Below are 144,179 nucleotides of genomic sequence, written 5' to 3' on the forward strand. Positions count from 1 at the left end.
AAAGTCTATTTTTAGACTATGTCTATTTTTAGACATATGGATCATGATCTATGAGTTGTAGGATGTTGTTTATGGATTATTGGTCATGTTGGGAAAAATAGATGGACTTCTATTTCTGGTTCACAGCGGAGTGATCAGAGTCTATTTTTAGACTGCCAGGCTAAAAATAGAAAAGTCAAATATTATTGTCTCATAATAATATTTGGACTATAAACATTATCTTATCCTCTTGGAGCACTTCAGTTTGAGCTACAGATGTGGCACATGCAGCTGTTAGAAGGAAATACACTTTTCTTGTGGGTCATTTGAGCTATTGCATGGAGGACTTCAGTTAGAACTCAAGTAGTTGAGTTTGGTGGAGTTGATTGTGGAGTTGATGGAGTTGTGTTCAGTTTGACTTGGTTAAACTAGTTGTATTTAGTCTAACTGCAAATAGACTAGTGATGAGTTGTGTGAATTAATTGTTAAACTAATTCACTAATTATTAACTCATAAAGCAACTAAAGAATATATCAGTTAACTAAGTTGCATGTCAGTGCATGTACAGTTCAATGGAGACAGGTGTTTGAGGTTGAGATTGCTATCAGTTGTGACTATAGTTGTGCATGAGATCTTGCACAATCAGTGGGATTGAGTTATGCCAATGAGGACTGCGCAATGTGGGCCAATACCAAGGAATTATAGCCTATGCTCACGTGATTTTCACCTAGTATTGTGCAGTGGAGGTAGGCAAAGCAGCGGAGGAGATTTGAACCTGTGACTTGTTCAGATCTGAGCTAGTTTTGTGTGTAACAAGTGGAGATAGTACTGAGTACTTGTGAGGAGTATTGTACTATGTATTGTTACATGTTCTCAATCATTAACATACAGATAGTGTGGGGTTTTCAGCTGTAAGCTTTCCCCGGGTTACATACTGTGTTAATGTGTGCATGCGATTGATGTTTCATTGTTTTTTATGTTGCTAAATTGATGATCAACATAGAGGAGGTTATGTATTATGCATGTATTCCACAATTAAGTGTTTATTATTCAAAATTTCTACAAAGATACCCTTCAAATTCTTTGCCTATGGCAGAGTCGGTCATTATGACGCCAAATGTCCTCATAAAGATAAATATGAAAAAGGGAAGGAATACGCAAAATGGAATAGAAAACAAGCTGTAAATAAAAGGAGTTACTATACTCATGAAGATAGCGATGGTTTATCCAATAGTGATGAAGATGAAAATAGTAATGACTATAGACTTCTAATGGCTTATGACGATGATAATTTTTGGGATGCTTTAGAAGAGGATGACCTTCATGAATAAATCTTTAAACTCAAAATCTGTTTAGAAGAAAAGAATATGATTATAGATACCTTGACATACCAACTTGCTGAAAAGGAAAAACACAATGAAAAACAAGAATGTGAAGTTGTGGGTCTAAGAAAGGATCTTGAGAAAACGAAATCTCTCAATCTTAGATTTGCTAAAGGATTAGAAACCTTAAATGAAATTATCAAAGTGCAGTGTTCTCCTCTGATAAAGACAGGTCTTGGATATACAAAAGAAGCATCTCAATCACAGAAGCCATCAACCTCCACTAAAAGCTATCTTGATGTAGAAAAGACCAGTGAATAGTATGACAATCGTCGGTAAAGGCATAAAGCAGATCACCAGGTAATTCAGACTCAATTTACTCCAAGGATGAATAGAAGCCACAACCAACCTCAGGTAAATCATACTCAATTTGCTCCAAAGATGAATATCAATAGAAACTACAATCACCAGGTCAATAGATTCGATAATTGCAGGAACTTCTTTAATGGGCAATGTTTTTCATGTCATAATTTTGGACACAAAGCTGCTCAATATGTTGCTTACAAAACCCTCATGACTAGAGAAGCACGAAATCAAAGGAATGTAACAAGGGTCAAGAAAAATTCCTATAATAACTTTTCTCTTCTTGAAAATGAAATAGAATGCTCAATCTATAACAACTTTAGTCATGAAGAATCTGAATGCAGGAGCAAATTTCGGCAAACATCTCAAAAGGAAGAAACTCCATTAAACCCCAAGATATGGAGAAGGAAAGAATCTCAAACAGAAAGATGTGGTATAGCCTTGTATGCATAAGGACAAGAAAATTAGTGGTACATCGACAGTGGATGCTCAAAACACATGACAGGTGACAAAGAAAAACTTCACTCATATACTGCCTTAGAAAAGGAAAAGAATGTCTCATTTGGAAACGACACTCCTACTGTCATAAAAGGTAAAGACTATGTTTTCTTGAAAGAAAAGGTTAAAGTTGGATATGTTATGTATGTAGATGGTTTAAAGCATAACATGTTGAGTGTCAGTCAAATGTGTGATCAGGGAAATGAAGTGGTGTTTCGATCAAACGGATGTGTTGTTTGTGAGCTTGATACAGGAGAGACCGTGATCAAAGGTACAAGATCTCCAAACAACTTATCATACTCAAGGGAGGACAACAACAGTGCTATCTAAGTAAAAATGATGAAAACTGGCTATGGCATAGAAGATTGGGACATCTAAGCTTTTCTCAAATAAGAAAAGCATGCAGATTCAAGGTTGTTCGTGATCTTCCAGATATCAGCATCCCTGAAAATTTAATATGCAAACCATGTCAATTCGGTAAGCAAACCAGAGCTCACTTCATTGAAAAATAAGGGTCATCTAGTAAGCCTCTTGAACTTGTCTGTACTGATTTATGTGGACCATCAAGAAAAAAGTTACCTTATGGAGAAGAATACTTTATTTTGTTCATTGATGATTTTTCCAGAATGTGTTGGATAGGTCTTCTAAAGCATAAATATGAATCATTTGAAAAGTTCTAAGCCTTCAAAGCTTTGGTTGAAAATAAATCAGATCGAAAAATCAAATGTCTCAAATCTGATCGAGGAGGGGAATTTACCTCGGATGAATTATTCGACTTTTGTGAACAACATGGAATAAAAAGGTAATTCTCCATCGCAAGGACTCCTCAACGAAATGGAGTGGTAGAAAGAATGAACATAACTGTTCAAAAAATGGCTCGAGCTATGCTAGATGAATCTAGAACTCCTGCGACCTTCTGGGGTGAAGCTGCATTCGCCGCCATAACTATTCTCAACCAAGCAAATGTTCAGGTAAATAGCACTCAAACTCCACATGAACTTTGGTATGGTAAGACTCCTACTATAAAATACTTTAAAGTTTTTGGAAGCAAATGTTATATCAAAAGGACTGATGAAAAACTTGGTAAGTTTGAGCCCAGAGCAGATGAAGGTATTCTTCTTGGTTACTCTTCTTGAAGTAAAGGATATAAATGTTATAATAAAAGACTTGGGAAAATTGTTGAAAGTATTGATGTTGTAGTTGATGAAGCATGCAAAAATCCAAAACAGATAAAAACATAAGATTATGACAATGAAGAAGACGGGGATTATTTTCCCACATCAAAGCACAATGATATTGAAGAAGAAACCAATGAAGCACCAGAAAAAGAGATAATGGTAGAAGAAAAGACTCCGTCTAGGTATGTTAAGAAAAATCATCCAGAAACTCAAATTTTAGGGGGAAAAGAGGTAGGTGTACAGACAAGAAGAACTATTATAGAAACCTCAAGATATCTAGCATTACTATCCTCCACTGAACCTCAAAATGTAAATGAAGCATGCAAAGATGAATGTTCGGTCAAGGCCATGAATGAAGAACTTGAGCGAATTGAAAAGATTAATATTTGGGAATTAATTCCGAGACCTCATAATAAAAATATTATAGGAACTAAATGGATATTCAAAAACAAGCTGAATGAAAATGGAGAAGTCATTAGAAACAAGGCCAGACTTGTTTGTAAAGGGTATGCTCAACAGGAAGGTATAGATTTTGAAGAAACTTTTGCACCTGTTGCTAAACTTGAAGCCATAAGGATGTTTCTTGCTCTTTCTAGCTTTCAGGAATTCAAATTATACTAAATGGATGTAAAATCTTCTTTCCTTAATGGAGATTTAGAAGAAGAAGTTTATATTGAACAACTAGAAGGATTCATTCTTAGAAATGATGCAAAACTTGTATGCCGACTCAAAAAGGCTCTCTATGGTCTGAAATAGGCTCCAAGGACCTGGTACTACCGCCTTGACAAATATCTACACCAACAAGGTTTTACAAAAGGTTCAGTAGATAGCAATCTATATACAAAGATTGAAACTGATAAATTGATAATTATTGTTGTTTATGTTGATGATATCATTTTTGGTAGCAATGAAGAATCCATGAGTCAGAATTTTGCTTCAGTGATGCAACAAGAATTTGAAATGTCCTTGCTTGGTGAACTTACTTATTTTCTTGGTCTACAAGTTCAACAAAATAAAGATGGTATTTTTCTTTCACAAACCAAATATCTCAAATAGATCTTGAAAAGGTACAGCATGGAAGATTCTAAACATGTATGTACCCCAATGGTAACAGGATGCAATCTCAGCTCAAATGATGAATCAACAGTAGTACATCAACCAACTTACAGATCCATGATTGGCAGTCTGCTTTATCTAACAAGTACCCGACCTGACATCATGCATGCAATAGGAATAGTTGGAAGATTCCAAGCAAATCCAAAGGAATCACACCTTCAGGCAGTCAAAAGAATTTTCAAATATCTTCAAGGAACTCAGAACTTTGGTTTATGGTATCCTATAGATACAGATCTTACTCTTCATGCATATACAGATGCAGATTGGGCAGGAAGTGTTGATGACAGAAAAAGAACTAGTGGTGGTGCATTCTATATGGGTTCCAGGTTAGTGTCTTGGTTTAGCAAGAAACAAAGTTCAATTGCTTTATCTATAGCTGAAGAAGAATATGTGGCTACTGCATCTTGTTGCACACAACTACTTTGGATGATGCAAACCTTGCAAGACATTCAGATCACATGTACTCCACCCATCTCCATTCTATGTGATAATACAAGTGCCATCAGTATTTCAAAGAATCCAATCATGCACTCCAAGACCAAGCACATACCCATCAAATACCATTTTCTATGTGAACAAGTGCTTGAACAAAAGGTTAAATTGGAGTATGTTCCCTCCAAAGAACAAGTTGCTGATATATTCACTAAACCATTGCCCAGAGAGACATTTGAATATCTCAGACAAAAGCTAGGAGTAGTTGCTGCATCATCCTGTTGTTAAATCCAATTTTTCAGAGAAAGGTTATTATACGCGTGTTTCATGGAGTATAGTCGCGTACACACGCAGGTTTCTGTGGGTCAAGGAGCGTATATGTGTTTCAGACAAGAAAAACAGTGGGGCAGGCTCTGATATGGGTAGCACAGGTTCAGGGGGAGCATTAGCCTTCACGTACATTCAACATTGTTGGCATTATGGTTACTAAGTCTAGCTATGGCTTCAGATATTTATACCATTTGTTGCTTAAGTCATGTAAAAGTCTAGGGTGTGATATGTCTTCTCATACATTTGAATGAGTCCTCTTGGACAAATGATGTAATTTGTATCCCCACTTTACATGGGATGGATGATGTAATATTTATTGTTTCTTTCATGTATAAACAATTGGTATATCCCCACTTGGTTGGGTGGATGAGTCAAATTTGGTATATCCCCACTTGGTTGGGAGATGGATGTATGTATGAGTCATTGGTGATAGGAAGGTCATCCTCACATAGTTGAGTTATAGAGTCATGTTATTCTTTTAGAGAATACTTTTTTTGCAGACTCTGCTTGTGCTCAGGAAGAGCATGGATGGCTTCAGTGCATCTCAGCATGTACAAAAGGGGAGCTCAGAGAATTCAGCATGTACTCAAGGGGAGCATGACCAGCATAATGTATGTCAAAGGGAGAAATTATCTTGGTCCACCCTTTGCCCTTGATGTCAAAGGGGGAGAGTGACTTGGTGCTGTTGTTGACATCAAGTCCAAAGGAGGAGATTGTTGGCATTATGATACATGTGTTGTCCTTAATGGCAACTCACTCAGATAAAAGATCACAGTGCAGCATGTCAACAACAAATAATTACAGATCAGACTACAAAGAATGAAGAAAGAGAGGTGTACGCAGGTTCACCTTGACCAAGCTGCATATACACGCAAGTTCATTGAACACAAGTAACGTATACGTACACACGCACTTTCACATAAGAAAAAGCGCGTATATCTTGGAAAAACAAAGTTTTTGGTCCAAGGTATTTAACCCAAGGTAATTGGTTCGAGGTATTTGGTCCAAGGTATTGAACCTAAGTAGTTTTGGTCCATGGTATTGAGAAAGGCCTAAAACTATATAAGGAGGAGAAGATCATTAGGCCAGTGTGTGCAAGTACTTTGAATATCTTATGGTGTGTTGGATCATATATGCAGGTTAATGAGCTTCTGATGGTTTGCCTGATCTGATCTAAGGAGGCACCTATGTGGCTAATAAAGGTTGATGGACCAGGATCATAAAGGCTTAAAAGTATTCTCATTATGTGGTTTGATCTTGAACAGTCTAGATCTAAATACTGATGCATGTTTTATTCTGTAAATGTGATGATCTGGGTATGACTGAAGTCTAGAATAGTTGTGATGTCTTTAATTTAGCATTTACAGATCTGTACACATGTTCGCTTTAGTAAAAGAGTGTATGCACGCTAGTTCAGCGTATCAAAGTAGTGTATACATCATAAATTGAAATTTGCAGATTTGTATGCTGGTTCCCTTCGGTAAAAGTGCATATACACGTTGGTTCAACACATGGAAGGAGCATATACCTTATGAAGATTGATGTTTAAAGTTTCAGTAGTCTCTGTTTGTTGTTGCAAATTTCTGGGTTTTATTCTGATGATTGTATTCTAGTAACAATATTCTGAATGATCAGATTGATTGATTGTGATTTGCTTCAATGATGATGGGTTGTCAGTGATTGATTGATTCAGTTATGGTTGATTCAGAAAGTGATGATTGAGTTTCAATGTTTGGTTGATGCAGATGTATTTGATGGTTGTATTGCAGTTATGATTTTATGAGTTTCAATGTTGTTGATGGGTCCAGTATGAAAATTGGATGAAATGAGGCCTTCATGTGTATTGTTGTGTACCAGGAGCATCCAGTCTAAAAATTTATGAAACGTGGTCCCTGGAGGAAGAAAGAAGGTCGTAGCCTTCTGTAGGTCGGTGCCTACGTACTAGTAAACATATCGACTAGTACAAGAGCTAGGGGGTTGTAGCTCCCTTCCAGTAGTAGCTGGAGAACGAGAGAAGGTTGTAGCCTTCTACAGGTGGGTGCCTGCGTACTGGTATGAGTCTGCACAGTACAAGATTGTAAACAAATTTTATTATTATTAAAAGGAGACAAAGACAACAATAGCAGGTGGTTTTTACCCACATTGGGTTTCCACCTTATATCTTGGTGTTCATGTGTGTTGCTTATGTGTGATGCTTTATTCTGCTTTTACTGCACTGTCTAATAAATCTCTGATATACTGGTTAAAGCTCAATACATGATAAATTGTCTAAATCAAAAGTTCTCTGCATATACGTTGGTTGCTTTAAGTACAGTCACGTGTACACACTAGTTCACTTAGCTGAAGTAGCGTATATAAATCTGTTTGGGAAATAAAATTATTGATCTGATAATACTGATTCACCCCCCGTCTCAGTATTATTTCCAACAGTAACCATGGTCCCAGTGTTAGATGCGTAGTGCACCACTCAAACCGATATTGCCACATAATTGAAATGACTTATCAAATATTGATTGCCAGCCCTTTCAACCTTGAATACTCATTAATATGATATGAGTGTCAATTTTTAGGTTTAAAAAACATGGGAGGTCGATGAAAATCAAACATTGTAATCCCATAAACCACATTTGAATTTACATTACCGCGTATTACCTAATAAATAGATCGCACTCTTCAGCATTGGATTGCAAGACTCCACATGAGGTATGGACTAGTAAGAAACCCTCTCTTAAATATCTCAGGGTATTTGGTTGTGATGCTTGTCTACATGTTCCAAAGGACGACATGAGTAAACTAGATAAGAAAGTTGAAAAGAATATCTATATTGGATATAAAGATGATTTTAAATGTTATAAGATTTATAAATCGACTACTAAGAAGGTTGAGTATAATAGAGAAATCAAAGATATGTGGTATTTAGAGAAATCAAAGATGTTGTCAAACAAAAAGTCCTATCAAGGGAGAAAGAACTAGAGAAGATCGAATTTGAATTCAAGAATGATGAATCAGTCTCTACAAAAGAACATGAATAAGAAGAATAACCACATACTCCAGTATTGAGGAGATCGGTTTGGGAAAGAAGGTAGCGAGAAAGGGATACTCCACTTAATTTCCATTCAAATTTTTCTTTGTTTATTACGCATGATGTTCCTAGAACTATTAGGGAGGAGTGAATTATGAGGATGGAAAACTCTGGAAAATGGCCATGGTTGAATAAATGACATCCTTGGACAAATGGGTGTCTAATAAGAAGTGGAATGTAGAAAACATAATGGACAATACAAAGCTTGGTTAGAAGCAAAAGGTTATTCCTAGGTAGAGATAATTAACTTGTGGTGATATACTTTTTTTCTTGTTGCCAAGTTAACTTCTATTAGATTTATTTTATTGATCATTATTGATTTTTATTTTGAAGTAGAAAAGATGGATGTGTAGACAACATTCCTGAATGGAGATCTGGAAGAAGAAATCTACATGAAGCAGTCATAAGGCTTTGTTGTGGAAGGAAAGAAAGAGTTAGTATGTGGGTTGAAAATGTCCCTATATGGGTTGAAGAAAATCATCAAGGATGTGGTATCAAAAAATTGATACTTATATATTAGGACTTGGATTCATAAAGACCAAAATGGATCATTTTGTGTGTTTCAAGTTGGTGATTGTTTTATTTATTTATTTGGTCTTGTATGTGGATGATATGATGTTGATTGGAAATGACAGGAAACCATTCATGAAGTGAAACTTAGTTGTCCTCTAAATTTAACATGAAGGATCTTGGTGTTGTAAATTTCATTTTGGGCATGGAAATTTAAAGAGAATGGGAAAAAAGGAAATTTTGGTTAAATTAGAGAAAGTATGTTTAGACAATATTACAGAGGTTTAATATGTAGGAATGTAAACTAATATAGGCCCATATTCTTTTAGGTGTAAATTTATTTGTATATCAGTGTTCCAAGACACAAGAAGAGGAAGGGACATGTCTAATTTTCCATATGACAATTCAGTTGGAAGTTTGATGTATGCAACAGTTTGTACTAGACCAAACATTGCACATGTGGTGGGAGTATTAAGCAAATACATAATAAAACTAGGGAAGGAGCATTAGACAACAATTAAGAGGATTTTCAAGTATTTGTGTGGGATTACTAGGTATGGATAGTGTTACCAAGGAAGACTATGATTGGACAAAGTGTAAGACACACATGGCTTATTGATGTTAACTGGGCTAGAGATATAGATAAAAAGATCTACAAGTGGATATGTGTTTAACATATTTGAAGGAGATGTAACACCACCTACCCTACCATCTGCATTTTTATGGGTTATGGGGGAATATTACTAGCATTTTAGCTCAAATCCCTCGATGATTATCAAGACACGAGGTTTCAAAGTGCTAAAATCCAAATCTGTGGAGAGATATATCACTCTGAAAATAGTTGTGATCATTGCCTTAGGCATGTTCACACAGGTAAGGTTCATGGTTAGGTGTTTTGGTAAAAAGAAAAGACACGAGGTTTCAAAGTGTTAAAATCCAAATTTGTGGAGAGAGATAATAATGCACATATATATATATAGTTGTGATCATTGTCATTGCCTTAGGCATGTTCACACAGGTAAGGTTCATGGTCAGGTGTTTTGGTAAAAAGAAAATAAAAAGTATATTATCTTGAGTCTTTCTTAAATTAACTTCCCAACGTTCAAATATAACTTCCAAATGTCATTCACCATTAATCGATAGAATCATGGTATGTTATAGGATTATATAGTCATATTAATTATGTTATCATAGTAGAAGGATATTACACTATTTGAGATGACATTTATAAAATGAGATTTGCAATACCAACATATACATATATCTATTACATGAGTTGTAAGTTATGTCTTTTCGAATTTTGAACTATAACACGCACACATATATATCACTATGATCAAAAATCAACATTTAAATACCTAGAGTCAAATGTATAACAAGTAGTAATCACATAGTAGCATTGCATGACAATTACAATATAAATCACAAGCAAAACTACTATGTCCATAAAACTAACAAGGTATGAATGGTTCATGTATTTGCTAATTGTACCGTAGGAATGTGAGAAATGAAGGTGTTAGATGTTTAATCGCCAGTTTTACCCTAAAAGAACAAGAAAAATGAGAGCAGAAAATGTTCAATTTGAGATGAAACTAGCATCTAATCTACCCAAATTTTTGCATAACATGAATAACTTTTAACCAAAACATTTCAACTAATTTGGCGATAACAAAATTTAGTTTTACCCTAAAAGAACAAGAAAAATGAGAGCGGAAAATGTTCATTTTGAGACGAAACTAGCATCTAATCTACCCAAATTTCGACATAACATGAATAACTTTTAACCAAAACATTTCAACTAATTTGGCAATAACGAAATCTTATTCGCAACATGAATATTGTTCGCCTTTGGGTTAAAATAATATGGTGCGTTAAGCTCACATAGAAATACAACCTCCTTCACTTAACAAGCCTTCACAAATTAATTTAAAAAATGGAATATTGAAATTCATCATGGCTGTGACGTCGTAGGTAAAATGGCTTGCATGGTTGGCATTATGTCTCGCCCATTCCAAGTGTATAAATTTCATGATGGTAAAAGTCAATTATTATTGGGTTGGGTGCATTACTAATCGCCTATTAAAACATATAAAATTTCCACCCACTCTATATCTCTTTTTTAGGCAAGCTAGCATAAACCATTTGATTCCCTCCCTAAATATGACTTCGTAAACATTAAATCCCATCCATATTTCGAAACAAATGAAAGTCCTCTTCATTTAAAGTGAACTGAGCCATAACTCAGAACATCGAGAGGGTATTGAATTAGGGGAGTGAAATGGAGTAGGTAGACTCACTTCTAGATTGGCATGGCGATTTCATCCAAGAAGAGGGAGGTCCTACCCCTACTAGACTACAGTATCCAATCGAGGGGAAAGGAGTTTTTCCTTCATGAAATAGGTCGTTGTATTTTGTAGGTAGATAGATTTATAAAGAGATAACTTCTAGACTATTTATTTCGTGGAGCATCCCTTCATTAACGTCGTCATTTCATAAAAAACCAAATACAGGTTGTGTAAATAAGAACATGTAGAACTTACTACAATGCTAGTAGTGCTTTCTTTCCATAGTAATAATTTTAGAGTGTCGTTATTACTGGGTCAGTTGTATTACACACATCCCATGCAAAACATTTTCACCACACATCTAGTAGCAAAGTCTAAGAGGTTTGGGCCTTGACATACTCTATATTACTATTAAAACTAAAACGAGAGTCCTAGACTAGTAACTTCAATCAAATAATTTCTAACGACCAGGTGTTGCTAAATAATTGTATTTCTCTATATATGTTGTAGACAAACAAATTCGCAGGTGATGGTGTTGTAGTCTAATTCGATCCTCTTTGAAAACTGGGCTACTTCTATGGATTCCATCTCATTTAAATCTTTTCTCTTGTTGATGGTCTGAACCAGCATCTTAAACACATGTTTGACATGTTGACCCTCTTCTTATGGTTAATATTTAAATAAAATGAAATAATTAATCTGTAAATCAAAACAAAGATTCAATGATAAAGAAGTGACATTAATATAAACAGCGTCACAAACGAATAGGGTTGTATGTGTGTATATATTATTGTTATTATTATTATTATTACTAATCACATGTACACATATATGCTCATGAATAAAATTATTAACAAATTGGATATTATATATCACTAAAATTGTTGACAACCATATTCAAATAATGTTGTCCACATAATAAGAAAAATGTAACTAAGTTTTGTCTTCATAATTATCATTGTACTTGTATCATTATGTATTTCAGGAAAAAACAAAAAGAAGAAAAAGAAAATTTATTATTTTGATTATTATTTCCTAGTCAAAGCATGTTCTTCATGCTCTTAGGGTCATTTGAGTCAAGAAGAAAATGTAATTGAGTTAAAGTTTGTTTGGAGCCTTTGTAAGAAAAAGAAAGAAAAAATTTATTGAGTCAAATTATCCCCACAAGACCAAGTCAGCCCTCCAAGACATCTCAGCCTAGAAGCGGCACCCATTTAGACATATAAACAACTATATATACAAGATACTTCCACCTCATTTGATTATCCATCATCCACTTCAATTTATGTGCAGAAGAAGGAGAATTTCAGCGAAGTCAAGGAGAGAAAGAGAGAAGTCAAAGGAGAGAGAAAGTTTGTTTTTCTGCCCTAGCTTTTTTGTCCACGTGTGCAATTTTATGAGGTAGCTTTTGTGGTATTACAGGCCTGAGATTTCAGGGAGGCCAAAACTTTAGGATTGGCCATAATTCAGATGTCTGACTAGCATTGACTTTGTTAACTTTGACCAGCAAGAAGAAGGAATGAAGGAGGGCTAACTTAGGGCATTTGTGGAGGTTTTGGTCTTGTTGTTGGGTCTTGGATATCTCACTTTGATTTGATTCTATAAGAAAAGGAATTTTAAGGTTTCCCCCCTTGTGGGGTTTTGGCCCTGGCTTTGAGAGCCTACATATTGTGTTCTTTTATTTCTTTGTGATATTCATGTACATTTTGGTAATTTATCATGAAAGAGAAATCTACCCAAATTTGTTGCCTTGTTGACATCAAAAAAATGGGGGAACTAAATGATTAAAATATATAAAAGAAGTTGACTTTTGAAACTATTTGTAATGCATATTATAAACCACAATTTATAAAGTCTAAAGGAATCCTATTAATATGAATAAAAGTCCATTTTATTTCACATGTTGCAATCCTATCGGGTCAAACAAGGAAGTTAATTCATCAAGTAGTTTTACACTCGATATGAATATGAGTCATAAATCAATTTCAACTTTAATTGTTGGATCTTATTAGAGCTTACTTTTCTACATAGGGTTTCTCTCTCCTCATCATCATAATGTTATATAAGATTTTAAAGAACATTTTGTTTGAATCTTATGAATTATTATTACATTGGTAAAAACCTTCCCTACTAGACATGTAAATAATATTATCATATTTAAAATAATTTATTCTTGGTGAAATAGATATTTTACATTGCATTGTTCATGTATTTTATGGGTGATTAATGAGGTTTTTACATTGTTCTATCATCGGTTATATGCAGGTAGTAAAGACTTAACTAATCAAGTTTTAGGGGGTGAATTTAAAACGCTAGAATTGTAGAGAAGTTGAAATGATTATATATATACTTCTGGCCCATCTCTCTCTGCAATTGCCTCTACAAGATTATTGCCAAGATTATAGCCAACCGTATCAAGTCGATCCTATCCAACAATATATCTTCTGAACAATTTTCCTTTCTCCATAATCGTCAGATACATGAGGCCATAGGCACAGCCTAGGAAGTCCTTCATTCCATCAAATAGAAGAATCTGAAAGGTGCCATACTCAAAATAGATCTCTCTAAGGCCTTTGATCGAGTCAGTTGGCTTTTTATAAGGATGATTCTTACTCACCTGGGATTCCCTATTCCTTTCATTAGATGGATCATGTGTTGCATTACATCTGTCTCGTTCGGTACTCTCATCAATGGATCGGCCTCCAATTTTTTCCATGCGGAACGAGGTCTCAGACAGGGATGCCCACTATCCCCGCTGCTTTTCTTAATTGTTATGGAAGGGTTAAGCAGGCTGATCTCATCGGAAAAAAGATCTAGGAGGCTTATGGGACTCAAGATCATGGATCAATGCACTCTTACGCACTTTCTATTCGTGGATGATATATTGATCTTCCTCAATGGAGGCATACAAGAAAATAACACTCTCTTTGAGGTGTTGCATTTATTCTGCACTGCGACGGGGATGGAAATTAACAGACCCAAATCCACCATCACCCTATCTGCTTGCTCCCCACAGGAATCCTGTCATGCACACCTAAAATTTCCCTTCCAGAGATTACAGCTGGTGGATGGATTGAAATACCTAGGATTCAGGATAAAATCTCATGGATACAAAATAGTTGATTGGACCTGGTTAGTCGCCAAGGTTGAAAGAAGATTGAACAATTGGAGCCATCGGCTACTATCTAGAGCAGGTCATTTGGTGCTCATAAAATCTGTTCTAGAAGCCACCTCGGTCTACTGGATGTCTCTAGCCTGGATTCCTCAAGGTATCTTATCCTGGATACAAAGATTATGCTGCAATTTCTTATGGAAGGGGCACAAGGAAGGGAAACCCTTTGCATGGGTTAAATGGAGCAGAATTGCAGTCCCCAAAAAATGGGGAGGATGGGGCCTAAAGAATCTCTCTGCCTTTGCTCAGGCACTTGCGGCCAAATTAGGTTGGCTTCTCCTGAAGCACAAAAGCCTATGGACAGATGTGGTTACCTATAAATATATCTGGCCTCGCAATATTATGGAATGGGTTCGGCTACCTGCTTGGAACAAACAAGGAATATCAGTGATCTGGAAGGTTGTCATACATACTCTCCCCATTATTAGAAGTGGACTCACTTGGCGTATCGACAATGGTATGGTCGTCCGCATAGGGGTTGATCCATGGATTGGTTGCGGAAACCTATACAATCTTTCTCCAGAACTGACAACCTACCTAAACCATAGAGGAGTGGCTTCCATTGCCCAGATAGGGGACCGATTGAATACATCCATCTATCAACAAGCTTGGCTATCTGCTAAAGATCTTGGCATACCCGATCAGTGGAGTATGGAGTGGAGGCAATTCACTGATGCCTTAAAAGAATCTCATGTGAGGCTCAGGGACGACGAGGATGAACTGATTTGGGCACCTGTGATGAGGGGGACATATACACCAAAAGATGGATATCCTATCATACATGCTACCCATAAGCCCATCTCACTGGAAAGCTAGTGGTGTTGGTTATGGAAGCTAAAAGGCCCGCCACGCACTCGTCTCCTAATGTGGAACATCATCATGGACAAGACTCCATCCGGTACAAATCTTAGAAAACGCTCCTTCCAGGGTCCATCCTGGTGTGTACTATGTCGAAGGGAGGAGGAATCGAACAATCACCTGTTCCTATCTTGCACCGTCACTCAACAGCTCTGGGAACAGACGCTACTCATGCTAAATATAAATCAGCGATGGGATGGGGATAGTATATCGAATGCCTGGAACACCTGGTGGATCGATGCACCCACCATGAAAGCCCGTAATCTCCCATTAATCATGTGCTGGAATATATGGATCTGCAGAAATAACATCATTTTTCACAACAAACACATTAGATGGCCTCTCATTGTCCCAAAAATATGCAACAGTTACAATGAAATTCTGGATGATGAGCAGGTTGCCACGATTCGTACAAGCATCCTGACGGTCATTGATCAAGCTCACCCATGGGCCTACTTTGACGGTTCCACACAAGACCTGGGTGTGGAGGGGGCATTCTACTACACCTATCTGAGACACATATCTTCCATATTTGTATGGGTTTGGGTGTTGGCACAAACAATTTTGCTGAGCTCCTATCGCTCCGACATCTTTTATACTTTGCATTAAACCAAAACTGTCGACAATTACAAGTTTTTGGGGACTCTAAGATTGTCATAAATTGGTTCAATTGCATTACTTCATGCCATGTTCACACACTCAGGAACATATTGGATGATGCATTGTTTTTAAAAATTCATTTTGATCAGATTTCATGTTCTCACATTTACAGGGAGCACAACAAACTTGCAGATCAACTTTCTAAAGAGGCAATGCACCATCCCCGAGGGGAATGGCTGATTCGGGAGGAAAGACAGGGGCATGCCTACTAGTTCTACCACAGGCCATATATTGAACAGGATTTGCAAAGGGCTGATAGGCCCTAACTTATCATAGTTTTATTTTGAGACAACTGAACAGTGACTCACAGATTGTGAATTTTTTGGTCATTTTTTGAAATTTTGTAATATATATGTATATGCATACAGACACATGATGGTACACCCATTTCTGGGTTTTTTTTATACAGACTACTATATACTTTTCTGTTTATAGATGACTTTGGTCACTCGTTCTGCATATGCCAAGGGCATCTACAACATGTAATTTTCCACTATAATGAAAATTATGATTTTTTCCCCAAATATATATATATATATCAAATTCTTTACAAATCTAACATTTTCTATTTACCCCGGAAACTATATTAATTTACTTGTAAAAGAGAGAAATCCTTCTTTTTATTTTAGTACATTAATAACATGAACACTAATAATCCAAAATAGTGAAATGAAATACAAAGTTCAAAAACCATTCCTACATAGATCTATTAGTTTAACACACAAATATTTAAAAATAATAAAAAAATATTTTTATGAACTTCATATACTCTTAGATTTTAAAATCAAATGAGTGCATATGCGTGCTACACAAAATGAAACTACTCTTGGTCATCACCAACCACAACACGTGGCCGTTTAGTTAACCAACATCAGGCATCTAATTCTGCGGTCCAAGCTTGCGGAAGAGCCTTGAAAAGCACTCGAGAGCCCTTTTAAAAGGAGTTCTGCCGGAGCCCGGTGTCATTTGGTGTCCGGATTGTAACTATTAAATATCAGATTCCTCCCATTCCTCCTCATACATCAGCTCAAGCCGCGATTATCTTCATTTTAGCCTGTAATTCTCATTGTAACTGGCGGATTTTGGCCCCGGTCTTCCGCAAATTTAAATATGGGTTCGAGAGATGCAGACAGCGCTCAGCTTCAGGAGCTCTTTGAGCCTGAAAAGAGCGTAAAAAACCCGTTAGTTCCTCTTGGTAAGCTTTCTTTAACCAATTCGGCATTGGTTTTGCTTTTAATTTCCACCGGTATTAAGCATATGATATTGAAACCTTTGTTATTTCGGTATATAATTACTGCGTACCACTCATTTTATCTGATGAAATAGTCACAGATGTCACGTGGACAGTTTCTAATTAAAAAAAACTAGATCAAGGCATGTAAGTAAAACCCTAGGTCAGAACATGTTCTGTTGTACGGAAAATAGATTTCGGGACTCGACGGCAACCGTTATTATACTTTCCGGAATAGGTGGTAGCTGTAAAGCTAAATTTATATTAGGAGCAGATGATTACATCCTATTAAAAATTGGAGGCCTAGCTTCAACTAGCCAGACGAAATATACAAGAGACAAAAGAAAAAGCTAGACGATCACTGAATTGAGATACCAAAAAGACAGATTACGTTAGATTTAGGACAGTTTATATGATTCTCCACATCGGCCCTGCCGCTTTGTCTTTTCTGTTTTCTGCAACAGCTATGATCTTCACTGCTGGAAATTTGCAATCATCGGCCCTGCCGCTTTGCCTATTCTGTTTTCTGCAACAGCTATGACGCTTTGTCTATTCTGTTTTCTGCAACAGCTATGATCTTCACTGCTGGAAAATTGCGATCAGTTGTGAACTGAAAAATTTAGGTGTCAAATTGGGCCTTTTTTTTATTCACAGCCAATATTGGGGCCCAAATATCTAGAGGATAAAGATGAGAAAATTGATAAAAACATACATTAAAGAATTCTAGAAAAATATCTTTGATAAAAACATTATACATTGAACAGTACAGATTTGAAGATTTTACTGACGTTTTAAGAATTATTACGACTTTTAAGAACAACATTTTTGCACTTAATAAAAGATAAAAGATAAGTATTGATCCGCAAATGTATAGGTCTAAGTCCTAGCTTAAGAAGAGATTCACACCGATTATTGTTTGCTTAATTCATTATAGAGCTCAGTGCTCCAATCCACAAAAATCCAATCAGTGAGGCTAAGGCGGCACTACAACTCATTGATCAGCTTGTACGGTTGATCCATAAGAACGCCTTATGCCCTTTTTTTAACAACAATATATGGCAATGGCAACCACAGATAGAACTGCGTTACATAAAAATTCGTGGTTAGCCCAGGTCAGCATAACTCTCACCCTTCTTGGATGTGGTTTTCATACTAGAGTCTTTCTGCTGGGATTTGAACCTGGGTTGTTTTTGCAACAAGTGTTCCAACTTGCTGCTGGACTACAACTTGTTAAGCAAAAAAAAACCAAACTTTAACATTTTATTTTAGTGTACAATTGGATTAGAAAAATTCGATCTTCTAGTTGCAACAGTATCTTGATTAACATGACTTTAAACTTCGGTTGCATCCATGCCAAGTGGGCCCTAATACGTGTCTCCATTTCTGTTCTCAACAATCCCCAACCCTGCTAACGGGACTGTAACTCGCCCCCACAGGATGAATTCGACCCAAGGAATTAGGCCACCTGGAAATTTCTTTTTGAAGGAAATTGGCTTGGAGAAATTCGTCCCAATCAATCTGCCAACAAATCAACCTTGTGTCGTCCCACGTGCTGCTATTGCGCCCTAGGAAATTCGGCCTCAAACAAATCGACTACTCCAATAAAATCAACCTCTTTCTAGCAATGCGGCCCTGCAATCTCCACAACTCATCCTCCTATGCGTTTCAGTATACTGAGCCACCCACACTAAAGAAAATCGCTATCTCTTGTTGTGACTTGCTCTCTTGAGTTATTGTGTCTTCACCTCTTCGTTAAGCTTTTTTTAATGATCTTCATTAAGCCCAAATCCCTAACCCTAGTCTACCTTCTAGAGGATCTTGGAGATCAATGTTTGAGATTATTTCTAAGTCACTTAAACAAATAAATTATTTATCCTTAGAAAATGACTTAATAGTCCACAATAATTAATTGACTTTAATTATTGTACTTTTCCTAAGTCAGACTTAGGAAAGAAGACATAAATCACTTACTCTACCAAGCAAGCACTTAAAGAGGCAATAAATCTTCTCCCACATGCTAAGACACCAAACCTATGCAAAAGACTTTCTGAAGCTACCACAAGCTCCAACAAAGCTGAATATGGGGGAGTATTTGTTGGTTAGTTCCATGATTGCAATCCTAATGGGTGATGTTGATGTTGTATTAGGGGTCCAATGGTTACAGTCATTGGGAACAATGATGCTTAATTTTCAAGATATTTTCATAATATTTTTCTTAGAAGGAAAGGAAATTGAGCTTAGAGGTATGTAATGGAAACCTAGTAAAGTGATAAGCTTTAATAGCATAACGAAATTGCTAAAAAGGGACACCAAGGTGTAATTGCAAATTGTGTTTCATTAGATGTTCAAAAATCTATAGCCTCTGTTTTAGTGGATCTCTAAAAAAGTTATCAATAATCATTCTAAGTAATTTGGAGAGAGGGTCTTCCACTTACCCAAGATCATGACCATGCTATTCGTTTGCAACTTGGAAGTCTACCAACTAACATTAGGCCTTATAGGTATCCACATGCATAGAAGAGTGAGATTGAACATATGGTTGAAGAGTGAGGTTGAACATATGGTTCTACCAATAATCATTCTAAGTAATTTGGAGAGAGGGTCTTCCACTTACCCAAGATCATGACCATGCTATTCGTTTGCAACTTGGAAGTCTACCAACTAACATTAGGCCTTATAGGTATCCACATGCATAGAAGAGTGAGATTGAACATATGGTTCAAGAAATTTTAGAGGTTGACATCATTCAACCTAGCTAGAGCACTTTCTCTTCATCAATGGTGATGGTTATAAAAAAGGATGGTTCACTATGTGTGTCCAGATTGCAGACAGTTCAAGAAAATGAAAATCAAAGATAAGTTTCCTATTCTTGTCATTGATGAATTAATAGATGAATTACATGGAGCAATTTCCTTTACTAGGTTAAATCTGAGGCTAATCTCCCTTCTTGATATTATCAAATTAGAATGAGGCAAGAAGACATTATGAGTTTTTGGCTATGTCATTTGGACATACAAATGCACCTTCAACATTTCAAAGTTTGATGAATTCCATTTTCAAACCCTTGTTTAATTTGTGTTAGTATTTTTTGATGACATACTAATCTACAACAAATCTTGGGAAGAGCATGTACAACATGTTGACAAGGTCTTAATGTTGAAAATTGTAACTAGGTTTGTTCTTCATTATCATGTAATTGTAATCATGACATTGTATATTCTTTATAAAGAAAGAAAGAAAAATTTTATTTTATTTTGAAGTACGAGTTTCATACTCAAGTTTGAGTAAAAAACATGTTCTTTGTGCTTTAGGTGTTCTAGGTCTTTCTAGGATAAAAAATAATATAGGTCATGTGTCATAGTCCCATTTGGACTCATTGTAATGAAGGAAATTATTTATTTTATCATGTAAAAGCCATGGATAAGCCCAAGACCAAGTTGGCCCAAGAGCAAGATCAAGTCGGCCTAAAGGAGGACTATTCAACCCTCAAGAAAGGCTATAAATACAAGGGAGCTCGACCTCATTTGGACACTCATCTCAAGATAGTTCGATTTGCAATAGCAAAGGTAAAGAAGAATAACTGAAGGACGAAGAAGAGGAAGAAGAGGAGCAAAAGTGGAAGTTAGTCAAGGGTTATATTTCTCTTTGTCTCGCTAGGGTTTGTGAAGCTGCCAGCTACAAGAAGCCGAAATTTTGAAGCAGTTGTAGGGGGCCGAAGTTGCAGGGTTGAATTCTGTTGCTGGGGTTGAAGTTGCAGTAGCTGTGTTGGAGTATTGAAGTTTTGAAGCTTTTCTAAAGAAGATCTTGCTGGGGGGTGGCTTGGGTCTTGAAGGGCTGGTTGGCTTTGGTCTTTGGGTCTTGGAAGTCTCTTTGTAAATCAAATTTTAAAGAAGAAGAGAAGCATTTTATGGGTTTTCCCCTTGGAGGAGTTTTTCCTTGCTTGGAGCTTATATCTTGTGTCTTTGTCTCTTTGTGATCTTGTTTTTGGTAATTGCTTGATTACAAAATTAAAGAAGTAATGAAAGAACATCTAACATCACAAGTAATTATCAAGATAAGGCAAATAAGTTATAATCTACAAGTCTCCAAAGTTTCCAACATGGTATCAGAGCTAATGCAAAAAGGAGACTGCAGATCACATCTTTGTTGGTACTATGGCAAGGGTTATAATGAAGGGTTTCAAGATTCTTAAAAATCTCGCTATCTCTATCAAGAACAACATATCGAAGATCATCTCCAAACTTGCAAAGGAAGTAGCAGATGGAAGCTTGTTCTCCGCTTTATCTGGCACATTCAAAGACGAAAATGTATGGGTTATTGACAGTGGTGCCTCCAAACATATGACGGGAGAATGCAGTCAACTCCAAACCCTATCTAAGGGAATCTCATCTCACTCTATCAAACTTGGAGACAACAAGTGCTATCCAGTGAAAGGCATTGGGTCTACATCGTTGGAGCTCGAGTCAAGTGGAAACATTCACCTCAACAACATCTTATATGTTCCAGGTTTGAAGAAAAATCTACTTTCTATTTCTTGTCTAGAGGATAAGGGTAATAGAGTTGCTTTTGTTGATGGCAAGGTTTTGGTTTGGGATAAGGGCTCTAGTATTAATGAAGCAAGGGTGATTGGGGTTCGTGAGGGAACATTGTATACACTTTATACACCTCTAACTCAAGCCCTAGTTCACTTAGAAGCGAGTTCTTTCCAAACTATGGCATAGATGAGTCAAATGGTCAATGTCATCCTCAAAATAAAGGATGACCATGAAGGAACCTGTAAGGGATGTGCTCTAGGCAATAATGTAAAGAAACCATTTGCAAGTAGTGAATCCAGATCTAAAGAAATTTTGGATCTCATACACTTAAATGTATGTGGACCTATGGTAGTTAAGTCTCTTTGTGGGCATCAATATTATGTAACCTTCATTGATGATTACCCAAGAAAGACTTGGCTATACCTTCTCAAGAACAAGGATGAGGTATTCGAAAAGTTTCAAGAGTTCAAGAATGAAGTGGAGAATCTAATCGAGAGAAAGATCAAAATTCTAAGGTCAAATAATGGTGGAGAATACAACTTCAAAGAACTAATAGCTTTATGCAAGGAAGCATACATCAAGAAGGAGCTCATTGTTCCCTATAATCCTGAACAAAATGGTATGGAAAAAAGGAAGAATCGTACTATTGAAGAATGTGTCAGAGCTATGCTGCATGCTCAGGATATTCCTCAATTCTTATGGGGTGACTGGCATGTATGATGACTGTTTACTTGCAGAATTGAAGTCTTCACAGGATCCTCAATAACATGACTCCGGAAGAAGCATTTACAAGAAAGAAGCCAAGTGTGGATCATCTTCGTATATTTGGGTGTCCTGTTTATATTCATGTACCGAAGGATAAAAGAAAGAAGTTAGATCCTACTAGTCTAAGGGGTATCTTTGTTGGGTATAGTGCTTCATCTAAAGCATCATACCAAATCTATATTAAGGAGGATCGTCGAATTGAGGTAAGCAAAGATGTCATCTTTGATGAAAACATAGCTTACAAGAAATCAAAGGATGTTCTAGTTGACTCTGATGAAGAAGAAGTTCCTATCTTTGAGGATATCTCTAGGGATAATGATGGTCAAGAACTGGGACCTACTCAAGAAGATGTTGAAGGTCCTTGTGAGCCTATACAACAAGTAATTGTTCTAGAAAATCGGAAGAGGCATGTTTGGTTGAAAACTACTCTTCAAGAGGCAGAAGGACATACAACATCAGGGACATCCAGGGAAAGTAAGAGACCAAAGAGGTATTTTGGATATGCTGCATACATGACAAGGCTGATTGAGGCAAAACCTTCCTCCTATGAGGATGCAGCTAAGCATCAAGAATGGAGGAATGCAATGTAGGAAGAATACCAGTCCATAATGAAGAACGATGTATGGGAGATTGTCCCTAGGCCAAGTGACAAATCAATAGTCACTTCAAAATGGATTTATAAGATAAAGCATGCTGCAGATGGGAGCATAGACAAATACAAAGCAAGGTTTGTAGCAAGGGGCTTCTCACAAAAAGAAGGGATTGATTATGAGGAAACCTTTGCTCCCATAGCTAGGTATACAACAATAAGATCGCTTGTTTCGTTGGTTGCTTCTATGGGTTGGAACATTCATCAAATGGATGTCAAGACAACTTTCTTGAATGGGACCATTGATGAGGAGGTCTACATTGAGCAACCTCAAGGATTTGAAATAAATTAGAAGGAAACTCATGTTTGCAGGTTGAAGAAGGCTCTATATGGCTTAAAGCAAGCACCGAGAGCATGGTATGCAAGAATGGATGCATACCTCTTGAGACTTGGTTTTACCAAGAGTACTGTAGATCCTAACCTATATATTAGGGTGGTCTAGGATGAGCCAGTTATCATACTCTTGTATGTGGATGATCTACTAGTTATAGGTGTAGAGCATCAGATTCAAGAATGCAAGAAGCAATTAGCAACATAATTCGATATGAAGGATCTTGGGATTATGCACTATTATTTGGGACTAGAAGTATGGAAGAAGCCAAGAGAGATATATCTTGGTCAAGGTAAGTATGTGATCAAGATGCTTCAAAAGTATGGCATGATGGATTGCAAGCCCATGATGACTCTTATGATTACAAATTTGAAAAGGTTGAGGAATTTAGAATCTAGTTCGGTAGATCTGACTTGCTACAGGCAATTCATTGGGTCCTTGATGTATTTGCTGAATACCAGGCTAGACATTTGTTTTGCATTAAATGTCCTCAATCAGTTTCAAATGGAGCCAAAACATGATCATTGGATTGCAGCTAAGCATATCCTAAGGTACTTGCATGGGACTATACATCACTGCCTCAGGTATACTGGGAATGAAATCCAACTTATAGGATATACAGATTTAGATTGGGGTGGCAGTGAGACAGACAAAAGAAGCACAACAGGAGGATGTTTCAGCCTTGGATCTTCCATGGTTTCATGGATGAGCAAAAAGCAGGATACAGTTGCTTTGAGTAGTGTTGAAGCTGAATATGTTGTTGCAAGCGAGGTCTGTCGGGAAGTAGTTTGGCTTAGGAAGTTACTATCAGACTTGTTTGAAGGACCGCTTAGCCCTACATGGATACATTGTGATAATCAGAGTTGCATAAGATTGATGGAAGACCCGGTGTTTCATGCAAAGACGAAACATATAAACAACAAGTACCACTACATCAGAAGCTTGGTACGAGATGGGGTTGTAGAGCTGCACTATCTACCTATAGATGAACAAGTAGCTGACATATTGACTAAAGCGTTACCAAACAAGAAGCTTGAGTACTTGAGAGGCAAGCTTGGTTTGGTGGATATCTCTTCCCTGGTTGAGAGGGAGTGATATCGGATAGTTCTTGTCTTTATGGGTTAGGCACTAGACTAGGACTAACAACCATAAGTCTTAGTGAAGGCCATAAAGAAAGAATGGAGTCCGAAGAATTGGATAAGCATCTAGATTGAAAACTTCTTATGGATTGGAGAATCTAGGGAAAATAAGATGGTGACCGATATTCTTTGAGGATGAGGTAGGGCATCCAAGATAAGAGTAGTTGAAGAGGATCGATGTTCTTTGAGGATCCAGGATTGGCAATCCAAGGTAACAATAGTCCTAAAAGGACATACCTTGTAGACATTCGGATGGGGTATGTGCCTTGATAGATAGTGTGGTAGCTCACGTAAAGCCTCCCGACATAATGCTAATAATTAAAGATGTGTTTGTTCAGTTAAGGCCTTCAGGGACAGTGCTAGTTATGATGAAAAGATGCTTGACAAAAGATGGCTTATCAATCTAACTCTTCTTATGAGAATGCTTCAAGATTGAGATTCCTTGTACCATGAATACCTCCCTAGTTAAGAGGGAGTGTTGAAAATTGTAACTAGGTTCGGTCTTCATTATGATGTAATTGTAATCATGACATTGTATATTCTTTATAAAGAAGAAAAATGAAAGAAAATTTATATTTTATTTTAGAGTATGGGTTTCATTCTCAAGTTTGAGTCAAAAGCATGTTCTTCATGCTTTTAGGTGTTCTAGGTCTTTCTAGGATAAATAATAATATTTTTCATGTGTCATAGTCCCATTTGGACTAATTGTAATGAAGGAAATATTTATTTTGTCATGTAAAAGCCATGGATAAGCCCAATACCAAGTCGGCCCAAGAGCAATATCAAGTTGGCCTAAAGGAGGGCTATTCGACCATAAAGAAAGGCTATAAATGCAACCTCATTTGGGCACTCATCTCAAGCTAGTTCGATTTACAATAGTGAAGGTAAAGAAGATTAGTTGGCGGACGAAGAAGAGGAGTACAAGTCGAAGATTATCAAAGGTTATCTTTCTCTCTGTCTCGCTAGAGTTTGTGAAGCTGCCAACAAAAAAAACTGAATTTCTGTAGTATATGCAAGAGGATGAAGTTACTGGGCCAAAATTTTGTTGCTTGGGTCAAAGTTGCAGTAGATGTGTTGCAATATCGAAGTTTGGAAGTTGTTCTAAAGTACATCTTGCTGGGGGCTATCTTGGGTCTTGAAGGGTTGGTTGGACTTGGTCTTTGGGTCTTGGAAGTCTCTTTGTAAAGCATACTCTAAAGAAGAAGAGAATCATTTTCTGGGTTTTCTCCTTGGAGGTGTTTTGCCCTTGCTTAGAGCCTATATCCTATGTACTTTGTCTCTTTATGATCATGTTTTTTGGTAATTGCTTGATGAACATAGTTAAAGAAGTAATGAAAGAACATCTAACATCACAAGTAATTATCAATGTAAGGAAAATAAGTTATAATCTACAAGTCTCCAAATTTTCCAATACTTAACACTATTGGAAGAGCAACAACTATATGCAAAACCTTCCAAGTGTGCCTTTGGGGGTTCAAGAAGTGGAATATTTGGGTCATATTGTATCACATGAGGGTGCTAAGGTGGACCCCATGAAAATCAAAGCTGAGGGAGTGGCTAATCCCCAATACCTTGAAGAAACTCGAACAATTCTTAGGATTAATAGGATATTATCGCAAGTTTGTCAAGAATTTTGGTCAAATACCTTTAATAGAATTTTTGAATAAGGAAGCATTTTCTTGGACTAAAGAGCAACCAAAGCTTTTGAAGAACTTAAAGAGGCTATGTGCCCAACTCCTATCTTGGTGATACCTAATTTCACAAAAACCTTCATTATGGAGTGCAGTTTTGCAATATTGATGCAAGGAAGGCCCTTTGCCTTTGAGAGTAGCGAACTTAAACATAAGAACTTACTTGGACCCATTTATGAAAAAGAATTGTTGGCCATATGACATGTAGTTAAGAAATGACATCCATACCAAATAGGAGGACACCTCAAAGTAAAAGCAGATCATCATAGTCTGAAGTACTTCTTGGAGCTAAGTCTATCTTCAAAAGAGCATAAAAAATGGGTCACAAAGATGTTGGGTTATGAATTTGAAATTATCTACAAAAAGGGAAAACAAAATATTGTGGTAGATGCACTCTTAAGGAAAGAGGAAGACAAATGGTTTACCATGCGCTATTTCCATTCCACAATTTGATTGAGAGCAAGAAGCAAGGATATAATGGAAGCAAGATGAGAAGATATGCAAGATCATTCAACAACTGTTGGAGGAACTCGATACGGTAGACAAATTTATGCGGAAGAATGATTTGTTGTGGTTTCAAGATCACTTATACTTATGTAAGAATTTTCAACCCAATCAAAAGGTCCTTTTGGAATTGCACACTTCTCTTGTAGGCTGTAGGTGGACATTCAAGGTGCTTGAAGACATACCATAGGTGATCCAGATTATCTAAGCTACTGGAATTAAGCAAGATCTTTTGCTTCTATGATGTTAGCAAAATTGCATGTGAAAAAGTATAAAGAAACCACATGTACATACTTTAAAGAAGAGGAAGCATAAAGACAACCATCAAACCAAAGAACACACAAAATTTGATAACGGAGTTCACCCAGTGTGGGTTACATCTCCGGGCCTGGTGTCAAGAGTGGGGAGGCCGCTTCATTAGTTGCTGCAAGATGATTTATATGATGTATTCTTCTTCAATACCAGGAAGAACTTTCTTAACTAGAGTGGCATGTCTCTCCACGAGACGCTCTTCTATAAGAACTCTCACTCATATAAGTTCTCCTTCAGCATGAAAAAAATATCAAACTCTCACATGAAGTGGCGTATAAGGATCCTCCAACAAAGTTGCAAACAAGGATCTCAACGTCAAATCATCATCTCAGCAAAAATCAAAAGAATTCATGGCATCAATGCATCTTATACCTCCACTTCTAGGGATGGCCTGAAAATGCACACCTTCACTGAAGAAACAGACTACACTATTGAATTCTTGGCGAAAAATCGTGAAATCTGACTGTAAACTTGACCCCTTTCTGACTCTCTCAAATTTGGGCTCCTCGGGAATCCCAAATATTCCTCAAAGATTCTCTTTTGCGGATTGATTGAAAATCAGCGACTTAGACGGAGAAACTCATCTCACCATCACATTCCTTGCGAAAAACTAAGAAAAACGAGTATAAAGTTGGCTTGGTTCTAAAATCGTCATTTTTTGGCCTCCAAGGAATCTTTCAGATTCCATGTAGATTCTTTCGTCAAGGTTCCACCTTCATGGTTCCATTGTTCAACGTTTGTCTTTGGAAAAATGGTTGCTCAGATCAGAAAATCTTTTGTACCATCAGATTCCTGGCGAAATTCTGAAAAATCTGAGTATGAAGTTGGCATATTTCTGACATTGTCAAAATTTGGCTCCAAGGGAATCTTAAAGATTCCTCATGATTCCTTCAGTTCATGGTTCCACCTCCTCGATTTGCACGCTTGCTTAGGGTTCCCCTCTTGGCTTGCGTGCACGGTTTCATTGCTCAACCTCTGTTGGTTTTTGGTGAATGGAAAAATGGGTTTTCATATGTGTTTTGGGTGGACATTTCAAAGTGTGGGCCATTGGCTCGTTGGTTGACGTGTGCCAAATTGAGCTTGCAGTTGATGAGGGTTGGTGGTTCAAACCGGCTGCACTCCTTACCTCTACCTTTTTCAGCTTCCAGGGTGAGTTCTATGAACAAACTTGTGGGGTTGCGATGGGTTCTCCTCTTTCCCCTATAGTTGCCAACTTATTCATGGAAGATTTTGAGACCAAAGCTTTGGCCTCTGCTCAACTCTGCCCCAAGCGATGGAAGAGGTTTGTTGACGATACTTGCGTTTGGCTCCATGGTTGTGAGAATTTAAATTTGTTTCGCAATCATCTTTATTCCCAATCCGACTCCATCAAATTCACGATGGAAATCGAGGTAGATGGATGCCTTCCTTTTCTTGATATTCTCCTCTCTAGAATGAATGATGGTTTCGTTTCTCACCAAGTTTTTTGCAAAAAAACACACACGGAACAATATCTTCATGCCAGTTCTCATCATTTTCCGGCACAAAACTCAGGGTTCTCAACACCCTTGCCACCCGTGCTCTAAGAATTTATGATGAGAATCACTTAAAAGAGGAAAAATCTCATCTTATGATTTTTTTTGAAAATAATGGCTATAGCAAGCTACAAGGCCTCGAATATTTTCAAAGGGCTAGTAAAGAATCAAGTGTTAAATCTTCTCGAGATGATATAATCTCTAGTGTTCAACTTCCCTTTATCCAGGGGACCACCGATAAGATTTCTCATATTCTCAAAAAGAACAAAGTTTTTGCTACCTTCAAACCCCTTAATACGATTAGAAATTCTCTTAGATCTGTCAAAGACCCTGTAAACCCTAAAGACATGAAAGGGGTCTACTCCATCCCGTATTCTCGTGGGATTCCCTACATTGGGGAAACTGGTCGCTCCATTAACAAAAGAATCCAAGAACATGCAACAGACATTAAGCACAACCATTCTCGTTCCTCAACCATTCCCGTTCCTCAACTTTGGCTAAACATGCAGTGAAATCCAAACACCGTGTCTGCATTGAAGATTCTCGGGTCATCGCTAGGTTTGATCACTTCCATTATAGGAAGCTGAAAGAGGCCATTGAAATTGAAAAGCACGATGGTTGGAAGTTAAGTAGAAGTTGGATCCCTGCCCTCTCTTCATAATTGTTTTTTGTTATTATTTATTTTTTATTAATTAATTAATTTTCTTTTATCTATATATATATATGTATATTTCCTCTTTGACTTTCCTATTAAAATATTCTCCAATATTCTAATATAATAACATTTGAAACTAATGGTTGAATATTATTAATTTCATTTAAAAACTATTTGATAAAAATAGATTAAACTTATTTTTAATTATGATTATACATTTACAAATATTCATTTCCTATTTTATTGATATTAATTTAATTTAAATGAATTGAATTCAAATACCATTTTAATTAAAAATTAAAATAAAATAAAACAAAACAAAAACAAAATGATAATAAATTTATTCAACAACTAATTTTTAACAGCTAGTTCCTAATAGCTATTTCCTAATGACGAACTCCAAAATCGGATGCATCTCTGCTATTTAAAGTTTTAAACATTCTGATTGATTGATTTTTTCACCTTTGTCCTAAGGATGAACCACATTAGATGGTTCGAAACGTCGACCAACAACTTATGATGTAAACAATCTGAAAGACATTATCAAAATCAGTATGGATCACAAAAGTATAAAATCAAGTAAAAATAATATGTTTGTTTTGTTGGTTTAAGCGGTGTATTTCTTTTCGGACTGTCGACTGCGGACTGGCCAGTGTGGGTTCGATTCGCGCCAGTCGACATTAACTATAATGCGTGGTGGGTTGGTGGGGTTTGACCACCCGCCAACCATTTTGGTTTGGCAAATGAGAATGGGTCAGTGGGTCTACTGGTTGGGTGTCCCGCCACCCAAAATATTATTTTATTATTATTTTCAACATAGCCATTCAAATAGTCGGCAAATTTTTGGGGTTATCGGAAAAATTAAGTGGGCTATAATTTCGCCCTTCTTGGCGGCCGAAAACCATCGCCATTAAGTGCCAATTTGTCACCTTGTTAATGGCTGCCAAATTTAGTGGACCTCCAGATTTGGCGAGCCTCCAAATTTAGTTGGTGCTCTGCTCATTTTAGACAGTGGGGCCAAGTTGACCAAAACTTTGACTTATATAACTTTCACACATGATGTCGGATTGAGGGGCTGTTTGTGCCGTTGGAAAGCTTGCAACGAGCTCTTCGATTTGACCTCGATTTCATTGCAATTCAAGGACTTTGGTTTTTGAGCTTTTTCAAAGCCACCTTTGACCTTTGAGCCTTTCAGGAGCCACTTGGATCACTTGGATCAATTTTTTTTTTGGGAAGGTCTTAACGTAGATGTGCAAAAGTTTGTGGCAGATTGTGTGGTATGCCAATAAAATAAGGGAGAGACAATCAAGACTTCATAACTCCTTCAACATTTAGCGATACCAACCCAACGTTGGAAGAAGTTTCAATGGATTTTATTACTACAGGTTTACCCAAATCTAAATGAAAGAGTGTCATTATGGTAGTGGTAGATCAAATGACAAACTATTCCCATTTTTACTTTCTTTCTCAACCTTTTAAAGCAAGTATAGCAGCAGAAGCATTCACAGAGACAATCCAAAAGCTACACAGAATACCAAAATTATTGTAAGTGATAGAGATCCAATTTTCACTAGAAATTTTTTGATTGAATTATTTTTTTGTTTGGGTACCCAGTTGGCTCACATCTCATTTTACTACTTTCAATCTGATGGGAAAATTGAAATTGTGAATAAATGTTTAGAAGGATATCTACATTGCATTGCATTTGATATATAGACACAATGGGTCAAATCATAAATGGTTTCCATTGGCAAATGGCGATTCAACACATCCTATCATATTTCATAAAAAATGTCACCATTTATGACACTTTATGGATATAATCCTCCATCCATCGCATCAGCCTTGAAAGGGACTATAAGGGCTCAAGTATTAGAGGATCACATACGACACAAACAAGAGGTTATCGAACTATTGAAGGACAAGTTATGGCACAAAATAGGATGAAACAACAAGCAGATCAACATCGTAATGAAAGGAAATTTGAAGTGGGGGATTGGGTATTTGTGAGGCTACAACCATATAAACAGATGCCCCTTAAGCAACAAAAGAAGGACAATAAATTAACACCAAGTTATTATGTCCCCTATAAGGTGTTGCAGAGGATTGGAATTATGGCTTACAAATTGGAGTTGCCTCCATCTTCATGTGTACATCCAGTCTTCCATGTTTCTTGCTTAAAGAAGGTAATCGATGACAAGATCCCAGTCCAAACTATTTTACTAGAGATTAATGAAGGGAAAATAATACTACAACCTGAAACAATCTTGGAAATAAGGACTAAGTAGCTAAGAAATCAAGCAGTTATTGAGTACCTCATGAAATGGAAGAACCTACCAGTGGAAGAAACGACATGGGAAGATGAGTTCTTCAAACTTCATACATAAACGCCCATAGATAGTCAAGTGTTGAGGATAACGCATCTTTGAAGGGGAGGGACATGTTAAGCCCTATATAAGCTCCATGTTAACCCTAAAACCCCTTATTAAGCCTTAGATATTGAGTGATTAAATTTCTATTGTTATATTGTTATATAGGCTAGAACCTCTCATGGTCCCATTTTATTATAATTGTACATTTTGTCTCCTATATGTATTAAGCCTTAGATATTGAGTGATTAAATTTCTATTGTTATATTGTTATATAGGCTAGAACCTCTCATGGTCCCATTTTATTATAATTGTACATTTTGTCTCCTATATGTATTAAGGAGACAGTCCTAAGATCATCAAATCTTGTCTTGTAGAATGTATTTATTGTAAAAGGAGGTTGCTCCTTAGAAGAGCACTATAACTACTGCTTTCTTATCATTTTTAAGGTGCAAGGTTCATAACAATTTGATAGTCAGTGGTCTACTGTGTTCAAGGGCTTCTTGGCAACACTTGTAGAGCTTCTAGAAGATCCCACATGCTTAGAAATATTTTCAGTCGAATCAAAACTAGCCATAGTTGGATTCAAATTAGGAGACTCACTATCTACATTCCAACCGTTTGCAGGCCCTGATGTATACTCCTTTCTTTCAAGAGATGTGGCGAGATTAGAATGAGTGAAGAGAGATGAGGAAGTATTAATATGGAGCACTGAGTAACTGGAACTGCGGGCCCAGATTGGAATCAGCAGAAGATTCCGGTGCAGGAGTGGTTGTGATCCTGAAATTAGGAAGATAGATGAGGAAGTATTAATATGGAGCACTGAGTAACATGAACTGGGGGCACAGATTGGAATCAGCAGAAGATTCCTGTGCAGGAGTGGCTGTGATCCTGAAATTAGGAATCGGAGAATCTATTTTTTTTGGTTTTTGGATTTGATTTTGATTTTTATAAATATACATTTGTATGAAAAAGAACTGAATTTTTTTGAAAAAAATCAGATTTCATCATCATTCATATTTAAATTTTGATTTCTCTGTTCCAATTTCAGATCACCATTCATCGTTAAATTTTTACATCAGTGTTCAGAGTTCCGATTGATCATTCATGTATAGGTTCATACTCGGATTCAGACTCATCATTCATGGAATCATACGAAATTCTCAATTAAAATGATATAATTTAGTAAATTAATTTGAATTTTGAATAATGAACTGTCAACTGTTCACAGAAATTTGGAGTCTCCCATGTAATAAAAGTTCTCATTGCAGATTTTTTCTTAGAATTGTCAAAATCAGAATTGAGAACTCAGAAATTGCATCACAATGCAGACTCATAGCAGCTGATTAACATATTATATGTGAAAATGTCAATGTCAAATGATAAATGGCAAAATTGAGTTTAGTTGGAAAGCTGCAAGAATCCAAACTGAGGAACTGGAAGCATGAAAATCTAGAGAGTTGACACTAATCTGATTTATAGTCTTTAGTATTTACCATTACATCATTTAATGGAACCACATCTAATTTCGTCTACTGATGATAAGAAGCACAGCCATCGTGGCCAGAAGAAGATGCAAAACCAATGCCAAGCTGTCCACCAACAACAAAAGCAGAACTCCAGAAGAACCAACTTAAATGAGAACTCAGAAATTGCATCACAATTCAGACTCATAGCAGCTGATTAACATATTATATGTGAAAATGTCAATGGCAAATGATAAATGGCAAAATTTACCAAAATTGAGTTTAGTTGGAAAGCTGTAAGATTCCAAAATGAGGAACTGGAAACATGAAAATCTAGAGAGTTGAGATTAATCTGATTTATAGTCTTTACCATTACTTCTTTTAATGGAACCACACCTAATTTCGTCTACTGATGATAAGAAGCATGGCCATCGTAGCCAGAGGAAGATGCAAAACCAGTGCCAAGCTGTCCACCAACAACAAAAACAGAACTGCAGAAGAGCCAACTTAAACCAACCTGGTCCTTAGTATCCATCCGGCATCCCCAAAACAAATAGGATCAGTGGAAGAATTTCCGAAAGAGAGGTTAGCCATTATAATCTTCCCTGACTTAGGGATGTGGCTAAGATTTAAATGAATGTACACAATGTCTTTTGCCTTTGCTGATGACGGTCTATTTCTCTTGACTGAATTGATAAACCCATAAAAGTTCTGGTTTCCCTCCACCGCTGAAGCTCTGCAAACCTATGAAAGAACTTTAGATGCGACATACTAAAAGTACACTAGACTACATTGTGCTTAAACTAACCCTTGGGGTCAAAATATTCTAACAAAAATCGGTTGGCTTGTCTGGTTTTATACAGGTGCATCCCCATTCCCCAAAAAACCTTGAAAAACAAAGATATGTATTGCACGTGGTGCTGTTTTTCTATATTCATCTTTGCAGTGCTATATACATGAGAAAAACTTGCATATTTGTTTCTTATGGTTTGGATTTATATTGATGTGCATGAGTACATGTGTTTTAGTCAGAATTTGAATATTTTATATATTTTTTGATCCTGAAATTAGGAATCAGAGAATCTATCTTTTTTAGTTTCCGATTTTGATTTTGATTTTTTATAAATATACATTTGTATAAAAAAACTGAAATTTTCGAAAAAAATCAGATTTCATCATCATTCATATTTAAATTTTGATTTCACTGTTCAGATTTCAGATCATCATTCATCCTTAAATTTTGGCATCAGTGTTTAGAGTTCAGATTTGATCATTCATGTATAGGTTCATACTCGGATTCAGAATCAACATTCATAGAATCATACGAAATTCTCAATTAAAATTTTCTAATCTAGTAAATTAATTTGAATTTTGAATAATGAACTATCAACTGTTGACAGAAATTCAGAGTCTCCCATGTAATAAGAGTTCTGATTGCAGTTTTTTTTCTTAGAATTGTCAAAATCAGGATTGAGAACTCAGAAATTGCATCACAACTCAGATTCATAGCAGCTGATTAACATATTATATGCAAAAATGTCAATGTCAAATGGTAAATGGCAAAATTTACCAAAATTGAGTTTATTTGGAAAGCTGTAAGAATCCTTTATGAGGACTGGAAACATGAAAATCTAGAGAGTTGAGACTAATCTGATTGATAGTCAAACCATTACTTCTTTTAATGGAACCACATCTAATTTGGTCTACTGATAATAAGAAGCATGGCATCAGTAGAATCATGGCCTGGCCGTCACGGCCAGAAGAAGATGCAAATGACAAGCTGTCCACCAAGAATGTTTGTCATGCTTAAAAGAAAATTTTGTTTTTCATATATTTGTCAAATGAAAAATACAAGGCATGTTCATCGTGACCTTGTCAAAAAGAAAAAGAATAAAAATTTGAATTTTTGGCTCCACGAGATGTCTAAGTCGGCCCCAGTCAAAGTGGCACCCCTTCGGCATGGAAGAAGACTATATATTGACACTTGTTCTCCACCATTTGGCAAGCAATTTTAATCTCTTCTGTTGTATGAAATTTGGATGGTCTGAGGCTGATCTCTGTGATGGTTCAAGGACGAAATCTCTATCTTTGTGATGTTACAAGGACAGGATGAAATTTCTGTGATGATGCAAAAAGGTTCTCTGTGATATATCTCTGTGGAAGGGGCTGAGTTCTTTGTGGCATATATTATGTGAAAAGGCCGAGTTTTTCAGTGGCACATACTCTGTGGAAAGGGGCTGAATTTCTCTGTGATACTTCTGTGGCCAAGTCCGAATCAGGGCTGCGGGGGAGCGCGCCCTCCCCAAACCCGCTCCCAAAGTGTGCTTCACTCTGGAGCGCTCTTCCTTAAAAAAATTACGCTCCTTGGTTTTTCGGGAGCGAACAAAGGAGGGGTTGAGAAACGTTTGCTCCTAGAGCAAATATTTTTTAGGCGGGAGCAATCATTCCTGATTGCTCCTGCCTAAAAAAAATCGCTTCCCTTAGGCGAAAAAGACATGGCCTCGTGGGGGTTTTTAGAGGGAGGGAAGGGGAAAAAGAAAGAAAAGGCCCTCCTCCCCTGCCACAATTCACCATTTGCATATGAAAGAGCAAGGAGAGGGCTTTTGGAATTGGAGCTTGAGTTGAGGAGGAAGATTGAGAGGGTTGCTTGGGAGATTGAGGAGCTTGCAAGGGATATTAGAGCTTGAGATTGTAGGACAAAGAGGTAGGATCTAGACTCTAATCCAGCATTTTCGTTTTTTATATATTCATTGTTAAATGAAAATGTTCTCTTCTCTCTTTGAAGTTTCCCATTGCTATTCCTCCATTTTATTGCATGCAAGAAACTATAACTCCACCAAAGTTAAAAGAATCAAAACTTCAAATATCATGGCTATATGGCTTGGCATTCTCTTGATGTTGGTTCCTTTTTTTGTTATTATGGTGTTGGAGAGTAGGAGGAGGGTTGATGAAGAAGATGAAGAAGTGGGTAGTGGTGGATTTGAAAACCCTGGAGAGGAGCAGTACCTTGGTGAGGAGGAGGAGGAGGAGAGTGGAGATGATGAGGGCACAAAAACCAAATCAGACCAAACTCCATTGTGGAAATATGTTTCTAGGCTTGAAGGAGCGAAAGGGAGTGGAACCACTAAATTTACACACATCCATTGCAAAATCACTTACACAAGTTCATAAACTCGTACCAGAAAGTATCTTTGTGAGAAAATGCCATGGGATGGAAATAAACAAATAGGAATCAAAACTTGTGGAAGTGTGTCACAGCATGAAAGAGCTAAATACATAAGGGAAGAGGAGGAAGCCCAATACAAATCTAAAAGATCAAAGGGTGACTTTGAACATGACACCACTAGCCCACATTCACATAGACTAAGAACTCCTCCTGTATCCTCCCATGGCAGTGGATATGGAGGCACAGGAACAAACATCCCTTTAAGGCGTAGAACCATATCAAATTTCCTTGACGAAGGGTGTAGGAATGATGTGGATTCAAAAAATTACCGGTTTCTCTATGCATGTGGGATACCATTCAATGTTTTTCACTCACCTTACTAGCATGAAATGGTTTCCGCCTTTAATGATGCCCCCGAAAGATACAAGGGCCCTAGGTATGACAAGGCTAGAGCCGTGGGACTTGATCATAAAAAAGCAAAAACAGTACATGATTTGGGTAAAATGACAAGTTCTTGGAATGGCCATGGGGTATCCATTCAACATTGTATCTGATGGTTGGACAAATGTAAAAGGAAAACCATTGATAAGTGTTCTTGCTGTGTCTACTAGTGGTGGAGTCTTCCTTTCAACATATGATTACTTAGAAAAGTTCATGATTGCCATCAACATTGCACAACCATTACTTCAAAAAATTGAAAGTATTGGGCAATACAATGTCATCCAAGTCATCACTGATAATGCTTCTAATTGTAAGGCAACGAGAGCAATTATTGAGGATAGATACCCCAACCCAACATATTTTGCTATGTGTGTTTGGTTCACACAATGAACCTTTTGATGCATGATATTATAAAGAACAAACACCCTCAATACAAATGGATTGGTGATTTGTACAAGAGAGGCAAGAGAATGGTAAAATTTATTATCAATCATAGCACTCAAGTTTGGAGATGTTGAAGATTGCGAAGACTAGATTTGCTAGCTATTACTTCACCTTCAGGTGCCTTTTGAAGATAAGAGAGTCATTGGCTAGCATGGTATCAAGTCAACACTGACAGGTATTAAAGGACAGGGCTCTAACCACAATTGACAAGCAAGGTTTTGTAGAGGTGGAGGACACCGCTCTTGATGGTATGTTTTAGGCACGTGTGAGGTAAGTTTTGCAATTCACCAAGGCCATTTATAACCTGATTTGTTTTGCAGAATACAGATGCACTAGTTATTGGGAGGTGTATGAGCAGATGGATAACATGTTGGGGCAAATAAAAGATATTGTTAAGGAAAAGGATCCCAACTTGTATGATATTGTTCACAAATTTGTGCGTGCACGGTGGGATAAACTCAATGTTCCACTAGATGCCTTGGCATATATCCTTAGGCCAAAATACTACTCTCCATCTTGATTGGTCAAACTTGCACCTGGGGTTGGGGTTAGGGCCAAACTCCATACAGATCCAGAGGTACAAAATAGTTATATGAGAACATTATACAAGCTGGTCCCTGACAGGGAGGAGTGTGCTAGATTGCATCTCAAATCAGGCAGATACTTCACTAGCATTGGAGTGTTTGGTTCTTTGCATGCAATGGAAGATAGGGACATATTTAATGCTATCACATGGTGGGACACGTATGGTGGCCAGGGTCTTTTGCCAAAATTGGAAAAAAAAGGTGTTTTCATAGGTTGTAAATACTTCTTTTGCAGAGAGGTGTTGGAGCACCTATAGCTTTATCCATATGTGAGAAGAAGTAGACTCAATGAAAACCAGGTAGAAAGCTTGGTTTTTGTGCACTACAACTTGAGGTTGTTGAGTCATTATTGTGATTGGGCTCATGATGATACAATCATATACAACTTGGGACAACAACCCAGAGGAAGATAATTTGGAGGATGGTGCTCTACATCTAGAAGAATTGGAAATGAAACTTTTGAAAGATGATGAAGCAACAAAAACCATGCGACCCCCATCATCCAGTAGTAGTGCTCGAGTTCCACAATCTTTGCCTTTGCTTCTGCCACCTCCATCTACATCCTACATCCTCACATGGAGGTCATGTGCCTTTTGGTTCTGGTCGTTCGACTCAGCGGAAGGAGACTCCTAGTAGACTAACACGACCTTCTCAGAAATTAGACATCTTGTGGCAGGAGGCCCAAGCATTAGCAGTAGATGATGGATTTACTTGTCTTTTCTAGTTTCTAATAGTTTTTATAATGGTTGACTCTTTCATGTTTATTATGATATTTTTTGTAAACAATATATGATAATTTAAGTTTGAAGTCGCCAATTATAACTCATCAGTAATGAATTATGAATATATTATATGATGCTTTGTGAAAGTTGAAAGTTGAAACATTTCATTTCATGTTAGATATTCTTTGTTATCATTTGGTTACTTGGTAATGGGTAATGGTTATAAGTACAAGTTATGACTTTAGGATCAATGATGACAAATGTTATATATTGAATTTTGAAAGCTTGAAACTTTAAGAGACTCGATATGTTGTATGTTACTAACTTGTGGACGTGGTTGATGAAGATTATAACTTCTAGATGATTGATGTTATATGTGGTTCAATCCATGTTTTTATGCTTTTTATGTCTAATTCATCATTCTACATGCTTTTGTCGACATATATGCATCAAAATATATAAAAATATATATCATATAAAAATTCGCTCCCGAACCGGGAGTTTTTGAAAATGTCGCTGCTTGCTCCTGCTTCCGGTCCCACTCCAAAGAAACCTTGGTCTGAATTCTTCTGGAAGATAGGCCGAGTTTTCAGACCTCTGTTGCAGACAGATTTAGGGCTTGGCTTGGACTCTTGGTGGATGCCTTTGCTGGTCAATTTGTCTTGAGTTTGATTTCTCTTGTTGAATTCATCCTCTTAGAAAGATTTGCTGAGTTTTTCCCCCACATGGGTTTTCCCAAGGTAAAATGTTGTGTTCTTGTGTGGCGGTCTCTTAATGATCCTTACGGCATTTTGTTTTACTGTTTAGCTCCTTTGTGTAATTACTCTATGATGAAAAAGATCTCAAGAAATGGATTAACTTAACTAAATTCATAAGAAGTAATTATCAGTCTAGAGGATGCCCTAAAACTCAACAAAAAACAGAACTGCAGAAGAACCTCCTTAAACCAACCTGGTCCTTACCATCCATCTGTCATGTCCCCAATAAATAATTTTGCTAAGTAAAATCCTCAATTTGTAATTTTGGTAATGGATAAATATTTCGGCAAATAAACTTAGGAAAAGTGGGTTGAGGAGTCACTCAATTTTTGGAAAAAGGAGGCCACAAATATTAGAGGAAAGAAAAATTAATTTTGTAGTGGGATGTGGTGGTCAGCCAAAAAGGGAATTTGAACCCCTTAGGAAAATTGAACCAAGGGAGGAGGCAAGAAATGGAGTTCGAACTAGTGGGGGCCACAAGGAGGAAAGAGGAGCAACAATTATAAATAGAGGAGGAGAGCCTCATTTTGACATCTTTTGGCCATTTGATTTCAGAAATAGAGTTTGCTTGAGCTGCTTAGCCAAGTCAACCAGTGCTGCTTAGCACAAGGAATTTCCAAGCGGGAATTCCACCTCTTCTTTGGTGAACTTCGAGTGTCACCCTAGGAGAGAATTTGAGAGCTGATTCTAGGTGATTTGGGGAACCGTTTTGCAGTGAATTCTTCAGCTGGTGTGAGTTTCCTCAAGGATGCAGGAGAGATTTCGTGGTGTCGAGGAGGGCCAGCAAATTGCGGTATTTTTGCAGGAGAATTTGCAGAGATTCTCCCTCAAGAAGGACAAGAATTTCCTTGGAGGTTTGCAGGCTGGAAGTATTGTCATTTGGGGAGGCCAAATTTCTCTTCCAGGGCCTGTGCAGGGGTCTCTGTCTTCCTTCTGCAGAGTCTTGTGAGCTTCCTTTGGAATATTACACAATCTGTCATCCCCAACACGAAAAAGATCATTGGAATAAGTTCGGAAAGACAGGTTAGCCATTATAATCTTGATTTAGAGATGTGGCAAAGATTTAATGAATGTACACAAGTGCTTTTGCCTTTGCTGATGACAGTCTATTTCTCTTGACTTAATGGATAAACCCATAAAAGTTCTAGTTTCTCTCCATTGCTGAAGCTCTGCAAACCTATGAATGAACTTTAGATGTGACATACTAAAAGTACACTAGACTACATTGTTCTTAAACTAACTCTTGGGGTCAATATTCTAACAAAAATCGGTTGGCTTGACTGGTTTTGTACAGGTGCATCCCCATCCCCCCAAAAACCTAAAGAAAACAAAGATATGTGTTGCACTTGGTGCTGCTTTTCTATATTCATCTTTGCAGTGCTATATACATGAGAAAAACTTGCATATTTGTTTCTTATGGTTTGGATTTATATTGATGTGCATCAATAGATATTTTTTTGGTCAGAATTTGAATATTTTATATATTTTTTGATCATCGTTTTTTTTTTTGGAGTTCTTTCCCAGTTCCTTTCTAGGGGTTGATTGGTTCTGGTTACGATAACAATGATTGGGGGAGAAGATAGATATTTGCAACATGATATTGTTGAAGGATCTCATAATATAGAGAGCATCTAAAAATTGAAGGTTCGTCATGTTTGGGTTCCTAAATTCAAATTATGCAGGTGTAGTGATCCCTTTTATCTCCATAAGCAATTTATGGCAATTGACCTAATATTGTGCCAAAGGGACCCTCAAGGTATAGGATAGTTGTATTTCAATATAATCTCTGTTGTGGATTATGCTATCTTGACAACATAGGTAGGAGTAGAAGTTGTGGAGAAGGTTTGGTTTTAGGGTTTGCTTTGGCTGGTAAGGTTGACATTGAATGTAAAAGTGATTATATTAGTGTGATGCATTGCAAATTTTGAGGTATAACATCATGGTCAATACAGTTAAGCTGATTGAGTTATAATTAATGCAAATCAACCAAATAACATAACCATGGAAATATGCAATCTCACACTTGAAAGGGATTATAGAATCCACCATTAATAAAGAGCCAAGGCACTACATGGAAATTATCAATGTCAAAGAGATTTAGAAAATTTTGTAAGAGGAGAAAATAAGTTGTGTTACTGCCTAAACTAGCATCGAAGTGGAATGTCTAACCATGGATGCTACTTGGGGTAAAGGGATAGGAATTGTGCCATTGTCATCTCAGCACAAATTTTCCTTCACTTTAGTTTCGCTCTCAAATTCCAAGGGCGGTTTTCCTAATCTATTGATAATAGAGTTTGAGTAAATCTTAATTAGTGATTGATCAATGATAGCAATGATTTACTTCAATAAAATTAATCCCACAAAATATATAACAATGTAAAGTTAAGGATTCCACAAATAAGTGATTCAATGCTTTAAGATAATACTTCAAGATAAAGAGCATAAATTACAATCATCCACTTGGATATGTTATGAGTTAGAAACTGGTGGATTAGTGCCAAATCCTATTTCTAAAAGTATGAAAGAAGGAGAACTCAGAATTGTAATAGTTTTATCAACATCCCAAGATAGTAATCACATAGAAGAAGTAACTAGGAAAGTAACAAGTCCAAGCTTAATGAAACAACAAGAGATGTAACTTCTAAACACCATTTGACCTTATATGATGTACTTTTAAGTGCAAATCAGTTATGTGCTTAGTTGAGGACAAGTTGAAGGTGAGACTTGGGCTGTCCTCAACCTTCCATATCTGTTTATGAGTAATTTATTACAGATTTCCAAAGTTGAAGTTTAGATGAATATTGACCCAAGAAATAGATTTGCAACCTTAAAATAAGATGTCTTGGATCGCAGTCTAGGGCTTTAGGATGTACAATGGAATAATACCCCAAATTGTAGTGAAACAAGTCCACAATGAATACAGCAATGTAAATAACAAGAATCACCAGGTAAATTCTCCTTGGGATTTATCAAGATTAGCTTAGAATATACTAAGAAGATTTTCAAATGTGAGATATGCAAGTGATAATAACTTAAAGATGATTTTCACAACTAGAAAAGAAGATCAGACCTGTTAAAACCTTCTAGTATATGAAATCAATTCTAAGTCTAGTTCTAGAGATTCTTTAGATGCATAAAACCTAGACCCAAGGTTTATGTAAATTTGATTATATTATCTTTTATGCAATTTCCATATTTACATAAACAAGAAAAACAAACCAAAGAATGATTAATGAACTTTAGATGCACAAATTTAAGGAGCTGATTTTCTTTTAGGGTTTTGAGATAGAAAATTGAGATCAAATCTTAACTTAAGCCAATATAGAAAATGAAATAAGCAATTAACTAAATGCTAGACTAGGAAAATAAATCTAACTTAAGATTTTTAGTGCTTTAGATTTCTTTGAAAACAAAAAAGTGAAGATACTAGACTAGGAAAATAAATCTAACTTAAGATTTTTAGTGCTTTAGATTTCTTTGAAAACAAAAAAGTGAAGATATTTTGGTATTTTGCAATTTTGGTTGGTTGATGTATAAGACAAATGCCTTATATGACTAGGGCTTATGGGGTAAAGAAAAATTTGGCCTCTACTATCTAAGAATTAGGATGAAGAGACTAGAATCCAATGGGAAAAATAGTTTCTTATCTAATTAAGGTAACAATGAAGAGCAAGGCCCTACATACTCAATACACTTGTTAGGTTTCCTAAATGGATAGATAAATCAAGGAATCAAATAAATATGAAACTATCAAAGGAAGAAGGAGAAGGGTTACACCAAAACATTGTTCCTTCAAGTGGTAGTCTTACTCTACTCTTCAAATGATTTGACCTAGTTAGTTTGTAGAAGACTTGGAGCATTTGTAATCAATCTTTATGCACCAAATAGAGACCAAGATTGAAAAGCTTCAAGAATTCGATAAATTTACATTAGCAATAGCTAATAACAATTAGAAGTGTGAGAGGGAGCCTTCAACATCCCTCTCATTACAATAATATTTTCCATCTCATAGCTTAGGAGATCTCACAAAAGACTAGCATGCCAACCAACTATTAAGGCAAAGTCAAGTAAACTATAATACGTAAAATACAAAATTAGATGTGCCACATTTATACCCCCACAAGAGAGCGACCACTAGAATGGTCAAGGTGAGGTCAAGGGAGTCCAACATGCCTCCCTAATGCAAGGTAACCTCCTCAAGATAGCTCTCCAATGAGCAAGATCAACCAAATATGCCAACAAATATGTTCAAGGTGAGGAAGATGTTGAATTTTCCTTAGGCCCTAGACTTGGTCTTTGGCTAACCATGCACATAAACTCACTAGAAACCCTCAACTTACAAACACTTTGCATATTGGAAATGTTTAGTAGTGAAATCAATAAAGTACACAAAGATATTTGAGCCCAAAGCTCGATTTTTTATTAGTCCAATAAAAGAATCATGGGGCTCCCGTACTAAGGATCATGGCCCTGCAGATCACTAGTACAACTAGTATACATAGTATGCAATCAGGGCCTGAGATCTGCTTCTTCAGATCTTCAATCTGCCTAAAGAGGACAAGAACAAAACAAACAACTTGCTGAAGATATCCTTTCACCACCAACCCTTTCGGTCCATATTTTCCCTTGACACTTTGCTGTCCTTTGCCTCTATTACACAGAGAAGTAACTCCTTTAACTCCTTTGCATACCCAACTTCTCACAGTGAGTTTAGTCGTGCAAACCACTGCATAATCAACTCCAGAACTTATAGCTACACATAGTGACGCAGATCCTTTAAGGTCTCTGTATAATCAACCCTTTAACACGCTAAACTTCTCACAGTGGCTTGGTCCTTCAAGTCACTATACATCTAGCCTTTTTCTTTTGCTGTCCAAAATCCCTTTTCTGAACAAACTTCAAACCCTTGCTACTAGGTCTCCCTTGACCCAACAGGCTTCACACTTCAACACTTACCTCATAGTCAACTTGGCAGTTCTACCTACAACACTTTTCCATTGACTGTAGAATACTTGGTCTCTTACAAGAGACCCTTTTCACATCTGCCCTTGATGGTTGAGGCCACCAGCTTGTCCTCTGCATTTTGCAAACAAACATAGGTCCGCCCTCATAAGCCCACACAAGCCTCAACAAGCTCTATGCAACCACATTGCCTGCGGCCTAGCCCTAACCACTGTGGCATACTGCAACAGATTTTGGGCTCTCTGTCTTGACTGTGGATCAGGTCCAAGGGTCCCTTTTCTTTCACGACCAAACTTCTCCAACCTATCCAGTCCCCGACCTTGTCTATTGGGCCTATTTTCAGAACTCAGATAACCCTAATAGACTAGCGTAGGCTGCTCCTTACTGCGGGCTAGACTAGGGCTGCTCCCCTTCTGAATGTGGTTCCAACAGACCTTCCTGAATAGACTTATGACGTGTCCTCTTCCAACGATCTAACTCGACATCCACAGGCAAGCTCCTCTTCCTAGCTCGACTTCCTTAGAAACAAATCTTCAAGCTCGAAATGTTCTACTAGACCTTGTCTAGAATAGCTGTGGCTTTCTTAGGCTTTGCGGCTCCTTTAGGGCAAATGATCTCCTCAAATGAAGTTCATCTCACTTGACATACAATGAACCTCTACATAGGCTCTCCTCTATTTATTCTTTTCTCTTGGGTTATTTAGGAAGCCACTATAATTTAGGGTTTTAGCCTCTCAACCCATTAGAATAAATAATTATTTCTTTTAGGCCCTAAACCCATTGCTTTGGGTCCAAAACCCCACTTTTGGGTAACTTGCCCAACCGATTTCTTTTGGTGGGTTTTCCCTCTTGGAAATACCTTTTGAGCTACCCAAAATCTAATAGAAGACCCACAATTAGATCACAATTTGGAAGCTCAAAAGAGGGGGGGACTCACCAAAATCAGATCTAAAGGCTATATGGGAGGTCTCCAAGTCATAACCCCCTCAAATTATGTTAATCATATCATTAAGTCAAGAGAGGTCCAAGAAGTTCCACATGTGCCAAATAGGAGACCCAATGGTTAGGTAATGTATCCTCCAAGGTGGTTGTTCTATCAAACCTTGTGACATGTGCCTCCAAATGTGTGAATATCTATGTTACCATATTCATGGCACTGGGTACTTGGATCTGCGGATCAGATACGGATCCAACAGGATGCGCTCAGTGCACTTTAAGAGCCAATTTCAAAGAGTGGATACTTTGTAGTAAGCAAGGCATACAAATCAAATGTGTTCTATCGCGACTTGATCTAAGGGTCTATGAAGGAAGGTGTGTCTGTTGGACCAGTTGGGTGACAACATGTGAATGTGTGTTGAAACATTTGACGTTAAGATCCGCTATTGAAGAATAGACCATTCCTTGTAAGCGAGACTTGCAAAAATGTAGCTTGATTGAAAAGTCTGAAAAGGAAAAGGAAGTTGTGCCTATCGGATAACATGCGTAGACTTGTTAATAAATGTGTGTTGGAACATTTGAAACATTATTGAAAAACCCATTGTTGAATCACACGATTATATTAGCCGGTCAGTTTTGACATAAACTTATTATGCTGATAAACACTTATTGTACGAATTTAAATTGCCAGTTCCCAAGTGTTTAGTCTCAGATGGTTTATTTTATTTAATTCCTATCCAATTCACTTTCTAAACAAATTTAAATAGTTCATGTCCCTTTACTTTGATTTATGTTTCTAATCCTTATAATAGTTAATATTATGCTTTATATTATTTATAAACTATTTAATTTGTATGAATACCTAATTTTTAATACTTATAAATAATATATTAATTTTAAGTTTATTAATGGAATATATTAGTTGTTTTATATACGCATTTACATTTTACAAATATATATAACCTATATATTATAAAATTTATAATTTATATTTTTAAAAATTATAAAAAATATACTTATATTGTTTGTTCTTATCGTTTCCTTAGAATATCCATAGAATATCCAGATCCTGGCTTTTCAAAACACTGGAGGATCCGTATTCAAATCTTGGTAACTTAGGTGAATATGCTAAGTGCTCCAATGGCTATTGCGTGGCATGGCATGAGAGGTCTAGGTGCATGAAGAATAGCCCCAAATTGTGTAGGGCATTATGACTAGTGCCTCGAGAGTTATGAAATTGCCTTGGGCATTGCGAAGGTGCCTCGAGAATTATGTCTTTGCATGCACATAGGTAGAGTGATCTCAAATGATGGATACATGTCACAAGTCCTTAAAGAGCTAGGGGGATAATCACCTACGCCAAACAGTGACAAACACACAAGGAGAACCATTATGCTTTCTAGAATCTAGGTATGACAACCTTTACAATACACGAACAACACTTTTACACAATGGTAAAGTGAAAAGACCTCCTAAGTCATGTTTCCTAGTATATCCACTCCAAGGCCTCCCCAACACCCACCTTGGTGATGAATGACCTCTAAGAGTTGGTTGGTATGAGTCATGAGGGTAGGGACTATCTTGGAATGGGGACTTAGGGAGGATGGGCCATTACCAATACCAACCACAAGGGGTCTAGAGACAACCTAGATGAAAAAACACTTTACGTAGATCATTTAAACATGGTCTAGTGCAGTACATAGGATACAATTTTGGTTGTTCATGATACAATAGTATAAATCATCATGATGGCACATTTGATCGTGGTATTTTGGGGTTTGGCATCATTAAGATAGGGATAGGATTTGCTCATATGCTAGAACATATCTAGTGAAGAAAATGAGGTACAATTGAATTGAAACTGAGGGGTAGCAAGTCAAAAGAGTTGAGTCCATTTTCTTCCTTTGAGTATTTCAAGTACTGTTACATGGGTAGTTGCTCCCTAAGGCTCCTTGCACCTATCATGACCTTGGAATAGCAAGGTGCTTGGTGAAGTATTTCACCACATCACCTTTTTGGTGGAAGTTAGGAAATGCATGGGGAAACATTTTGCTAGTATGGGGGGCATGTTTTGCAAAACGATGGACTTATGGGTGCCACCTCCTTGCAATGGGGGATATCTAGATGCCTCCTCTTGAAAGGGGGGCATATGGATGCTACCATGATTTTTTTATAGAAAAAACATAAAAAGGTTAAAAAAGCCCCAATTTGCCTAACCTAACCTAACCTAACCTAGCCTAATGCCTATGGGTATACTTTTCTATCTCCATTTGACATTTATATTTACCATTTGGAATTTCTCTTTTAGTTGTTGATTTCTCTTTGTTAAGATTGTCATCTTGCCGAGGAAGAGGAAGAAGGTGTTGATTTCTCTTTGTGAAGACTTTCAACTTACCAAGGAAGAGGAAGAAGGTGTTGTTTGTGGCCGAGCCACCAAGGAGGAGGCAGTAGAAGCTACAATCAGATACCATGATTAAGCTGGCAGCTACAAACAAGCCACCAAAGAGATTCATCATTCCAATTTTGGATTTTGTTGGGATAACCTATGTTTAAATGTTCACGGTTTGAGTTTAAGAGATTCAAAAGCCAAATGTTGGTTGTTCAAGTGTTTAACAGCCAAGGTGAAGCGTACAATCTGTTTAGCTGCCAAGAAGATAGTTACATCCATTTAGAGATGCGGTTCCCCATGCTAGGGACCTTGAAGTACCCCCATCCTTCATTACATTCCTAGATTTTGGGGAGTGTCTCCACACATCTTCCTAGTATGATTTCCTATTCCCGTGTCTCCTGTGTCTCGGAAACTTGGTGAAACATGGATTTTCAAGATTATATAAATTCAAGAATCAACAGTAAACAATATTTGGATCAAGCAATTGAATGGTAGCTCAAGTAAGATCACTTAAGTATTTATGTATGCATATAACTCCATACAATGATGAAATGTCAAGGTATGTGAGATAAAATAACAAAGGAATATATTATTAGCAATGTTACTGGAATTAACACTCGATTCCCTTGTTTGGGAGTTGAATTGACAAATAAATAATCTAAAAAGTACATTAGTCAAATAAATAATCTAAAAAGTACACTGCATTTCAAAGGATGATTCAACAAGGCTTGAGAGTTGACTTGGTAAAACTTCATATTTGGCTTGAGGCATGAATCGTTACCTGACTTGGGTTAGTCTGCATAGACTTGTGAGTGTGTGTAAAACTTGCAATTCTGTCTCATTGATTGACACAGCGAGCGATGCTGAGTTATGGGCAGACTCAACCCATTTTGGGGACTGTGCCAAACAGACCAATGGGTTTGGGTAGAGGCTGAGTTCGGTAACCTTGATTATTACTTTTAAATTCTTCTATTGATACTTGTGAAAATTGGGATCTCGATGATATTGATTTTAATCAATGATATCGTGTGCCTTTCACTTTTTAAAGCATTAAACTTTCCTCAATTTTGATTTCTACACACACCCAGATAGACATGTGTGTGATGCATCCATGCTCCCAAATGAACTTGGATTTTGAAAATAGCATCCCTGTTTCAACATCCACACCTGAACCTCCATCCACATCGATGAACCCTTGCAGCTTTAGATTATGTGCAATAAGATTGTGCACCATAAACAGAAAGTAACCAAGGATTGTCTGACTAGTTAATTTTTCCTCTGTCTTCAGAAGAAAACTTCTCCCCATCTATATAATATCACTTCACTTGTACAAAAACACTTGTTCACACCTGTATGGAAAACTCGAATTTAAATTTATGGAGGCACAACACAGATTTTATATCATATGTAGGGCAAAAGGTACAAATGTTTAGATTTGAAGTGGTGACATTTCAATTCGAGAAATTGGTGATTAATTATTTTTATAGATCTGACTCTATAGGTTCTAAGGCATGGGACCTGCCCATGCTTATTTCAGTAGAAATTGAATAACTGCACATAGATATTATTTTTGTCATAGAAATTGCTTGGAAAAATCTGTGAAATGTTTCCTACCCAATTTCTACTTGTTCATGTCTGGAAATTTTTCTTGTATAAAAATTGGTTTTAGAATTGTATTTTTTTGGTTACATAGCCTAATGGTAATGGTCTGCAAAGTATATTCTTTATGGCTTTAATGCAAGGCTCTTGATAAATTCTCTACATGTGTGTCCCAGCAACCTTACCAATATAAGAATTCTTGTGCTCACACTCAATTCAAAGCTCTTAAACTAGTAATGAACATGACCTTTATACTCTATTAGCTTCTCCAAAGAAGATTTCCTTAAGAGAACACAATATACAAGTATCTGATAGCAAATAAAGTATAAAGATTTAATGAAAACAAAATAGCATTTAACAGCTACAATTTTGTCCTGTTTGTAATCAGGGTAAATGAGCCTTTTTTCCCATTATTCTAAGTCCAAGAAGCTGGAGATTTTGTGCCTTGATTTTTTTGACTCTGTTGGGGCAAATATGGGTTCCAAATGTTACACTAAACCACAACCTAGAGCCCGGTGACCATGTCAAAATTCCAAATATGTACACTTCCAATGTCGCTTTCAACTTGCAACCTTCTGAAGGTGTAATGGCGTATATTCTTGGTATTTTTATGTTATGTTGTTGCAAGAAATGGAAAATAGGCTATCTACTTCAAAGGAGAAATAGTGCCTACATTTATGCTACTTAACTTCACATATATAATTGATGAATTAGGAGAAATCTAAACTGAACACTTGTTGAAAATACTGAAAGGAAAATGCTGAAATGAAAACTAACACAAAACAATGATAGGAAGTGGATAAGCTGTCCCGTGTCAGAAGGGTGCACTGTCCAATTGACAATCCAAGTATATGCACTCATGCCCAGATAGATAATCAACAAACTGGATTAAGTTGCAATAAATTTATAGACCTGCCCTTTGCCCTCAAAGAGGTCTTACCTAGTTGGTGAAAATGTGTATTGTTATCTCCTGCGTAGTTGGTGAAAATGTGGTGTTGTTATCTCCTCCCTTGTGTTTGATTCTTCCAAGCATAGTTTTAAAAACTGGAATTTGTCTTTGACCAGCCACCTATCAAACCGGGTTTTGGATGGGAACCATATTGAACTGTATTCGATGAACCGGTCCTTCAAAAAATACATAAAATAATAATTGTTTAATGACAATTTACTTTTAAGATTCCAAAACACAAGAGACAAAATATGCAAAATTTGCTCATCTATATACCATGGAAGGGTGGATACATCAAAATAGCACTGAGTGCAATACATATCAGCAACAAAATGCATAATCAATGAGTCTCTAAATGTCATCTAGAGTACAAAAACCATGCTACAAGCCACTGGGCCTCTAGCCTACTACAAACCATTGATCAACGTGATCAATCATCAAACTCATCACCACTACTAGAAATGGGATCATTAACAAGAGCTACATAAACGTCATCTGGCTCAAAGTCTTCAGACTCCCTCGATTCCCCAACCTTATAATATTGTGGAAATTGAAAAAGCTTAATATGCCTAACCAATGATTTTGGTTTAAGTGAAGGGTTCATCTTCTCAACCTTATAATATGGTAGAAAAAACTTAACATGCCCAACCAATTATTTTGGTTTGAGTGAAGGGTACATTTTTGTTAAGGCTATGGCAAAGGAGTTCAACAATCAATACCAATGACATTAGAGGAGTTCAACACCAACATCAAGGTACATAAAGGGCTTCGTGCTCTTGATTAAATGCCAATCCCATACCTTCATACATGATAGAATTCAATGAAAATGTTGCAATCCTACCAATCCTAAAATCCTGAAAACTGTTAAGTATGCTGAATTTTGAGTGGGATATGAAATTCTACTTTCTCCATATGAAGTCTAATAAGGTTGGAACCACTCTCAAACCTCCCGAAACAATTAATGGTAATGTTAAAATCTAAGTTAATAAAAAAGAAAGATAAAAGAGATGTCAATTTTTAAAGATAAATGAAATGTCAACTTTTACTTTTAGAATTTAACATTACCATTGATTGCTAGAATTGCTAGGGTTTAGTTAGTTTTTTTCTTCAAGTTTAGGGTTTAGGAGGAGGAGCGTTGATTTTATAGCCAATGGGGGTTATTTTGGAAGGCAAACAACCCCTGGACAAACCACCTCAAAAATTACCACCATGGTTCCTAGACTCCCCCTATGTGTGTAAGATTTGATTGGCCCATTAGGGTCAGGACCGACCGGTTAGGGTTGATTTACATTGGTTAGGTACCAAACTAGCCTTTGTGTTTGTGAGAGATTTGACTAGTCGGTTAGGGTTGAAACCCACTGGTTAGGGTCAATTTGTAAGGGTTAGGTACCAAACGGATGACTTCCCTATGTGACATTTGATTGGTTGGTTCAGGTCGGAACTGACTAGTTAGGGCTGATTTGTATGGGTTAGGTACCAAACCTATACAAACCTGGCCCTAACGCGCTGGTTCCATCAGTTTGGTACCTAATCGGTTGGTTTCAACCCTAATTGGTTGACCCATGGTGGCGGTTTGTGTGAAAATTTCTGAATCTAACACATCAGAAACCCCTACTGCAATTACTGGTTTACTATCTCCTACTTGTTCTTTACATTAACAAGTTATTTAATTGCATAAACATCGAAGTAAACACTATTGCAGCCTTCACAGATATACAGATCATGCACTGAAATAAACAGAAACAATAACACAAGGGACAATGTTATTTTTGGACAATCGTCCCTGGAAAAACCCAATGTGGGAAAATCGGTGCAACATATAGAGGGTTTGTAGTATTAAGCAGATTCGTGAATACAACTACGGTGCCAGAAATGGCTCACCCAACAGAGAATATCCTCGACAGTAGTACCTCTATCCGGAGACAGATATTCCAGCAAATCAGCAACCGGATGATCAATCCCATAGTGACTCTGGTTGTTCCTTGTGCTGGACAACAAAAGCTGCTCCAAGCACTGCTTTGGAACTACGTCAAGGTTGATCTGCACTTAGTTTGCCCCACAGAATCTCCCCAACATTGCCTCTGAAGCCCAACGTCAGCCTCTATGACCCTCAACACTGCATGCGTCAGCCTCTATAGCTTTTGCGTCAGCCTCTACGACCTTTTGCGTCCTCTGCGTCAGCCTCTACGACCTTCTGCGTCCTCTGCGTCAACTCCTGTTGCCTCTGCGTCAACCCTTCTAGGGCCTGCGTTGTCTCTCCCGACACTTTCACTACCTCTTTGCTATGTATTCTTCAGCCTCGGATAGAAATCCCTTGCTGAACTGCCCCTCATTGCAACTCTGATTACTAACTCAATTTCCTCAACAAACCTCGCTCCAGAAAATCAAATTCCTGATCTTCTTGGTGTGTCTCCAACTGACCCTCAAGCCTCCTCTTATACTTTTCCTATTGACGAATCAACGACTGAGATTAAGTCTCTAATCAAGGACTAAGATTAGAACTAGTTTGATCCTCGTCACTTAGAAATTTCTCACCCATTTTATATTAATACATTAATATTTTTATTTTCCTAAGTTTGACTTAGGAACACATTAAAAATATTAATTATTTTAATATCTCTTAATCTAGGTTGAATTTATCCAAATGATTTTTGGGTCTTGGAGATCTCATGTGCCTTAGCCTCTCCACCAACTTTCATGGCTAGAGCACATCCGATGCTACCCAAAATCAACAGTTTGGTATCTAACTGGTACTAATTGGCTGGTTCTGACCCTAATTGGCTGACACATAAAGGCGGTTTGGAACCTAACTAGTACAAATTGGCCCTCTGGTCTAGTCAGCTGGTTGGTTCAATGTTGCACCCAATACAGCTAGCGGTTTGACCGTTTTTGGTTTGGATTGGGCTGATTTTTAAAACTATGTTTCCAAGTGACACGTTCGCACGTCGTGGGCTGGCATGCCGCCAAATGTGGCTGTTGATTGTGGACTGGGTCGAATTCCTTGGGTGATTTTCTAAGAATAAATATCTTTGGTTGTGATTGCTTATCTGAAGGGGTGATTTCATAGGTTGTGAGATGCTTCTACCACTTTGTAAAATCTCTCATGGAATAGTTTGTTGCTTGTTGGTGTTCATGAAAAGCATTTCAATGAAAAAACAAAAATAAGAATCCACACTTTTGTTCATTTCAAGGTGGAAGGAAAAATGGTTAGATGATGAAAGATACAAATAGTTAAGATGTTACATGTCCTTTGGGTTGTTGCCCTTCTGTTTTTTCCTTAAAAAAAACTGTAATTTCATTGCAACTTTTAAAAAGGAACAAAATTGCATTTTGCAAATGCTTAAAGCATTCAGTATAAGTAGGCTCGCGACTCAAAAGTGTAAAAAACTAAAAATAAAAGTACATTTAGAGAAAATTAAGTGTCAAAATAATCACTTAATTTCTCATTCTTTCCTTTCTTCCTTTGGATCTTCTGCCAAAGCCCCAAAGGAGGTTTAACTCGAACCATTGCCAGATCATTCACGATCACCATAGGTGGGGGTTGTTTGTTGGATTCTGAACTTTCTAAAACATGAACTCTCTTTGAACCCACCATCCCCTCCTCTTTTCCAACCATCTCTTCAAGTTGTTTTGATTCAAGGATTAGTTGGTTTCAACCTTAACTGGTTGACCCACGGCGGCAGTTTGGTATCTAACTGGTACAAATTGGCTGGTTCTGACCCTAAACAACTGATTCATGGTGGCGGTTTGGTACCTAACTGGTACAAATTGGCCGTCTTGTCTGGTCAACTGGTTAGTTCAATACCACACCTAGTCCAGCCAGCTGGTTTGACTGGTTTTGTTTTGGATTGGGCCGATTTTTAAAACTATGTTTCCAAGTGACATGCTCACACCACCTGGGCTGGCATGCCCCCCACAGGGGCTATTTATTGTGGATTGGGTCAAATGCCTTGGGTGACTTTTTGAGAATAAATATCTCTGGTTGTGATTGCTTATCCAAAGGGGTGCTTTCATTGGTTGTGAGATGCTTCTACCATTTTGTAATATCTCTCATGGAATAGTCTGCTGGTGTTCATCAGAAGCATTTTAACGAAAAAACAAAAACAAAAATCTACCCCTCCTTCATTTCAAGGTGGAAGGAAAGATGGTTAAACAATGAAAGATACAAATAATCAAGATGTTACATGTCCTTTGGGTTGTTTCCCTTTTGTTCTTTTTTCCTCGGGAAAAATCGTAATTTCATTGCAACTTTTAAAAAGGAACAAAATTACAATTTGTAGATGCTTAAATCATTTAGTGTAAGTAGCCTTTCAACTAAAAAAGTGTGAAAAACTAAAAAAAAAGTACATTTAGAGAAAATTAAGTGTTATAATAATGTCTTATTTTCTCTTTCTTTCCTTTCTTCCATCAGATTTTTCCCAAACCCCCAAAGGAGGTTTAACTGGAACCTTTGCTAGGTCATTCACGATCACCATGTTGAAATAGGTAACTAGGTTCGGTCTTCACAAATATGAATTGAAATAGGTAACTAGGTTCGGTCTTCATAAATATGAAATGTACAATTACTCTTGATTCTTGTATATTGTAAAAAGAAAGAAAAATTATTATTATTATTATTTTTGCAGCAGGGGTTTTATGCTCAAGGTCAATTTATTTGTAGGTCAAGCACTCATTGAGTACTTCTAGGGTTTTCCATAGAGTCAAGAAGTCAATTGAGTCATTGTCATATATGAAAGACCCCATTGGGCATATTGTATCATGTCAAAAGAATTATTGTAAGTCAAAAAGTGTCATAAGACTCCCTCCAAGACAAATCGGCCTGCAGTCAACAAGTTGGCCTCATAAGGGCTACTCGACCTCCACAAGAAGCATATATATAAGAGCTTGACCTTATTTGAAGACATGATCATCAAGTTCAATCAAGGACAAAAAAAGGAGACCTAGAAGGAGCAAAGGAGAAGAGAATATAAAGTTTTAGGGCACATATTGCAGCTACAAATCCAAAATTTCAGACCTCTAAAGAAGCTAAATTTTGGTGTTATAAAGATCAAGTGTGCAAGCGAAGGAGAAGAGAATATAAAGTTTTAGGGCACATATTGCAGCTACAAATTCAAAATTTCAAACCTCTAAAGAAGCTGAATTTTGGTATTATAAAGATAAAGTGTGCAAGCCGAATTGCCAAGAAGGAAGGAGCAATCCTAGCGAAGGAGAGAGAAGAAAGTTTCACTATCTTTTCCCACATGTGCAAGTTAGGGTTTTTTGCAGTAGAAGCCAAAAATTGTAGCCCTGAAGCAGTGATTCAAAATCTGAAGCAGAGGAAGAAAACTGAAGGTTTGAAGCAAGTTGACTTGGATTGACTTTGTGAAGGACAAACTCATCAAAAAGGGAAGCTGACTTGGTCTTGGAGGGGTCTTTGTCAAGAATCTTAGGTCATAGAATTTGTCATTTGAAAATTCTATAAGAAGAGAAGAATTCTTGTGGGTTTTCCTCTCAAGAAGAGAGGTTTTGGCCTTGGCTAGCAACCTATATTTTGTGTCCTCTTGTCTTATTGATCTTCATAGTTTGGTAGCTGTTTGATGATAAGAACACAATAATAATCAAGTAAAAGAAGAAGCTAACTTTAAGTACATCAAGTTAAGTAAAAGAACATCATAAGCAATTATCAAAGTAAGAGAAATCACCCTAATATCGCTGCTCTTGATTTCTCAACATGGTATCAGAGCTGAGGTTACAACAAGGAAAGGCAGCTTGAAGATCATCCAATTGAAGAAGGATACACAAGGGCCAAGCACAAGGAAGAGCACCAAGGAAATCAAATCATCAAGGAGAGTGAAATGCATCAAGAAGGATTAGCCTACACATCATCTTGAAAGAGCTCTTGGAAGGAGAAGAAGACCTCAAAGACCCCACCTCTATTGAAAGGAGGACTCTACACACTTGAAGTATTCTTGAAAGCTTACACAATCAACAATCATCAATCAAAGAAAGCAAGAAGAGCACTTTATCATCTAAACAAAGTGATGTTCCTTTGATTGAAGAAAAGAGTCACATCTCAAAATATCCTTGAAGAAGATCATCAAGCAATCATCAAGGAGACATCTTCAATTGTCAAAGAAGTAGTGGGAATCAACATAATCAAGAAGGCATCTAGTTGAAGATATCATCATCAAAGGAGCATCTTCACTTGACAAGTAAGTATTCTATATTTTATATCTCAATCTACAATGACTTCTTTCTGCAAGGAGAACAACAAACTTGTTGGGACATCGAATTACCTTGCATGGAAGAAGAGAATAGATTTGATCCTCATAGAAAATGAAGTTAGTGAATATGTCATGGGATCAATCACCAAACCTCCTCAAGAGCAATCTCAAGCACTATCAAAGTACATGAAAGGAGAAATAAGGGCTCAAAGAATACGTATTGAATCAATCAAGGATTCTCTTATCTCTTATGTAGCAAAGTTGAAGACATCGAAAGAGATCTATGAAAAGTTGGTAGAATTATTCTCTGTAAGCACTGTAGGAGAAATTATATCGTTGAGAACCAAACTATACAAGATGAAGGTATCAAAGGAAGAAGGGGTAGCCTCATACCTTATGAGGGTATCGCAAATAACAGATCAACTACAAGAGCAAGGAGAAGTAATGTCTGATCGAGAGATGACCACCATTGTGCTTAGAGCAATACCAGATGAGTGGGGCAACTTTGTATCTAGTATCTATGGAAAGAAGGAAACTACCCCATGTTGAGAAATCTAGGGCAACTAGATTAGGTGATTTCTTTTTCTTTGATAACTGTTTGTGATGTGTTTTTACTTAATTAGCTTCTTCTTTCCTTCATTATAATTAGTGTTCTTATCATCAAATAACTACCAAACAATAAAGAACAAGAGGACACAAGATATAGGCTATTAACTAGGGACAAAACCTTCCCCTTGAGAGGAAAACCCACAAGAACTCTTCTCTTCTTATAGAACTTCAAATGATGAATTCCAAGACCTATGACCCTTGACCAAGACCCCTCCAAGACCAAGTCAAACTTCTCTTTGAAGCACTTCTCTCTCAAAGTCAACTTAAGTCAAATGTGCCTTCCGACAACATGCACTTCTGCTTTGACCAAGATTTCGGACTTGCAACTCTGATTGTAATTTCGGCTTGCAATTTTCGGCCTCCTGCAATGACTACTGCTTCACACGTGTGAGAGGTTTTAGGGCACAATTAAGCGACTTCTTTCCTTCGCTTTTTGCTTGGACTCTTCTTCTCATGAATTCAACTTGCAAGAATGATCTTTTGATGCTAGATTTCAGTTTCTTTTAAGGTCTGCAATTTTCACTTTGGAAACCCTATCTACAGTCCACACGTGTGAGAGGTATTAGCCCAAAAACAATCTTCTTGACTTCGATTTTTCTCCTCCTTGGATTCTCCTCTTCTTCGCTCCTAGGACGTTTTCTTTTTGACTGATCGGACTTCTTGTGAGCTGATTTGATGATGCTTCAAATGAAGTTGAGCTCTCCTATATATAGTCTCTCTGGCAGGTCGAATAGCCCTTTCATAACGCCAACTTGTCACCTTGTAGGCCGACTTGTTGCTTCTTGTTTGACAAGGCCTTGGAGGGTCTTTGACTCTAATTTTGACTTAAATAAATTTTCTTTACAATATGTAACATGCCCAAATGGGTCTTCCATACATGACAATGACTCAATTGACTTGTAGACTCAATGAAAAGCCCTAGAAGCACTTAATGGGTGCTTGACCTAAAAATAAATTTTCCTTGAGCATGAAACCCATGCCTCAAGAATGACAATAATAAATTTATTTTTCTCTTTACATCAAATACATAAAATCATGATTACATATGTCATTATGAAGACTAAACCTAGTTACATATTTCAACACTCCATCTTAACTAGGGAGGTATTCATAATCCATACAAGGTACTTGGACATTCTCATACTGAAGAATTCTCGTAAGAGTTGGACTGGTAAGCCATCTCATAAGCTACTTCCTTAGCTTATGCCAGAGCATCTCATCATACCAACCAACATTGTCACATAGCAAGGCCTTGACTAACAACTCTATTTCTTTAGAAGATCAAAGCACAATGCTGGCGAGACCAATGATTGTTAGACACAATAATCATTGTTTCCCAAGGCACATACCCCACACAAGTGTTCACAGAGTATGTCCTTTTAGGACAATTCCTATCTTGGAACAACACATCCGCAAGGAATTTCCTCTTCGACTACTCGTACGTATTGGATGCCCTACCGCATCCTCAAAGAGTATAGAAATCAACCATAGATGCTTACCCAACCCTCCATTCTTTCTTCACAATATGAAGACAAGAATGATACGTCTATCTCTCCCTCTCAATTAGGGAAGATATACTCATTCCTATAAAAGGAATATATCCAAGCTCCTTCTTATCCAGGGACTTGTCCAAGACTTGTTATCAACAACCCTCTGCTCTTTGGTGGAGATCATCGTACTATCAGCTCCTTGTAGGGCTACTCCTTTTGATGTAATGAATTTCATCTTCTTCATTATGGAGCCTTCATCTTCTAGGTTTTCTTTGTAGAGCATTGGCCATGCATCACTTTTCTTCAACGAACCATAGGGTTGAACCACTCGCCATGTCATCCTTCTCTTCATCAGAAAGTGATCTTCTAGTCCACATCTGGCTATAACTACCTCTTCCAAGTCATGTTTCTTTCAGTATCTTTCATCCACCCACATGGGTACAAGTTGTAGGTGACATCTACAACTCCCTTTCGCTAGCCCTATATTAACCCAACCAGACGTTGTTCAAAAATCAAAATGAACATTAGATCAAAGTTACCTTTTATGATGGCCTTTCATCATGACATCTGCGTGCTTGCAACATCAACATCCTGCACATTCTTAAACACATCTCCAAGACTCTAAATGTCAAGGGTCTCCTTCCTTTACAGAATTTATCAAGGTTATCATACCTTTTCCATGGAGATGTCATAGCTAATTCTTCTAGTCATTGGATGTTGATCACTTATCTTATGTGACTATAGTTGCATCTACCACGAACTCTCTTTCCTTTCTTCACATATTGTTCCCTAGAAACTTCTATACATAGTTCCTTCATCTTGCCAACCATCTCATATTCCATATGAGGACATATTATGTTGATTTCATCTTATCAATATGTGAACTAGTTCAACACATATGCCTTCATGTATCTTTCCAAAGGAAGAGATCCTTCTTCTTTGATCATGCTTATAAGATAGAGCATTCACCCATGCTATCTGCAACTATATGATGACATGACTTAATTTATCAAATATATACATACCTCTTTTCTCCCTTTGGTCATCTAGACTTCCTTCGACAACTTCCTTTCCTTGCTTGAAAGTACTTCAATCATCTTGACATGTTGCACTCCTTTGTTATCATATCATCATCCTTCTAAACAATGGGTCCCACACAAGGTGGAATTCTTAGCGAGGCACTTGCTTCTTACCATGATAGCTATCTTTTACAAAACTGAAAAGAACTAAGTGAAGGAGATTATCTCTCTCATAGTAGAGATCTTTCACTTCCTCCTTTTATTTCTTCTTCTCATATTCTTCAACTTCTTCAGTGACATGGGCTTCATTTCTTTCTTTCCTTTTCTTGTCACCCTTCTTGAGTTTAGGACAATCTCTTTTGAAATGCCCATATTCTTGACAGCCATAACGTTGGATCTCTGACATTTCGATCTTCTTTTTCTGAGGACCAAACTTCCCAAATTTTCCTTTTCTCCTAGCCATGGCAACAAATGCTTGAACTTGTTCATTTGATCAACCTGGTTTCTTCAATCTTACATAATGACTAGAGTTCACTGAATGTGGTGGCTTCCTTCTTTCCAAGAGGCTTGAAACAAAGTTGTCCCATTCATCGAGTAGTGCATTGAGCACCACGGTGTTCATCTCTTTGTCAGACATTACTTCCCCCAAATCTTGCAGTAGGTCTCGTATTTGTGACACCCTCATAAGATATGAGGCTATCACTTCTTCCCTTGATACCTTCATCTTATATAGCTCAATTCTCAAAGATATCACTTCTCCTGTAGCGCTTATTGAGAAAAATTCTACCATCGTATCATAGATTTCTTTTGAATCTTCCAACTTTGCCACATAAGGGATGAGGAATCCTTGATTGATTTTATAAGGATTCTTCGAGCCCTTATTTCCCCCTTCATATATTTTGATAGAGCTTGAGCTTCTTCTTTCGGTGGTTTAGTGATTGAACCCTTAACATGTCCAATGACTTCATTTTCTGAAGGATCAAATCTGTCATCTTCTTCCATGCAAGGAAATTTGATGACCAAACCAATTTGTTGCTATGCTTGCAAAATGAAGTCATTTTGATAGTAGATTTAGACATGGATAGAAAGATACTTACTTGTCAAGTGAAGATGCTTCTTTGATGATTATATCTTCAACTTGATGCCTTATTTGATTTTGATGATAGTTATCGATGATAGCTTCCTTGAAGATGACAATACTTCTTCTTCTAGAAATATCTTTCTTCAAATATGCTTGAGATGTGATCCTTGCTTCAATGAGAGGGAGATCACCTTGATGATAATGGCAACACTTCTTCTTGCTTCGTGGAGACTTCAAGATGCTTCTAATGTGTAGTCACTTTTTCTTTGAGTGGAGGTAGGGTTCTTTTTGAAAGTAGAGTCTTTGAGGTCTTCTTGTTGTTGTTGCTTCTAAATGGTGTGATCCTTGAGATGAAATGGGTAACCTTCCTTGATGCTTCTTAGATTTCTTGGCCCTTATGTATCCCTTCTTGATCATTCGATGTCCTCTTTAATGCCTTGACCTTATTGATATTCCTTTTGATGGTCCTTCTACAACCCACCTTTCTTTGTCACCTTAGCTTTGATACCATGTTGAGAAATCTAGGGCAACTAGATTACGTGATTTCTCTTTCTTTCATAACTGCTTGTGATGTGTTTTTACTTAATTAGTGTCTTCTTTCCTTTATTATAATTAGTGTTATTATCATCAAACAACTACCAAATAATAAAGAACAATAGGACACAAGATATAGGCTATCAACCAAGGCCAAAATCTCTCATTTTGAGAGGAAAACCCACAAGAACTCTTCTTCTTATAGGACTTCAAATGACAAATTCCAACACCTATGACCCTTGACCAAGACCCCTCCAAGACCTAGTCAAACTTCTCCCTTGACCAAGGCCCCTCCAAGACCTAGTCAAACTTGTTGAAGCATTTCCTTCTCTCAAAGTCAACTTAAGTCAAATGTGCCTTCCAATAGCATCCACTTTTGCTTTGACCAAGATTTCAGACCTGCAACTTTGATTGTAGTTTCGGCCTGCAATTTTCGGCATCCTGCAATGATTACTGCTTCGCATGTGAGAGGTTTAGGGCACAATTAAGAGGCTTCTCTCCTTCGCTTTGCTTGGACTATTCTTCTCATGATTTCGGCTTGCAAGAATGATCTTTTGATGCTAGATTTCAACTTTTTTTAAGGTTTGCAATTTTCACTTTGGAAACCCTAGCTGCAGTCCACACGTGTGAGAGATATTAGCCACAAAACAATCTTCTTGACTTCGATTTTTCTCCTTGGATTCTCCTCTTATTTGTTCCTTCTAGGTCATTTTATTTTTTATTCATTGAACTTCTTGTGAGCTGATTTGATGCTTCAAATGAAATCGAGCTCTCCTATATATAGTCTCTCTAGCATGTCGAATAGCCACTTCATAAGGCTGACTTGTCACCTTGTAGGTCGACTTGTTCTTTCTTGAAGGCCGACTTGTTGCTTCTTGTTTGACAAGGTCTTGGAGGGTCTTTTACTCTAATTTTGACTTAAATAAATTTTCTTTACAATATGTAACATCCCCAAATGGGTTTTCCATACATGACAATGACTCCATTGACTTGTAGACTCAATGACAAGCCCTAGAAGCACTCAATGAGTGCTTGACCTAAAAATACATTTCCCTTGAGCATGAAACCCATGCCTCAAGAATGACAATAATAAATTTATTTTTCTCTTTACATCAAATACATAAAATCATGACTACATATGTCATCAACACCCCATTCAATGATCTATGGTCATTATGCAAAATTGAAGAAACTAGATTGAAGGCAAAGAATGACATTGGATCAAGTGAACAAACTCAAGCATATGCAACTACGGTAAGGAAGAAAGGAAAGTCTTGAAAGAAGTTTCAAAAGAAAATTGACATGTCTAAGATTCAATGCTATGAATGTAATGAGTATGGGCATTTCAAAAGGAATTGTCCTAAACTCAAGAAGGACAACAAGAAGAGAAAGGAAAGAAATGAAGCCCATGTCACCGAAGATATACCTCCACTATTAGGTCTCTCACACATTTAATCTCTTTTCAGTTTTAGAAGATAGTAGTCACGATGGAAAACATCACAAGTATGATAGGATGCATTATAGTAGAGATTGAGATGACTTCATCATAGAGACATGGAAGGATAACCAAAGTAGAAGTTTATATGGTTAGAGCAGTTATAGCACATGATAGAAAAGGAAGTAGCTCATGGCATTTTCATTGGAAGCATAGAAGGATAACCAAAGTAACAGATTAAATGATTGAGGAAAGTCATCTAGCAAGATACGAAGAAAAAAGTCTCTCACTCATCATTACTATAAAGAAGCATTTGCAAAATGAGGATCATCAAGATCCTCCATTGGAATCTTTGTTAAAAGGTTCACCTTTACTTAAAAGAAGCAAGTGTTTCCACCTTGTGTGGGATCGAGAGTTTAGAAGGATGATGGTATGATGACAAAGATGTGCAACATGTCAAGTTGGTTAAAGTACTTTCATCTTCAAGCAAGGGAAGAAAGCTGCTAAAAGGAAGTCTAGATGACCAAAAGAAGGAAGAGATATGTATATATTTGATAGATAAAGTCATATCATTGGTGTTATACATGAATGATACATGAAGGTGTTAGTTTTTTTAGCATTGGATGTGTTCTAGCCACGAAATTTGGTGGAGAGGCTAGAATACATGAGTTATTCAAAACCCAGAAATCGTTTATGAAAATTCCACCTAGAAGTGTCTCGATTAGATTATTAGCCATTTTTAAAATATTTCCTGAATCTAAACTTAGGGAATATGGTTAATTAATCAATATTAACTGAGATAAGGTGAGAATCAACTAGAAACTCACACAGATGGACTCCAAGATGTTCCTAGCGATTGATTAAGTTTTAATCTTCTTCGCCGTTGGTGTTCCAACAATGGGGATTATAAGAGGAAGTCGATGGGCACTTGGAGAAGTTACACCACTGCAGACACTCATTGATCTAGGCAGATCGATTTTCTAGTGGCAGAGTAATTCAGCAAGAGAATTTGAGCCAGAGATCGAGTAGTAGTTGGGAGAGGATTGAGGGAGTATTCTAGTGGAGGTTTCTAGTGTTGGAAGAGTCAAATTGAGGGAGTGCGAGTTTTCCCAGAGGGACTGCATAGGAAGCAGTAGGAGAAAAATTCTAACTAGCTGGGGGAGCAGTTAATTCAGTAGTTGGTGATAGGGATTTTGATCAGGAGGACTAGTGAATTAGTTCCAGAGCCAAAGAGAAGCAAAGTTATAGATTTCAGAAGTTTTCGGAGGCAGTAACAACAAGGCTTGCGCAAGCACTATGCAGAGGCTGATGCAAAGGAAAGGACGTATTGTTGTGGGGTTTGTTTTGGAAGCTGAAATTAGTTGTGGGGTGAGGAAAAATTCTCACAATAATTTTGACAATGATTCTCTCAGATTGGATTGCTAGTTTGACATCTAAATTATTGTATTCAGTTTTGCTACTAAATAATAATAATAAAACCCTTGTCTGTTGCACCAGTTTTTCCCACATTGGGTTTTTTTGGGGACAATTGTCGAAAAATAATAGTGTTAATTTTTGTGTGTGTGTGTGCTAGAATTTCTCACTTTCCAACATTTTTATTTTCCACAGTGTTTTTGTGGTGAAAATTTAGTATTGATTTATTCATTGTTTGTCGTAGCAAATAAACTACATAATGAAATTTACAGTTAGGAGAATAATTTCCAGTTACTGTAATAGATGAAATTTTCACGGAAGGCATCAATACAATGTGCCTTGAACTCTTCTACATGATGACTTGATATGACCTCATGAAGAATATTAGGTGGTTGGCAACTATGGTTTCTATGATGAAGGAACTATAGAAGATCATAGGGAAGCAATATGTGAAGAAGATGAAATAAGAGTTCGTGAAAGATGTATCTATTGTCACGTAAGATAAGTGATCAACATGTTGGCACCTAATCTTTGGGATTAGGTTAATCCATGTAAATATTGTAAATAGAAAAATAAAGAGAATTGGAAGACAAAGAGACATTGTGAGATGAAACCCAATAGTCTCCCTCCCTCTCCATGTATAAATCCATGTTCCATCTTAATGCAAAGCACAATTCAATTTGTGGAGTTACCTCCTGGCCTAACATGGCATCAAAGCCAACTCTCAAAATTAGTTGTTTTTGCTATAATCTTGCCATTGTTTGCCATTATTCTCTGTCCTCTACCTCTCTCCCTTGACAAAAAATATGTCTTGATTCCCCGCTTTTTCCTTTGTTCGTTGAATGCATACAGTTCTCTGCTCCCACTCAAATATCACTTTAGATTCCTCTTGAATCTCATATCTCTGTGCACACTGTTTTTCGATTGCCATGCGTTGGTGTCTCCTTGTACGTTGAATTAATCTCCTATGCTTTCGTTGAATTGGTTCGACCAGTATTGATTCTTATTATATGCATTTGGATTGTAAGTTGGTGAATTGTGCATTTTTTGGTGCCATCGATTGAATTCGAGGGAAGTTTCACGAATATCGCTGAGATGGAAACAAATTGTTGCTGCATTGAGTTTTGAACGCAATGGGCGTATCAAGAGGCTGCTGCGAAATCAGTTGAGAGTGGGATATGAACCCACGACCCTTTCGAACCAGAGTTGAGCTGCACGAGTCATCCGACGTTGAATGGTGCTTGCTGTGCATTAAAATTGGTATGTTGACTCTTGAAGGCCGTGCAGAGAATATAATTTGTTTTTATGTGATATGCGTGTTGGTCCTTTTTTAAAAGGCCGTGATTCCCATTTGGAATTATGTGATTCTCCATGTTGATTTTCCATGAACTCGTGCATTAAAATTGGTGTGAGATGTAATAATATACGCTGACCACATAAATCAGTTTATATGTGTTGAAAGTGCGTTGAGTTCTTATGAGTGGTGTGTTAAGATATATGGTGTATCATGGTATGATTTTTATGGCGTATGGTCACTCTTCATAATGTGCGTATAATTTTAATGGAGTGAGTGTATTATATGAAATTTACAAGTGATGTATTACGTGAGAGTTAATATGGAATTTAAAATTTGAGTTCTATTCTTGAAGGAAGCCTTGAGTGGTATATGGAATTTAAAATTTGAGTTCTATTCTTGAAGGAAGCCTTGAGTGGTATATGGAATTTAAAATTTGAGTTCTATTCTTGAAGGAAGCCTTGAGTGGTATGTAGTTTGAGATGTGCCATTCACTCTCTTTTTTTATATGGTAATGAAATTGCATGGTGGTACAATAAAGAGTGAAGTTATTTTTCGAAAGCAAATATTTTTTTGAGAATGCATTCACTTATATCTATTATTGGAGTGGTTCTCTCCAACAAAGAGAACTATCTTGAGTGGTCCTGAAAGATAAAACACACCCTCATTTTCAATGAGTTGTGGAAAGGGGTTTGTGAAGGAAAAGGTGACAATGCACCTGAAAAGCCCACTTCAGATAAGGAGCTTGCAATTTGGGAAAACAAGAGCAACAAGGCCTATGCCTTGATTGTAGCGTAAGTAAATAAATGTAGAGGTGAGTCGTCATATTTCTCCATTTTCAAATACGTTTGAAGCCTTAAAGAAGTTGAAGGAATTGTATGACTCACGCTCTGAAATTGAAGTTGTTCAATTAATGATTAAGCTGTTCAGTCTTGAGTTAAAAAATGATGACCCTCTTGCCTTAGCGTCAGAAGTAAGATCGATTGTGCATGACATAAAAGCCATTGGTGTTGAAGTAGATATTCCTCTCATAGCTTATGTCAAGGCACTATATACCTCCTATTCATATTATCTTGAGGCATTGCAAGCAATTGGTAACCTTAAAGAGATTACCTTTGACTCCTTGAGAAGAAGTTTGTTGAAAAAGAGAAGGCTTTTGGGAAGAAGACAACTCGTCAGTCTATTGAAGAAGTTGTGTGCCTTGCACAAAAGGAGAAGGATCATGCACAAGATTCTTCTAGAGGAAGAGGTGGCCGAAGAGGAAGAGGAAGGAGGAGTTTTAGAGGGTAGGGGGTAGACAATTCCAAGGAGAAAATTCTGATCTTCATTGCATACAATGCAATAGAGAATGATGCATCCACATGCAAGTTGCCTTGGGATAGACTTGAGCCCGAAAGAAATGAAGGAAACAGTAAAACACTTGACAAAGGGAAAGGTAAAGCACTTGAATCCGCTCATTATGTTGTGGCACATTGCAACATTGGAGTAACTGAAGACTTATTCAATGCTTCACTTGCTTCATGGAAAGATGATTGGTTGCTTGATTCAGGAGCAACTTGCCACATGACTTTTAGGAGAGATTTCTTTGAAGAATTCATTGACAATGTTGATGGAGCAGTATACTTTGCAGACAAGTCAAAACTCAAGCCATTAGGGCTTGGCACCATCAGGCTCAAACTGCCTGGTCTAAACTCATCACTGCCATTAGGGCTTCACATTATCCTGAGTCATTGCAAGCAATTGGTAACTTTAAAGAGATTACCTTTGACTCCCTTGAGAAGAAGTTTGCTGAAAGAGAGAAGGCTTTTGGGAAGAAGACAACTCGTCAGTCTACCGAAGAAGTTGTGTGCCTTGCAGAAAAGGAGAAGGATCATGCACAAGATTCTTCTAGAGGAAGAGGTGGCCAAAGAGGAAGAGGAAGGAGGAGTTTTAGAGGGTAAGGGGTAGACAGTTCCAAGGAGAAAATTCTGATCTTCATTGCATACAATGCAATAGAGATGGACATGATGCATCCACATGCAAGTTGCCTTGGGATAGACTTGAGCAGGAAAGAAATGAAGGAAACAGTGAAACACCTGACAAAGGGAAAGGTAAAGCACTTGAATCTGCTCATTATGTTGTGGCACATTGCAACATTGGAGTAACTGAAGACTTATTCAATGTTTCACTTGCTTTATGGAAAGATGATTGGTTGCTTGATTCAAGAGCAACTTGCCACATGACTTTCAGGAGATATTTCTTTGAAGAATTCACTGACAATGTTGATGGAGCAATATACTTTGCAGACAAGTCAAAACTCAAGCCATTAGGGCTTGGCACCATTAGGCTCAAATTGCCTGGTCTTCCAGACTTTCCTTTGCATGATGTTCTATATTTCCCGGATCTGAGGATAAACTTGCTGTCTTTGGTCCACATCTTGTCTGTAAGGACACTCCATTCATATATTTGATGGCAAGGTTGAGGTCAGAAAAGCATCAGATCACTCACTTGTCATGACGGGGATAGAAGAAGAAAGACTTCTGAAGCTGCAAGGAACCTCTGCTCGTGCACAAAACTTCTCATACAGTTCTCACTATGATGAAGGTACATTTCCATCAAGTCTTTTATGGCATGCTAGATTTGGACACTTGAACTATGACAAACTTTGTTTGTTGAAGAAAAATAGTGTTACTGGTTTGCCTACAATTCCTAGGAAACTTAAGCAATGTGATGCTTGTATCTTAGGAAAGCACAACAAACAATCTTTTCATGATGCTCATTCCAGAGCACATATAAAACTTGAACTCATTCACTCTGATTTATATGGCCTAATGCTTGTTCTTTTTGCAAACAGTATAAATATATGATGACATTTCTTGATGACTACACTAGAATGTGTTGGGTTTATTTATTGAAGAACAAATCTGAAGTTTTTGAAACATTCAAGAACTTTCATGCATGGATTGAAAATGATGCACAATCACATATTGGTTCTATTCGCACTGATAATGGAAAAGAATACACTTCAAGTGAATTTGAAAACTATTTTTGCCAACATGGGATGAAACATCAAACAATTGTGCCTTATAATCCCCAACAGAACGGAGTAGTTGAAAGAATGAACAGGACAATCTTAAATATGGTACGCTCCATGATGTTTTTTAAGAATGTTAAACTGATGCTTTGGGCTGATGTAGTTCTATGTGCTGTGTATATAAAGAATAGGTGTCCATTTAATGTTATAAAAAACAAGACTCCCTATGAAATGTGGTATGGCCACATTCCTTCGGTGAGGCATCTCAGGGTTTTTGGTTCCACCTGCTATGCCTTGATACCTAAGGAACAAAGAAACAAACTCGGTGCATGGAGTCACAAATGTACCTTCTTGGAGTACTCAAATACCTCCATCTCGATGATGAAGTGAACAAGAAGTTTATAATATCTAGAGATGTGATTTTTCTTGAATCTTTCAAGACTGACAATGTTGTTGAGCGATAACTTGATCGCTTCGATATATTTGGACATGCAAAGTCTTTTCAAGAATTTGATAATGAGATTCCACATCTTGAAGGGGGGATTCCTATACTGGATCAATCTGTGGAATCTTCTTTTGAAGCACTCTCTCCCCCACATGAAGCTCCAACCACTGATGACACTTTGAGTGATGTGATTGATAGAATTGGGAGACTAAATCTTGATTCAGCCCCATCTCAATCAATTGAGCAACTTGAGCCATCTCAAAAAGGTCCTCCAAAATGGCTGACAAAGACACTTGAAAGTGTTTGTCCTGATGAGGTTGGAAAGATAGGAACAAGAAGCTCAACTAGATAGAATGGAGGTGATGTAGACAATCTTGATTCACTGGTTGATATGGATGTTTCTTATGATTGTGAACTGAATTTGTCTACAGATTTTGAACCAACTTCCTTCAAAGAAGTCGCTTCTCATGATGAATGGAAAGAAGTGATGCAGAAAGAATATGATGCCTTGATAAAGAATGGCACCTGGAAGTTGGTTGATTCTCCATTGGGAACCAAACCAATAAGCTGCAAGTGGGTCTTCAAGAATAAGTATAAAGTAGATGGTTCACTTGACAATCATAAAGGTAAGCTTGTGGCAAAAGGTTTTGCACAGAAGGAAGGGGTCGACTATGAGGAGACTTTTGCCCCCACAGTGTCGGGCGTTATAAATGCAAGATTTACACCAACATTTAATTTGTCAATCCGAGTAAGTAAACTTAGAGGCGCAGACCTCAAGGATCTGTGAAATAAAAACCAAGCTCTTGCAAGAAATTCAAAAAGGCATCATTCAGGAAAAAGGAACAAGACTTTTCGAAAGTAAAGTAAACACACTCCGAGAATCTACTTTTGGCTCCTCTTTTGGGTTGAGTGCACTCCTGCAGAAAGTCTTCCTCAGTTGTCCAGGGGACAAGGGAATGTAGGCCCCATTCAAACTGACAAACTGTTCAGGAAATAAAGAACGCGATTCAAGAAATAAAGAATGCAAAACCTCTTAAAAATTACTGCTATGTTGCAAAGATGAAAAGCATGAAATTAAACTAGCAACTTCATTCCAACTAATTTGAATGCTTTTAAAAGAATATAGACTGAATGTACACTGCTTCTCTAAAGACAAATCAGTTTTTCAGCTGTAAGGAAAGTGTGCAATAGAAGCGAATAAGATAAAGACATTTCTTCTGTTCACCCTGATCTTATAAAATCATTAAATACTTTCTCTACAACACCGAAATATTCTATTTGATATGTGTAGCGTTCAATTATAATGAAGGAATTCAGTGAGCGCTCTCACTTTGCCAATAAAATACAAGGTTGCAATTTCTCCTCAAGTTGATCCTGGAATTTAATTATTAAAATTTCAAGAATGGATGTTTCTCTTCATAGTGCAGGAATCAGTCTCGCATCTCAAATAGTTTTAAGGCAGTCATGAGTTTAATCAACTAGAATTCTTAGTAAACCATAATATCCTTGTTATGCAACAAATAAGATCAGGGTAAGTGTCACACTAAATAAGAGATGCAGTTAAAAACATTCACTGCCTGTACTCTGTCTACCTCAGCTCAACCTTCATGAAAATACATTCCAAGAGAGCAACGATATCATTGAACTTAAATAACTAGAACAACGAAAAATAAATTATGGAATGAAATTGAAAATCAAATGACTGAAAAGAAGAGTTGTGAATTGAAATTGCAGAGCTATCTTAAGTCACACTCACACCATGCAGCTAAAATAAAATGTAGAAGAATTCTAAGAGGTTTGGGGCAATGGACTGGCTGGTGGGCCCAACCACCCAGCTCGTTTCCCTTGCAGCGATTAAATCACAATATCAGAACATTCAAGAGAGGCACAAACACAAAATCGAATGCCAGTTTAGATTATTGCTAAATCCTGTTACATCATGACTGGACAATGCAGTGCTAGCTCCAGTGGTCCCCTCCAGGGATCATCCCACTGGGTGCGCAACTCCTCCCTTCCCTGCACAATCAAAATCAATCCCTTTGTGCTGCAAAAAATTCGATTTCACCAATACCATCCCCTCACACTTGCATAACTCCTTTCTTTTATAATATTTTTACATGATAATTTTGGCTTTAGACAAGCCATTCCTTAGCAAACAACATGGGGATTGAATCCCAACTAATTCTCATCAAATAGAATATCAGTACAACCATTGCCCTATTGAAAGAATGAAGATTTGATACGAATTTTCCAAATCTGGGCGTTTTCTGAAATTCTGGAAAAAATTGGTATTTTTAACAAATTGCCTCCAAAGAACTCTTCGTATCTCCTTAACCATTACGAATTTTGGAAAACGGCCCATTTTTAACTCAATTTCCTACGCTGGGAGAAAAACCCATGTTTCAGAATTTTGAGATTTGCTATGATCGACGTGCCCATTTTTAACTCAATTTCCTACGCTGGGAGAAAAACCCATGTTTCAGAATTTTGAGATTTGCTACGATCGACGTGGAAACTGCTGCGAATTCGGGGCTGAAGCATTAATTATTCCCTAAATATAAGTCCGTACGACCTAGGTGTATCTTGACTCATGTGGAAGTGTTCAAACAACATTTTGGACAAAAACCTCTTTCATATTTTCCAGAAATGTGTCAATGTATGAAAGCCCCAAATTGGTGCAGGAATGTCGTTGTAGAACTGAATTAGTGCAGGAATGCTGTAAAATCTGAATTGGTGCAGGAATTTGATGCGTGGTGTAGGAACGTTGTATGATACAGGAAGGTGAATGCAAGACCAAGGCTTGTTGGCTACGAGCGAGTAAATGGTAAGCACGACTTCTCTCGGTGAATGTTAAGATCCATGCCAAGCTATCAAAGCCAACAACGTTAATATCTCTTATACCGCTGGTACAGGGACTGTTAGCACCTGCCACAAGCAGTCCCTGCCACAAAAGAGCCTATGCTAGTACAGGGACTGTTAGCACCTGCCACAAAAGAGCCTAACATTAATGAAATTTTCACATTAAATACTCTTCAAATTAACAAAACAAGAAGAGTTAATAGATCAACAACTGTCAGCTCTAAATACCTCTAAATAATAACTTAATAATGCGTAAAAAGAATAATAATGATTATAGACACTTAGTACAGGCATAAAATTATTTAGTAAAATCATGAAAATCTGGACAAAATGGAGGCTCAACACAGCAAAATAGGCTACCATCTAGACACTCTTTGCCTTGGTAGTACAAAACGGTTGGAAAGTCCATCAAATGGATGTAAAAATTGCTTTGTTGAATGGAGATTTGAAAGAGAATGTTTTTATATCCCAACCAGAAGGATTTGTTGTGAAGGCCATGAACATAAAGTATGCAAGCTTGTAAAATCCTTGTATGGCCTCAAGCAAGCACCACGAGCTTGGTACGAGAAGTTAACTAAACATCTTTTGAAACTCAACTTCAAACATTATGATGTTGACGATGCAACTTTGTTTGTGAAGAAAGTTGGCAAAACAGTTGTATATCTTGTGGTGTATGTAAATGATCTTCGGATGACAGGGAACAATTAGAGCTACATTGCATCCATAAAGGAATTGAGGAAAGGTTTTGAAATGATAGATTTGGGCTATGTTCACTGCTATCTTGGTATTGAAGTAACTCAACATCTGAAGTTTATATTCCTCTCTCAAAAGAAGTACATTGGAGATCTGTTGAATAGGTTTGGCATGACTGAGTGCAATCCTTTAACTACTCCAATGGAGTGGAACTTAAAGCTTACATCCACTGAAGGAAAAGAATTTGAGGATGCAATGAAGTATAGACAACTCGTAGGAAGTCTCAACTATCTGATTACTACCAAACCAAACATTTCATTTGTTGTTGGAATCCTCTCTAGGTTTATGCAAAAGCCTTGTGAGGGTCATTGGTCTACTACAAAAAGAGTAACTTCACATCCAAAGTTTATCTTCCTCTCTCAGAAGAAGTACATTGGAGATCTGTTGAATAGGTTTGGCATGATTGAGTGCAATCCTTTACCTACTCCAATGGAGCAGAACCTAAAGCTCACATCCATTGAAGGAAAAGAATTTGAGGATGCAACGAGGTATAGATAGCTCGTAGGAAGTCTCAACTACCTTACTACTACCAGACCAAACATTTCATTTTTTGTTTGAATCCTCTCCAGGTTTATGCAAAAGCTTTGTGAGGGTCATTGGTTTGCTGCAAAAAGAGTTCAAAGTATTTGAAGGGAATTCAAGACTTTGGAATTTAAGTATACACAGGGGTGACTTCAGCGTGATTGGATACTCTGATTCATACTTCGATGGAGATAAAGAAACTGGGGTATCTACTCCACGTTATGTTATATGAGTCTTGGATCAGGATTTGTCTCATGCAGGTCACGCAAATAATCAGTTCCAACAGATTCCACAATTGAGGCAAAATATGTGTCAACAGTTGAAGCAACAAAGGAAATTGTGTGGCTCAGGAATATATGCAGGAGAAACAAGTGCATTCAACTCCTCTTTTGATTGGCATCACTCTGCAATAAAGTTGGCCAAGAACCCAAAGTTCCATGATCGAACAAAGCGCATCAATACAAAATACCATCTTATTCAACATCATGTTGAGGCCAAGATAATCCACCTATGCCATTGTTCCACAAATGAGTAGATTGCAGACATCTTCACCAAAGTGCTTGGAAGAGAAAAGTTTGAAAGATTTAGAATGATGCTTGGACTCACCAACATCCCTTCAGATTAAGGTGGTGGATGTTGACACCTAATCTTTGGGATTAGGTAAATCCATGTAAATAGAAAAATAAAGAGAATTGGAAGATGAAGAGACATTGGGAGATGAAACCCTCCATGTATATATCCATGTTCCATCTTTATACAAAGCACAATTCAATTCGTGGAGTTACCTCCTGGCCTTATGATAATGAGAAGGATTAACTGTGACATCTCCATGGAGAAGGTATGAAGACCTTGCTATGTATGTTGGAGAAGGAGAACCTTGGTAATGTATGTCTTGGAGATGGAATCATACAGTGTGCGAAAGGATGTTGATGTTGGAAGAAGCGGATGTCATGAAAAAGGGCCATCATAGAGAGGTAATGTTGATTTGATGTTCATTTTTGATTTTTTTGAAAGAAAACATTTGGTTGGGTTGTAACAGGGCTACCGAAAGAGGGTTGTAGAAGTTCATCTACAACTAAGATTGGATGGAAGATCTTGAAAGGAACATGAATTGGAAAAGGTAGCAATATGAAGGATAGCTAGATGATGGCAAGGTCACTTCTTGATGAAGAGAAGGATGACATGACTATTGGTTCAACACTATGTTTTGTTGAAAGGAAGTGATGGGGAAGATGGATGATGCTGTACAAAAGGGTTCTAAAAGAAGTAGGCTCCATGATGAAGAAGTTGAAGTTCATCGATGACATGATACCAAAAGGAGGAGCCCTACAAGCAGTTGATAGTATCGTTATCTCCACTAAAGAGCAGATAACTGTTGTTGTAAGCAAGTCCCTAGTTAAGAGGGAGCTTGGGTATATTCCTTTTAGATGAATTAGTAGATCCTCCCTAGCTGAGAGGGAGAGATAGACACGTCATTCTTGTCTTCATGTCTTGAAGAAAGAATGGAGGATTGGGTAAGCATCTGAATTCCAATACTCTTTGAGGATGAGGTAGGGCATCCAATAAGTAGGAGTAGTCAAACAGGAAATTCCTTGAGCATGTGTTAATCCAAGACAGGAATGGTCTTAAAAGGACATATCTTGTGAACATCTGGATGGGGTATGTGCCTTGAGAGACAATGATGAAGGTGTCTATAAATCATTTGTCTCCCCATCATTATGCTCTAATCTTGTGGAGAGATAGCGCTGTTAGTCAAGGCCTTGCTATGTGATAATGTTGGTTGATATGATGAGACGCACTGATATAAGCTGATGTGATAGCTTATGAGATGGCTTACCAATCCTACTCTTCTTATGAGAATTATTCAGTATGAGAATGTTCAAGTACCTTGTATGTATTATGAATACCTCCCTAGTTAAGAGGGAGTGTTGAAATAGGTAACTAGGTTCCGTCTTCATAAATATGAAATGTACTCTTGATTCTTGTATATTGTAAAAAGAAAAAATATTATTATATTTTTGCAACATGGGTTTCATGCTAAAGGTTAATTTATTTGTAGGTCAAGCACCCATTGAGTGCCTCTAGGGTTTGTCATAGAGTCAAGAAGTCAATTGAGTCATTGTCATATATGAAAGACCTCATTGGGCATATTGTATCATGTCAAGAGAATTATTGTAAGTCAAAAACTGTCATAAGACTCCCTCCAAGACAAATCAGTCTACAATCAACAAGTTGGCCTCCAAGAGATGACAAGTCAGCTTGATAAGGGCTACTCGACCTCCACAAGAAGCTTATATATAAGAGCTCGACCTCATTTGAAGACACAATCTACAATCAATAAGTTGGCCTCCAAGAGATGACAAGTCGACCTTATAAGGGCTACTTGACCTCCACAAGAAGCCTATATATAAGAGCTCGACCTCATTTGAAGACACAATCATCAAATTCGATCAAGGACAAGAAAAGGAGACCTAGAAGGAGCGAAGGAGAAGAGAATATAAGGAAGAGAAAGTTGAAGTTTTTTTTGAAGCTTGTTTTGGGTTACACATTCCACACGTGCGAAGGTTTTAGGGCACATATTGCAGCTACAAATCCAAAATTTTAGACCTCTAAAGACGCTGGATTTTGGTATTATAGAGATCAAGTGTGCAAGCCAAATTGCTAAGAAGGAGCAATCCTAGCGAAGGAGAGATAAGAAAGTTTCACTATCTTTTCCCACATGTGTGAGTTAGTGTTTCTGCAGTAGAAGCCAAAAATTGCAGACCTGAAGTAGTGATAAAAAATCTGAAGTAGAGGCCAAAATTTGAAGGTTTGAAGCAAGTTGACTTTGTGAAGGACATGCTCATCAAAGAGGGAAGCTTACTTGGTCTTGGAGGCGTCTTTGTCAAGAGTCTTAGGTCTTGGAATTTGTCATTTGAAGATTCTATAAGAAGAGAAGAATTCTTGTGGGTTTTCCTCTCAAGAGGAGAGGTTTTGGCCTTGGCTAGCAGCCTATATTTTGTGTCCTCTTATCTCATTTATCTTCATAGTTTGGTAGCTATTTGATGATAAGAACACAATAATAATCAAGTAAAAGAAAAAGCTAACTTCAAGTACATCATGTTAAGTAAAAGAACATCACAAGCAGTTATCAAAGTAAGAGAAATCACCCTAATGTAGCTACCCTTGATTTCTCAACACACCATAGGTGGGGGTTCTTTGTAGGATTCTAAACTTTCTGAAACACGAACTCTACTTGAACCTGCCATCCCCTCCTTTTTTCTGACCATCTCTTCATGTTGTTCCGATTCAAGGATTGGTGTGGCTTTTGAATTTCTTTGTATGTAAGGTGGTTGTCCTTCAGGTTCCTAAGTACTCAAATCTTCCCGTTTTGCAAAATCCTCCTTAGTTACCCCATCTTCTTCCTTTGGAGGAAAAGGGTCATAGGACTACCAACCTTTTGTTTTATGGACTTGCCCCTTTTTCCTTTTTGAGGGCTTTTTGGCTAGAGGGCATGAATCTTGTAGAGGTCCTATTTTGAAGCATGTACGAAATATGAATGCCAGGTTTTGATAATTCAAAGTTTGTTTCTCTTGAAAAGATTTATGTTTCAACAGGATGATCTGGTAGTCCTTTGCTTAGGTCTATTTCTATACAGATACATGCAAAGGTGATTAGTACTTTCTCCATTCTTTTAGCATCCTCATTCTGGAGCCTAAAGCATTTCCAATGTCCTCTATTACTTTGTGATGCCAAAAAGGAAGGGGTAGATTTGGCAATCGTACGCAAACTGGCATCTTTGTAACCACCATTGTTGAAGAATCAAATTCTAGGAAATAAGGGGTGATAAAGAGCCTTGCTCTTCCTAGAACCAAGGTCCTCCTTGCATGATTTTCTTCAAATCTTCTTTTGAATCAAACTGAACAATGAGAAAACCTTTTGAACAAAGATATATATCATAGATTTTGGACCATGTTGCAAAAACCCAGTTTGCAAAGCTCCAGACTTCGGCCAAAAACCATTAAATCTACAAATTACAACTCTTATCTTGTAGAATTGAAAAGAATTGATTTACGTCTTTTGAGTTTACTTCTAGGGCTAGCATTTGTTTCAATTGTTCTTTAATATATGGTCCTGGGCTGAACTGCGCCTGATCCACTACAGTGGGTGCTTTACCCTTACTTGCATCCTTATAAGAAACTGAAATAATTGGGTTCCTTGAAATTCACGCTCCCCCACGTAACCTCAAAAGCAAAACAATGGTAGAGTTCCTTAAAATACTATAACCATGCAATTGAAAAGGATCCTGCAATTGTTTCACTTCATCGATAAGCCATTACACGGATATGGGAATCCCCAGATGACTCTCAAAGATCCGGTTTAGGGCCACTACCAAATCAAACTCAATGGCCTTGATTTGTAATGAGATCCCACTGAGAGGCTTTACAAACACCGGAAACCCTTCCCTATGAAACCAAATCCTTGAGCCCTTGTGAAGAAGAGAAAGAGGGGCTTTTGATCCATTTCTAAGGGTGCTAATGCATGCTAAGGACACATGCGACCACCCCTTCTCCAAACTCATCGCTGTCTTCAAAGATCCTTGCATCAGCCCGAAAGGAAAACAAACCTGACTCCAGGCTGAGGCAACTGAGAGGGAGACAATCCAAAGGCCTTGAAATTTGGCCGATCGTAAGCACAGAGAGTTATTTGAGCGGTGGAAAACTCGCGTCAACTTGGGTTTTCTAGTTGAATGCCATATCCGCTCGAAAATTCTTCAAGATAACCGTTGTTGCCCTTTTGTTAAGATAACTAATGGTAACATAATGATTGTCATGCTAACCACTATTTGACTTTCATTTTCACTCTTGGGAGAAGGTAATGGTGATAGTAAAAAGATGAGAGTGGAGGTAGGGCTTCATATCTAATGTGGAAACGGAAGTATGATTCACTCAAAAGTTAAATAAAAGCTTAGATAATCTCTAAATAATGGCCATGGCCCATGCTCCACACAACTAGATTTTGTAGTGAAAATAAGTCTTCATTAGAATATGGCTCAAAACTAACATCAGGTGTGGAAAATCAGTGTAATTACGGCCTATGATGTTTCCTTTCCTGGGCCTCATCAAACTCTTTGAAATGAGACATTGAATGGGGTTTAGTATAAGAAAGTTGAAACATTGTTGTTTTCAAACTGTTTCTGGTTAAACAATATTTGTGTTAATGGAAATATCTAGTTTGATTCTTGAACAATGACTGATTATTTGGACCATAGAGTTGCAATTTGTGTTATTTATCAATTTAAATATGAATTGAAATGGGATTATTAGAGGAACTAGGTTATGAATATGATTGAAAGCCAGTCTGATGATATCGTTTTATTGGCTTTTGTGTCATACATGGTCTTGCATGGTTGGCCAAGTACATGGGCAAATATTGGGCCATATTGTGCTATTCCATATTCCATTTGAAATCCACAACCACATAAGGAGCCATATTGTGGATCGAATCCTAGTAAAAAATTGCTTCCCTAGTAACCAACCACATAGATTCGTGTGGATTGATAGAGATTTGTGGAGGCACACATGAATTTGTATCAGTGGGCACTTACACTGCCCTTTGAAATTGTAAAGAATTGGTTTGTAGTTAAAAGGATGTACATGTGAGGTTTGAAATTGTATAGAATTGGTTTATAGTTAAGAGGATGTACATGTGAGGAGGAGAACGTATAGGGGAAGAACCAAATATTTATGTGAACAAGAGAACTTATGGGTGAAGAACCAATGATACATGTGAGGGAATTTCCGTATAGTGTTGGACAAGTAAGTTGTTCGATGCTTTTGATGTACAAGTTCTGATTTTAATAGATTACATTAATTTATGAACTTAAAAAATTCATATTGTAACATTACTACTATGAATATTGCAATTAATACATTATTAGCTTATCATTCATATTATTGTTATTAATTATGTATTATTGCACTCAGAATAGTCAACGTAGTTGCACCAAGTGTAGTGATGTGCATCTACAACACAATATGATAGAGATGATGCCAGTTTGTCATGTAGGCATATGTTGCCATAAAAAAAGTGGTAGTATTGTTGAAATATGTAACTAGGTTTGGTCCTCATAATGACATATGTAATCATGATTTTATGTATTTAATGAAATGAGAAAAATAATAATATCCTCATAATGACATATGTAATCATGATTTTATGTATTTAATGAAATGAGAAAAATAAATTTATTATTAGTGATCTCGAGACATGGGCTTCATGCTCAAGGACGATTTATTATTTTTAGGTCAAACTCTCATTGTGAGCTCTTAAGATTGGTCATTTAGTCATAAAGTCAATTGAGTCATTGTCATGTATTGGAGATCCATTTGGGCATTTTACATATTGTAAAAGAAAAATTTATTTGAGTCATTGTAAGAGTCAAAGACCTTCCAAGACCTCGTCACAAGCACTCAATCAAGTCGGCCTTCCAAGGAAGCTATAGATCATTCTAGAAGGAGATGTCGGCCTAAGCATGAGGACAAGTCGACTTATTCAGATGGGAAGATCACTATATAAAGGAGTACTCGACCTCACTTGGGAGATCATCAATCAAGCATCAAGCAAAAGAGGTACGAGAGAAGGAAGATAAGAAGTTTCTTATGCAACAAAGGAAGGGAGAAGAAAAGCGAAGGACTTAGGGATTGCTTTTGGGCTTATCACCTCACACGTGTGACTGCAACTAGGGCTACTGTAGTTGGGTATTTCAGATCTCAAAGGAATTGTGTCATAGCTCAAGGAAGAAGTGTGTTTGCTGGTCAAAGTCTCAAAAGGAAGTCTCCAAGTCAAGCGAAGAAGAAAAGACTCACCAAACTCCTCCAATCGGCTCACACGTGTGAAATTGCAGTGGTTTTAGGAAGGCTGAGAATTGCAATCGAATTTCAGGGAAGTCGAGAACAAAGGTGCAAGAAGTTAGTTTGATAAGCATTGACTTGGACAAGAAGAAGAGGTTCAAAAAGGTCTTGTGACTTGGTCTTGGAGAGGTTACTAGGTCAAGGGTCTTGGTCTTGGAATTCATCTATTGAATATTCTATAAGAAGAAGAATTTGGTGGGTTTTCCTCTCAAGATTGGAGAGCCTTTGGCCCTGGTTGATAGCCTATATCTCGTGTTCTTTGTCTCATTGTTATTTATGATTTGGTAGCTGTTTGATCCTTTAAAGAACATTAATCAAGTAAAAGAAAGAAGCTAATTATGTTAAGTAAAAATACATCACTAGCAGTTATCATAATAGAGAAATCGCCTACTACCACTGCCCTAGATTTCTCAACATGGTTTCAGAGCTAAGGTGGCAAATGAAGGAAGGGCAACTCAATAAGAGACACTCAAGGACGGAAGTTCTAGAGGGATATCAAGTACATCAAAGCATCAAGAAGATTTTCTAATCTCCAAGGCATCTTGAAGACAAGGATCACATCATCATCTTGATGAAAGTCAAAACCCTAGCTCGATCAAAGAAGGCATCTACTCTTGAAACATTCTTGGGATCTGCACTTAATCATCACCTCAAAGAAGGAGACCCCAAAGACCCAATCTCTACTCAAGAAAGGAAGGACTTTGATTGGAAGCATCTTGAAGTCTACTCATCCAAGGGAAGCTAGATCAAAGGGGCTATCATCATCAAAGATATCAAGGCATTCTCCCTCTCAATGAAGCAAGGATTTCATCTCAAAAGAAAATCCTTATCCTTGAAGAATATCATCCAAGAAGTATCAAGGCATCATCAATCATCATCAATAAAGGCATCAAGTTGAAGAGTTCATCTTTACTTGGCAAGTATTTTTATTTCTATAACTAAATCTAGTAAAATGACTTCATTTTGCAAGGAGAACAACAAGTTGTTTGGGTCATTAAACTTCCTTGCATGGAAAAGGAGGATAGACTTAGTCGTCATAGAAAATGAAGTTATTGTTCATGTCAATGGAAAAGTCTCCAAACCATCTGAAGGGCAAGCATTATTGAAATATATGAAAAAAGGATCTAAGGGCTCAAAGGATTCTTATAGAGTCCATCAAGGATTCCCTCATTCCCTATATAGTAGAATTGGAGACATCAAAAGGGATATATGATAAGCACGACAAGAAAAATCATATCACTAAGATATGAACTATACAAATTGAAAGCATCAAAGGATGAAGGGATATCTACATGTCTCACAAAGTCATCCATCTCAAATAAGGAATCAACTTCAAGATCTATGAGAGATGATATCTCATAAAGAAATGATCACCATTGTTCTAAATGCACTAACTGATGAACAAGGTAACCTTATATCAAATACATGTGAGGAGAATAAAGCTATCCCATTCAATAATTTGTGGTCTCTATGCAAGATAGAAGAAAATAGGTTGAAGGCGAAAAGTGATGAAGGGTCAAATGAGCAGGTTCAAACATTTGCGGCCATGACTAGAAGAAAAGGTAAGTTTGGGAAGCTTAGTCCTCAGAAAAAGAAGAGCATGTCTAAGGTTCAATGCTATGGTTGTCATGTATATGGGCACTACAAGAGAGATTGTCCAAAGCTCAAGAAGGACAACACCAAAAGAGGAAGGGAAGAAGGTCATATCACTGAAGAAGTGGAGGAAGTTTAAAAGAAGAAATCCATGAAAGAGGAAGTAAAGATCTCTACTATGATTGAGATAGTCTTTCTCACCTAGTTCTGTTCAAGTTTTCTGTTGTAAAGTATAGCTATCATGGTAAGAATCATTAGAAGCATGATAGGATACATCATAGGAGATGGCATCATAGAAGCATACAATTGAAAGCAAGAGCTCATGACATCATCATATAAAAGCATGAAAGATAGCTAAAATATAAGTCTATAAGCAATCACATGTAGAAGGATGTAGCTCTTGGTAATCTCATTAGAAGCATAAGTAGTACTTATGGAAGAAGAAAGTCATCTAGTATGGAGCTCATCATACATCATTCAAGAGGAGCATTTGTTGGATGGGGATGATCAAGATCCTTCGTTGAAATCTTCATTGGAAGGTTCGCCAATTGGCAGAAGCAAGTGTCTCACTGAGAACTCCACCTTGGATGGGATTAATTGTATGAAAGAATGATGGTATGATGACAAGGGAATGCAACATGTCAACATGGTTGAACTACTCTCAATCAAGGACAAGAAGCAGCTGAAGGAAGCCTAGATGACCAAAAGAAGGAAAGAGGTATGTATGCATGTATTTAATTAAGTCATGTCATTATATAGTTGCATGGGTAAACGCTCTATCTCATGAACATGATCAAGAGGAAGGGATCTCCTCCTTTGGAAGAATGCATGAAAGAATGGTTCACATATTGACTAAAGACGAAATCAACATAATAGATCCTCATATGAAATATGAGGTGGTTGACAAAAATAAAGGAACTATGGATGGAGGTTCCTGAGAAGCAATATGTGAAGAAAGTAAGGAGAGATCGAGACATGTGCAACTATGGTCATCAACATCTGTTGACTAGAAGGATTAACTGTGACATCTTCATGAAAAGGGTATAGACTCCGATGCAGTCTGGAAAGGAAAGAGACCCTTGGCATTTAATATCTATTTGGACATGTGTCAATATGTATGCAAGATGTTGATGTAAACAAGGAGATGTCATGACGAAAGATGATCACAAAGGTAATTTTGATTTAATGTTCATTTTCTATTTTTGAACAATATCTGGATGGGCTAATGTGGGGCTACCAGGGAAAGCACTGTAGATTGTCGAAATTTCTAAGTCTATCTATTAGAAATTTACTCTGTATTCTTCTAGTTTATTTCTTCTACTTGTTAAATTCGAACAAGTTATTTAAAACATATAAATAACGAAATAAACACAATACAGTGTCAACATTTATAGATCATCAATTGAAAGAAAACAAACACACAAGTGACTCCGTTATTTTTGGACAAATGTCCCCGGAAAAACCCAATGTGGGAAAACCAATGCAACTATTCTGAGGGTTTATTATTATGAAGTATTTCCTTGAGTACAACAGGGTGCCAAACTGGCTCACCTGACAGAGAAAAATAATTGGCAGCAATACCTCTCTATTCGGAAAAAGGTATTTAGAAAACCTGTCCCACGAAACCCTCTCCAGCGACTCTGAAGCATTGCGCTAGCCCTTCTGGCCTCTGCGTTAGCCCCAAACCCCTCTGCATTAGCACTCTGAGGCACTGCGCAGCCTCAAGGACCCTTTGTGTCACTCCAGCTGCTCTTTGCGTGGATGACGCAGTCCCTTTGTCCTCTGCACTATCTCTGCTGGGCTCTGTATGGCTTGCTTTGGCCGCTGCTTCTCGCTCTCTGCCTCTACGCTGGTCTCTCGGCATTGTCTCTGCCTCTTTGTCTAGTACTCACAGCCTCTCACTGCTGATCACTGGTTTGACTTTGCTCAACAACCCCGCTCTAGCAAATTGAATGACTGAGCTTTTTGGTGTATGCTCCAACTGACCCTCAAGCCTCCTCTCATACTTTTCCTGTTGGTCCTTCTACGGCCAGGATTAAATCTCTAATCAACAGCTAAGATTAGATTTGGCTTGATCCATGACTTTTGGAACCTTCTAACCTAGTTTTATATTATCACCCATTAATATTTTATTTTTCCTATGTTTAGACTTAGGAACTCCATTAAAAATATCAATTATTTTAATATCTCCCAAACCGGGTACAATCTGTCCAAACCATTTCTGGGTCTTGGAGATCTCATGTGCTTTAGCCTCTCCACTAATTTTCATGGCTAGAGCACATCTAATGCTACACCAAATCAACACTCCCTCTTAGCGAGGACTGTGCTCTAGTAATACTCTTCACTGAGCATCACACTGATTATTTGACACCGGTACCTGTGCTGATGCTAGGCCTCCCCACTCAACATCCTCTGCACTGCTGCATCCTGTACTGCTGCCCATGGCCCTGCCACTACCACTATTGCATCTGTACGACAACTCCCTCTGCATTTGTGTTGCTGCTAGTCCATCCTCCCAACACTGCATCTGCACTGCATCCCCCTCTCATCATGCTGCATCGTGCTACTGCCAGCTGCTTCTGCACTACAACTCAGTTACTGAGAAGTAAGTGATCCACCCAACTTTTGACATCCCTGTTAGGCTAGAAACACTCCCGATGCTGAAGCTCCCTCTGCCGCTATCAAGTGCTCCCTCTGCTGACCTTTGCGCTGCTGCAACAACTCCTTGCATCTCGCATTGTTGCACATTTCTCTGTGCCATCCTGCACTGGTGCAACACTCTCCGTGCCTCTCGCATTGTTGCAACCTGTTAGCCTCACGCTGCCTGGGGGCTCCTGCACTGTAGCACTCTTCGTCGCTTCATTTGCATCCATCTCTACCAACATCCGCCAGTCCTGCTACTCTCTCTTCGGGGCTCCCGTAGCAAGGTATAATCCAAGAGGTTGGGTACCTCAAGGATCTTGCCCCTCATTGCCTGTAGTCTTTCTGATTTCAACTCGATGTCTTCCCACCTCTTCTCTAGAGGTACATGAGCACTCATGGCACAATCGACATCCTCCTCTACCTCATTTTCTGCCTTCGCTGGTGCCGCCTTGGAGTTAGATGCATCTCCCTTGTTTTTCTTCTTTGGACACTGGTTCGCATAATGACCCAGTTCCCCACAGTGGAAGCACTTGACCTTGGAGAGGTCCTTCTTCTTCCTCTTCTCCTGCTTTTCTGCAGATGCCAGAGCTGCATCCTCTTCCTCTTCCTTCTTGATCTGGAGTCCTTTGTTGGTACTTCTCGTCTTGCTCAACAGTCTGACCTCTTCTTGGCGAAGAGCTGCCCACAGTGCTTCCCAATCTGGAAGACTTACCCTGCCTAGTATGCTCTGGACAAATGTCTCTCACTCCTCCGACACTGCGTTTAGTGCGGTCCTCACCATCAACTCCTGATTCGGCAGGGCCCCTATGGAAGTCAGTTGGTACCAAATCTCCTTCAATCTCTTGAGGAAGTGATCTATCTGCTCCCCCTTCTGCATCTGATATGACTGTAGCTGATTCTCAAGTAACATCTTCCTCTGCACAGAAGTACGCTGGTACAACATCTTCATGGTGTCCCACATTTCCTTTGCTGTGTCCTTCTCGACAATATGTTGGACCACATGATCCTTGACCCCATCAAGGATGATGCATTTCGCCTTGGCCATTGCCTCCTCGAACTTTTCATTTTCAACCGGGTCAACTGGGATCGCCATTGTTCTCAAGGCGAAGGCCTTGATGCGATGTCTATCTAGAATGGACAGGATCCTGGCCTTCTAGACCGCAAAGTTGGATGCCCCATCCAGCCTGTCCTGATCCCTTAGCTCATCCATTGCCATCTCTCTGCTCTTCTGTCGACTCCTCCGAGTCTCTCTACTTCCCTCTGAAAGTTCTCTCTTCGACTCCTGCTGAGTCTCTACTTCCCTCCTGGAAGTTCTTTGCTAGACTCCCTCTGAGTCTCGATTTCCCTCCTTGAAATCCTCCTGCCAATTGTCCAGTTGCACCTCTCCGATCTTCTATGCACCTGCATCACTGATCCGGATTCCTTGGCTAGAAATCCGCCTCGGTAGCAACTCCCTCTACCTTGGTTTTGCCCTATTAGGCACTGTTCTGCACACAATACCCCACCAGCTTCGCTCTCGCAAACTGGCCACAGCTTCCTATGGCCCAGCAACTGAAGGGCTGAGTCTCTAGGCTCTGCGCAATCCTGGCACTGGAAAAACAACTCCCTCAGCCAATTGCGTCAACCCTCTTGGTCTTTGTGTGGCTCTGTGTGAGCCTCTTTCTGCCCTCATCAGCCTTTGCACTGGCCTCTCTCTGGTTTGGACTGATGACGCAGTCCCTCTGCGTCAACCCTTCTTCTGTCGCTTTCTGCAAGGATCAACTTCTGTCACTCGGGACAACTGATTCTACTGCAAATGATCTGCTTAGCTGATGCCTTCAACTCTCTTGTGATTTGCAACCTGGCTCTGATACCATGTTGTAATTGCTAAGTCTATCCGTTAGAAATTTAATCTGTATTCTTCTGGTTTATTTCTTCTACTTGTTAAATTCGAACAAGTTATTAAAACATATAAATAACGAAATGAACACAATATAGTCTCAACATCTACAGATCATCAGCTGAAAGAAAACAAACACATAAGTGACACCGTTATTTTTGGACAAATATCCTCAGAAAAACCCAATGCAGGAAAATGAATGCAGCTATTATGAGGGTTTATTATTATGCAGTATTTCCTTGAGTACAACTAGGTGCCAAACTGGCTCACCTGATAGAGAAAAATAACTGGCAGCAATACCTCTCTATTCAGAAACAGCTATTCAAAAAACCTGTCCCACGAAACCCTCTCCACCGACTCTGAAGCACTGCGTTGGCCCTTCTAGCCTCTGCGTCAGCTCCAAACCCCTTTGCATCAACCCTCTAAGGCATTGCGCAGCCTCTGGGACCCTCTGCGTCACTCCAGCTGCTCTCTGCGTGGATGACGTAGTCCCTCTGGCCTTTGCACTATCTTTGTTGGGCTCTGTGTGGCCTGCTCTGGCTGCTGCTTCTCACTCTCTACCTCTGCGCTGGTCTCTCGGCACTGTCTTTGCCTCTCTATCCAGTACTCACTGCCCCTCGTTGCTGATCACTGATTCGACTTTGCTTAGCAACCTCGCTCTAGCAAATCGAATCACTGATCACTCTGGTGTATCCTCCAACTGACCCTCAAGCCTCCTCTTATACTTTTCCTGTTGGTCCTTCAACGACTGAGATTAAATCTTTAATCAACGGCTAAGATTAGATTTGGCTTGATCCATGACTTTTGGAACCTTTTAACCCAGTTTTATATTAATACCCATTAATATTTTATTTTTCCTAAGTTTAGACTTAGGAACTCCATTAAAAATATTAATTAATATCTCCCAAACCGGGTACAATCTGTCCAAACCATTTCCGGGTCTTGGAGATCTCATGTGCTTTAGCCTCTCCACCAATTTTCATGGCTAGAGCACATCCGATGCTACCCCAAATCAACATAGATGTGATCTACAACTGATACTCATGTGGTAGGATGAAAGATCCTAAAGGAAACATGACATGAAGAAGGTAACAAGGTATGATGGAAGGCCAAATATGGACCAATGGATCACTTTGTGATGAAAAGAAGGATGACATGACTAACATGATTGATAAATGAAAATGATGGATGGTCTGTGCCCTAAGAAGAAGTCCCAAAAAGATGTAGGCTCCATAACAAAGAAGAAATTCATTACATCGAAATATACAAGCAACTGTTTGTCCCATGATATCCACCTAAAGCGCTGTTGGAAGCAAGTCCCTGGTCAAGAGGGAGCTTGGTCAAGTCCCTGGTTAAGAGGGAGCTTGGGTACATTCCTTTTATATGAATGGGTACATTCCTTCATTGGAAAAGGTATATCCTAGTTGAGAGGGAGAGATAGACACATCATTTTTGTCTTCACTTGGGAAGAAAGAATGGAGTATTGGGTAAGCAATATGGCATCCGATACTCTTTGAGGATGTGGTAGGGCATCCAAGATAAGAGTAGTCGTAGAGGACCGATTTTTGAGGACTGGGAATCCAAGATAAGAGTAGTCTTGGTGGAACATACTCTGAGAGAATTCGAGTGGGGTATATTCTGAGAGAGACAATGATGAGGGTGTGTATAAATCATTGGTCTCGCCAACATTGTGCTCTAATCTTGTGGAGAGATAGAGCTTGTTAGTCAAGGTCTTGCTAAGTGACAATGTTGGAGGATATGACGCTATACAGATGGCTTACCAATCCGACTCTTCTTATGAGAATTCTTCAGATTGAGAATATCCAAGTACCTTGTATGGATTATGAATACCTCCCTAGTTAAGAGGGAGTGTTGAAATATGTAACTAGGTTTGGTCTTCATAATGACATATGTAATCATGATTTTATATATTTGATGAATTGAGAAAAATAAATTTATTATTATTGATCTTGGGACATCGGTTTCATGCTCAAGGAAAATTTATTTTTAGGTCAAGCTCCCATTGTGAGCTCTTAGGATTGGTCATTGAGTTATAAAGTCAATTGAGTCATTGTGATGTATTGAAGACCCATTTGGGCATGTGACATATTGTAAAAGAAAATTTATTTGAGTCATTGTAAGATTCAAAGACCTTCCAAGATCTCGTCAGAAGCACTCAACAAGTCGGCCTTTCAAGACCTTGTCACAAGCACTCAATCAACTCGGCCTTCCAAGACCTCGTCACAAGCACTCAATTGCCTTCCAAAGAAGCTATAGATTGTTCTAGAAGGAGATGTCGACCTAAGCATGAGGACAAGTCGACTTATTTAGATGGGAAAATCACTATATAAAGGAGGACTCAACCTCACTTGGGAGAACATCAATCAAGCATCAAGGAAAATACGTGCGAGAGGAGGAGGATAAGAAGTCCATTATGCAGTGAAGGGAGCAGAAAAGCCTCACCAAACTCCAATTAGCTCACACATGTGAAATTGCAGTGGTTTCAGGCAGGCCGAGAATTGCAGGACTGTGGAAAGAAGCCGAATTTCAGGGAAGCCGAAAATAGAAGCGCAAGAAGTCAGTTTGATAAGCATTCATTTGGACAAGAAGAAGAGCTATTAAAAAAGGTCTCGTGACTTGGTCTTGGAGAGGTTACTAGGTCAAGGGTCTTGGTCTTGGAATTCATCTATTGAAGATTCTATAAGAAAAAGAATTCAGTGGGTTTTGCTCTCAAGATTGGAGAGGTTTTTGCCCTGGTTGATAGCCTATATCTCGTGTCTTTTGTCTCATTGTTATTTATGATTTGGTAGCTATTTGATGATTTAGATAACATTAATCAAGTAAAAGAAAGAAGCTAATGAAGTTTAAGTGAAAATACATCACAAGCAGTTATCATAATAGAGAAATCACCTACTACCACTTCCCTAGATTTCTCAACAAGTACTTACAAAAATAATAATGGTAATACTATAGTTTAGCCAAATGTAGATATAAATGGAAATAAAAATAAAATATCTATAGAGTTTTGATATTTACACCTAATATTAAAACTGCTGTAGACATAAAAAAGGAATGACATTTTGACACAAATAATGATTCTATAGATATGAGGTTTATGTAAATATATTGTTACATTGCAAATATAAATATTTGAACAATAATCAAATTCGCATTTGTGCATATTTAGTCTGCATGAGTTGCAATTTCTATGTAGTTGAGTGAGACTACAACCAGTTGAGATATGTTAAACTATGTAATGTGACAAGCTAAGTAACCGGATTCGTTAGGGAGGGGCCACGTGTCCGAATCCTGCGTGTCGGACACGATTCACCCAAAAAACGTGTCCATAAAACATGACACGTCGAATCCTATCATGACACTTCGAATCCTGTGCGTGTCCCGAAAATCGCCAACGTGTCACGATTTTGGACTGCGTGTCCTGCTTTCCAGGACTCATTTAGTGGAAAAGGGACTCCCGCGGGTTAGAAAAGGCCGCATTCGCTCATTACAGTCACGCTGTTTATCATTTGGCCCCGCAATCTATAAAGCGGATGCTTCAAACATGACTGAGATAAATATCCTATATTATGCGTTAATGACCAAATGTTAGAATGTTGAGAGTATTCTTTTTATGCATGGATGACCGAATGTTAGAATGTTGAGAGTTTTCTTTTTATGCGTGGATGACCGAAAGTTAGAATGTTGGGAGTTCTCTTTTTATGCGTTGATGACCGAATGTTAGAATGTTGAGAGTTTTCTTTTCAAAGAGTAAAGTGGGAAAGCATGGCTAACTTAACAATGCAATTACCAGCGGCTGACATTAATCTAACACTACATCCTACCAATCTCAATAAACACCCAACATCTGCCAAAATACAATACAACCTTAAAGCGGACTTCTAGAGTTTAGATGAGGAGACAATGCTATTAAAATGGGTACCAATAATTTCCACGATGTCAAAAATTAAACTGGATGGATTCATATATTATACCAAATAAAAAGACTAAAAGCCACATGTGATGTTCTTTCTGGGACTGCGTGGAAAACAATCACCAACAAATAATATATTAAAATATGTCCGCATCTGTTCTAAGATGAAGTTGAATTAAAGGAGCCCAAGAAACCAAGAGCTCATGCCACCTATTTATCTATTTTCTCACCATCATCTTCCAACATAACAAGTCAGAAATAATAATCGGAGGAAAAAATGGAGCTGCGAGAACCTGGTATGAAAATCTCATGTGAGAAATCTTAACCAGCTATGCATGTTAGGCCATTCTGGCCGATGGCAAAGTCAAGAGTGTTAAACTATAATCTTAACGGAGATACTATGGCAGTTAGTTGTTTGAAATTTATAAAACGTTGTTAGTCCCTATATATTTTTAGAGTCGTTTTTTTAGTGCCAAATTAATTCACATTTTCCAATTACTTTCGATTCATATTTATTCCGGTCAGTTTATCAGTACAGTCATCTGTTTATCATTTTGTATGTACTATGCATGCTATAGATGAAGATCTATGTTTGAAATCAATAAATTTGTATCATTAATTAAAATTTGTGTAAGAAATATCTAATTTTTAATATATATATTTTTAAACTATATATATATATATATTTTTTTTTGTTTTGTTTTTTTAATAAAATAATATATAACTAATCCTATGTGTCTTGTTCCGGGGGGTCAACGTGTCCGAATCCGACACTACAAATCTCGAATCCCCGTGTCAGGTGACTTAGGTGACAAGCAATCGATATGACACAAGAATTGTGGGAAAAGGGTTTAGTTATCTCAACAATATATTCATCCAGTGAAATCAATTTATAGTACATAGATGTAATCAACTCGCGAACTGAAGAGTGCCAATACATTGAGAACTCATCAATAGATATGGATGACACCTCATTAAGGATAAGGATGACAACTCATAAAAGAGGTGCCGAGACTTCACTATTGTCTAGGGACTCACAAGATAAGAATCCCCCTCCTCAATCATAAGTCTGGATAATAATACTAGCAAGACAATGGATATCTTAAACTGGTATCTTCTCAATATTCAAATGTGAAACATTTGAATTGAGCTTTGATGGATAGGTGCTTTGAAAACCACCAAATTTGGAAGCTGAGAATTTGGAAAATCCTACTATTTGAAACATGCAAGTTTCAATATTTGTAATTTTCCATTGATGTGAACTCCAATATTTGATGAGAGCAAATTATGAGAAAGGAATCACGTAAGTTTGACCCTTCCTCGAAAATGCTTGACAACATCACCAAATTCCAAATCACAATAATAGGCCTAGTGATAATATAGGTGAATAAAATGTCCACAATATTGCTCTTAGAAAATGTCACAGAAATAGTGCCAATCAACATCCTTGTTATCAATTTATTACAAGTGACGAAATCTTGCAATGCTATGTTTGTTGTTGTGGTTTTCAAAACATTGAAGTCTCTTAGTCATCAATAATATTCCCCCTTTTTTAGTTGAATGGTGAGGAGTATGTCTAAAGGATCCAAGCTTGAGCTTTGGAATCTTCTTTTTCAATAGCTCTTTCATCAATGTATACAGTGGTTTTGGTTGATCAATAACTCTTTTTATTTGATCAATGTACTACCTCTCACCTCTTACCATGGCTAGTATTTCCCTTTTTTTTTGTTACTTTTACCCTATTTAGGCGCAATCACCTGTAGAAATTTTAGGTTCTCTGTAGCCCTCCCAGTTTCAGTTTTCTTTGCATGAGTTTAATGCCCATAGTTTTCTTTGCAAATTTAAAGAGAAACAATACAGGGTACAACTACTTTAACTTTTCAGCTAATAGGAAAATAGACAAGCATTCATGCAAATTAACCTACTGATTTTGGTCAACTTTGACCCTAGAAAAACTCACAAGGGGAAAACTAGTCATAAGGAGGATTTTATTTGCTTCAATTTTCAGAGAAATTTGTACAGTGTTAAATACAAAATTTGAGGTACTTATCTCCCCAGAAATTCAGGTCACAGTTTGCTACAGGCCTGGACTTTTGCCTTGTAACTCGGGCCATTATCCAATGTGTTTTCAACCTCTGCTTAAACATTTGAGCCACTAGACTGAAACTCGAGCCACAATACAACATAAATACCACAGATACTGTGCCACTGGTAGAACACTTCCAACCTTGAATTTGATGCCTCAGACATAATGCTTCTCCTTGTATTACAGCCTGTTTCGTTACTCCCAAACTCGAGTTGGGATCACTAGAAATTGTAGATGAGAGTCACCTTGAAATGCGGGCATGGGCTCTCAAAATCCTCGCCCCCAAAAATTGCGTTGTCCCTGCTACACATCACGCATTCAGTGCTGGTTACTCTCTGCTAGGAACTTGAGCCCTGAGGATGATTTCTCTTGCAACAGTGACTTATTTCTCCTTCAACAGATCCTACTCTCAAAGCCTCCTCCTCTTTGCTCTTCACTTATCTTCCACAAATGCACATGTAGAATGATCCCCTTTCTTGCATTTTTCCCTTTTTAGTTCCTCATAATGAGTAGAAACCCTAACCCTTTTGATCAAGGGCTGAGATTAGAGCTCGACCCTCTAGATCAATGGCATAGATACTTTCCTTGATCCCCTTTTCATGTGTCCCCCCTCATTAATGAGTCTCTCTAGTCACTTCATAATAACTCCTAAAGTCACTAAAAGGTGTAATAACTCCTAAAGTCACTAAAAAGGTGTTTTAAATTTTAATTTGTTTTTTTAGACAAAGAGGCTAAAGCACTAGGAAACACCTCCTTGGTACCTTTTCTCAACACTCCCTCTTATCGAGGAAGGTGTTTCTCACCACTCCCAACTTGTCTTTGAAATAAACATGCTTGCCTGTTGGCAATGACTTGGTGAGAATGTCTGCAATTTGCTCCTCATTGGATATATACTCAAGCTTCATTGCTCCTCTCCAAACCTAATCCCAATGAAATGGTACTTGATCTCTATGTGCTTTGACCAATCATGAAATACTAGGTTCTCTGTGAGTTTAATGCAACTTTGGTTATCACAATATATCGTAGTTGGTCTCAACCTCTGACCAAATAAGCCACACCATCTTGTGAAGCCAAATAGCCTCACAAATGTTGAAGAATGTAACTAGTGCCGGTCTTCATAATTGTACTTGAGTCATGATGTAATATATTTAAAGAAATTTTTGCTATTATTAATTTGACTTATTAAAGCACGAGTTTCATGCTTGGGTCAAAATTCAATAGGTCAAAGCACCCATTGAGTCAAAGTCATATTTAATTATGTAAACCCTTCCTCGTATCATTCTTTTAAAGAAAGAAAATTATTTGAGTCATGCTAATTCTTCCACCATCAAGTCGGCCTCCTCTTCGAATTTGGATTAAATTTCAAGTCGGCTTCTCCTACTAAGTCATGTCGGCTCATTATACTAGCGGAAACCACCATATATACCCCAATGAAGTCGACCCAAAGCGGGAGCAGTCATAAAGTTTGTATGGACTACAGTCAGCAAAATTTTAGTACAAAAATTACAGTCAGTGAAGATACAGTCATCAAAGTTACAGTGAGCGAAGTTTTGATCATATACAAGACAACGAAGTATTGGAGCATGACATAAATTCAGGACCAAAATTCTCCACAATTACAGAGGTCGAAATTTTCTATCAGTGCAGGGCCAAATTTAAATTGTAGGATCAAAGTTTCTTCCTATAATTGCAGAAGCCAAAAGTTGGTTAAAGAAGGACCAAAACTTTTATTCTTGAAGATCAGTATTGGAAGAAGATTACTTCAACTGATATGTTGACTTGATGGATGTAGAGAGTATTAGGTTAAGAGTCTTGGTTGTCTCACTATGATTTGAATCTACTGAAGGAAGGCTATGTTGCACGGGTTCACAAACCCGGGGATGGGGTTCTCGAACACGTCCCGAGTTTGTCGTCCCCAAGTACCAGATCGAGTACGGGTGCTTCTGAGAAGAACACATAAGAACCGGGTTCTTCATTAAAAAAAATTGGTTTCTTTTGTCTTGATGGGTACAGAGAACCCTGATGATGGGTACTTGGAACCCCAAAATCGGGTTCTTTTGGGTTATTTGGGGTTCATTTTAGTTTTTATTTTTAATTTTTTAATTAATGGGCTTCCCCTAATATTCTAGGTAGTTAGTTCTTCATCTTGCGAGAGGAATTGGAGTACTTATGCCTTTATCTATTCAATAAAGAGAAATATGTTGGGCTCAAAGAAGGCAGAGAACTTAGTGTATGTTCATAGCACATTTCATCTCATATCTCGAAAAGACCCTCGGTACAAGGAGGGTCCTTTCAAGAGATGGGACCAATAAACAGATGATGCTATGTGTGTGGATGAGGAGATACAACTAGATGGCCTTATTCAGCTACCTCCAGTTACTATGGATGAGCAAGAGCCTTAAGATGAGAGCGATTCCTACCTGGAGAGCATGCTAACTGAAGATCTGAGTGATGCTAATGACATGGATGTTGATGACATGGCTTGAGGAAGCCATTTTTCACTATTAGCTATTTTTATTTTAGTATTTTAAAATTTCCTAGTGCTTGTTTGGAGATGCCTTAAGACAAATTTTGAATGTAGAGCGATTCCTACCTGGAGAGCATGCTAACTGTCTCCATGCTAACTGAAGATCTGAGTGATGCTGATGACATGGATGTTGATGACATGGCTTGAGGAAGCCATTGTTCACTATTAGCTATTTTTATTTAGTATTTTAAAATTTCCTAGTTCTTGTTTGGAGATGCCTTAAGACAAATTTTGAATGTAGTATGAAAATGGACATATATCATGATTCTTATTAATATGTAAACTCCAATTTGCACTTGATATCAAACTAGAAATTTTGAAATTCATTATGATTGTTGAATGTTCAATAATGTGCGTGTTTAAATATTTAAAGTTTAAATCATAAATATTTTAGTTTCCTTGTTTAAAGTTGAAAAATATACAAATTCATATATATTATAATTTATAAAATATAATATTTATATATTATATATATAAATTATAATATACCCCTGACAAACTCATGCACCCTGTTTCAAAAAATGACGTACCCGTCCTCGTACCCATCCCCAAACCCACGTTTCCTGGCAACATAGGTTCTTGACTAGGTTTTCCCCTACCTAGGGGTTTTTCCCTAGCTGAGTGCTTACATCCTGTGTCCTTTGTGATTTTTATTGTTTGGCATTTATCTTGATGAAAAGAAAAATATAAATAAGTAAAAGAAGAACTAACAAGCAAATAAAAATATTCACAAGTAAATGTCAAGATCTAAGAGAAATATAATGCCCTAGATTTCTCAACAACAAATGGCCTAACTAGCTCTAATATACTCAACTTCCTCTGAGCTCAGTGCCACTGATCTCTGCGTTTTGCTGAACCATGACACCACTGCCAAACCTAACATGAGACAACATCCAAAAGTACTCTTTCGATCACTAGCCCTGCCTACCCAATCTGAGTTTGTACAACCTGTCAACCTGACTCCATCTCCCCAGATAGTCCAGACCATAGTCCACTGTGCCCTTTAGTTACCGTAACACGTTTCACAGCCAACCAGTGTATCCTCGCGGGCTCCTCCCGGGCTCCATCATAAATTGACTCAATGTGTTGACCGCAAAACATATATCTGGCCTAGTGTTGACCAAATACATCAACAAACCGACCAATTGACAGTACCAAGTGGGGTTCACCAACTCAGAATTTGAAGCATGCAACTTCTTCCAGTTGGTGATCATCAGAGTAGCCATAGGCCTGCAATCCTCCATACGAAATCTCCTTAGTATGTCCCCTGCATACCTTCCCTGGCCCACGAAGATATGCCCATCCTCTTGTCAAACCTCTGACCCCAAAAAGTAGTCCATCAATCCCATATCGGTCTTGTTAAACTTTGAAGCAAGGTACCCCTTACAGTACTTGATGAGTTTCTCCTTTCCCTGTAATGAACAAGTCATCCACATACAAAACCAAAATGAGTGGATCCTCACCCTCCATAATGAAATATAGGTTTGGATCTACCTCACTCTTCTAGAAACCAATCTGTTGCAATTAAGCATCAATTCTCTCGTACCATGCTCTTGGCGCCTACTTCAGTCCATATAAGGCTTTCTTAAGCCTACACACATGAGATTCTCTCGCATGCACCTCATAGGCCTGTGGCTATTCAATGTAAACGTTCTTTTGTATGACTCCATTGAGAAAGGCGGTCTTCACATCCATCTGGTGAATCTTCCAACCCATCTCAGTGGTTATGGAGATCACTGCTCTAATAGAGATATAACGACTGGTGTGAAGGTCTCCTCATAGTCAAGTCCCTCTACCTGTGAGAATCCCTGTGCCACAAAACAAGCTTTCAACTTCTCTATGCTACCATTTGCAACATGTTTGATCTTGTAGAGCCACCTGGACCATTGACTTCCCATTTGGCCTCAACACTATCTCCCACACATCATTGTTCATGATGGAGGCATACTCCACCATGGCATCCCTCTAGATTTGTAGACTCGTAGCCTCCTTGAAGCTAGCTGGCTCAGTCTCCACAACATTTGCTACATAGCCACTCAACCTCTCTGGTGGTTTTCTCTCCCCCACTGATAACTTGGGTTTCCCCACTATTTCCTGTGCTTCCTTCAGGGCTTCACAAAGTCATTTTGGCTTCCTCTTCCCTGAAGTGGTCTCCTCAACTGGTATGGTCCTCCCCTGGAGCCTCTCCTCCTGATGAGGAATCCCTCCCTGTGGTCTGTGGTGAACTTGTACTCCGAGATCTTGTGCTCGGTGATTTTGGACTCTGTGAACATGTCACCCTAGAAGTAGGTGATACTCTCGACCTTGGTGTACCACTTGAAGATCTTGATACTTGTGATGTGGTCCCCTGCTGAGGAGCCTGCTGCTCTACCTGATCAACCTCTCGAGACCTCCTCAACGCCCTCTCCTCAAATCTCACATCCCGCTTGAGGACAACTTTCCTTTACGTCACAATGTATATGCGGTAGGCCTTACTTGTCTCATTGTATCCCATAAAGATACCCTTCTTTGTGGTGGGTTCCAACTTCATCCTCTTCTCCTCAGGGACGTGAATATGTGAGGCAACCAAAAATCTCGATGTGCCCTATCACAGGCTTCTTCCCAGAAAAAGCCTCCTTAGGAGTTTTACTCCTCAAGACTCTATGTGCACTCCTGTTCTACAAGTAAACTGCCGTGTTACACGCCTCAGCCCATAAAAAGAAAGGTAGCCTTTGATCATGCAACCTAGCTCTCGCTGCACCCACTATGGCCCTGTTCTTCCTCTTCGCTACCCCATTATGCTGGGGGATATAAGGCACTATGTACTCCCTCCTGATGCCTGCATTGCTACAAAACTCCATCTCCTTGGAGGTATACTCGCCTCGCCCCCATTATCCACAAGAGCCTTAAACTCTTGGAACCTCCTGAAGACTTGATCATTGGTCTTCAGAAAGAAAATATAGGTCTTCCTGAGGCAGTCATCAACGAAAGTCACATAGCACTCACATCTGCTCAATGATACATGAGACATAGGACCACACACATCAGAGTGTATCAAATCCAAAATACCTTCACTGCTTAGGAAAGGTGTCTTAGGGTACTTTCCCAAAGCACAGCCCCTGCACACATCATCATGCTCAGTGTTGAACTCAGGTAAACCTTTAACCATCTCCCTTAGCATCTAGAATTCTCCATGGTGCAAGTGGGCCATCCTCCTGTGCCATATCTTGCACAAGTCACTATTGTTGGTCTGTGCCACTAAGGCTCTTGTAGGCTAAAACATAAACCTATAAAGCCTCCAACTGCGGACTCCAATCACTCTAGCTCCCCTGGGATATATAAGCAAGCACCAATCCTTTTTGGACCACTACATACCCCCTATCCTGAATACTGGAGAATACTGGAGACTGAAATCAAGTTCTTCTTCAGCGCTAGAACATAAAGAACATCTGTCACTTTCAAAGGAGCTGATGATTCCCTTTGAAAGGATACTATCCCCACTCCTGCTACTTTGACCTTGGAGTTATCTCCAAGCACAACCTCCAAGTCAATATCATCCTCTGTAAGTGAAAGGATACTATCTCCACTCTTGCTACTTTGACCTTGGAGTTATCTCCAAGCACAACCTCCAAGTCAATATCATCCTCTGTAAGACTTGTTGTTTGATATTTCTAGGGTTCACAGAAACTAGAAATATAATGTAAAATTACAAAGAATGTTTGTTGTGGCCAAATATAATATAAAATTACAAATAATGTTTGCTGTGGCCAAATGTGAAGATTACACCCTTAATTTTAACAACGTTGCTTGTAACATTGGTTTGCTTAAGTTGTAATATTCTACTACTAAGAATTCAATATTTCCCACATTTCCACAAATAACCCCATCCCAGTTCATTGTGTTATGATTTTTTTCGCACTTGAATTCTAGTTGGATTCTTGTTGGAGTATTGAAGGAGATTGCCTACTTCGGTGCTCACATCAATGACGGATTGAAGCGTCACTGGATCTATTCCTATTTCAACTTTTTGTTCCAAGTGCCATATAGATTCAAGTGGCTATTTCTTTTTCTATATATTTTTTTGCCAATTGGGGGTCTTCTTTCTCCATCTTCATGAGGATGATCTTTTCTCCATCTTCATGAGGATGATCTACGGGCGGGCTTTGTAACTACTTATGGAATTTCATTATTGATTTCCTTCGAAAAGCTTGCAGGAATTGGTCCATAGTCTTCTTTGAATTATTGGCTTTGTTGTTGCTTGATTAGTTACAAATGTGCCATACATAAATTGAAGATTGGTTAAAATTGGTTACTCCCGTATCTGTTGAACACGTCTCTTGCTTCCTCTTGCTTCCTGATATCAATATTCCTAGTGACTGCTAGAACAAGGTTGCGGGGGAGCACCCCACCTCGAATCTGCTCCCGAAGCGCGTTCCTTTCGAGAGCAACCTTGGGTGCGCGCTCCTGAAATTCACTCTTGCACTCCCTAATTTTTTTTTTTTTGCTCCCCTAGTTTTTTTTCACAATTTTTTTTTTTGCAAACACATTTCAAACGCAATTTTTTTTTCAAAGAAACAAGAATTTTTTTCAAAGAAACAAGAATTTTTGAGTGGGGCACCCTGATCAAGCCCATGGCCCTAGTATTGATGCGCAATTCATGGTAATGTTAAATTCTTAAAGTAAAAATGTCATTCTCTTTTATTTTTCATTTTCATTCTTTTACTTCAATTTTTAACATTATCATGAAATGACTCAAGATGTTTGAGAGTTGTTCTAATCTCATTGGATTTCATATGGAGAAAGGAGAATTTTAGATCTCACTTAAAATCTAGTAGACTCATCAGTTTTTCAGGATTGGGGGGATTGCAATGTTTCCATTAGATTTTGTCATGTACTAAGGTATGGAACTCGTATTTAATCAAGACAACTGATCCTTCTATTGTGTATTTTGATGTTAGTGACATTGGTCGTCGAACTCTTTTATCATGACCCTATTACAAATGTACCCATCACTCAAACAAAATCTTGACTTGACATGCTACATTTTTTCTATCTTATCTTAATGCTTAGAAGGTGATATTAATGACATAGATCCCAAGATAGGTAATGTTTTGGATGATATATGGGTATTAGTTCTAGCATTATTTTTTTGGATGCTAGAGGTCATCTAGAGCCTGTTTGTTGATCTATTTTTGGTTCAGAAATAGATTTCAATCAATGATATTTTGGTTATGTGCACCCATACAAGCCATGTAAATCAATATTTGTAACTTGTGGACCTGTGGTTGATGAAGATTGTAACTACTAGATGCTTGATGTTATAGGGTTTCATCCATATTTTTATGTTAATTCATCATTCTACATGCTTTCTCAGAAATTAGGGATTTTTCATGGCGGCAAGAGGCCCAAACATTAGCAATAGACAATAGATTTACTTTTAGTAGTTTTTATAACTGTTGACTCTTTCATATTTATTATGATATTTTTTGTAAATAATATATGACAATTTAAGTTTGAAGTTGGCAATTATAACTCGTTGATAATGAATTATGAATAAAGTTGAAAGTTGAAACATTTCATTTCATATTAGATATTCTTTGGTATCAAAATGGGTACAAATACAAGTTACAAGTTACAATTTCAATGATCAATGATAATAAATGTTAGGTATTAAATTTTGAACTCTTGAAATTTTAAGATTGATGAGTCACGAGACTCCATGTGTTGTATGTTGTTAACTTGTGGTGTGGTTGATGAAGATTATATAAAAGTATTATTTCTATATGATCCATGTTTAAATGGTTTAATAAAAGTATTATTTCTATATGATCCATGTTTAAATGGTTTAATCCATGTTTTTATGCTTTTTATTTATCAAAATATATAAAAATATATTATATAAAAATTTTAAAAAATATATTATATAAAAATTCAAAATTCGCTCATAGAAGTATAATTTCTATATGATTGAATTAAATGGTTTCAAGTTTTATGCATCAAAATATATATTAAGTTTTATGCATCAAAATATATAAAAATATATATTATTTAAAAATTCTAAAAAAATATGTTTTTATGCATCAAAATATATATTATATAAAAACTCTAAATTTTTTTAAAAATATATATTATATAAAAGTTCTAAAAAATATATATAATTGATATTAAATGGTTTAATCCATGTTTTTATGCATCAAAATATATAAAAATTCTAAAATATATATTATATAAAATTTCGTTTTTCATTCTCTGCCGAATGGGGAGCTTTTGAAAATGTCACCCCGCTCCCAAGCAACCTTGTGCTAAAATGATGAAGAGACGAGTCGATAAGGGATATACTTGTCTCATTTCTTAGATTCTTCAAAAGCATCGAACAGTATGTAGGAAATGTGCTTATCAGCTGTCCATATCATGCTTCGTTAAAGTAATTTCTCAGGTACACTGCCTATTTTTTTAAAATTACCCGTAAGTGTTACATTTTCATTTTATAACAACTAACTAATTGGTTATTTAATCTTTGCAGCTGAGTTTGATCGGAAACGTGGACCAACTGGGCATTAACGCTCTAGACGTTTTTTTTAATCCTCAAAATTCTATATAAATCTCGATTTTAAGGGGAGGAATTTGAAGGTTAAGCAATTAGAAGAAATTTCAGAAAAATAAGAAAATTTTAGAATTTTCTGAATTTTAAAAATTTTAAAATGTAAATCATTTTTATTAAAAGAGGTTTATTTTTAAATTAGGTATTGATCGAGAAAGAATCCCCTCTCTACATTTTCATTATTAATTTTAAAGAAGTACATCGTTTTTTAAGAATCCTTGGATAAAGGTAATGATGCTAAGCAGGCAGTGAATTTAAATGAAGGAGCTGAAGTGCACAACAAATGAGAAGTACACAATCAAAAATATGAGTCGATAACACGAGAAGTAAAAGTTCTAAGCTCCTAATTTTCCCTTATGGGATGATATATCAACAAATCAAACTAGAATCAGTAAAATCATAAATATAGCAGAAAATCTTACATAAATGACTGACATGTAAGCTAGACTAAAGTAACAACAATGTTGGGGGATTGCAATTTTTTAAGAACAGAAGGAAGACGATATTTTGAAGCAAGGTACCTTTAAGTGAATTTAGATATCATTATTTAAGTGAATTTAGATGTCATTATCTATATTGGTTGGCAGTATCACACTCCCACTGAATGGCATCCCCAAAATTGAGAATTGGAAAGACACTGTTTCAAATTTCAATGATTTCATCTTAATACTTGCATTGATAAAGATCTTTGCCTTTCCAGACCAACAAGTTGATCATGCTTTATTCGGCCGCCTTCTGTATTTCAATACCACTAGTATTGAGAACTGATACCAAATTCTTAAAGATAGAACAACACTACTAAAAGAGTACTGATAATGAGGTTAACCCTTTGTCATATGTGGAGAGTGGAGGTACACCGGCAGTTACTGGCTAAGGCCCAATATTGTTACTTTAAAGGAAGAAGATGCAAGTAACATTGTATATACCCTTCTGGTTTTAGCTTTTCATTTTCGTTTTTGTGAAAATGAGAAATATTAAAAAAAAGGGAGTACTGAAAATGAAATACTGATATAGTGCTCCAAATATGAGTTTGAATTGGAGATTCTGTCGTCGATACAAGTTCCAAAAGTCCCATTGACTGCCGTTATAGTGAAGGGTTGGTTATTAAAGTGATTGTGAAAGGTCTTGAGCTCTGGGCGCTAAAAGATCAACCCTTCATTTCCTTTCTGGGAGGGTTGGGATAAGCTTTCCTTCACACATGGACGTCAAGTGACAAATTTACCTTCGTTATGAGGGTTGGTTCTTTTAGGTATTAACTAGTATAGCAACATCAGGACAAAATTTATAATGCACGTAATTAGTAATTAGTAATGTAGATTTTGTCTTTTGTGTGGGAGGACCAAATGGATGGTATAATGGAGGACCAGGATGATGGGATGCTATCTTCTCCGCCCTCTCAAATTCCATGGCACATTTTTGGTCCCTTGTAATAAGGCTTCCCCATCCTAGTGGAGTCTCAGGATTTGCTAAGTCATAAATTTATGGTATATTTGGTTTACCGGCTGTTGGATATACTCTTTGGAGTTATAGTGGCAGCTACTAGGTTTGATGCTAAGTCATAAATTTATGGTATATTTGGTTTACCAGCTGTTGGATATACTCTTTGGAGTTATAGTGGCAGCTACTAGGTTTGATTTTGGTCCTCATCTAAATTACTCCAGATTTCCAAATTACTAATTCGGTAAATTAGTAAATTTTAACCAACACCGTCACCATAATAGAAGGCATGACGCACTGGCATTTCAAAGTAGTCATATGATCTGGACAATTACTCTAGTAGTGTAATAAAACTGAATATGTAATGAGAACTTGTGTTTGTCAGGTTCTCGCAGCATCTGAAAAGTGTCATTTATCTTTTGTCTTTTGTATGTCTTCCTATGTGGTCTCGTCATATTGCAGGGGACTGAATTACTTAAATGATCGCCTGGCTGCAAAGGCTGAACCTCGGTTCAAAATCCATTACGAGTGTTCTATTTCTTTTTAACAATGTTAAAAAAAATTGAGTTTCAATTAAATACATGACAAAGCCTCTTTTTTAGTCTTTGGTGTAGGGAGGTGCTTTATTATGTGCTGTAGAATGGCGTTTTAGAAATTTGGACTTGCAATTAAAATATTATAAAGAGCATGTTCGTATCGGTTAAAATATATCTCAATGCCTGTCAATTAATATTAATAATAATTTGGACTTACAATTGAAATATTATAAAGAGTATGTTCGTATCCGTTAAAATGTATCTTAATGCCTATCAATTAATATGTTGGGCCATTGTTGGTTGTGTTGTGCGGACAGGGGCCCTTGCAACAGCAGGTGTTCTTACAGCAGGCTTGGTCAGTTTCAGGAATGGGAATTATCAGTTGAGTCAAAAATTGATGAGAGCTCGTGTTGTCACGCAAGGTGCTACTGTGGCACTGATGCTTGGTACTGCCGTTTATTATGGAAAATTTTAAGGCTTTATACGTATGTATATCAAGCTCTGTTGGAATCCTTAGAGCTTTCTATCTGTGAGGCTAAACTATTTGTTTATATGTAATCCTGATTGATGAAAGTGTTTTCTTTTTTTTTTAAATCATGAGAATATGAGATCGACATCAAAGGATGCAATTTGTTTGAACTTTCCAGTGCCGCATTTTTCCGCCTTACATGAATAAAGATTTAATGTCAAAATATTAAATTTTCTATCCATTTTATCAGCAGTGATTTTTATAATTTTCTTTTATTTATGCAGGTTTAGCAACTTTTATACTGGTATTGCAACTTATTTGATCAATGGAATAATTACATGGATATGATAGATTTTCCTTGTGTAATTGTCTGCCAACATTTCTGGGTTCAGTTTTGATGGTTCTTAAGAAATGATACGTTTGTGGTTATTGCTTCCTGGGGATTATGGTAAGCAATAGCCCATGGCTACATGCGTAGGCTTTGCTTTGTGCATTTATCAAAGCTGTCTTGTTTGCTTGGGCGTTTAACTCAACGATGGCATTACGCTAGTCGTATAATTCTTTAATTTTTGACGGTTATAAAACCTGTTGAATACACCCATACTTCATTTTTGCAAATATACGAGTCTATTAATTTTGGGGGCATATATGAATAATTTGGGAGTTGATACTATAACAACATAAGTTAATGTTTCGAATGCATTCATATGAAATAAATGAAATGGCATGTCAAAGTTATATTGGTTATATCTTCATAGCCAAGATAGATTACTCCACCTTGTGTTAGGTTATAAGGTGGTTGAATATGGGAGGGCTATAATGTTACAAGTATCCGGTGGTTGAATATGGGATGGCTATAATGTTACAAGTATTCAATGTTTTTCTATCCAAGTACCCAATGGTCTAGTATCCAATGTCTTTCTATCCAGATATCCAATGTATTTGTATTTCTAGTTATAATTGATATCAAATATCCAATGTATTTCTAGTTATAATTGATGTGCTTGGCTACAACCTCGTATCCAATGTCTTTCTATCCAAATATCCAATTGATGTGCTTGGCTACAACCTCGTATCCAATGTCTTTCTGTCCAAATATCCAATACATTTCCAGGTATAATTTATGTGTTAGGCTACATGTTGGCTGAGCAGTTAATTAACCAAGAAATATATCACTGAAACTAAATGAAACTGAATGCAAAGGCACAAGTAAAAACACAATGTTTACGTGGTAAAACCTTGACAGGGTGTCAAGGAAACATCCACGGGGAAAGGGATTGGATTTTCTATTAAATCAACAATGATTCTCCTCCTTACAATAGTTCGGGCATTCATCATTTTATAGGAGCCTCCTTTGTTACATAACTGTTGTTTCGGTATAAAACCAACTTGGCAGTAAATACAATTTTTACACATATTTACAATTAGTTGTCAAATTCCAACAAACTCCACCTTGACAAAAATTTTCCTAATCCCTTGCCCATGACCATTCATCATCTCTTTTGCAAGCCAAGATAAGCTTAAACACCATCGCAGCTTCTCTATTGTAACTGGCTTCGTAAATATGTGTGCACAATTCTCCCGTGTATGGACCTTCTTGAGAACTACTTTTCCACCATCGATCACATGTCTCAGAAAATGATACCTTACATCAATGTGCTTGGTCTTGCTGTGATACGTTGGATTTGTAGCCAAGAGAATAGCACTATGACTGTCACAGAGTACATTCACTTTCTCTTGCGTCTTTCCAATCTCATCAAGTAGACCCTTTAACCAGATTACTTCTTCACTAGCATCTGAAGCAGATATATATTCTGCTTCGGTAGTGGATAACGCAACTGTTTCTTGAAGCTTTGACATCCAACTAATTGCTCCACCTGCAAGAGTAAAGACATAACCTGTAGTAGATCTCCTTTTGTCCAAATCACCTGCATAATCAACATCTACATATCCGCAGACAGATCCTTCACTACCATTAAAGATGATGCAATGGTCACTTGTGCCTCTTAGATATCGAAGCACCCATTTCACTGCTCACCAATGTTCTTCACCTAGATTTGCCATGAACCTACTGACAACTCCAACTGCATGTGAAATGTCAGGTCTTGTAGATACCATTGCATACATTAAGTTGCCTACAACATTTGCATATGGTACATGAGACATATACTGCTTTTCTTCATTAGTTTTAGGATTCAAAACCGAAGAAAGCTTAAAATGGGAAGCTAATGGAACATTAACAGGTTTCACACTGTTCATACAAAACTTTTCAAGTACTCTTTCTACATACTTCTGCTATGATAACCAAAGCTTACCATTTTTCCTGTCTCTATGTATCTCCATGCCCAAGATATGTTTTGCTGCTCCAAGATCCTTCATATCAAACGTCCTAGAGAGCTAAGCCTTTAACCTATTGATCTCTTCCATGCTTTTGCTTGCAATAAGCATATCGTCAACATACAAAACAAAGATAATAAATATGCCACTGAAACTCTTGAAGTATACACAATGATCATACTCACTTCTAATAAAGTTTTGGCTCATCATGAAGGAGTCAAATTTCTTGTACCAATGCTTGGCAGACTCCCTCAGGTCGTACAATGATTTCTTGAGCTTGCAAACTAATCTTCTGCTGCGACCTTGTACAAAACCTTCTGGTTGTTCCATACCATGTAGAAAAGCTGTTTTAACATCTAACTGTTCTAACTCAAGGTTAAGTAATGTAGTTAGTGCCAACACAGTACAAATAGAAACATGTTTTACAACTGGTGAAAAAATCTCATGAAAGTCAATACTTTCAACCTGATAATACCCTTTTGCTACCAGTCTTGCCTTATACCTTTCGATACTTCCATCAACTTTCCGTTTCAATTTGAAGACCCATTTGCATCCAACAACACTTCTCCCTTCAGGAAGTTCTACAAGATCCCAGGTATTGTTCTTGGTTAAGGAATCCATTTCTTCTTCCATAGCCGTTTTCCATTTTTCGCTATCCGTATCATCCACTGCTTCCTGATAACAAGAAGGTTCTCCATCTTCAGTAATCAAAGCAAAAGATGAAGCAGAATCTTCATACCTTTTGGGAGTTTTTCTTTCCCTTGTAAACCTTCTTAGAGTCTACTGCTTCCTGATAACAAGAAGGTTCCCCATCTTCAGTAATCAAAGCAAAAGATGAAGCATAATCTTCATACCTTTTGGGAGTTTTTCTTTCCCTTGTAGACCTTCTTAGAGTGACTGGTTGCTGAACTGGTTCAGAAACTTCAACAACTTCCTTTGTATCTTCATCACCTTTTCCTCCAGAAGTCTCTCCTTCCTTTCGACTTTCAAAGAAAGGTCTAGCCTCCAACTGAATTTGTTGATTTGGCGATACCTGTTCCTGTTCAATTCTTTCAACATTTGATTTTAAAAGAGAAGATTCATCAAATGTTACATCTCTGCTAATGACTATCTTCCGTGACGTAGGATCCCACAACTTGTACCCTTTCACTGCATAGTCATACCCAACAAAGACATAACATTTCGATTTTGGATCTAATTTTGAACGTTGATTTTTAGGAATAAGAGCATAGGCATCACAACCAAATATCCTTAAATGTGAATAATCACAAGATTGACCTGACCAAACTTCTTCAAGAATTTTACAATTAATTGCTACTGAAGGTGATCTGTTAACTAAATAACAAGCAGTGGATACTGCTTCTGCCCACAACTCCTTTTGCAGGTTAGCATTGCTGATCATGCTTCTGGCTCTTTCCATAAGAGTTTGATTCATACGTTCAACAACACCATTTTGCTGAGGAGTATAAACAACAGTTTTGTGTCTAACAATTCCTTCATCCTTACAGTATTGTTCAAATTCTAGAGAAGTAAATTCACCACCATTGTCAGTTCTTAAACATTTAATTGATTTGCCTGTTCTTTTTTCTACCATTGCTTTGAATTGTTTAAAGACATTGAATACATTAGCTTTCTTTTTCAGCATAAAGACCCAAACTTTATGGGAGAAATCATCAATAAACGTTAAAAAATATAGAGCACCTCCATATGATACAACAGGAGATGGTCCCCATAGATCAGAATGAATATAGTCTAAAATTTCTTTACTATTATGACTTCCAGTTTTAAATCTCTGTTTACACTATTTTCCATACAATGTTTACAGAAATCCAACTTCAAGGATTTCAAAACAGGAAGTGATTTGCGTTTCATCAATACTTGAAGACCTTTCTTGCTCATGTGACCTAATCGTTGATGCCATAGGCGAGTACCTTCTTCTTCTTTCTTTGACACAATCGCTGCTTCACTGACCTGAGTACTTCCTTTGAGTCTGTAAAGATTTCCGACCTTTTCTGCTTTCATAACAACTAGGGCGCCTTTAGAGACTTTTAGCACTCCATTCTGACCTGTAAACTTATAACCGTCTGAATCCAACACTCCCAAAGAAATCAATTTTTTCTTCAATTCAGGTACATGCCTAACACTAGTTAATGTTCTAACTGTGTTATCATACATTTTAATCATGATATTTCCCATTCCAATAGTCTGACATGATACATTATTTCCCATAAACATAGAACTACCATTTACATCTTCATATGAAGTAAACCAATTTCTGTGTGGACACGTGATGAGAAGCACCACAGTCTAACAACAAACTTTCAAAATCCCGAGAGACATTACATACAAGTAAAGTTTTGTCTATCATACATAATTCTTCAGCAGATAAAACTTCTTCTATCATACTTGAATCAACCTGATTTGCTTCCTTCTTTTGGGTTATCAGAGTCTTTTCGTTTCCAATAGTCTTTCTTGAGGTGTCCAATTTTATTGCAGTGCCAACATTTTGCCTTACATTTCTTTCCCTTTGATTTTGATCTGGAATACCCCCTTGTTTTTTTCTCCTCTCCTTTGACTGTCCTCTAGCTATCATGGCTTCTGGTGCAATTGTCTCAGTACTAGATTTCCTCCGTACTTATTCAGATAAGAGATCTCCCACAACTGATTCAAATTTCAAAGAATCAACAGAGCTCAAATTGATTGAAGTTACGAAGTGGTCCCACGACTCGGTTAGAGAACACAACAAGGTTATAGCTTTGTCTTTTTCTTGAATTTTAACTTCCATATCTAATAATTGGCATATAAGTGTATTAAAAACATTTAAATGTTCTGCAACTTTTGTACCCTCCTTCATCCGAATACTGTATAATTGTCTTTTCAAATAAATTCTATTGGTTAACGACTTTGTCATATATAGTTTTTCCCATAAACCTGCAGCTGTACTCTCTTCAACAATGTTGAAGAGAACTTCATCCGCCAGGCATAACCTGATGGTACTGAGAGCTCGGGCATCCAAGTCCTCCCAGTCTAAATCTGTCATGCTAGTAGGTTTCTTATTTGCCCCGTCCAAAGCTTTGTGCAACCCTTGTTGCACCAGCAAATCCCTAACTTTCAGTTTCCATAAAGCAAAGTTGTTATTGCCGGTGAATTTCTCCACCTCGAACTTTGCATTCGTCATTTTAGCCATTTCTTTCTAATTTGCTTCAAACTGAGCTTCTAGGGTTTATTTCTGAATTTGAATTTCTTCACAATCTGCCTTCAACTAGGGTTTCTTTTTGATTTCCTGAATTTGAATTTCTCACAATCTGCCTTCAACTAGAGTTTCTATCTGATTTTCCACAAGGTTTATTATTATTATTATTATTCTGATTTTCAACACAAAAAACTAATTCTGTTGCCCCTTTTTTTCCTTTTAAAGTTGTTTGTTTGTTTGTTTGTTTTTTGTTTCAAAGTTCTTTTATCTTCCTACATAGATTGATTGCTTCAAGTATACAAAAAACAATTTCCAAAAAAAAAACTCCAAACCCTAATTTGTTTTTTAAATTCGCCAGCGCTCAACAAAAAATCTCATTTCTGCTGTTTAAAGATGAGCAAAAATAAATACCCAGATTCATTTGTGCTGATTGAAGCTGCAATTTTTTTGGCGTGCGTAGGGTCCTCTCGGAGGTTCGGCGGTAGTCTTCAAAATTCGAGCGGGCCAGCACCTCCTCTTCAAAATTTGGCAGCTTCAAAAAATTTGTGGCAGTCTTCTCTTCAAAATTCGGCGGCTTCAAAAAACTGCGGCAGTCTCCTCTTCAAAATTCGGAGGCATTCTTCCACGATGACGGCTATCCTCGGACCAGGAAATCCGCAGTAGCAAAACCCTCTTCTCGGACCCTCCTCGATGGTGCATGCGTTTTCTTCCAGACCCTCAGCAAAAAAAACACTCAGCGTGCTTTTTTTTCAGAACTCAGCGTCAATTCCAGATTGTGAGGAACACTGCGTAGTATCCTCAATTTTTCAACAGACGTTAAAAAAAAACTGGGGTTCCAGCACATCGCTGAGGCAAGTGCGTGTCTTTTTTTCACGGGTTTCAATGGCGGATACACTGCGTGCGTGCCTCTTCGACCATTTGGCTCTGATACCAATTGTTGGCTGAGCAGTTAATTAACCAAGAAATATATAACTGAAACTAAATGAAACTGAATGCAAAGGCACAAGTAAAAACACAATGTTTACGTGGTAAAACCTTGACAGGGTGTCAAGGAAACATCCACGGGGCAAGGGATTGGATTTTCTATTAAATCAACAATGATTCTCCTCCTTACAATAGTTCGGGCATTCATCATTTTATAAGAGCCTCCTCCGTTACATAACTGTTGTTTCGGTATAAAACCAACTTGGCAGTGAATACAACTTTTACACGTATTTACAATTAGTTGTCAAATTCCAACACTACAACCTTGGAAGTATCCAATGTTTTAGGCTACAACCTCGGAAGTATCCAATATCTTTCTAGTTATAATTGATGTGCTTGGCTACAACCTCTTTATCAACGTTGACGAACGCTTAAAGGATTATAGTCTTGGTGTGGTGTTAAAAAAAAAAAGTTGAACAAGAAGGTATTCAAATGCTCGGAACTGTAGTTTCCACATGGTTAAACAAGTGATGTGTTGAGGAGTTGGCTAGACCAACCGTGGAATACATGATATAGATATGCAACATTTAGGTAATCACATGATATAGATATGTAGCATTTAGGTAATCATTGCAGGGATGCATTCAATAGAGGTGATCATGAGTATGCCATATGAGAATGGCATTTTGATTATTAGTACAAATATTTAGTTGCATTATGAAAAAGATTGGTGTGCTAAATATTGCATGTATCATGAATGTATGTTTGATATAATTAACCATGGAAAGGGATTGAATTATTAGTATATCATAATTTTGAGATGAGATCACTTCATGAGTAGTTGTAAATGTTGCAATTAAGGGATAATATGTATGTATATTCATAGTTTGTTTGGTTAGTGAGTGTAAGTTCATGATAAATGATAAATACTCTTACCATATGCAAGAGAGAGCCAAATATTATGAGAAAAATATATTTTTTATGAAATGCATTTTAACTTTATAATGGTAATTATTATAATGATGTTTCATGATGAGTATATGTATACGATATATGATAGATAATGGTGGTTGAAGTTAATAAACTCAGCAGAGAGATTGCCACAAGTTATTGGATACAAACTACTAGTGGATGTATGCCAATTAGTTGTCGCTATCCTTGCATGTGAAAACCTAGGCAAATGATGGCTTGGTTAAGGGACTAAGTAGCAATGAGGGGGTTGCTTGGGCTTGGATGGTGAGTGTAGCAAGGAAGAGACAACTTAAATATTCATATGGCATGATGGTTGGAATCATGAGGGTGTGTTAGAATAATGAGCTAAATTCTTGACCATTGCAACCTTGGGAAAATAGAGAATAGCCATAGAGAATACTCTTACAATTAAGTATTGGATTATGATTACAAATTTATTTTCAAAATACATGATTGCGTTTCGAAGTTGAGAGCACTTGTGGATAAGATAATTGTTACATGATAATGGCTATAACATGTATATTTTCTTGATGTTTGATATAGGCAAAATTTAAGAATGAAGACATGAATTGAGTTCTGGTGACTTGTAGCTTGGAGGAAGCAAAGTGGGAGGAAGAAGATGTAGCACTTTTGGAAATTTGGAGATTTCACTTTTGTCTCTAGAGTTCTTGAAGCCAGATGTCTGACTTCATGGTTCGTTTGTGATGGAGCTTTGGAGGGAAGTGGGATAAGCATAGGGATTGACTAGTAGAGATGGGAGGAAGAAGATATAGCACTTTTGGAAATTTAGAGACTTCACTTTTGTCTCTAGAGTTCTTGAAGCCACAACTCTGACTTCATGGTTCGTTTGTGATGGAACTTTGGAGGGAAGTGGGATAAGCATAGGGATTGACTACTAGAGAAGGGAACCTTGGAGGGAAGTGGGATAAGCGTAGGGATTGACTAGTAGAGAAGGGAACCTTGGAGGGAAGTGGGATAAGCGTAGGGATTGACTAGTAGAGAAGGGAACCCCATTCTTTGGGTTGTGTATGCTGAAGGGAACTTGGTTGAAATCACTATAGGAATCCGTGAACTATGAAAGAATAACTACAATTGTGGTCCCTGGAGCCACAATTTTAAGACCTCTTTGCTGGTTTGTGATGGTGCCTTGGAGGGAAGTGTGATAACCTGAGGGATTGCTTGGTGGTGAATGGGATCCCATTTTCTGGGTTGTATAGGCTAGGAAGAATTAGAGATTATTGGTTGGAATGCTGAAGGAGTTAATAAATCATGAAATTATTATAGCTAAAAGTCTTTGAGACACAACTTTGAGATTTCTTGATTTGTAAATTGCCGTGGATATTTCACTATAATAGTTTGTCACAACATGTCTGATATAATTATTGAAATATTTACTATTAATTTTTCCTTGAAGTCTATATTCTTTAGTCAACTAGTTTTCTGCTTAATTAATCAAATTAATTGAAATGCAAGAAATAGAAAACAAAAAGAAATACACACTCCTTACACAACATATACAAATTTGCGTACGAAACCTTTATGGGAGAAAACCCAACTAGAAGGTGAGACTGCTTCGATTTATTCTCTCTAGTTTGGAAATGGTGCAAGTACAAAGAAGATGTACTCTCTATGGAGTTACCTAATGTTTGTTGTATGTAAGGATGCTATCGAATCCTAACACCCTCTATCTTGCTCTCTTACTTGCCAGTCCCCGTTGCTCTACTTGACTATGGAACAAAATACAATAGCAAAGAACGAAACCCCTACTCCTACCGGCCTAGTATTTAACATAACGTGATAGCCATCTAGGGGTTAGGTTTGATGTCCTTAACCCTAAACTAGAGATAAGTTTCTTGGACCTTCTACAGACTTCTTGAAGTCTAGCCCCATGTGTCGGTAAGGGGGTTGTGGAATCCACTTGTATTGTGGTGGTCAATTAGGTAGGTCAACTTGCAGGAGGCATACTTTTCTCATATGAGTTTTGATTAAGGTAATTTTTGTGTTGGAAGAAAAGTATTGGTGTATAGAATATGGAATCTTGGTCCATAGTAAGTTTGAGATCACAAAAAGTTGTCATTGAAGGCCTCAAATGGATCTTTTGGTGGTTGTTGAAATGACCCTACATGTTGATTGCTTCAATTTTTTCCACCTTGAGAGCATCAAGATAAATGAAGAAATCAATCTGGATCACTTCCTGGCTAGTCTGCACTGGAGCCATGAAAGGAAAATGGGACAATATAAGGGACAATGGAGCAGAGAAGGTAGTGCACTTATTTTGGTTGCGTAGGTTAAGGGGAATGCAATATTTTTGGTTGGAATCTTTGTAGAAGTCATTAAATTGCAAAACTATTAAGTATTTTGATGTAAAAATTCTCTCTCTCTCTCTATCTATATATATATATATAGAGAGAGAGAGAGAAATGTAAAGTAGGGGAATGTTACACCCAAATTTCAATCCCCATGAATTGTGATGTGATTATGTGTGTGTGTGTGTGTGATGAGCTAGTGTGTTTTGGATCAAAGAGCTATTGATCAAACATCCAAGAGCCTAACAATGTAATCTCTTCAAACTGATTAAATAAAAAGACATTACTAGATGTGATATGAAAGGGATTATAATGTTTGGGTTCTATTATTCCATAAGAGAGTGGGGTTTAAGGGAAATCCCAAATGACTAGAGTCCTATGCCAATTTCAGAAATCATTTTGCTTAGTGTTTAATTACCTTGTTTTGAATTATTCCCAATTGTTGAAAGCACGTAAGGGGTTGTTGGGAATTAATTGTTGGGAATTAATTCTCACTTAGTCGAGAGAGGCATGGGCCAAGTACACATGATGGGAATTGTGTAATGACACCTTCAGAAATCACTTCGCTTATTGTTTAGTTATCTTGCTTTGTCTTATTAAACCCAATCACTTAAAGCATGTGAGGGATTGGTGGGAAGATCATTTTTCTAGTCAAGCGAGGCATGGGCCAAGTACACTCATTGTGGTAATTGCGTAATGCCATCTTCATAAATCATTTTTCTTATTGTTTAATTATCCATTGTTTATTAAGCCCATTCATTGAAAACATGTAATAGGTTGGTGGGAATTTTTTTTCACCTAGTCAAGAGAGCATGATCCAAGTACATTCATGATAAGAATTGTGTAAGAGGTGCATGAGAGTGTCATCTCACCTAGATGTGATAGCATGTGTTGTGTGCACAATATGTTTGGGGAATTATGAGAGGGTCGAGCATGCATGGGAGAAAAATAAGAGGAAATTAAAGTACAAGGGGAGTTGATATTTAGATAGTAAGGAAGAGAAGAAATATAGAGTTTGGGTTGGAAAAGAGGAGTCGTCCATACTGTGTGTATGTACAACCATGAGAAATTGATAGTTATTTTTGGTGCAATTAAATTGGATTTCCTATAACAGCTAGCTAAGAGATTCTTGGTTGGTTTGTGTTGGAACTCTAGAGGGGATGCTAATTATTTGAGGCACTGTAGTGCAAAGAAGGCATCCTCATTTATTATGTTGTGTAGATTGATAGATAAGAGAGTTGGGTGGTTGGAATACTGTTGCATTATAGCTTGGTAATAACACTAAGAACTATGTTGAGAAACAAGTTATCAGGATTATGATGATATTTCTATTGTGAAATTAAGTAAGAGAATTTGATAATGTTGGTGTGAGCACTCCTATTACAATCAGGTTTCCTAGAGCCCCACTTAGAAATTTTTGGTTGGTCTATGCTAGAGCCCCAAAAGGGATGGAGATTGGCAGAGGGACTATAATGCAGAGAAGAAAATAAGTTAAGTGTAAAACCCTTCTTAAGTGCTAGATATTGATTTATTACTTTTTTAGTGTTATATTAGTAGGTTGGCCGTAACTTTTCATTGTACCCTTTGTTTCCTACACACACATACACAAGGAAACCTAGTCTTAAGATCATCTGATCTTGTCTTGTACATTGTATTCATTGTAAAATGAGGTTTTCCCCTAAGTTGATTGTATTCGTTGAATTATTATGATTTTCAAGGTGTTTATTAATTTATTTAATAATATTTAGTTTCAAAGCTACGTGCATAGGGTTTTTCTCCTTCAATCAAGTCTTCTTGGAATTTTTTTGGGCGTTTCAAGCCTTGAAAATTTGAGGATGTTAAGATTAAACCTCATGTTATATTGGTAAAAATTTCAAATTTCTGGTTCATTATACTTTCAGAGATATATCCTATGGAACATGGGGTTTGTGACTAATCCTAAATTCAATTTTAACTTAGCCATATAAATTTTTTTGTTATAAATATTTTTAGACATTGAAAATTTGTGGAGATAGAGGAGTGATATAATAGTAAAAGTGGTTAACATTTCATATTCTAGTTCACTATAATATCAGAGAAATAGTATGGACGATAGGAACTGTGATCAATCCTGAAATCATCTTTAAATGAGTCCTTTTGGAATTTTGCGATAATTTTTTTTTTGTGAACTTTCAGATTGAAATTCTTAAAATTTTGAGATGTCATAGCTGGTTACATACAGAGAAAAATTCAAATTTTTACTCATTATATTTTATGAGACATATCTTGTGGAAGTTGGAGTTTTTGACTACTTTTCAAGTTAGTCTTAAACAAGCCATTTTGGCATTTTAGCTATATCATTTTTAGTGAAGTTTCATGTGAATTTTTTGGGAGTTTAAGAAATCATATCAAGGTGCTATAGGCCAAAATTTCGGACTCATAAGGACTAAAATTGTAGAGATATATCAAGACAAAGGTCAACCATCCATACTGTCTCCAAATTAAGGTTTTAAATATATCTAACTTACAATTTGCATAACTTTTGATAGGAAGAAATCATTTTTGGGTAACAAAAAATTGTGATAATGAGTAATATTATTATTTTTTCACAAGGCAATAGATTTTATAATAAACACTGCTCATAAAAACTCAAACATGACATCCGAAGAAAGTGAAGACTCAAAATATAAGTTCTCCCAATTAAAGAACCAAGTTGATGAGATGAATCATAGTATGAAATAAGTAGATTTATCATGTTGTTAGGAGTTCTTAAAAAATAAATTCGAAGAAAATGAAGGTTCAAAATACAAGTTCTCCCAATTGAAGAATTGAGTTGATGAAATGAGTTGTAGTATGTTGAAATAAGTGGATTTATCACGTTGTTAGAATTCTTAAAATATAAATGTGAAGTAAGATGGATGAAATGGAAAATAAGATTGATGAAAATAAGGAAGAAATAAAATATATGAAGTAAGAAATCCAAAAATCCATGAATCTCATAAAAAATATTCTTTGAGAGAGCCTTCCTAAAAGGGATATGGAGATCCATGTAAATTTAAAAAACGAGGATCACAATTGCATTGGGATTCAATCATATGAGGAGTATTTTATCACAATTCGAGAACAAAAATATTGAATCATATAATAATATGATCATTCATCACTCTAAGATCCACAACATCAAAGGTTCAACCTGACACCAAGAAACTACACCAATTCAAAAATTAGTCGGAGTAAGTTTGAGGGTAAAGATCCCATAACATGGATATTTAAAATGGAGAAATATCTTGATCTACACCAACTGTCAGCTTTACAAAAGTCAAATATTACATCCTTGTATTTAGAACAACATCAATTTGTATGGTATTAATGGTTCTATTTTATCTTGGACCATTTTTACAGAGGAACTGATAACACATTATGGGGATTGGTAAATCTTCAGAAAAGAGGTCTAATTAGAAAGCACATTCAACAATTTTAAAAAGTGAGTCTCATGGTAAAGAACATTCCAAAGGATAATTTGTTAGAACCCTTAATTGGAGCTTTAAAGGAAAACATCCAACATCAGGTGTTTCTCTTTGAACCTAAATCCTAGGTATGCATCCAATCTAGCAAAGGAAGTTGAAAATAAAAATTGGATGACTAGAAGAGTGGTCGCTAAAAATTAGATAGAACATCACGCTCCCTCTCTTAACCTCACTTAATCGACAATGTTGACACTTCAACAAATGGATGAGAATGGAGAAAAGAGACCACGTTTCATGTGATAATGATTATAATAAGGGGAAAAATGCAGTGAGAAGAAATTATTCTACACAGACGGTGAAAAGGAAGAAGATTAAAAATTAGAACCATCACAAGATCTCAAGCTAGAGGAGTCTACTCCAACAATAGTTTATCATGTATTAGTTACCATCAATACTCCACAAACCCTTAAAATCGAAGGATATATCAAAAAGGAAAAAGGTAACAATGTTGATTGATTAAGGTAGTACCCATAACTTCATCAATTACAAATCAGTGAAACTTCTTAATAGCTTCATATTTCTAGCACCAAAATTTCAAGTAATGATTACAGATGGAGCTATCATAAGTTCTAGGGAGTGCCATAATATTAACCTAAATATGCAAGATTATTATTGGATAGTCCCATGATTGCAATTGAATTGGTTGGTGTTGATGTTGTATTATGGGTTAAATGGTTACAATCATTGGGAACAATGGCCCTTCATTTTTAAGATTGTTCCATGAGATCTTCTTTATAATGCAAGGAAATTGAGCTTAAAGGTATTGAAGGGAAATATTCTAAAATGATAAGCTCTAACAACACAACAAAATTATTCAAAAAGGCACACCATGGTGTAATTGCACAATTGTGTTAACTAGATGTTCAAACATCTATATCATTTGATATTAGTGGATCTCCAAAAAATTATCAATAATCATTACAAGGTATTTGGAGAGATGCCTAAGGATATTGTACCTGCTCAAGATCATGACCATGCCATTCATTTTCAACTTGAAAGTGTACCACCTTGACATTAGGCCTTATAGTTATCCATATGCACAAAAGCATGAGATTGTATGTATGATTCCAGAAATGTTGAAGGGATACATTATCTAACCTAGCCAAGGTGCTTTCTCTTAACTAGCATTGATGGTTGCAAAGAAGGATGGTTCATGGCATATGTGTTTAGATTATTGCGATGATAGGTGCTCTACAACACAATATGGGGGATATGTTGTAGAGTTTGTAAATGATTGTAAACATTTAAATGTTGGCCCAATATGGAGGAGTTGTAGTGTTCATAAATGAGAAAAACATTTAAATGTTGGCTCAATATGGGAGAGATGTTGTAGTGTCTGTAAAATGAGACATTAAATAAAAAAACAACAATAATAAAACATAATGTTGACTTGATTAAAAGAATAATAAAAAAGTAAAAAGTAATAAAAATAATAAGTCAAGTCAATTCAATTTGTTACTTTATAATTTTGTTTTGTTTTTTTGTTTTTTTTTTTGTTTTGGTGTGGTTCATGGACACCCTTGGTCGTTGGGTGGCCGCTACGTCCATGGAAAAATCTGGGCTGATCGACCCCAAAGGGAATCAAGCCTTGCGGCCAATAACTAGGCCTAACCCCAAGGGCTTCGGGGAGAATGGACCCTGTAACCTCTCGATCGGTGAAGCACTGATTTGATCAGTTGAGCTAACCCTTGGGGCTTATAATTTGTTTTTTATAAATAAAATTATAAACAACTTTTTATATGAAATAATAATAATATACATATCAAACTAAAATAAATTTAAATAAAATAAATTTAAATAATAATACTTCATATTTAACAAGACGCACACACATAGATATATAACACAAATGAGTACTGGATTTCATTAAATATGTGCCCATTCACTGCAAATACTCGGGAGAATTACATTAACAATTTTTCCATAAGCATCTGGAATGCCAATTTCGTCCAGTAACCCAATCCATATATCAACGAAAGAAACCCCATCCTATCGATACTCTTATTTGCCGAGATGTGTAAATTCGACAAAATTGATACAAAAATCATTTACATTTAAAACCACTCATATCTATCTCATTAAAATAGTTTAATCCTCTTGGTCCAGGGCCTGTTGAGGCCGCTGTCGCGGGGTGTTTATAGAGAAGTACTACCTAGAGGATTCATCTGTAGCTGGAGATCCCTGATGATTCTTCTGAGGGCATCTATCTCATCTTCAAGTTTGGATACAGTTTGTTGCAGAGCCATAACATTGTCAATCCGTTCACACTCATCCTTCTGTTGTTTTTACATCCTCACATTCAGATTGTAAATTTCCACATTGGTCGCTTCATGCTCCTTAAAACGTTGATCACAAACAATAGAGGCCAAAGAGAGGGTTTCAAAGTCGTTGGAGTCCATTACAAACATAGGGTAATTAAAACACTAAACAAGATAGGCTACCAAATCGAAATTACATAGGACTTATTTGGACCTTTCCAGGGAGAGCGTTCTGCCAAGGAGTACCTTGCCCAGTATCACCCATAAGGGAGTGACAGGGGAATTACAGATGGAAAGTGCAGGACCCAAGGAGGAATTGCATCCCACTACTCGAAGAACCACCATAACTATGACAAAGTAGATGATAAACAACCCAAGATTTCTTTTACTGAGAATTAGCCACCATAGACAGAGAAATAAGAGCCTTACCTTCGAACTCGAGAGGCCAAAGCACCACAAAACCCAACTGTAATGGTGCTGCGTTCCCACCAGAATTGCCTAGCCAAGGAGAGCTTTCAACTAGGCACAAATCTCATCACAAATCCTCCAGAGATGCCAACGACCAGATGTCACCCTGATGGCCGGGGAGAACCACACCAAATTCCACCAAGAAAACTCAAAATCAGAGCCTCGCCACTCATAAAATGAAATTGAACCAAGGTGTCTGTACTAAATCTATTCTCCTCGCCCCATTGAAACTGTGACCAAGCCATATTCTTAACATCCCATGTACGGCTGATTAGGGAAATTTTTTTGAAATGATCCGAGGAGGAGAGACCATAACAATTTTGGTACCCAAGATGGCTCATGGGACGCTTCAACGCAGGTGAAATAAAATCTAAGACACTTTCATGGAGAGATGAGCCAAAGATGGCCAAGCACCGCTGACACCAAATAATCATTGCAGGGACACGGGGGATGTCTAAGGATATATGGATTGCACAATCATAAATGAAGGGGGAGATGCGATGGGGATAATTATACAAGGGCTCAAGGGAGGAAAACATAGAAAATGAAGTCATAAGAGGAGGAAACATAAAGAACCTTAGGGAATTAAGACCTTTTCAATTATTCCATTAATTTCAAAGTGCCCCTCAAGCATAAGGCAAATCAACTTCCGAGTTCAAATTTCTTAGAATATGAAAAAATGAGGCATTAGAGAATGAGAGCAGGATTCGATTGATTCGTTGAAATAGGAGATTGAGGGTATTGTGTCTGGGGGAGAACCAATTTTTAGATAACAAATTATTAATAAGGAATTTTCCAGAATAGTTATGTCCTTAATGCCACGATCACGAGCACGAGAGTGTCCCAAGAGGAGCTCATACATTTCAGCTTGATTGTTGGACTTTTTCCCTGGACTACATGCATATTTTTCCACAATATTTCCGTTGGGATTTATTAATATCCCCCTCCTGCCACTCCTTATATTTAACAATATATAATTAATAAACATATAAAAACTTAATAAACTTAGTTAATAAATTATAATTAAAAATAAATTATATATACATATATCTTTAACTATGTAAATTAAAATAATGGTTCATATTCATAACCATTAGATTTCAAAACTTCATATTTAAACGTTTTTTCTAAAATATATATCTATGTATCTATATATATATCATCAATGCTATATATATATATATATATATATATATATATTTCAAGGTTTTAATAAAATTAAAAATAACGATATTTCTTTTTTTTTCCTCATTATATGAAATGATACAAAATTACAATTTGTAGATACATGTCTATGCATGTATTCATTAAAACCTCAAAGGTCTCTGAAGAAATAGAATTAGGTAACTTTTCCTAAATATATACATAAAAAAGATCTTTAAAACAACTAACAAAGAGTAACTATAAATTGGTTATAGTATAGAAAACATGTGATGACTAAACATAAAAAAGTAAAAAGAGAAACATTCACCATGCCACCACTGCTAAATTAAGCATGTCTATGAAGGGCCTGTGATAAAATTCAAAACTTTCATTGTCCTTTGTTTTTGTTATTTCCCATCATCCTTGATCCAACTCCAAGCCAACTTTATAAAGGGCATCCGCAAAGGTGTTTCTTTCTCTGTAAAATGAGAACATAGAGAATTGTCAAACAAAGCCTTTACCCCGAGCAACTCTTCCACAATAGAGAAAACAAAAGGTCCCGACACTGTTGAGCTTGATTTAGCCAATTAATCATAAGCAGGGAGTCTCCAAAAAAATGAGGACGATCACATCTTTTATCTTTGGAAAACAAAAGTAGATATTTACAAGCCAAAAGTTCAACCTGTTTATTTGAGCTCTGCGTGAAATATGGAGAATCACCCCTCCCCCACATCTAACACCCTCCTCTTGAGAAGCCCCATTGAAAAAATCCCACGTGAATGTTTGTCCAGTTCTTCAACAATATATCTAGGCACTGGGACATTTTTAAGTTGCAGAAAGTGAGACAAAATTGAAATACCTTCCACAAGCACTCGCTTTAGAACTGGATGTTTATCCTGAAAAATCACTTTGTTCCAAGCCAACCAAATCCCCCAACAAACAATGAGGGGTAATGCTTTAAAGGAATTGTTTGTAACCAACCAATGCAAGCCCTCTAGGCCTATTCCATTGAGATCCCCTACCAACTACAAGCCAAAACCAAAACAAAAGAACAAGCATTCCAAATCAGAGCAATGAAAGGGAATTTAATAAGAAAATGTTCCACAAATTCCACATTTTCCTTACATAATAACACCATCCTAGTGTTAATTTTCCACTGCTCTATGCTATATAAATTACTTTATTAAGTAAGCAATATTTTCAACAATAATTAATTCTTCCAATGCTTAAAAATAATTGAAGATAGAAGATTAAATTCAATGACAATTGGAGACCATCAAAACATCAACAAGAGACAACGATTTGGTCAAAGACTAGGGAAAACCCACAAGGGGGAAAAGCCTTTGAAATTCTTATTCTATTAGATTTTCATAAAATGTTCAGCAAATATTACAATGAGCCCACATCCATAAACAAGAATCAAATTAAAAGTTTTGACTTGTTCAACAAATCAACCAACTAATATACGAAATATGAGCCAACAACCAAATTTGGTCAAATTCAACGACATCAACAAAAGCAAGAAGTAGTCAACGGTCAATGGTAAAAATTCCTCGAAATGAACTCAACCAACAATCAAAGAATGCAACCTTCTAACCTGGTCAAAGTGCCACAAAAATAGTCCCAAAAACCTCCTTCAATCTTGGTCAAAGTCAAAGTCAAAGGCAACCGAAACCCTAGTTGCAGGTTGTTGTAGCTCCCAGAGACACCCTTGGATTGCGTACAAGGCTAGTGCCTGGGCACACCTAAATTGGTGTGTCTCAATTGATTTACAGGAAACAAGAGACGTCACTTATGTTTTATAGACATACACACACACACATATATATATATATAGAGAGAGAGAGAGATTGGGTTGGTTCATTGATCCAAAGAAATAAAACATGGATTTCTGGTACTTCCTCACAGGTTCAGATCTAAAAAATAAGCATAAAAATAGTAGAGGCCGAGTGTTTCAAGGTCTTATAGCTTAGTGAGCTTTTGCAGAGCGGATGAGATAGGACCAAGAGAAGGAGCAACTCATCACATAGAGCATAAGGCTTCAAGCATTCTATACTTAACACATAGAGCTTGAGGCATTAAGGATTTCTATACTTATTTGAGTTACAAGCAAAAATAATGAATGAAGGAGGCGCTGAAAGCTATGATTCATGTGTTGCAGTTTTAAAGACACAATTTCAATAGTCCACATAGGAATATTCATAAACAATGTTGAGGCAAATGAATCTGTGAAATAGTTACAGGAATTTGCATTAACATGTAGATACTAATGAATCCGCGAGGGAGCTTGAAATATTTCTAACAACTATGTTTGCATGAATTCGGGGAAGAAGCACGAACATAAAAAATGAGTTTGATAAAGGGAAAACATACTGTAATACTTGAAGGGGGAATCACCATTGTTTCCTTGATATTCTGAAAAATATCTGTATTACAAAGAGATACAGTCTGAAAATAGCATGCAATGTTTTCTATAGAATTTCTGAACCTTTTCTAAGTCTTACTTTCCCCTATTTATCTGGAGAGGGGAGCAAGAACATACATTACAAAAAAAATATCTATGGTCTAGATTCAACTGTCAGGTCGACTAGCTGTATCAGTCATGAATGGCTTTGTGGCCCAAAAATATTATAGAATTAAATGCCTCCTTGGAAGGAAGGCATGTTACAGGACAAAAATAAGTAAATAACCAGACAGAAAAGTAAATGAAAGTCTCTATGTCCATCCTGTGATTGCCTCTGCCTCAGGCTGTAATTTTTTCATGGTATGGCCTCCCGTGCTGCTCAACTGACCCCGTCGCTTCTTCCTTTACTGATAGGATGCCTTGTTCTATGAAGTGGGGGTTGGATCAATTGTAAGTGCTCGTCTTGGCAGTCTTTTGCTGTGTAGATGGATGGGGCTCCATGCTGAGCCATTAATATTCTTGAGTGTCGTGTACTGCTCAAATGCTGTGCCATGCTCCATTTAAGTCTTCTAGTTGCTGGCCCATCTGCCCATTAAACCTCTGTACTGCACTATTGGTGCCTTGATGTAGTAGGTGATATACATTCCAATGTAACAACGCAGTCTCACAGGCACAAGTTTTTTTCCTCTAAAACAGGCGAAATAGGTATTTTTGATTTCCCCCTTAGCCCCCTTTATTATAGCCCCTCATGTGTCTTTCCTCATATGACTGGGTGCTAGAACTAGGGGCTTAGCCCTCAGGCGCTAAGGCCTTTAGACCTATGTCTAGGAGCCTTTTCCTTTGTATCATAAAATCTAGCATATCGACGCTTTACCGTGCTTTTTCCTTAAGCTTCTTCCTCAAACACTTGCGATCGTTGGTCTGTGGGTTCAAGCCCACCTAAGACATCACAATCGCACTGCAGGAGAGGGGGACCCTTTACCTTTTTCCTTAGCATGGGCCAAAAGTCTGGACGCGAGATCCTTATAGATCATGACATAATAACTTATCTCATCTGGGGGGGCCTTTGCCCTTTGTCACTTGGAATCCCACATCCTGACGCTTGATGGCCTTTTACATTTAGCTTTTCCCCTTAACAGCTACGATCACCGATTTGCGGGAAGACGTCATCACTCCCATGTATCACCCTGTGAGTGGTGACACATGGCACCCGGGAATGGCCCCATTTCACCCCTAAAAACGCTGAACTGAGTGACGTGTGTGTCTCGTATGGCCATGTCACCCTTCGTACTGCCACGTGGAGGAGAGAGAAAGGGGGCATCTGCCTTGGTTTGGCAAGCATTTCCTTTGTTAATGAATTTCGGCCTTTCCCGAAACTTTTACACTATACAACAGAATCGTCCCCCGCATGGTCTTGGAATGAAAACCCAACCGATTCACCAATATTGCGGGATGCAGGATGGAGGGAGTGCGGGATTGCGCCACATGGAGGAGAGAGAAGGGGGGCAACCTGACCTTTTTTTTTCCATGCTTTCCTTTGTTAACTCTTTTTAGCCCTTCCCCAACGATGCAACACTATATCACAAATCGGTCCCCTGCATGGTCTTTGGAGTTTGTTATGACTGCGAGACTGCAGGGTTGTCTTAACCTTTTTCGGACCTCCCCCGACGATTTCACATTATATCACAAGATCGGCCCCTGCAAGTTTTGGAGTTTTTTGTTACTACGAGACTACTGTGACGACTGATTTGGGGGATGCGGGATTGCCCTCATACTTATCCATTTTCTAGGTTTTCGAGGCTTTCCAAGGCGATCTTCAACAGGCTCTAACTTATGATCCAAGAGTCCTTTTTTGGACTTCTATATACCATTGGAAAGCTCTTTCTAAGCACTAGGCACTGGAGGGGTCTGATCAAGCTCTAAGATCTTCTTTGGCATAGGAGAGTGGCTCCAAAATTCACTGCTCTTGGGCAACCTTGACCAAATGAAACCCATAATGCAGTGAGTTGCCACAGAGGTCCAAAAGATTTCAAAATATTGCAACCTCCAACCACATTTGGTTGCCATTTCCTTTAAGAAAAGAAAGATATTATTTATCCCCTAGCCCCCAAGATCTTTAGGAATGGCTATTTTCTCCCACTTCACCCACTATAGCACAAAATGATCCAAGCCAGAGACATCCAATAGAGCAATTTTTCCTCCAACGTCGATTTAACAAGAACGAGTTTGCCAACCTTGGAGAGGCACCTTAGGCTCCATCTTTTGAGCCTATTTTCCAATTTAGCAATTAGCCACATCCAAAACTTGCATATCAAAAGAGAAAAATATTTGGATATGGGTGATTTCAATTTCCAAAAGTTGTGTTATGATCATATAATTTCCCTCATTAATCATCGTAGGCCTTTCTAAATAAAGAAATGATTTCAACCAACTTATCCACTTCACATTTTAGAATGATATAGAAAATAAGGATATCATTCACAAAAATAAGATGAGTGAGAGAAATATTATAGGCAACAACAATGCCCTTAAACTCACCTCTTCTTTTGGAAACACTTAGCATTCTACTCAGTCCCTCCACCACAAGAAGATTAGAAGGGAGAGAGGACAACCCTGTCCCCCTCTAACCATGAAAAAAAGAGAGGTTGATCCATTAATAAGAACTGTTAAAGAGACTGAAAGAAGGAAACTCATGATCCATGAGATAAACTCTATCGAAAACCCCAAATGAGTTAAAAGAAGTCGAATAAAAATCCAACTGACTCTATCATAGGATTTTGATAGATCAACTTTCAAAATGACACCTTAGGTTCATGAATCTGTCTCCCTTTAAGAACCCCAAATTGTTCTGAAGAGATAACGAAAGACAAAATGGGTTTTAACCTTATAGCAATTACTTTGGCTATCAATTTATAGACATTGTTGCACAATAAAATAGGATGAAAATCATCTAAAGACTGAGGGTTATCAACCTTGGGAATGAGAGCTATAAAATTTGAGTTGAAAGTGGGGATAATTCTCCCATTTCTTTTGGACTCCTCGACCAATCTTTACAAATATTTCCCCAGAATGTCAAAGATACTTAGAAAGAATTCCACCAACCAACCATCAGGCCCAAGGTTTTTTTCTTTTTGAAAGCTATTGAGGACTGCCACAAGCTCCTCTTCAGATACTTCCTCCATAAGAGAAATATTGTCCTCTTCCTCCACAAATCTTGGAAAAAATGAGCGATTCTTATAACTTATGTGATAGAGGATCTTAGAAATTCCTTGAAAAGAGTTTGAAAATGGTCTTTTCGTAGACTTTCCAAACTTTAAAAATTGCAAAATTCCCTTCCTTCCACATTACATAGACTCTAAATGGTATTACATATATTACACCCTTTTGCAAAGGCTTGGAAAAATATAGTATTGTCATCCATGTAATTTAACCAAACGGCTTTGCTTTTTAATCTCCAAGTCGCCTCCCTATCTGCTAGAAGATATTTTCTTTTTGCCTCTAATCTAGTCAGAGAATCCCATGAATCCACATCAATATATCCTTCCCCACTAGAATTAGCAACCCATTCTAATTCCTGTTCAACTGGAGGAAGAGTATGCTTATCGACCTATCTCTTCTTATATGCCCAATATTAGGAATTCCCTTGATTAGATTGAGATTTTATTCAAATAATCCACCACTGACAAACCCCTAGCTGACTAAAAAAGAATCCAATGTTCCTTAACCAACAAAACATACTCCTTATTATTCAACCAAGTGGAGTTCATCTTGAAAGGAGTAGGAGGTTTTAGATCCATGTCTTTAAATTCTGAGAAAATTGGGGAGTGATTCAAATCTCCACCATTACCTACCCGTTGTTTAAGGAGGAGGCTGAAACAAGTGAAAAGAGCCTCTGAAACCAAAAATTGATCCAACATCTTAGAAACACATTCCTCCCTAGTGTGCTTATTTCTTGAGGTTAACTTGAGTTTCATAGGCACAATACCCATCATCTTATGAAGAGTTAACAAATGAGTAAAATAATCAGAAATAGGGTCCAATCTATCCCTCAGAACCCAAACTTAAAAAAAAACAAAAGATAAATTTAGGTCTCCTCTTATGATTAAAAATTCATCATGTACCAAATATTTTGCAAAGAGACTATCCCAGAATATAGTTTTCTCTGAGTAGGGACCATATATATTGAGCACTATTAAAGGAGATCCTATATTTTCAGCAAAAGTTCAATACCTTAGCTCGAATCAACACTCCATTGGTTCCTTAACTTAATGGATCGAGGATTCCATCCAACAACTAAACCTCCTGAGTGCCCTTGAACATCCAAACCAACAAACTTCCAACTTCCACACAAAGATTCCAAATCTTTTCAAATATAATCCCCTTCCCCTAAACTTCCTTGAAGAAGAATAATATCTGGATTATTGAACATCACCACCCTTTTCACATCAATATTTTTTTAGGGGCTTTCCAACCCTCTACAATTGAAGGATAAAAGTTTCATGGGATAGCCCCTCCTAGGGTTCTCGCTGCTCTAAGTGCCCCATCAATAGACATCTATCTGCCGCTACTAGTTCATATCAATAATTGCCCTTGGATTTCGAGAGGTAAGATTTCCTTCCTCTTCCTTTCCCCTTAGTCGAGGAAATCTCTAGTTTCCCCTCACCGCCCACTAGACCTTCCTCCATTGGGAAAAGTACTATGGAACTGAGGTTTAAGAGGATTTATTTCTCACCCACATATTCGATCGAACTCCCCTCAATAAAGATAATAGGAGTAGAAAAACTTTGATCGACCATAGGGTAGGGACAATGGCCTAGAGAGGCCATCCAAAATTCACCGAAAACTAGATGGAATGAAAAAACCAGAGAGGAAACCACTGTTAGAACTGCTAAACTATCCTCCATAATGGTTCCTTCACCTGACTTGAGACCACCGAAGGCATCTCTGTTGAGAAATGGCAACAAGAAATTCTAGTTTAATTTGTCCTTGAATTAAATTTGAATTCTATTCTCATAACAACTTAAATTAGTTAAATTAAGTTTATTTAACTTACTTAACTTAGGAAATTCGAGTTGGAAGTATTTTGGAAGTCATGTATATGTTCTCCCTACTTTGTAGGAGTCTAGTGTGAGTTAATCGTGAGTTGTAAAATAGAAGACTCTGTTTCATGAGTCAGTTCAGTTAAATTAGTTCTCAAATTGATTGAGAGAACTAATAGTGAGTTAACAGTCACTGGTGACACTAATGAACTCCACCAGTGCTACTCGAGTTAACTGAATATTTTCTCATCAGAAACTCATGCAAATCGACTATGAGAAAGACCTAGTTGAGACTAGAGTGTAGGGATAGTGTACTAGTTGTTTTAGATTTTTCTTAGTTGCACTGATAGTGCATGCATTCAGGAACTGATCCTTGAGGGATTGCACTATTTTTAGAGGATTTATTTCCTTTAAATACAAGCTACCCTTCATAGGAATTATACATTGGAAGATAGACTTGGAGAGCTTGTGAATTGGCTAAGATTTTGCCATGAGATTTCTTATGAGTTGGAGATTGAATTTGCTGAGTGCTGGGATTGCTCTATAGAGAACAAGTATTGTAATTTCATCTTGATTTTCTGGATTAACACAAAACAGTTAGTGGGGTTTTGAGCTGTGGCTTTCCTCGGATATTTATTGTGTTATGTGCCTTTGATTCTCTTCCTCTATTTATTATTTTTTTCTTGATATTTATGGGATTCCCCTGTAAAGAGTAGAAGTATATTCTTGTCTCTTTCTTTAGCAAATTGCATTAGCTTGTGAATCTATAGGATTTTCTACATGGTATCAGAGCAATATTGTTTTTTGGGCCGAGATTTTGCAGAGTAGATATGAGAATTTATGTGCAAAATTTTTAGAAACATATTGCAGATCTGGATTCCTTGGGAAAAGATACCCAAATTCAAAAAAAAATTGATCAAATTGGAGTGTGAATGAGGGAGATATCACTGATTTAAAATCAGCTCTCCAGAGGAGATTTTGAAGTTTTGAGTTTCTCGGTTACAGGTGAAAGTCGAATTTTCAATACATATTTCAGGGTCTGCAGATGGCGTTCCATGGGTTGAGGCTTGAGTATGCATTGGAAGGCAACTCGAATTTCATAGCCTGGAGGGACATGATGGAGGTTGTGCTAGAGGACAATGGCTTGAAGGAATTTGTTGAACAAGCAATTCCTAAGCCAACAACTACTGATGCACAGAACTTGGTCGAATGGAAGAAGTGTGTGGCGAAGGCAAGGTAGATAATAGTTGAGGGAGTTCGAGATCATATTGTCTAGAGTCTCCATGGAAAGGAAACCCCACATGCTATGTTGAAAACATTGAAGGACTTGTATCAGAATAGTAGCGATCAAAGGAAGTTGGCATTGAAGGATAAAATTCCTAAAATCAAGATGGAGAAAGCCGAGACGATTCCAAAGTACTTGACCAAGTTCACTCAATGTCAGGATGAACTTGGAAGTTTTGGAATCACGGTTTCCGAGGAGGATATGGTGAGCCTTGCTCTTCTTGGACTCCCAAAGAGTTGGCATAGTTATCAGGACTCTGTCAATGGTCGGGAGAAGCTTCCAGACTGGGAAAGACTATGGTTGGAATTGATGCAGGATGAGATCAGGATGAACATCAGGGATGTCTCTTCATCAAAGACTGATGATGAAGAGAATTGTGCCTTAGAGATTAAGGCAAGGAAGGGAAAAGGTAAAATTTCCCATTCAAAATCAGATTCTTATCATGGAGGTAAGAAGAAGGACATGACGAAAGTTAAATGCTTTCATTGTCACAAGATGGGGCACTTTTCTACAAATTCTCCATTGAAGAAGTCCTTAGGAGGAGTGGCGGGTGAGGCTTTGGCCTCCCAATTCGAATTGGAATTTCCTTCATTGCATGCATGTTGTATTCGATGATGGGAGATGTCTGGTACTTATACAGTGGAGCTTTTTTCCACATGACTAGAGACAGAGTTATTCAGTGAATTGGAGGAGAAAGATCTCAAGATGCATATCGAGATGGGTTATGAAGGTAAGTATAGTGTTACTCGTGTGGGAACTATTACTTTTCAGAGGGAGCATGTGACTCCACTCACCTTGAAGAATGTTATGCATGTACCCAGACTGACGAAGAACTTGGTATCCATTGCCATGCTGGAGGATAGAGGCTATGATGTGATATTTTCAAAAGGAAATGTGTTCCTTCGACACATAGCCATGGGTCAAGTAAAGAAGATAGGGATTCAAGTTCAAAATATCTATAAGATAGATGTAGAGGATTGTGCTACTCTAAGTTCCAAAGAGGAAAAGGTGTTGAGCCGAGACTTTGGCGAGTTGTGGCATAAGCGATTGGGCCACTTGCATCATGGGGCTTTGAAGATATTGCAGAAAATCTCTACCGATCTTCCCAAAGGTACACTTGAGCAAGTTGATACATGCAATGGTTGTACTTTGGGAAAATACACCAAGTCTTCCTTTGCAGACAAAGACAGTCAAGCTGAGTCTATTTTAGAGAGAGTCCATTCAGATGTGTGTGGACCATTCTCGACATCATCCATGGCCAAACACATGTATTATGTTATATTCGTTGATGACTATTCTCGTAAATGCTCGATATTTTTATGTAGAAAAATGATCAACTTTCACAAAGTTTTGTGAGTTCAAAGCAGTGCTAGAGAAAAAGTCTGGCAAGAAGGTTAAATCTCTATGGAGTGATAATGATGGTGAGTATGTCTCCAATGAGTTTAAGAACTTCTATGTAGTGAAAGGGATTAAACGAGAGTTGACGACACCCCATAACCCTCAATAGAATGGGGTTGCTGAGAGGAAGAATAGGAGCATAATAGGGGCAGAAAGGAAAATGTTGCATGATCAGGGCCTACGACTACACTTGTGGGCTGAGGCATGCAACATAATTATTTATGTTCAGAACCATAGCCCACATCGAATACTTGAGATGAAGACACCAGAGGAGGCTTATTCCGGTAAGAGGCTAGATGTTGGTCACTTTAGGATTTTTGGGTAATCGGCTTATTGCCATGTGACCAAAGATGCATGGAAGAAGCTTGAGCCAACAACAAAGTTGGGGATCTTTGTGGGGTACATTGATACACCACAAAACTATCGGGTGTACATGTTGACTAGTCAGAGGATAGTGGTTCACAGGGATATCAGGTTCGATGAGGAGAAGGCCATGTGAGTATCCCTTGAGAGGGAGCTTGAGCTACATGCGGATGAGGATTTTTTAGCTCGTAAGGTTGAGGGGCCTCAGATTGATGTGGATCAGCCACATGCAGAGGTTCAGAGAGTGGAGACATCCACTCAGGCAGAGTCTTCCAGAGAGGATGGCAGATTGTTGGATGATTCACGGGAGAATGTGGGAGCACCCTATTCTTAGTGTAGACAGAGGAGGTCACAAGAGAGGTACAGTGGATACATGGCACTTATCGGTGCATGTGTTGTGAAAGAGCCATCTTTCTTTCAGGAAGCAATGCAGCAGCCAGTTTGTGTTGATGCGATGGTGGAGGAGTATGACTCCATAGTTCGAAACAATGTTTGGGATGTGGTTCATGTGGTTCCGAGACCGAAGGACAAGTCAGTTGTGAGCTCCCATTGGCTTTACAAGGTAAAGCAAGCTATAGATGGTAGTGTGGAGAAGCATAAGGCCATATTTGTGGCCTGTGGCTTTTCACAGGTAGAGGGGATTGACTATGATGAGACCTTTGCTCCTGTTGTAAGGTACTCATCAATCAGATCTATTTTGGCACTATCAGCACAAATGGGTTGAAGATCCATCAGATGGATGTGAAGACTACCTTCCTCAATGGCATGATTGAGGAAGAGGTGTACATAGAGCAGCTCGAAGGTTTTGAAACCTTGGACTGTGAGTCACATGTGTGACGACTCAAGAGAGTGTTGTATGGGCTGAAGCAAGCACCCCATGCTTGGTACACCAGGGTAGATAGATACTTCACTAGGTTGGGATTCACGAAGAGTGAAGCAGATGCGAACCTGTATAACATAGTGGTCGAAGCTAAGCTGTTGATCATTGTACTTTATGTAGATGATCTTATGTAACTGATAGGTGATGAGAAGCTGATCAAATCTTGCAAGGAGGACTTTGCAAGAGAGTTTGAGATGAAGGACATGGGGCTTATGCATTACTTTCTTGGCATGGAGGTATGGAAGGGAGATGGGGAGTTGTTTGTATCTCAGGGCAAGTATGCCAACGAGATACTCAGCAGATTACACATGAAGAGCAGTAAACCCATGGAGACTCCTCTAGCTGCTAACTAGAGGAAGGAGGATGCTACCTCAAGGGAAGTAGTGGAAGCTACTGTTTACAGGAAGTTTGTGGGTTCAATCATGTACTTGGTGAACACACGACCAGATATGTGCTATGCAGTTAACCAAATTAGTCAAGCAATGGTTAGGCCTACCAAGCTATATTGGAAGGCGACAAAGCATGTATTGAGATACCTCAGAGGCACTACTTAGTTTGGGTTATGGTACAAATGGATAGAGGGAGTGAAGCTTCAAGGCTTCATCGATGCAGATTGGGTCGGGAGTACATCTGTCAGGAAGAGCACATTAGGAAGGATCTTTAGCATTGGGTCAGCAGTAGTTTCTTGGTACAACAGGAAACATAGATCGGTTGTGTTATCACAAAATCGAACCCATGATAGGCTGCTAATCAGGTATACCTTCAGTAACTATTTCAAACCAACTTTTGGCTGAGGCTTAGCCTCCCCAACCTGAGAGGGCTCTCTCACAAGATTAAATATTTTTGATAATGAATTAGATGGCTAACTCTATGAAACAAGTGAAAAAATATGAATGGTTGAACATGATCAGTAAGCATCCATTGGGCTTATGGAGTTAAGAAATGCTTCAGTATGACAATAAAATTAGCTTTACATGGAAGTCAGGGCATCTAGAATTCAACATATGAAGGGTACATCAGTAGCATAAAGGAAAACACAGTCTACAAATGTATGAAGGAAGTTAGAGCATAACCAATGAATTCTAAGTATCATACATTCATACTACTGAAAATAAGGAGATAAGGACAAACATAAACAAGCCACCATTGCACCATTGAACTCTTTCTGAATCCTGAGAAGTAAAGCCAAAGTCTGCATTCATAAAAACATAATCTTCTACAATGGCACAATATGAGTCTTTCTCTGAAAATTTCCAACCCTTTGTACATCAGCTCTTCTGTTATATATAGATCCCTTTACATAACTGAGATTCCTCCTCCAGCATGAGGGGAATTCGAATTCATCCTACTATGACACCTATTGATACTTAAAACTAACTATTAAATGCAAATGACACCTAACTAGCAGTCCTAGAGACCTAATACAACTAGGAGTGTAACTCCTTATCATGATTACAACAACCTTATCTAAGAATTTAAAGAATTTTTGACAACTTGCAACCTCAAGAAGTCGAATTTGATGAAGCCTCCCACGTGGTCATCTGACTGCTGAAGACAAACCCTAGAAATTAGGGAACATGTTTCCCTGTTTTTAGGTTTAGGATCCCTGAAAATGGCACGTGGGACAGAGCCTTTATCTCCTCATCCATGAAACATTTTTCGAAACTAAAGGAGGTTTTTATAGTCCATGCTGTCTAGAACAAAAACCTCTCTTTGTTTTTTAAAATACTTCTCCAGCTGTCCCGAATCTATCCTTGAAAAACACGTGTCAAACAGGAAAAATCCGTTCTCTGAATTTTGGGTTTCAAAGAAAGCTTATTATCTCCCAACTGAAAACACTTATGAAGAAAATGAGATAGGTTATTTTATCTGGAGAGTTGATGAAGAGAAACCTCATTCATAATTCCAAAATACCTTTTCATGTGACCAGAAACTGATCTTGAAAAAGACTGCTAAAACTAAAAGACCAAGCTTGACTTTCAGCAGTTTCGTAGCGCAAGTTTAACCATAAATTCCTCCCACCTCAGAATGAATTTGAAGAAAATGAAAGAGGTTTTTGTAGCTTGGTATGTTAGGAAGAAAAACCTCTTTTAATTTTCAAAATTGAGTTCTCAGCTGCTTAGGAACCCTTCTGGAAGTTGACTAGTAAACGCAGAAAGCAAAGTTTTTTATGCTGAAACAGGCTTTTTCAGGGATTTCGTAGCGCGCTACGAAAACTCCTAGTTTAGTGATTTCGTAGTTAGTTTCAAAATTTCTCCAAAATGATGTGAGATATGACTTCCAAACACCTGGTAAGGCTTCTAGAACATGGAATGAGGCTGTGAAACTTTATTTGGAAAAGAGACATGACCATGAAAAGAATTCTAACCTTATGACCTAACCCTTAAAGCATGAAATGACCTAGAGACCCTTTAACACCATGACTAGAAGAAGGGTTTGTAAATGAGAATGACACTAATTGTGATGAGATGACTGAAAACTTATAAGACTATGACTAAAAACAAGGCAACTTTCCAAAGCTTAGAGACAAAGATTTTAGGGTGATAACAGTGGCTCCACTAGGGATAGTGTGCCCTTGTGGTATACTAAGAACTTGTAGCTCTAGTGCCGCTATCCATCCTCTAGAATAAAACTCTGAACCTCTGCCAAATTTCCTCCTCAAGCCTTTAATGATTTTTGAACAAAGAATTCAAATTTCACCTACTGAAACAGATGCTCAGTCAACCTACCCTGAGCTTATTTGCACATTCCTACCTACCCTATCAGCTGCAATCTCCACTTGTAACTCAAGGAATATGAAACTTCCAATGAAGCCAATCATCGATCTGATCTGACACTTGAATCTCTTGACTGTGCTTGAATAAAAAATAAACCAGATACTGAAATACCCAAGGCAGCATGAGGTGTAATTGTTCTTCAAGATGAAAATATAACTGGAAGCCTGAACAATAAATCTTTTCCATGTAGTCAGCTATAGGGTCAAAAAACACATGGTTAGTTTGATGATCCTCATAACATCTTGTTACTTCTAACAACTAATCTTTAGTCACACAAAATTTATTTGATATGTTATCCAACTGCCTTTCTGAATGATGCCCACAAACAATGTAATTTTCTTCATTATAAAGATCATTCTTTGATGCAAGCTGCTGCAAGGAATTACAAAAATGAACAACCTTTTCCTCTGCCTGAGGGTTATAAAAAATTTCTTCCAGCATTTCTTCTTGGTGTTTGTAATCATTTTTATCCTCTTTATGATCAAAATACTGGCAAGTTTGCTGCATCTCTACATCAATCTCGGAGGACATAATATGATTTTCATAAGTAAACCCCTGTTGATCTTCATGCTGCATTTCATAGGATGTTATCCTTTCTTCTTGTTGTTGAAATGTATTTTTATGAAGAGCCTCTAAAATTTCTTCATCCATAAACTCATCATCATCATAACAATCCTCCAAATATTGAATAAAACTCGTAGAATGTTTACAACAATCTTTGACCAAAAATAAGGAGGGCTGACACTCTTTATACATGTCATAGAATATATCATGGAAATCAGCAAGAGAACATAATGAACCATTTTCCAAGCTTTTATACCAAGACCATGCTTTTCCTTCTAAAGTGGTCATAAACATCCTCATGAGACAATCTTCAGGGAACTGAACCTTAAGACTGCGTACATGCATATGGAACCTAACCAAATGAAGAGCAGCATTGTCTTTCTTTTCATCTTTGAATATTGGAAGATCATCTAACCAATCAACCGTTGGCATAGGATTTGGAAAACCAGGGATATGAGACTGATTCATAGGAGCATACCTGGCATTCATTTTTGCAGTGGAACTCATTTTGAAACTTCATCAAGCTACTGATCTTCTAGTAGTGGAGTCACCTTCTCATTTGTTATTTGATGTGTGGAGTCGCCAAGGTAGTTTTGCAGCCTCAAAAAGATGTCTGAGCTCCTGCTACCTTCAGAAGTTCAGCTTCTTGATTTCGGGAATGAATAATCTTCAGACTCCTGGCAGACGCACCAAAATGTTATCACAAAATCCAACCCCTGATAGGCTGCTAATCAGGTAGACCTTGAGTAACTATTTCAAACCAACTTTTGGCTGAGGCTTAGCCTCCCCAACCTGAGAGGGCTCTCTCACAAGATTAAAGATTTTTGATAATGAATTAGATGGCTAACTCTATGAAACAAGTGAAGAAATATGAATGGTTGAACATGATCAGTAAGCATCCATTGGGCTTATGGAGTCAAGAAATGCTTCAGTATGACAATAAAATTAGCTTTACATGGAAGTCAAGGCATCTAGAATTCAACATATGAAGGGTACATCAGTAGCATAAAGGAAAACACAGTCTACAAATGTATGAAGGAAGTTAGATCATAACCAATGAATTCTAAGTATCATACATTCATACTACTGCAAATAAGGAGATAAGGACAAACATAAACAAGCACCATTGCACCATTGAACTCTTTCTGAATCCTGAGAAGTAAAGCCAAAGTCTGCATTCATAAAAACATAATCTTCTACAATGGCACAATATGAGTCTTTCTCTGAAAATTTCCAACCCTTTGTACATCAGATCTTCTATTATATATAGATCCCTTTACATAACTGAGATTCCTCCTCCAGCATGAGGGGAATTCGAATTCATCCTACTATGACACCTATTGATACTTAAAACTAACTATCAAATGCAAATGACACTTAACTAGCAGTCCTAGAGACCTAATACAACTAGGAGTGTAACTCCTTATCATGATTACAACAACCTTATCTAAGCATTTAAATCATTTTTGACAACTTGCAACCTCAAGAAGTTGAATTTGATGAAGCCTCCCACGTGGTCATCTGACTGCTGAAGACAAACCCTAGAAATTAGGGAACATGTTTCCCTGTTTTTAGGTTTAGGATCCCTGAAAATGGCACGTGGGACAGAGCCTTTATCTCCTCATCCATAACACATTTTTCGAAACTGAAGGAGGTTTTTGTAGTCAATGCTATCTAGAACAAAAAACTCTCTTTGTTTTTTAAAATACTTCTCCAGCTGTCACGAATCTATCCTTGAAAAACACGTGTCAAACAGGAAAAATCTGTTCTCTGAATTTTGGATTTCAAAGAAAGCTTATTATCTCCCAACTGAAAACACTTATGAAGAAAATGAGATAGGTTATTTTATCTGGAGAGTTTATTAAGAGAAACCTCCTTCATAATTCCAAAATACCTTTTCATGTGACCAGAAACTGATCTTGAAAAAGACTTTTAAAACCAAAAGACCAAGCTTGACTTTCAGCAGTTTCGCACAAGTTTAACCATAAATTCCTCCCACCTCAGAATGAATTTGAAGAAAATGAAAGAGGTTTTTGTAGCTTGGTATGTTAGGAATAAAAGCCTCTTTCAATTTTCAAAATTTAGTTCTCAGCTGCTCAGGAACCCTTCTGGAAGTTGACTAGTAAACGCAGAAAGCAAAGTTTTTTATGCTGAAACAGGCTTTTTCAGGGATTTCGTTGCGCGCTACGAAAACTCCTAGTTCAGTGATTCCATAGCTAGTTTCAAAATTTCTCCAAAATGATGTGAGATATGATTTCTAAACACCTGGTAAGGCTTCTAGAACATGGAATGAGGCTGTGAAACTTTATTTGGAAAAGAGATATGACCATGAAAAGACTTCTAACCTTATGACCTAACCCTTAAAGCATGAAATGACCTAGAGACCCTTTAACACCATGACTAGAAGAAGGGTTTGTAAATGAGGATGACACTAATTGTGATGAGATGACTGAAAACTTATAAGTCTATGACTAAAAACAAGGCAACTTTCCAAAGCTTAGAGACAAAGATTTTAGGGTGATAACAGGTTGCACGCAGAGGTAGAGTACATGGATGCAAGTTAGGCATTATGTGAGGCTATCTGGATGAGGAAGATCATGGTTGGTTTGTTTGGTCAGAAAATGGATCCAACGTTGATTTATTGTTATAATCAGAGTTGTATCAAACTCTCTGAAAAATCCAATATTCATGATTGGTCCAAGCATATTGATATCTGGTATCATCATCTCAAAGATTGTGTATTGAGACAGATCATGTTGTTAGATTACATTCCCATGGAGGAGCAAGACACGGGCATCTTGTCAAAGGCATTGTCAAGATGTAAATTCGAGTTTCATAGAGACAGGATCGGGGTAGTTGATAATCCCTTTCTTGTTGAGAGGGAGTGTTGAGAAATGGAAACAAGAAATTCTACTTTAATTTGTCCTTGAGTTAAATTGTGAATTAAATTCGAATTCTGTTCTCATAGCAACTTAAAATAATTAAATTAATTTTATTAAACTTACTTAACTTAGGAAATTTGAGTTGGAAGTCTTTTGGAATTCATGTATATGTATCCCTACTTTGTAGGAGTCCAGTGTGATTTAATTGTGAGTTGTAAAATAGAAGACTCAGTTTCATGAGTCAGTTCAGTTAAATTAGTTCTCAAACTGATTAAGAGAACTAAGAGTGAGTTAACAGTCAATGGTGATACTAATGAACTCCACCAGTGCTACTCTAGTTAATTGAATATTTACTCATCAGAAACTCATGAATGTCAATTTTGAGAAATACCCAATTGAGACTAGAGTGTAGGGACAATGTACTATTTATTTTAGATTTTTTTGAGTTACACTAATAGTGCATGCATTCAGGAACTGATCCTTGAGGGATTGCACTATTTTTAGAGGCTTTATTTCCCTTTAAATACAAGCTATCCTTCATAGGAATTATACATTGGAATAGAAACTTGGAGAACTTGTGAATTGGCTAAGCTTTGGCCTTGAGCCTGCTTATGAGTTGGAGATTGAATTTGCTGAGTGTTGGGATTGTTCTAAAGAGAACAAGTATTGTAATTTCATTTTGATTTTCCAGATTAATACAAAATAGATAGTGGGGTTTTGAGCTGTGGATTTTCCTGGATATTTATTGTGCTATGTGCCTTTCATTCTCTTCCTCTATTGATTATCGTTTGCTCAATATTTATGGGCTTCTGCTATAAATAGTAGAAGTAGATTCTTGTCTCTTTCTTTAGAAAATTGCATTAGCTTGTGAATCTACAAGATTTTGTACAATCTCCTCAACTAACTCCACCATAGCAGGTTCTATCCTTAGAGCCTCCATTACCACCACTGTGTTGGAAATACTGAGAGGGGGGTGAATCAATATTTACTTTCAATTGTTACTTTTACTAGTTAGATCACTTATATTTATAACACAAAATGAACAATAGAAATAAATACTTTTATTAATATAATATCTATAATTAATCAATTAAAATACAGGTAGGGCTCCAAGCCTTGATGAAGACACCCAGGCTCCAACCTAGGATGTGCCAAGCACCTACTTGGACTTTAGTGAGGCTTCGACCTCTAGGGATTCAACCCTATCTATCCAAGGCACCAACCTTGAGTTGAGGAGAAACAAATCCAAGGACACCAATCCTATAGTTTTTCTTTGTCAAGATATGTTTTGGTAGTATTTCATGGCTCCTAAAGTATTCTTCAATGAGCCCTATCAATCTTCAACTTCATTGTAGTCTCCATGCAACATTGTCAATGACAACCTTATCATGTAGAAGGTGTCACCACTATTATTCATGGTACCCAACCAATGATCTCCAAGCTACCTCATGGTGGCTAATGCATCATATTATTCAACATTATCTTCAAGATCTTTAAGGTGTCTACAAAAGGTAGTCCAAGTTCTGCACCTGCTCTAAGCCTCTTCAAGGCCTTCTTCAAGAAATTTTCAAGGAATTCTTCATAGTGTTTTGCCCAACAAGAAATTTCTCCACAAGATCTTCAATGGGTGCTTCAAGTTGTCTTCAAGGTCTCTTCACTATGCTACACTATGCTTGCTCCACTGTACCATTCTTCATCACCCAATCTGCACAATCAACTCTGCACCCTATTGCACCATCTATTTTTCACCATACTTCTTCATCAATTCCGCATCAATGTTTTTGCACCACATGTCACCAGTACTTCACCAACACTTCTTCACCACAACTTCACCAATATTTCAATACCCACAATTCTGGGCTTCACCGAGACTATAATGCCTACTGATCTAGGCTCCACCGAGATCACAACACCCACTGTTATGTTTTCCAGGCATAGTATCATCAGGTTACTTCATTAGATCATCATCTCCACTCAAGCACTGAACTGTACAATGTCTTCACCACACTATCTGCACTGTAAGAGAGGCACAATACTTTTGTCTACATGTAGGGAGAGACACCGCTGCTGAGACCACCATACGAACTCTGTCCCAAGATAATAACTCTATCTGTAGTTAAGTATGTAGCAGACTTATAGATACACAACAACAAAAAAGGTTAAGACTTCAGTTCACAACAAATGTACCAGTGTGAGGGTTAATTACTTAGCCCGTAGTCAAGTTTGGGGACCCTTTCCACAGCTTGGAGATGAGGACTGGAACAATCCACAAAACAGTCTTCAACCACCCTAAAACAATCTGTAATCCACCATAAAAATAGTCTGCAATTCACCATAAAACAGTCCACAATCTGTGCTTTAAGGTGGTTGGTTCTGTTCTTTAGTTCACGAGATGTGAACTAATCTTCGTCTCTAAGATCTGTATTCTTCACCACAATTCTGAACTGAATTCATGCTTATCTGAATGCACATAGGTTCATATATATAGTTGTTTTCCATAATTGAAGGGACACGTCTATTGAATGGGTATGTTATGTCTTTGTGAACCTACATGAGTCGGCTAGTATACTTTGGTCAAATTTGACATATGTTATTTTCAAAAATTAATATCTCCATAATGGAAGGGAGTTAGGGGCTGAGTTAGGGCTCGTTGGAAAGAGGAAATAGTCCTCTTAAATATGGTGAAGGTTCAAATTTTATAGGATGTGTCCAAGGTGAAAAAAAATAATTTTTTTGTGACTATTCTTGATTTTTTTTTAGTGCAGACAATGGGATAACTGTTTTGGAATTTTTAATGTGCCTGGTCATTTATTAATGTAAAATTTGAGGTAGGGCAGTTAGGATTCTTTATGGTTTGGATTCTTGTTATGCTTCTTCATCATAGGCTTATAATTTCATCAAGATAGTGATATGCCATTAATCATATGCAACAATGACTTTTCCATCTCATCATATAGTCTTCCATCAAGAAGATCATCTGAGGTAAGAACATATAAGGTTATGGTTTCATCATTAAGATCATCAAAGGTACATGATTGGCACTTCTTCATTAGTGTCTCGATATCTTCAAGAGTTATGACATCATATTTGTCATCCTGGCCAATACCATACTAACATCGATGGAAACCTAGATTAAAAATATCCCCCTTTGTCATTGATGGAAATATTATCATGCTTCCAACATTCTCTCCCCCTTTGACATCAATGGAAAATGGGGTGCCCAAGTACTCCCCCTGTCAAGATGCTTCTTTTCTTGAAAAAATAGTTCTTCATTGGTACATTACTCCCCCTGTCATGGTTCTCTTCTTTCTGGTAATGTGGTCCATGATATGTTTGCATTTCTTCTTGTGGTGAACCAACTCCCCTTGTCTGCACAACCCCTTCTAGCTCAGGAAAGATTACCTGCTTAGTGATCATGTGGAAGACATATTCAACAACATTCCATTGGATACATAAGATATCATGTTCTTCAATGGAGTGTTCCTGAGAAATGATCTATCAAAGAATGATTGTCAATATAGCTCATCAAGGATTTCATAAGGCCCATTCATGGATGGCTTCTGCAAGAATGATTAATCATCATAAGATCCCCCTAACTGTATGTAGAGTCTCCCCATAAAATACTTGGAATATCAAGGATAAATTTGTCAGGTCAACACCATGTGTTGTTGACTGGAGTGTTCAAGAGACTTCTGGATTCAATTTTCTTCTTTCTCCATACTTGTGTAACTTTCTTCTCTGGCACGGTTCTAGCTTGTGTAGGGGGCCAATTCAAGTTACAATCACGTGCCATATGTCCAATGTTATGACACTTGAAGCACTCTATATTGTTCAAGTATAAAAATTCATGACTTCTTCTTGCAAAATTGCTTCTCGGAGATTAACGAGGACCATTATAATTATCTTTATGATATGCCCTACAATATTTTGCCATGTGCCCAAAGTTTGTACAAGAATAGCAATAACCAAGAAATATACTTTGGTACATGGGAGAAGAAGGTTTACTTGATGTACTTCTGAAGTCTTTCTGCGTTGGGATCCTTTGATGATAACCACTACTTCTTGCATCCTTGACACCATCTGCATTTCTTCTTGGAGGAGGGTTTCTTCCATAGTTGTCTTGACTCTTCTCCTTGCTTTTGCTAGATCTGGGAGCATAAACATTTCTTCTAGGCTTCCTCACATCCTTGTTGTTTGAAGAATTAGGGTTTGCATCATTCTTGATTGAGGATTCACCTACATAGCCAAGACCTGATTTATCGAGGGGAGACCTTTGATGACTTAGGATGTCATCTAGGGTTTGAGAACTTTTCAAGTTCTTATTCAACAAGTCAACTTCCTTTTTGAGAAAGAAAATTTCTTCCTTCATTTTCTTGCATTCTTCATCGTTCTTTAATAGAATGATCTCCATGTCTTCCTTCATCTTGGTTGCTTCACATGATTGGGCCTTAAGAGAAGTGATTTTTGATTTTAACTCGGTGATGTCATCATCCTTTTCTTCTAGTTGGCATATCATGGTGCTTCTCTCCTTTTCTACTTCATCAACTTGTCCTTCTATGAATGTAAAAGCTTCCATCACCTTCTCAGCTCCTTGTGCTTGTTTTCTTGCTTCTTCTAGTTGAGATCTAAGGGAGGAAATCTCTTCCTTGTATTGACCAATCTCTACTTCAAGTTTGTTCAAGCTTTTGTGCCTTTGTTCAAGATGGCTTGACAAGGTATCCTCCCATTTCTTTGCCTTATCCAATTGATTTTTCATGAATATGACTTCTTCATGATGCTTTCTCTTGTTTTGATGAAATTATTCCTTAATCTTTGCGAGCTCCTTACCTCTTTCTTGTACTTGAAGCTTGACAAGGTCAACTTCCTTCCTTGTCTTGTCCTGGTCACCAACTTTCACTTTCTTCTTAAATTCCTCATTTTCCTTTTTTAAATTGTTAATCACTTCCATGTCAGCCATAAATTTAGTGAGGAGATCTTCTTCAAAATATTTTTCATTCTCTTCATCTTCTAGGTCTTCTTTAGCCTTGATGTCATCACTCTTATTTTTAGCTTCCTTGATGGGATCTAGATTTCCTTCTTGTTTTCCATCATTTTCTTGACTATAGATCATTGTCAATGCTCCTTTTGAGTGAATATCATGAATTTTATCCCATATTCCTTTTGTTGATGAACATTTTTCAAAATTGGCATTCATAGAATCAGGTAGCCCATTTAATATTTCTTTCATTGCTCTTGTATTATGTTCCTTGGATTCCCCATCCATCATGCTATCAATAATCATTGATTTCCAGACTTCAATGCCTTGAGTCTTTAATAAATTCCTCATTCTTACCTCCCATATATCAAAGTTTCCATTGAAGAATGGAGGCTTCACAAATTGATTGACTTCAATTTTGGTGGTTGAGGGAGACACATCTTTAGGAGGATTGGAGACTTTCTTCCTTGGCTTTTCCATTTGTGTTCTAATGATCGAACTTCAAGATGTTAGGCTTTCAGTGAAGGTATTGGCTCTGATACCAATTGTTGGAAATACTGAGCGGGGGGGAATCAATATTTCCTTTCAATTGTTACATTTACCAGTTAGATCACTTATATTTATAGCACAAAATGAAAAATAGAAATAGATAATTTTATTAGTATAATCTTTATAGTGAATCAAGTACAATACAGGTAGGGCTCCAACCCTTGATGAAGACACCCAGGCTCCAACCTGGGATGTGCCAAGCACCTACTTGGACTTTAGTGAGGCTCTGATCTCCAGGGATTCAACCCTATCTATATAAGGTACCAACCTTGAGTTTAGGAGCAACAAATCCAAGGACACCAATCATATAGCTTTGCTTTGTCAAGATATGTTTTGGTAGTATTTCACGGCTGCTAAAGTCTTCTTCAACGAGCCTTATCAATCTTCAACTTCACTGTAGTATCCATGCAACATCATCAATGCCAAACTTATCATGTAGAAGGTGTCACCACTATTATTCATGGTACCCAACCAATGATCTCCAAGCTACCTCATGATGGCTAATGCATCATGGTCTTCAACATTATCTTCAAGATCTTCAAGGTGTCTACAAAAGGCAGTCCAAGTTCTGCACCTGCTCTAAGCCTCTTCAAGGGCTTCTTCAAGAACTTTTCAAGGGAGTCTTCACAGTGTTTTTCCCAACAAGAGATTTCTCCACAAGATCTTCAATGGGTGCTTCAAGATGTCTTCAAGGTATCTTCACTATGCTGCACTAAGCCTGCTCCACTGCACCATTCTTCATCACCCAATCTGCACCATACTGCACCATCTATTTTGCACCATACTTCTTCATCAATTCTACATCAATGTTTTTGCA

General features: G+C 37.5%; 1 protein-coding gene across 1 annotated transcript; it reads left to right on the top strand.

Moving 5' to 3' along the window:
• The first annotated feature begins 16,714 nt into the window (after positions 1–16,714).
• Positions 16,715–103,380, top strand: LOC149243541 (RING-H2 finger protein ATL48-like). The gene is made up of 2 exons (XM_089374563.1): positions 16,715–16,980; positions 102,988–103,380. The coding sequence occupies exons 1-2, from the start codon at positions 16,896–16,898 to the stop codon at positions 103,143–103,145; spliced, it is 243 nt and encodes an 80-aa protein (XP_089230689.1). The 5' UTR covers positions 16,715–16,895; the 3' UTR covers positions 103,146–103,380.
• The last annotated feature ends 40,799 nt before the right edge of the window (positions 103,381–144,179 follow it).

Source organism: Pinus tabuliformis, chromosome 8 (assembly GCF_031772625.1).
Source record: "Pinus tabuliformis cultivar Carrire ecotype Pingquan chromosome 8, CPIR1, whole genome shotgun sequence".
Lineage (NCBI taxonomy): Eukaryota > Viridiplantae > Streptophyta > Pinopsida > Pinales > Pinaceae > Pinus > Pinus tabuliformis.

Bases quoted from the DNA above. Each gene is read 5' to 3' on its own strand.
- LOC149243541 (XM_089374563.1), top strand. From the start codon at position 16,896: ATGGGTTCGAGAGATGCAGACAGCGCTCAGCTTCAGGAGCTCTTTGAG. The intron at 16,981-102,987 runs GTAAGCTTTCTT...TTGTGCGGACAG, and splicing joins AAACCCGTTAGTTCCTCTTG to GGGCCCTTGCAACAGCAGGT.